Source organism: Chiloscyllium punctatum, chromosome 23 (assembly GCF_047496795.1).
Source record: "Chiloscyllium punctatum isolate Juve2018m chromosome 23, sChiPun1.3, whole genome shotgun sequence".
NCBI classification, from domain to species: domain Eukaryota; kingdom Metazoa; phylum Chordata; class Chondrichthyes; order Orectolobiformes; family Hemiscylliidae; genus Chiloscyllium; species Chiloscyllium punctatum.
This window is the reverse complement of record NC_092761.1, coordinates 75,757,873-75,902,051: the sequence shown is the minus strand read 5'-3', so window position 1 is coordinate 75,902,051 and position 144,179 is coordinate 75,757,873. Positions and strand designations below refer to the sequence as shown.

At 39.7% G+C, this 144,179-nt stretch overlaps 1 protein-coding gene and 1 long non-coding RNA gene across 2 annotated transcripts; one reads left to right on the top strand and one right to left on the bottom strand.

Moving 5' to 3' along the window:
- The first annotated feature begins 1,263 nt into the window (after nucleotides 1-1,263).
- On the top strand, nucleotides 1,264-44,254 carry LOC140494152 (uncharacterized). Its single transcript, XR_011963915.1, has 4 exons — nucleotides 1,264-1,388; nucleotides 4,549-4,660; nucleotides 10,346-10,415; nucleotides 38,547-44,254. It is a non-coding gene; the product is annotated as an uncharacterized lncRNA (long non-coding RNA).
- A 32,780-nt stretch (nucleotides 44,255-77,034) lies between these two features.
- Nucleotides 77,035-126,892, bottom strand: LOC140494151 (A disintegrin and metalloproteinase with thrombospondin motifs 15-like). The gene is made up of 9 exons (XM_072593219.1): nucleotides 125,987-126,892; nucleotides 120,815-121,203; nucleotides 100,171-100,303; nucleotides 99,065-99,232; nucleotides 93,124-93,407; nucleotides 87,968-88,145; nucleotides 83,655-83,830; nucleotides 80,730-80,905; nucleotides 77,035-79,296 (listed from the first exon to the last, which is right to left on the bottom strand). Exons 1-9 carry the CDS (start codon nucleotides 126,549-126,551, stop codon nucleotides 78,510-78,512), a joined length of 2,856 nt encoding a protein of 951 aa, XP_072449320.1. The 5' UTR covers nucleotides 126,552-126,892; the 3' UTR covers nucleotides 77,035-78,509.
- Between the last annotated feature and the right edge of the window lie 17,287 nt (nucleotides 126,893-144,179).

Below are 144,179 nucleotides of genomic sequence, written 5' to 3'. Positions count from 1 at the left end.
AGTGGATGTTTAGCCTCGTCAAGCTGGTGAATGTAACTTGCATTTTTGCAAAATTCTGAAAATCTCCAGGTAGGATAGATGTACCAACGTGAGCGCCCTCTCCCAGGCCAATATCTATAGTGTTAAGGATTTAGTCATGCATGACAAGCTGTGATGGACATTCAAAAATTGAGATACTGGAAAAGCATAGCCAGCCAGGCAATATGCCTAGGACTCTGATCTTCAGCATCTGCAGTCCTCACTTTCTCCCGGCAATGATGGGCAGGCTACATTGCATACCGAACAAGTCTCACTAACTACGTACTTTAGTCAGTGTTCTGTAATGCTAAATGATTATTAGGGGGGAAGAGCACATGCTACCCTGAAAGCCTCCCTAAGTAAATGCAATATCCCCATTGATACATGAAAATCACTTGCCCTATAATGCACAAACTGGTGAAAAAGCATCTAAAGACACCAACTACTTCACACTTCCCATTTACCAACCTCCTCAGCTACCTGTAGCAGTCTGCCAATGCAGGATTGGAAAATTCAGCCACCACAGAGTCCACTCCCCACCCTCAGAGTGCAAACAAGTTATTCTGCCACAAATGTATCCCATAATATTTTGTTGAAATGGCTTTGGATTTTAGTGTTGCAGGAAAAAAGGTTTACAATTTGGAATTAACTCCTTAAAAACTTTGGTTGGAGAAGACTTCACAGTAACTTTTGAGAGGATGTCAAATAAATATTGGAACAGGAAGGTTTTCTGGTTCTGTGGAAACAAGTAGGGGAGAAGATCTTATCAGATAGCTCTTTCAATCAGTAAATGTGCATACAAGGGGATAACTAGCCTCCTATTAATGAATGTGACGCAGAATACAATCTAGCACTTTTAATATCATTTTGTCATTTTGTATCTCAGCAAAAATCTCAGCAAAACCTTCCAAAACCTCTTTGCAATCCACCTAAAACTAATGATTAGAACCTTGTCTATTCAGGATATGAAATAAAAGTCCCAGCTTATTCAAATCCAAAGCTGCACACAGTGCCAAAGCATTAGAATTCAAACAGCTTGGACTTATTACTGCACAATAGCAAGTCAACTGCAGTGCATTGACCCAGGTTGCCCACTACATCAGCAAAAAAACCATTCCGACTCAGCAGTAATGAGATTACTGCTCTTTATTCAGATTATTATTGACCAGTAACAAGTGCTGACTCAAAAGGCTAAACATCTACTTCGGTTTGCTTGTGTTTCTGTAGGGGTCTAAGGTTCAATGGGACTAGAATTGCAATTGATATATTTTGCAGCATTTTTAAAGGTATTTCGGGCCATCTTTACATGTTTGAAAAGATTGGACATTCAACAACCAATGCGTGTGCAAGAGTATTTCACGGTTGGAAATGTAATTATACACTTTCTTCTTGATACGTATTTAATGTTTACTAATTAAAATAATCCAATTAGAGTCGCTGCATTTTGCTGGAAGTTCCTTGATGCTAGAAAGTTGATTTATTTGTGTAATTTACAGACATATAATTTGTTTCCTGCATCAGAGCTGTGCTGGATTCTGTCATTGGGCTCATTTGAATTTTTTTAGTGCGGTGCACCAGAAAAAACCACAATCTCACACAACATATCAACTTAATAGAAATGTACGTTAACTGGGCGATGGTCTGTCTGTGGTTGCAGTTTGATGCAAACACAGTGAGTGTGCTTCAGAAGAGAAAACTCTTCCCCAAAGTAAAGCCAGCGATCAAGAATTCCAATTCAGAATGGGGTTTGCTATGAAGCATCCTAATGGTTACATGGTCAAATTTCCTGAATGAAAATACATCCGTAATACTATTACCTACAAATCATCTGTTCACTTAGCAGAAGTAATTTTTTTTCCCAAAAAGGAAAAAAAGGAAACCTGTCTACTCTCTTACGTTGATACAGTGCCAAGTTTGGTATAGAGGTACAGTAAATATTGTTGCATTATCGGCTATCATTGGAAACCTGCAAAGGCAAAGAAGCTCATTTACATTTGATTTGCCCCACAGAAGTACAATAATGGCAGATTAATAATATGCTATTGCGACCTGCCTGGCTATACTATTTGTGATCTATACTGCATTAATGTCACAAAGCAGCTGCTATGGACACACTCAGTTTCAGACCATTCTATAACATGACTTTATTGTTTGAAGTATTGCACTTAATCTGTTATTCTTTCTCAGTATTCGAAATCCTACATCCTTATTAGTGATTGAATTGACTTGCAAAAGAACCGACTTGATTTATGTTGAAAAGGTATCATCAGAATTAGGTTCCAATTGGTCAGTAAGATAATAAGTGCTATGAAACACAGATGCTGAATATCTGAGAAATGGAAATAGTATGAGTATATGTAAAAATGAAATAAAATTCATTTCAAATTCACATGAAAATTGACAAACACAACAATCATAGAATCCTCACATTGTGGATGCAGGCCATTTGACCCATCAAGTCCACACTAATGCTCCAATGAACATTCCACCCAGAATCAGGCTCCCTACCCTGTAATCCTACATTTCCTAAAGCTAACCCACCTAGCCTGCATATTATGGGGAAATGTAGCATTGCTATATTCATATCTTTGGGCTGTGGAAGGAAACCAGAGCACTTAGAGAAAGCCGATGCAGACACAGGGAGAACATGTAAACTCCAAACAGACAATCACCCAAGGCTGGAATTGAACCCAGATCCCTGGCACTCTGAGGCAGCAGTGCTAACCACTGAGCCACTGTACCACCCCAGTTAAATTAATTAAACTTAAGCTCTCAGTTCAGGCACTAGGAAGTCTGTTTGTCATGGATGTAGGTTTACTGACTGATCTGGAAGGTTCATTTCCAGACATTTCGTCACCCTACTAAGTAACATCTTCAATGGGCCTCAGGCGAAGCACTGCTGACAACTCCTGCATTATATTTATATACTTGGGTTTCTTTGGGTTGGTGATGTCATTTTCTGTGGTGATGTCATGTCCTGTGGTGAAGTCACTTCCTGTTCTTTTTCTCAGGGAGTGGGAGATGGGATCTAACACGGTTTGTTGATAGAGTTTTAGTTGGAATGCCATGCTTCTAGGAATTCTCGTGCATGTCTCTGTTTGGATTGTCCTCGGATGGATGTGTTGTCCCAGTTGAAGTGGTGTCCTTCCTTACCTATACGTAAGGATACTAGTGAGAAAGGGTCATGTCGTTTTGTGGTTAGTTGGTGTTCATGTATCCTGGTATCTAGTTTTCTGCCTGTTTGTCCAATATAGTGTTTGTTACAGTCCTTGCATGGTATTTTGTAAATTACAAAATTGCTTGCTGTCTGTATAGGGTCTTTCAAGTTTATTAGCTGCTGTTTTAGTGGTTCTGTGGGTTTGTGCCAAGGGGTCTCAAAACTCACTAAGTCTGTTTGTCAATGTGGTGGTATTCTCTATTCTAGTGACATGCCGGTATAATGATGTTGTGGACCTTTATGAGCTATGTTATATTTTAAAAAGACTGGATGTCAAGGTAGTTTCTAAAGGCCGGAGAGTTTTGTGCTTTAAATTGTGTCATATTTCAAGAAAATACCTTTGACTGTGACTCCCTGTGGGTATAGCTAGGTGATAGATGATGATTCATGGCATCTTTGTTTTAAATTTGACAAACGGGTTTTTAAAACAAAAGGTTTTGGTCAATTCAAACCAAACAAAGGCAGAGAATTCAGACTGATTGAATTATTCTAGGACATTACCTGAACCAAGACCTGACACCTCACCTAAAGTCACATGATAGAGTGGCAATCTTTGCTACCTGCTAGAAAGATGTAGTAAAAATGCAAACTGACATCCAGTCAGGATTCTATCAGAGAGAGACAGAAAGTTAATTCTGCCAAAAAAAGGCATCATGTTGCTGCAGGCAATTAAGTAGCCTAGTAACTACCTACTATAAACTTTAACGATGAAAAAAGGGCCATGTCTCCTCTAACCTGTTCCACCTTAAAGTTCATCTGAGAAATCCACCTCTGGACAGATCAACTACAAGAACTTTAACAGCTACTGATTAATCTTACATTTTTAAATACATTTACGTTTGTCAACTCAGTTAAGAAGCATCATGCCAATATAGAGAATGTTTTAAAAACTCTATTTAGGATTAAAAGCTATTTTTTTCCCTTATTTATCTCTAATGTTATGCGTATTTTAAAACAATGTTGTATATCTCCATTTTCTATTGCAGATTCAGACTAGTTCCTATAGCAAATAGCTTATTCTTTTCAAAAACATAGAGAGCTATATCACAGTGTATATTCATTCAGTAGCTCAGTAATGCTGAACTCCCACCTTTTTGATTGTTTGTCAGTTCTTTCATGTCATTCACCAAATATTAGGATCTTTCTGGTAAAATTCTTAATTGTTGTTAAAGCAAGTTTTCAAGTACAGAGCAACTATCAGTGCACAATGTTGTTAAAGTTTGAATGAGTCAATTAGAGCAAAAAGAGGCCATTTCTAAACAAAATGTGTGATTAAAAGTGGAGATCAAATTGGGTGCCTTCATTTTGCCTAGCTCCTCCAGAAGTGTCTCGTGTCGTACACCTTGCTGAAAGACTCTATGAGGAAACACAGAAGAATGCAGGAAGTTGATTCTACCCACGGTCAATCCACTAAAAAATGAGAAAGTGAGTCTTGGCTATTCCTATGTAAACAATTTTTGTTAGGACATACTAAGTCTTAATTACTATAAAACAATCACTCTAGTAATGCATATTGGATCAATGCGAAAAATTGTCTGATATTTAAAAGATATATAATTTTTTATCTTTCAAACCTGTTTTATTCCATCTGTCATTTCTCTTCTTGATTTTACATTCTGTACATGGCAACGTTGAGTTCTGTCTATGTTACAGTTCCTGAATTAGATTCTACACCACTCAAAAGTCCTTAATTGTGAATAGATAAAGTGATGAACGGTTGCTTGCACTGTTTGAACAGTGCCTGGTCCCCTGTAGGTGATTCATACCATTAGTTTTATAGGTCTCATGTGGTGTGGTGGTAATATCACTATCTCTGAGCTTGGAGAGCTGGGCTCAAATCCCACCTGTTACAGAGGAGTGTTGTTATATTCCAGAGCAGGTTGATTAGGAAAATATAAAATAAATTATCTAACCATTGCAAAGTCTAGCGCAAAACCCCCTGGAGAGTCTGCAAGTAAATGTTAGTGGAATGTGCAATCAGCACCATCCATTTGTTGCTGACTGGAAAATATGAACAAACTTTTTTTCTATTTAAAAAAGGCGGTTTTCTGACTCTTTAAAGTAGGTCAGACATACCAGCAAGTACTGGGACACTTGTAGTTGAATAGTAAGATTATTGTAGTGTCTAGGAAGCATTTTTGAGTTGATTTATTCTTGATTAATTTTGAAGGCAGCTCTAACATTTTTAAGTCATAATACATATTATCAAGTGTATGTTCTTACATCCAGAACATTCTTTGCAAATACTTTTCAAATCTCTGTGAATAATGACACACAGATAATTTTGGCAAAGGAACAAGATCGTCTCAGTTGGACCATCTTTTTTGTGTACTGAAAGTTAATCGTGCCTTCATCCTGCTCTTTCACTTCTGCTCAGCAGCATTAGGAGTTTTAGACCATCCTGTACAAGCACATGTTAAATATCCAGTTTAAGCCCAGATTTCATTAAAGAGACAGGAATGGCAATAGCCTTAGCATGGTAGATTCAGTTGACAAAGTGTTCAATTGAATTCACAAAGCTAGTAAACAACTTGAACCATCTGCACTAAATAAAGTCACCACAGCTCTATCAGAACATGGATACAACTGGTGGTTTAACAGAAGGGGCACCAGACCTTAACCAGGCCTTAACCAGTGTAGGAATTACTGTTGACATCATTTTGAATAGCAAACCAACTGTTCAACCAAATGAGCTAATTGACAGCTCCCCCACAACCTCCCAAACCCAACCAGATGCATTGGGTTGTAAGAAGGTTCCAGGGATGAGACACTTCAGGTATAAAGAAATATTGAGGAAGTTGGCATGATTTTCCTGGAGGGGAGATGGCTTGAGGAGATTTGATCATGTTCTCAAAAATCATAAGAGGTCTGGACAGAGTGGGGAAAAACTGGTCCCATTTATTCAATGATCTGGAACACCGTTTTAAAGTGTTCTGTCAACAAAAAAAGCAAATGTGAAGTCAGGGAATAAACAACCTTTTCTCACAGCAAGTAAATGGAATACACTCCCTACGTGGGTGGTAGAGGTAAGTTCAACTGAGGCACTGGATGTTTAATTAAACAGAAATAGCATGCAGCATTTCAGGGGAAAAAAAACAGGAGAGTTAAAAATGTTCAGGGAGCTAGTATCAATCCAATGGGACAAATGGTTTCATTCTGTATGTGACAATTCTGTGATTCTGCGATACACAATGAGCTGACATTGGTTGGTTGTGAAAGAAATTCTGACCCGTCCTAACAGGAAGAAATGCTCATTTCTACACCCAACACTAAACTTCTACTTTCTAACAGAAAAACATTTGTGGGGAGCTCCAGTTCCATTAAGAAAAAGGAAAAATATTTACATTAGTGCATTTCACAACTGCAAGATTTTTCAAAACATTTTACAGCATGCAAGTATTTTTGGAGTATAATGAAGCAGATTTGCCAACCAACCCATACACAACAAACTCTCACAAACAACAAAGTAATAGTGACGAGATATGGGGTAAGTATTGGCCAGAATGCCTGAGATAATTCTCAGATCTTCTTCAAAAATAGTACCAAAAGATCTTTTACCCCAGCTGAAAGAACAAACTGGCACAGAGTTTAACATTTCCCCAAACATTGCTGTGCCCTACTTGGAATAACTAACTTTACATTTTTCAACCATCACTGACAAGAGTATGTTCATAATTATTGACTTCCTCAAGTAAGAACTGCTTTCAAAAAGCATAATTAAAAGCCTAATCATGGGTACTGAACTGAATTTAATGGTAACATTTCATGTTAGCATTTGGTTTAATTCTACATCTGGTTATTTCTGCATATTTAATATATCTGCAAATATAGATGCTTACACTTTAGTGGAAAATTATGCATGCTCTTCTAGAGTTGACCTTCGTAAAATGACTGAGTACAGGTTAACAAACTACATAGGCTTGTTCTGGGGCAATTCCTGAGTTACACCACTTGTGAAAATGAGACACTAAATGAGGATTATTTATCAAAAAAGATAACATTTTAATTGGCTCCAGCTCATCAAATGCAAAGCCTGCAGTATTTGCTAATGGAAACGTAATTTTTTGAGTAGAGGCCAAATCAATTTAGTGATGACTGAGCTCATGCAATAAATTGCACCATTGCACCAGGCACAGTAAGATATATAATAGTTTAAAGACTACCTTAGATTTGGACAAATATTAATTGTAACATCGCAGATCTAACAGTCTACCTCCCCTCTTGTCTCAATAGTATCCTTTAAATTGTAAGGAACTACCAATAATAATTTCACCTGGCTGCTGTGGAACATAGTAGATCTGACTTTATGCCTGTGTTATTTTAGGATTTCTGTTTTTACCTGCATTCTGTAGTACACTGCATAGAATAACCATGTTTCAGGCCCTGCACAGACTATAGATCATGCATTTGTCTTTGTGGCATTTTCAATTAAATAAATTAACAGGTGAATGACGATCAGCAAGTTGTCAGATTGCCAGAAAAACCCGTCTGGTTCTCTGTTGTCCTTTTGAAAAGGAAATCTGGCATCTTTGCCCTGTTTGGCCCACATGTGACTCCAGACCCACAGTAAAGTGGTTGACTCTCACTTGTCCTCTGGGCAGTTAAGGATGGGCAGTAAATACTGGCCTGGCCAGCAACATCTGCAAAACATGATTGAATATATTAAAACATTTCTTCAGTTTGTGCTGCTGTTCTATTGCAGCCAGGACTACAGGATAACCAGTCAAAGAATCTCCTGTTCAGGGCTTTTGTGTAGGTGATGGAAACATTGAAAAATAGGAGCAGGAAAAGGTCATTGGCCCATCAATTCCATTCCACCATTCGCAATGATTATAGTTGATCTTCTAACTCAATGTCATACTCCCACACTCCTTTCATAACCCTTGCAATATTTAGCCTTGAGATTTATTTATTTAATCTATCCAGTGAATTGGCCTTCATAGGTAGAGAATTCTATGGGTTCATTGAGTGAAGAAATTGCTCATCTTCATCCAAAATTGGCCTACCGCATATTATGAGACCACACAATTCATAGAAGCATCATATAATCCCTACAGTATGGAAACAGGCCATTGGGCCCAACAAGTCCACACCAACCCTCTAGAAAGTAACCCACCTAGACCCATTCCCCTATCCTATTACTCTACATTTGCCCCTGACTAATGCACCTAACCTGCACACTATGGGCAATTTAGCATGGTCAATTCACCTAGCCTGCACATCTTTGGACAGTGGGACGAAACCAGTGCACCCAGAGGAAACCCATGCAGTCGCAGGGAGAATGTGTAAACTCCACACAGACAGTCCCCCGAGGCTGGAATCATACTGAGATCCCTGGCACTGTAAGGCAGCAGTGCTAACCACTGAGCCACTGTGCCACTCACTAAGACGTTATGATGATACTATTAATTTAAGAGATGTGTTTTGTCCCTTTTTATGAAGAAAGGTTGAGACAGAGGTGTCAATCAGTCTTCTCAAAGCCATTAAACAGCTTGTGAGGTATTGTTTTTTTAAAAGATGGAATAATAGAAGCAGCCTGAATGGATGGAGTTAAACTCCCACAAAACCAGGGTTTTTAGTTTTAGCCCAGGACCAGTTGCTGGGGTCTTGAAGCTGGATGTGGAAGCTCTTATTCCTCTGTCTGATACAGCTAAAAGCTGGCGTTTTCTTCCTGCTGCTGGAACTACACGTGAGAAAATCTATTTTATTGAATTTGCCTTTGCCAGGGTGTGTTTATGGGATATATATGTATTCTTTGTTAAGAATTATAATAGAGTTAGAGTTAAGCCAATTCTTTTCTTTTTATTGTATTGTAGAGTAAAAATAAAGCCTGTTTTGCTTAAAGTTGACCTTTTGAATTGCATCTGGAATTCAAAACCTTCTACTTACCTTTCAAATAAGAAAATATGAGGGGCTACACTATCTTCTTAATTTATTTTGAGGGGGTTTGGTCTGGTCCATAACACATGACCACTTGTTGGATCTTCTGACCAGGGGAAACACCATCCTTGTGCCCGGTCTGGCAAGCCTGTTAGGATTTTACGTTTCAATGAGACCTCCACTCATTCTTCTAAAATCCAGTTAATACAAGCCCATTGGAACATATCTCTCCTCACATGACAGAATGCTATTCCAGGAATAGTGAGCCTTAGCTGCTATGATTTATTTCATAGCGATAAGGTGCATGGCCTGTATCAAGATTCTTGTTTTGTTTTAGAAATTTACATTAAAATAACAACATTTTCCAGCAAAATACTGCTTCAGTACAACAAGGCAGTAAAAACTGTCATATGTAAATGCATATCGTCGTGGCATTTGGAAAGTACAGCTGTCACATTAATACATTTCTTAGGTTGACGCGCAGTATGGTACACAGTCGAAGTTTTTCGTTCAAATGCACCTCCCACTCCCTCCTGTTCAAGTGACTTTCCATATTATATATTACATAGCACTCAAATGATGTATTCTCAGGCCATCAAAAGAAAAAAACTGAACTGGCTTCAAGGATTGTTGCCCCCAAAGAAAGCAATAAGGTGGACAAACCTTATTAGTGTTCTCATGAAATGTACCACCTTAACCAAAACTTGCTCGACATCAAGAGTTCAAGACAATCTGAACTGGACTAGATATCCAGGGAAAAAAAATTATTTCAGGTGAACGATATTGGGAGCAAGTTTCCTTTTTAAGAATATTTTTAAAAACTGTCCTGTTCTGCATTTCTGTTATTTCATTGTTTGTGCTATGATTATGTGATTGTGAATTTCTAATGAATGCCATCTGTAACTGTAGATTTGGTAACGAAGTTTAGGAATTTAAGTATAACAAAACTCTATATTTACAGTGCATTTTTGGTTGAACAGCCAAGGGACCTGTATTCTATACTAATCAGTCCTCCACTTGATCCTTACTCATACAGTCAGAGGATGGCTGATGGTCGCAGAGCATTGCTGTACTTCTACAATTCTGAATAGTATCGTGTAGATGATTGGTTCAGTCAGCTGGATGGTTGTTTTGCAATGCAGAGTAATATCAACGATATAGAGTCAATTCTTGCACTGGTTAAGGTTACCATGGAGAATTCATCTTCACTATTTTTCCCCTTGCCTCGAGGTATACTCACCCTCAGGTTAAACCACCACCAGTCTTCTCTCTCTGAAAGCAACCGGTGAAGACTAAAAAGGTAAGATAATAATGATTTTTTTTTTGAAAATGCATTCACATCCTTCATATAATTCAGCATTCAGCAGTATTCACAATACTCCAGCTAAGTTCTAACCAGTGTCATGGATCAGTTCACCATAACCACCTTGCTCTTATACTCTATGACCCTGTTAATGAAGCTTAGAATACTATTTGCTTTATTCCCAGCTCTCTCTACCTATCCTGCAATCTTTAGGATCAGAGATATTTTGCTACAATTATAAAAGGCCTTGGTGATACCACAGTTGGAATATTGTATTCGGTTTTGCATTGGGTTAGAGTTAAGGTTATTGAAAAGAGGGGTTTTCTTGCTATAGAAGGGGTGTAGCGAAGGTTTGCCAATTGATGTTCACATGGCAGACTGATGTATGAAGAGAGGTTGAATCAGGAAGGTTAATATTTACTGAAGTTGAGAAGAATTAAGTGGGGGGAAGGGGGAATTGAATCTCTTAGAAGCTATAAAATTCTAACAGCACTTGACAAGCTAGGAGCAGGAAAGGCATTCCAAATGGTGGGGGCATTCCAGAAGCATGAGTGACAGCCTAAGTTTACTAGCAGGACATTTAGGACTAAGATAAGGAAACATTCATTCATTCAGAGAGCGGTGAGCCTGAGGAACTCATTATGACTGAAAAAACAGTCAAAGCTAAACGGTGTATGATGATTTCAAAAAAGGTTTAGATATAGCACTTGAGGCCAAAGAAATCAAACATTATAGGGGGTGCAACAGGAACAGGTTGAGTTGGATGATCAACTATGACCATAATGAATGGTGGAGAAGCTCAAAAAGGGGCAAGTGGCCTATTCCTATTCCTATTTTCTATGTTACTATGTTTCTCTATACATATAGACCCAGGTTCCTCTGTTCCTGCACAGCTTTCATTTTACCCATCCCTCAAGTCCTTTGCACAAAAACCTTCTCCATATTGAATTTCATCTGCCACTTCTCCATCCACCCCTTTTGAGGTTTTACACTGTCCTACTCACCATTTACAATTCTTCCAATTTTTTTTGTCCTATGCAAAACATTAAAGTTGTATCCTTCACACAAAATCAAGATCTAGATCAATTATAAATCTCAGGAATAGTCAAATTCCCAATACAGAAATCTGGGGAATTTCACCACTCACCTTATCTAACCTGAGCATTCCATTAACCATTGTTCTGTTTTCTATCCCTCAGCCAATGTTGTACCCATGGCGAAACTGTCTCTTTTATGATGGGACCTATTATTTTCCTCAAAGGTTCGTTGTATGGCACTGAATTAATCCTTTGCAAGTCCATGTACATTACATCAGTCTTGCCCTCTGTTACCTCTTCCAAAAACTTAAAAGTTAGCTTGACTCAGTTTTCCCTTAACAGATCCATGCTGACACTTCCAGAAAAGTCATATTTTTCCAAATGTTTCTTAATTTTAAGCCAAAGAACTGTTTCTTGGAGCATCTCCACCAATAAAGTTAAGCTGGGAGGACTCTAATTGCTAAGTCAATCTAGGGGAAGGGAACTTGAGTTTGGTGAGCCAGCCTTTTAATGAGCATGCACATGTATGCAATTGTATGTAAAAAGGGTTCCTGAGTCTCTCATTTGAGAAATTTGGCTTGCCTTTAAAGGTTTGACGAACTTAATTCAAAACTTTTAACCTTCCATTGATCTTTGACTTCTCTCCCAATTGTTTCACTGCCCAACTTGGTTTCTACTCCCAGGAACAGCAATAGAATTCGACCTACAGTTACAGTTACCTACTATTTAGTGGTGTGCCATAGTAAAATCCTGACATGAGATTCAACGATATATTTGAGATAGGAAAAGTAGAAAATTTTACAATGTCCTATATTCCTGTTAGGAAAAGAAAGGCTGGTAGGTATAGGGAATAGTGGATGACTAAAGAAATTGAGGGTTTGGTTAAGAAAAAGAAGGAAGCATATGTCAGGTAGAGACAGGAGAGATCGAGTGAATTCTTAGAAGAGAAAAAGGCAGTAGGAGTATACTTAAGCGGGAAATCAGGAGTGCCAAAAGGAGACGTGAGATAGGTTTGGCAAATAGAATTAAGGAGAATCCACAGGGTTTTTACAAATACATTAAGGATAAAAGAGTAACTAGGGAGAGAATAAGGCCCCTCAAAGATCAGCAAGGAAGCCTTTGTGTGGAGCTGCAGAAAATGGGGGAGATATTACAAGAGTATTTTGCTTCAGTATTTACTGTGGAAAAGGATATGTAAGATATAGAATGTAGGGGAAAAGATGGTGACACCTTGCAAAATGTCCATAATACAGAGGAGGAAATGTTGGATATCTTGAATCGCATAAAGGTGGATAAATCCCCAGGACCTGATCAGATGTATCCTAGAACTCTGTGGGAAGCTAGAGAAGTGATTGCTGGGCCTCTTGCTGAGATATTTGTATCATTGATAGTCACAGGTGAGGTGCCGGAAGACTGGTGGTTGGCTAACGTGGTGCCACTGTTTAAGACGGGTGGTAAGGACAAGCCAGGGAACTATAGACCAGTGAGCCTGACCTCAGTGGTGGGCAAGTTGTTGGAGGGAATCCTGAGGGACAGGATGTACATGTATTTGGAAAGGCAAGGACTGATTAGTGATAGTCAACATGGCTTTGTGCATGGGAAATCATGTCTCACAAACTTGATTGAGTTTTTTGAAGAAGTAACAAAGAGGATAGATGAGGGCAGAGCAGTAGATGTGATCTATATGGACTTCAGTAAGGCATCGACATGGTTCCCCATGGGAAACTGATTAGCAAGCTTAGATCTCATGGAATACAGGGAGAACTAGCCATTTGGATACAGAACTGGCTCAAAGGTAGAAGACAGAAGGTGATGGTGGAGGGTTGTGTTTCAGACTGGAGGCCTGTGACCAGTGGAGTGCCACAAGGATCGGTGCTGGGTCCAATACTTTTTGTCATTTACATAAATGATTTGGATGTGAGCATTAGAGGTAAAGTTAGTAAATTTGCAGATGACACCAAAATTGGAGATGTAGTGGACAGCGAAGGAGGTTACTTCAGATTACAAAAGGATCTTGACCAGATGGGCCAATGGGCTGAGAAGTGGCAGATGGAATTTAATTCAGATAAATGCGAGGTGCTGCATTTTGGGAAAGCAAATCTTAGCAGGACTTATACACTTAATGGGAAGGTCCTAGGGAGTGTTGCTGAACAAAGAGACCTTGGAGTGTAGGTTCATAGCTCCTTGAAAGTAGAGTCGCAGGTAGATAGGATAGTGAAGAAGGCGTTTGGTATGCTTTCTTTTATTGGTCAGAGTATTTAGTACAGGAGTTGGGAGGTCATGCTGCAGCTGTACAGGACATTGGTTAGGCCACTGTTGGAATATTGCATGAAATTCTGGTCTCCTTCCCATTGGAAAGATGTTGTGAAACTTGAAAGGGTTCAGAAAAGATTTACCATGATGTTGTCAGGGTTGGAGGATTTGAGCTATAGGGAGAGGCTGAACAGGCTGGGGCTGTTTTCCCTGGAGCGTCAGAGGTTGAGGAGTGACTTTATAGAGGTTTACAAAATCATGAGGTACATTGATAGGATAAATAGACAAAGTCTTTTCCCTGGGCTTGGGGAGTCCAGGGCATAGGTTTAGGATGAGAGGGGAAAGATATGAAAGAGACCAAGGGGGCAACTTTTTCACACAGAGGGTGGTGCATGTATGGAATGAGCTGCCAGAGGAAGTGGTGGAGACTGGTACAACTGCAACATTTTAAAAGGCATTTAGATGGGTATATGAATAGGAAGGGTTTGGAGGGATATGGGCCGGGTGCTGGCAGGTGGGACTAGATTGGGCTAAGATATCTGCTTGACATGGACAGGTTGGACCGAAGGGTCTGTTTCCATGTTGTACATCTCTTTGACTCTATCTGGTATATATTGTCCAGTTCTCATCACTGTAGAGCTATGTACTGAAGATGTGACTTGGAAGGTTCAATGTTCGGCTTGCTCAGTGACAGTGCTGTTGTTCTAAACTCTTTCTTAGCTTAGACGTTAAGTGGCAGATTGTCAGTGATTGTGGAGCCTAAATGTGAAGCTATCAACACATCTTCATGTCACATTGTCATTGTTGATGGATGGAATGTGGCAATACCTAGGACCATGACATATGTCTTCCTGAATAATGGTCAAGTACATGACAGGCGTTATCAAGTCTCGACACGCGATCATTGTAGGTGCTTCTCAATGGAGAATGCTCCTGCATTCTGTTGTGTACTTAAAAGCATGGATTGATTTTTCCCAGCTCCTAAATGATCTGAGCCATGAAATTCCAGTTGGGAAAATACAGCAGGATCAGAAAAATGAGGTTTTCCACATTAGACATGTGTGTGGCTAAGCTTTGAAATGGTGTCGACAGCAGAAACCCTGCGAGGTCTCGTAGTGATGAATACCTCTTCCGCGTACAATAGCATGAGGACAGCACCACAGAGATGTGGTACAAAATGTGTAAAATTAGATGACAGGACTCAGCTCGGGGAGAGAAATTCTCCATGAAACTCCCTTTTTTTTGATCAAATAGAACCCAATGTTCTTTTAATGCTCCAATGCTCAAAACTCAGGGAATCCATCAACATTCACTCATTGTCAAGCCTATAACATCTATGCTCATTGGCATCAAGTGGAATTTTGGCTAACATCCAAAGATTTCCTATCTGGTGAACTGGCCGCTAGGTTAGAAACTCCTGATGCCCGTATGTCTACTACAAGGACACATGCAAACGGGATGTAATGGCAGATATTGAGACTGACAGCTGGGAGATGGTTGATGGTTGTGATCTCTGGTGACTGAATGTTTGGAATGGCATCAGAAGAGGCAAACAGGGAAGAAAACAATATTAGGTAGCCAAGAAAAGGATCCAGAGAAATCAGAGGCCAATGAATCATGCATCTCCCAGTGTACTGTCTTCTTCTGCTGCAAATGCAACAGAGAGTATCATGTCAGAGTGGGGTTTCTGAGCCGCACCAGGTATTGTTTAACAGAGAGTTGATCATCTTGGTACAAACCATCATCTTATGAAATAGACAGCAGCCACCATTGCAAAATTATGCTCTTCCTCTTTACCAACAGTGCACTTAAATATCTGTTCATCCTGCGTATTCACTGGTTAACTTGGATGGCTGGCTCAATAGTTCATATATTGCTAAATTAGGTTTCTCCACATTTATCACCTTAAAAGCAATTATCTCCAAAAGTAAGCCTCAGTGCACCTGATGAAAGCCTCTGATGAGAGTAAATCTTGTTGTGAACATGTCTGCAGTTGGAAAATGCAACATATTATGCAGTGGGTAATACTTTACCTTCGCCTCAGCATCAAATGGATGGTGAGTTATTCACCTCACTGTGACTGTGGAGATTGCACTGCACTTTGAGTACAAAAGCTTTGTCTCAAATTAGAAAAATATTGAAATGCAAGTCACTTTTCTTTCCCACAACATTCTATACATATAATCTCAAATCCCACATTTAGTACAATCCCACATTTTGTACACAGTGCCAGGAAATCATCAGGTTTTATAAATAGAGAAGAAGAGATCAAGAAGGCTAATCCCTGGTATGTCAGATGGAAAGGGTAATGAGAGTACATTCAATACAGTAGATCGCTTCAGCCTCAAATAAAGTCTTCTGGGCAGTTTTACAGTCTATGAAATCAAATTATAGTGTCCCTACAATGTAGAAAGGGGCTGTTCAGCCCTTCAACATCAAAGAGCATCCCAGTAGAGCCAGACCCTCACCTTATCCCTATAAACGCACATTTACCAATCCACCTAACTTGCATGTCTTTGGACTGTGGCAGGAAACCAGAGCACCTGGAGGAATCCCACACTGACATAGGGGTAACATGCAAACTCCACAAAGATAATCACCCTTTGCTGGACTCAATCCTGGGTCCCTGGTGTTGTGCTGACAACTGAGCCGTTGTATTAAGCATATATCCAAATATTAGGTTTAAATTTGTGGATGTGACAGCAAGACAATGATGTGGCCTCCTTTTCAAAGAGCCTATTGTATCTCAGGCATTTGAGACGCCAGCTGGGGGGGCTTCCCTCAAGATCGAGGACCCTGGAAGCAGACAGCAGGCATACTGAAAGCTGGTAACCAGATGCTGGTAACACTTTAATGCTCAACAGTGCCAATAGAGAGGCTGTCACTGTCACAGCTATGCTAGACCAAGGACTCAGATTGAAGAGGGAAACACACAAATGTAATGAAAACAAGGTGGTTTGTAGATTGGAGATTGGGGATAGATGGTCAACAGCAAAGTCAGGGGACTGGGTCTCAGGGCCCTCCCAGTGCAATGAACGTTCCTTAATCAGGCACTAAGTGCATTTGAACAAGAGACTGATTCGCCTCAGCAACCTGCAGGCAAACACAAACAGGGTCATGCTCAGCTCATAGTGAGCCCATCAGTGGGTTAGTACTTGCGTCAGTGTGATAAGGGTGTTAAATGGACAGGAGTTGCTCACTTAAGGACATTAAATCGGTGACAGGGAAGAATGACTGCCCATGGGCCTTTTCATAAAGGTCCTAAGTTGGTGTGGGGGCACAATTGTGGCAACCTCCAGCCCAAAGCGTCCCTATACTTGATTAAATGCTCCTGCCAATAGCACAGGGAAGGGCACCTGATTCTGTTCATCGATAAAGGTTCACAAATTGGGGCAGTCTGAGACTAAACCAGAGCAGCTGGAAAGGTTCCATGTAGCAAAATACATATTATGAATAGATGTTACTGACAATTAAATTCAGCAATTGGACAGGCATTATTAAATAGGCTGAACATACTCATGATCTTATGATTGTAAAGGATGTTACCATCTCTGTGTGGTTCTGAAGAACAGTTCTAATTCCTCCAAAAAGACTCTCTAAAAGACTCTCCTAAAGCTGCTTGCTCTGGTTGAAAAGTGTGGCACTGGAAAAGCACAGCTGGTCAGGCAGCACCTGAGGAGCAGGAGAGTCGACATTTTGGGCATAAGCCCTTCATCATGACTGATTTGCTGTGCTTTTCCAGCGCCACACCTTTTGACTCTGACTCTCCAGCATTTGCGGTCCTCCTTTCTCCTACTTGCTATAGTATAGCTCACCTGACTTCATATGAAAGCTGAAGCAGAGTGCTGAGTGCTAGCCAAAAAGGAGAATAATTGCAACTCATCCAGATTCCTAAACTGTGTACAGACACATTACAGCTGGAGTCACTAAATAGTGATCAACACTGATTGATTTTCACTTCCTGATCTTTAAATAAGTGTAACTCCTTGCCTTGGTTGAGAATATTTGACTTAACAGTGGCTACAGATTAAATCACAGATCTCCTTGTTGTTTTGTAGCTTGAATGTACTTTCTATATATTAAAAAATCATATGAGTGATCCCTTTATTCCTCACCCTAAACTGCAGAGGGCAGTTAAGATTTGATCTAATTTGATTTTGATTTCATTTCATTTATTATTGTCACATATATTGAGATACAATGGAAAGTATTGTTTTGCGTGCCATCCAGGCAAATCATACCTTATTTAAGAGCAATAAAGTAATAGTATAGTGCTACAGCAACAGAGTAGGTGCAGAGAAAGATCAACTCTAGTAAAGGAGAGATCCGTTCAAAAGTCTGATAACTGCGAGGAGGAAGCTCTTCTTGAATCTGTTGGTAAGTGCTTTCAAACTTTTGCATTCTCTACCCAATGGAAGAGGGTGAAAGAAAGATTATAACCAGGATGGGAGGAGTCTTTGATTTCGTTGGCTGCTTTCCCAAGGAAGTATAGATGAAGTCAGTGGAAGGATGGTTGGTGCATGATGAACTGGGATGTGTTCAGAAGTCTCAGTAATTTCTTGCAGTCTTGGGCAGACCAGTTGCCATACCAAGCTGTGATACAACTGGATAGTTTGCTTTCTATGGTGCATCTATAAAAATTGATAAAGGCCATTATAGACATGCCAAATTTCCTTGACCTTCTGAGGAAGTAGAGGTGTTGTTGTGCTTTCTTAACCATATCATTGACGTGAATGAACCAGGAAAGACTGTTGGTGATATTTATTCCTCAGAACTTGAAGTCGCGACCATCTCCACTTCAGCACTATTGATACAGACACGAGTGTGGCTTCCACTTGCTTCCTGAAGTCAATTACCAGCTTTCTCATTTTGTTGACATTCAGGGAGAGATTGTTGTTGTTAAGCCATGCCACTAAGATTTTTCAGATTGGATTCCCTACAATGTGTAAACAGGCCCTTTGGCCCAACAAATCCACACCGACTCTCCAAAGAGTAACCCACCCAAACCCATTCCCCTATCCAATATTTACCCTGACTAATGCTCCTAACACTATGGGCAATTTAGCATGGCCAATTCACCTAACCTTCACATCTTTGAATTGTAGGAGCACCTGGAGGAAACCCACCCAGACACGGGGAGAAAGTGCAAAATCCACACGCACAGTCACCTGAGGCAGGAATCAAACCCGGGTCCTGGTGCTGAGAGGCAGCAGTGCTTACCACTGAGCCACCATGCTGCCCATAAAGCTCTCCCTCTTTCCAGTTTCATAGTTGTTTATGATCCAACCCACAACAGTGATGCCATCAAATAACTTCTAAATAGAGTTAGATCAGAATTTGTCCACAGTCATGAGCGATTAAGGAGTACAGTAAGGGAATGAGTACACAACCTTGTGGGGCATCAGTGTTCAGGACTGTCGTGAAGGAGGGTTGTCAACTGTCCTTACTGATTGCGGCCTGCAAGTCAGGAAGTTGAGGATCCAGTTACAAAGGCCTAGGTTTCAGAGTTTGAGGATGGATTTGGTTGAAGGTGGAGCTGAAGTTAATAAATAGGAGCCTGATATAGTCTGCTATCCAGATGTTCCAGGAATAAATCTAGGGCCAGGGAGATGGTGTCTTCTGTAGGCCTGTTATGACGGTAGGCACATTATACTGGATCAGGGCTGTCGGGAGGCTGGAGATGATTTGTGCCATTATTAAACCTTTTGAAGCACTTCATTATAATGGATGGCAGAGCACCAAAATCAACTTGTTCTGATTTGTTGTACACTAGTAAATTAGTTTCCTTCTTAAAAGAACAAGTGAAAAGAATTTTTTATGACAATCCTGTAGTTTCATGGTTGTGGTTACTAACACTTTTTAATTCCAGATTTAGTAAATTAATCAAATTTAGATTCCTGGGTTACGGTGGCCAGATTTGAACTCATTGGGACTGGTCTCTGGCTTACTAGTCAGTGATATCATCATTATGGAATACTGACCCAAAATTATTATCCATAAAATTCACGATTAAGACTAAACAAAGTTTTGCTAGGATTAACTTGTAGTATCTTCCAAACAATTTCATTGTTAGCAATGACCTAAAACTGTAGCTCAATAAATTCATCATTCATAACCTAAGGTTGAAATTGCATTCAGCAAGTGGTCCCTATTTTTCTTGAGAAAGCATTATGGAAATCTCTCATCCTTCTTCCATGCACAAATGCCATCTGGCTACCAATCTGCAAGTTAGAAGCTAATAATTTTTTTTTGCAATGGAAAAATAAAAGACAGCTTGCCAATGAGAACATCTGGAGCTTCATCTGTAATACAGTTGTGAAGTTAGGTATGTGGTGGCAAGACTCAGAAAACCTCCATCCAAGAATCAGACTTAAGCTTTTGCAGTACTTGTCCTTGATAAAATGGGCTTCCCTTTCAGTTATTAGTATACATTTTGTACAGTGTATGTATTACACAAATGATACTGCTTTAAAAAAAAATCAAGTTTCACTGATGGAATTAGCTAACAATTAAAAAGTCACTATTTCCTAGAAGATTCTCAAAGATAATAATTAAGATTGCAGTGTAATTTCCTATCCTCTTCTCCATCTCTAGAAGGAAATAACTTGTGCCAAGGCACAATTCCATGGATATCATCAGCCAAGTACAAGCCCGTCAAATGTGAGCCAGACAGAGAATGTTGGCAAGATATTGAGAATCATGCAGAGTTTCACAGCTGAGTCTGATCAGCTCTTACCAGATGTTCACACATTTGCATTTTCCACCAGGAAACACTTGATAGGACTGGGAGGAGCAGCCTGGCTGATTCCCTTCCTCAACTTGGCCAATTGTAATACCTTAAAATTTGATTTGTGATGGATCAACGAACTTGAATTAATCCTGGGACAGTCTAGTTAAAAATGCTACTAAAGTGCCTAATGACAAGTTGTATAGTACATTCAGTAGTTTCATTGAAAATATATTAAAATATCTTTTCAATATATAGTTTGCTATTTAGGATTAGATATCCTTGGTATAGGGTTATAGCTCATATGTGGAATGACTAAATACAATGACAGACTACTGGACATGGTCAAAATCTAAAATGGATGAGAGCAAGTTCACTGAAGATGGAGTCAATTGGAAGAAATGTAAGATGAGCAATCATCTGTTTAACGCAATTGCGTAAAGACACATTCTACCCAAACAATTTTATTTCTTCTATAAATGAATTATAGGGGACATCTAGTGAGGACCCTAACTTCTAAGGACAGCAGAGTTCTGAGAAAGCAGAGATCAGACAAAAGATTTAATCACTTGAACTGAATCCAAAACAATCACATCCTGTGAAAACAGGATCAAAAATTGACATCGTATCTGTAGAATTTAATGATGGTTTTACAATTATATCAGAGCAAACAATTCAACAGGCCATAGTCTAGTTTGAGAAGAGAAGTAGGTCAGAGATATTTGATTTATAGGAAGTAAATCATTGAAAATTTTATTAATCTTTTGCAATAGCTGAAAGTGCGAACGGATGCTATTAAATAATAATTCAGACAAAATGATTTAACAATGCTCTAACTAGCAAGTTTTGAGAAGATTTGTAGCTCAGGTTGAGGTTTTGGATGTAGGTTTGCTCACTGAGCTTGGAGGTTCATTTCCAGATGTGTCATTACCCTACTAGATAACACTTTCAGTGGGCCGCATGCAAAGCACTGCTGAAAAGTCCTACTTTCTATTTATATGTTTGGGTTTCTTTGGGTTGGTGATGTAATTTCCTGTGGTGATGTAATTTCCTGTGGTGAAGTCACTTCCTGTTCCTTTTCTTAGGGGTGGTAGATGGAGTCTTACTCAGTGTGTTTGTTGATAGAGTTCTGGTTGGATTGCCATGCTCCTAGGAATTCTCGTGTGAGTCTTTGTTTGCCTTGTCTTAGGATGGATGTGTTGTCTTCGTCGATGTGGTGTCCTTCCTCATCCATGTGTGAGGATACTAGTGAGAGAGGCATTGAAAAACAATAAAAACAACTACAAATGGGAAGAAGATGGATTTCCACAGTCAGTAATTCTTGCAATCATTTGTATTATCTATGAGCAACACACTCAATTAACAGAAATACAAATAAATGTAAACAGTTCTCCATGAGGACAATCCAATTGAACCAAGTAGAATCTGTGCCATATTAAATTAAACAGTGAGACTTTCCAAAAAACAAAGAGATATTTTGCCTTGATATGCATGCTTGAAGGTGATGGGACAGATAGTTGAAGTGGTTAAAAAGGCAAGTGATACTTGCCTTTATTAGCTGAGGTATAGATTTTAAGAGCAGGATGGTGATGCTGGACCTGTATAAAATGTTGATTCGGCCACAGCTGGACAACTATATGTAGTTCTGGAGTCCACATTATCGGAGAGATATCATTGCACTGGAGAGGGTGCAGAGGGTGCTGCCTGATATGAGTTAAAATTATCCATGTTGTTTTTACATGTTTCCATAATTTGTCCACGTATCTGTTCCTCTATCACCTGCTGGCTGTTGGCGGCCTGTAATACAACCCCATAAAAGTGATTGCACCCTTCTTATTGCTGAGCTCTACCCATATGACCATCCAAGGTGTCGTCCTTCTGTACAGCTGTGATATTCTCCCTTGTTAGTAGCACAACTCCTCCCTCCAACTTCTTTTACAACCCTTTCTATCTTGCCTGAAACATCTAAATCCAGAATATTAAGTTGTGAATGCTGTCCCTCCCTCAATTAAGTCTCTGTAATAGCTACAACATCGTAGTTATACACATTAATCCAAGCTCTAAGTTCATCAGCCTTACCTGTCATACTCCTTGTATTAAAACAAATATACCTCCTACTATGTTTAGTACCTCTCGCTGTCTGTTCTTCCTCTAAGTTTTCAGTGATGCTTCAGTTATGAAGAAACATTGGATAGACTGAGTTGTTTTTATGGGAGCAAAGGAGATCAAGGAGTGATGATTGAGTGGTATAAAATTGTCAACAGCATAAAAAGAGTAGACAGGTGGAAACATTTCTTCTTGATGAAAAGATCAATAACCAGGGGACATGGATTTAAGGTAAGGGACAGGATCTAGAAAGAATACAAGGAACTCTTTTCCCACCCAGCCTGTGTAGAGGCAAAAAACTATCGTCGCATTTAAGTTGTATTGAGATGTACATTTGTAGTGCCAAGCCATATAAAGTCAGGGGTCAAATGTTAAAAAATGGGTTTGAACAGTTGGATGCTTGATTTTTGACTGGTCCAGACTCAATAGGCCAAAAGGCCTTGTCTGTGCAAACGATCTCTATGACTTTGCTCACAGTACTTTTCAATCACGTCTTGATGCAATTCCCTTCCTGACAGTGCTGTGCCTACACCACATAGACTGTGACGATTCAAGAAGATGACTCACCACCACCTTAAGGACAATTAGGGATGGTCAACAAATGCTGCCCTTGCCAGTAAGGCCCACATTTCACGAAGGAAAAAAGAAAAAAAATTGGCCCTTAGGCAATGGGGTCAATCTAGCCAAAGAATAATCAGGCAGCAGCTTTTAGAATTTCCTGGCTCTTCCAGGAGCTAATTGATATTAATGACTACCCCTATAGTGGATTCTGGGTAGTCCAATATGGAGGATGAGAAAAATTTCTGGCTGTAATTTTTTGAGGCATTTTAGGTGTTGGAGGTGATTTCCTCAAATTCCAGGAGCAGCAATTACTGTTTTATATGCTGTTGCATTGTTTTGAAACTTTGGAGAAAAAAAAAGTCAAAGCTACTGCATTTTTAAAAGGGAGTGCGTCTAGGGAAATTAAAAAAATAGTGAAATTCGCAACTGTTCTTGAAGGAACCTATTGGGAAAGGTCACAGCACAGAAACAGATAAGTTGATGTTTTAAGCGTGGCCTTAAAATAAGTCTGCAGTGGGTTCTTTCTTGACAGGACATTACTTAGGCCACTGTTGGAATATTGCGTACAATTCTAGTCTCCTTCCTATCGGAAAGATGTTGTGAAACTTTAAAGGGTTCAGAAAAGATTTACAAGGCTGTTGCCAGGGTTGGAGGACTTGAGCTATAGGGAGAGGTTGAATAGGCTAGGGCTATTTTCCCTGGAGTGTCAGAGGCTGAGGGATGATCTTATAGAGGTTTATAAAATCATGAGGGGCATGGATAGGAAAAATAGACAAAGTCTTTTCCCTGGGGTGGGGAGTCCAGAACTAGAGGGCATAGGTTTAAGGTGAGAGGGGAAAGATATAAAAGAGACCTAAGGGACAACTGTTTAACACAGAGGTTGGTACCAGTATAGAATGAGCTGCCAGAGGAAGTGGTGGAGGCTAGTACAATTGCAATGGATATATGAATAGGAAGGGTTTGGAGAGATATGGGTTGGGTGCTGGCAGGTGGGACTAGATTGGGTTGGGATATCTGGTTGGCATGGACGAGTTGGACCGAAGGGTCTGTTTCCATGTTGTACATCTCTATGACCCTATGTACTCATAAATTCTAAGTTTTCCAATGGCCAATGCCAAGAATGGAAACATTTAAGCAAAATCAACTATCCACTGGAAGATAATTGGTGCTGGAAAATGTGGGTAAACTTGGAAAAAATATAGACAAATTCTCTTAAAAAGATGATGAAGAGTGAGGAAACTTCTCATAAGATCGAGGTATTACTGTGGGTCAGGGTATGAGGCTGAAGAGTGTCTACTTCTGATAACTGGTAAAGTTCCACTACTTCTTACCCTTACCCACAAAATCTAAAAGCCAATATATGTGACGGTGTTAATTTCTGAGACAAAACCTAGAAAAAGAAATGGGCCATAAAATATTTCTCAAAACATTCATGGAGACAAAGAGGATCTTTTTAAACAAAACAAGCTGCTCAAATGATCCATGAAAGAATTATTTAAATTTCAACAGATCATGCAGGTGAGAATGTGACAAAGTCAAATAAACAAATAGCTTATGTTTAACAGAAAATGTATAACTCCCTGCCTTTGTAATCTCTTATGCTTTTTCTCCTTCATGCATCCTTAAATTGTTGCAATCAGGACTCATTGCCTTATCTTGTACTGTTAACTAAGTTCACTAATGCTAGCGAACTATGGAATTCCTTCTGTCTCCAGTTTTCACTCTGTCATACACTCAGGTTTTAGCATGCAAGGATGATGTCAGTTCATTGCTATTTGGACTTTCCTCAACTTCTCTGTTTAATCCTGGCTACTTCTTGCTCTGGGGCGTACATATGTTAGTAGCTATACTTTTCTCCTTTCTATTAAGCTGCAACAGTGAGTGATATGGCAGACAGGGTTTACCAGGAACGATTAATTCATTAAATGGCTGTTCTTAGAATATGCCACTGCACATATTCATCATTGCAGGAAGGCTTATGGATACCCTTCATGCTGTGCTACCAGTTCAGGCAACTAATGCCCACTTACTTGAGTATTCATCCATCCACAGGTGAGGGAAATACCATGTGGGAAAACCAAAACAAAATAGTATCGCAGTTCCTTGCAGTTTCCCACAGGGATCCCTCATTTAAAGACATTTAATGATTGATGGAATGGTCTAAGGATGGGAATGGAGATGTCCACTGACAGTCACTCCCTTGTCCTTACTGCCAAGCAGCCTCTTACCATGATCTCCTCTCCACGATTTTTGTCCCACTATCACTCACTTGGTCTATGGTAATTCTGGACCTCAGATAGATGTAATACCAGAGCAGGCAAAGTCTTCCCATTGACACTGCCAATGAAAATGTCTTGGCCTCTTATTGAGCTGCAGCTCTCAGCAGGAGGGATCTCCAACCCTGGGGATCCTTGATCATATCACTGCCCAATTACATGGCTGATCTTTGCATCATATATAGATAAGGTGGTTAGCATGCTTACCTTCATGGCTCAGACCATTGAGTTAGGACGTCATGTTGAGGTAGTACAAGATGTTGATGAAGCTGCTTCTTGAATTCTGTATCCAGTTCTGGTCATCCTCTTATAGAAAGGATATTATTAAGCTGGAGAAGGTTTGGAAGAGATTTACCAGAATGTTGCCAGGAACGGAATTTTGAGTTATTATGAGAGGCTGGCTCAGCTGGCACTTTTTTCATTGGAGTGTAGGAGGTTGAAGGTTGACCTTATAAGAGTTTATAAAATCATGAGGGGTATTGATAAAATGAAAGGCAAGTATCCTTTCCCTCGGGTGTGGGATTTCAAAACTTGTGGGCAAATATTTAAGGTCAGAGGAGAAAGTTTTAAGAAAGACACAAGGGGATTTTTTTTTTTACAAAGAATGGTTCATGTGTGGAATGAACTTCCAGAGGAAATTGTGGATGCAGGTACAACTCCAATGTTTAAAAGACATTAAGGAAAGTTCATTATTAAGAAATGTTTAGAGGGATATGGGCCAAATGCAGGCAGGTGGGACTAGTTTAGTGTGGGATTATGGTTGGCATGGATTGGTTGGACCGAAGTGTCTGTTTCTGTGCTGTATGATTCTATGACTCTATAAAAGGAGGCTCTAACTGGCAGGTAACACTCCAGTCATTTTCATTAAGTGCTACCCTACGTTGAGCAGTACAACAGAAAATCTGCTCAGGTCACTGAAATACATATAAAATATAGTGACAGTAGCTGGTAATTATCAATAAAATAATAGAACAAGACTTTACAGGACAATCTTGACTATTGATTGAAGTCGCATTGAATAATGTCACAAATGAAAACAGAAATTACTAGAGAAACTCGGCAGGACTGGCAGCATCCATGAGAAGAAAGCAGAGTTAACATTTCAAGTCGGGTCACGTCATCAGAACTCACCAAGGTTTCTTTAGCAGCATCTTCCAAACCTTTCTGAAGAAGCGTCACTGGACTTAAAATGTGAACTCTGCTTTCTTCCCACAGATGCTGTCAGATTTGCTGAGTTTCTCCAGCAATTTCTGCTTTTTTCAGATCTCCAGCATCTGCAGTTTTGTTCTCTATTTAAATAATGTCATGTTTGCATTTTAAATCTTTCTATATTTTCAACCCATGTTAAAGGGTTTTCCCCTGAATAAAGCACTCCATAGATCATTGATTTAGTGTTGAATTACCCATTACTTTCAGAATCAATTCCTCACTTCAATCATTTTGTGTGAGCGATGCATAATTTTGTCTTTTTTGAGTTAAAATCTTTAATCTTGCAGTTTCATGGAAAACAAATCCTAGATTTACCCTTCTCATATCATTTATTATTTTATTTCTATCGGTGAGATCAACTGTCAGATATCTCAAATCATGGGTAAAATGAGGAAGGCTCCTCAATATATTTAATCTTCACTTTTTAGGAAAACAATCTCATTGTTTAAGGTTCAGTATTGTGTCCCTAACTAATTTGACAGCTTTTCCAGAGGTTGATATGTCCTATAGAGAGATACTTGCTGACAGCTGTTTAGATTTATCTTAACAGTGTTGAATCATTGATCTCTTATCCTGCTCTATCTGCAAGTACTCCATCTGATTAAGGTGGCTCTTTTCCTGAACACTCTTGTTTTATTTCTTCTTTATTCTTTCATGTGTGTGGTCATTGTTGGGTGAACCAGTATTGTTGCCTGGAGAATGTGGCGTTGAATTACTTTCTTATACCACTATTTTAGAAAGAATTTTTCAGGATTTCGACCTAGTCACAGTAAAGGAATAGTGACAGACAAGACAAGATGAAGTGTGACTTGGAGGTGAATTTGCAAGCAGTGGAGTTCCTATTCCCTTGTCCTTTTGGATGATAGAAGTCAAGAGTGTTGCCAAAAAAACCTTGATGAGTTGTTGCAGTTGGTCTTGTAGATGGCACACCCTGCTAACACTGAGTATTAAAGGTGAAGGGATTGAATGGTACATGGGGTATCGATCAAATGGACTGCTTTGTCCTGGATAATATCAAGCTTCTTGAGTGTTGGTGAACCTGGACGCAGCCAGACAAGTGGGGAATAGTCCATCTCACTCCTGACTTGTAGATAATGGAAATGCATTGGAGGAGACAGGTGCCGAGTCATTCAGAATTCCTAGCCTCGCACCTGTTATTACAGCCACAATATTTATAAACTGCTGTAGTGCAGTTTTTGGTCAATGCTAATGTATAGAATGTTGATAATGAAAAATTCAGTAATGGTAGAGCAACTGAATGCCAAAGAGCGATGGTTAGAATTGCATTTGTTGGAGATGGTCTTTGCCTATGCAGCATATGTTTCATTTTAAAAATTTAGTATATTAGGAAATGTTTTTGAAAATAATTTCTTATTTCAGAGATATTATTGTTACTTCTTATTTTGCACTCAGAAGGTTACCATTACAAATAACTGGGCGGTCTTCATCGGAGTAACTGTGAAGCAAGAGGCAACTTAGGTCTTTTAAACAGCTCAAAATCTGTGGGAATGAATAAGATGTTATTGCATTGGTCAGCTGACAAATGCGTAGAATTGAAGGCAATTAATACTAGAATACAGCAATTGGTTGTTTTAATTTTCATTCAGAAAGAATTTAGCAGACAATACAAAGCATGTTTATCCAAATCTCCTTCTGGTTAACACCTGGGAAGTAGCCTTGCCTGCGATTTGTGTGTGGCGACAGATCCTTAGAGAATGATAAAACAGTCAGGGGTAGAGTCACCAAGTCATTATATTGAATCTGGCAACAGCTTTAAAGTACTTCCAACAGAAACAGCTTATTTTCAGCTGAGAGCTCTAAAGTTATTCTTCGCTCTAATAGTTTTTCCCTGAAGTTCTCATGGAGAACAGAACTCATTAAAGATTGTGGTGATTCAAATCACTGTCTCCTTTGATCTACCCTGCAATGTGCTCGGTATTCATTCTTATCGCTAAGGAAAAGCAACCATTCACAGGGCTTACAGAACCCAAACTACCGTTTTAGATACAAGAATGCATAACTTTACCATATATATCAATATCTGTTCTTTGACCAACAAATCGCCTGTTTCTTTTTTCCTCATGAACCTGTTCTGAGGTATTATAATACACCTCTGCAGTAGGTAGGACTTGAACCCAGCCTCCTGGGCCAGGGGTAGGGATGCTACCACGGCACCACAAGAGAGTCTCTGACCAACTAACCACTTCATTCATTTGGTGTTCACTTGTTGTACCTAATCAATGGGATGTCTTGGAGTGTGAAATTGACTACAAACAGAATTCAATTCATGGATCATGTGGTCTTTTCAAGGAGGCAGATTTCACCAAAATGTAAAATACAATGTAATTTATTCTGATGTTTTACATACTGTAATACAACCTACGCCAGCACGAAATTTTTTAAAAAATGAAATGACCTGGGCTTTATTGTTCCTTTTCAGAATTCTAACAAATAAAAAGTCAAATTTCAGCAGACAACAGTCACAATAATGCATGATAGTTTTTGCAGAGTTATACTCATATGTTTCAAAATTTGTTTCTTTAAGACTTATTTGTAAGAAGTAAATGATTGCTATTTGATGGGGCAGTTACTTTCTTGGGCATTCCCAGCAGCTTGCTCAGCTTTCTCTCATGTCCTTTGATCTACATGAGAATACTAACTGGCTGGTAAGCTTTCGATGATCTTATGACAAACATATGTTATAAAACAAGAACTAACATAATTATTTGAAATAAGTTCAAGCTTCTCAAAATATTCATCAAATGATTTGTCCATCACAGCTTCTGTGGGTTTTTTTTTACTTTTCATAAATGAAGTAAATAAATAATCTTCACCTAGTCACTCAGCCAAATCTTTGCAAAGATTGAATACTTTAGCGAAGAGGAGTAGATGAAATAGCAACAGAATCTAAGGTTGCTATGCAAATCAATGTCAACAGATCATTATTTAAAAAGCCAACTAAGGGAGGATTAGTGATTAAACACAACATTTGTGAATGATTTATAATTCAGGAAGCAATAAAGATTCAAAAAACTTGTTTAAACAAAAAACATCTTCAGGATAGGAGTGTTACTGACTAAGCCAACATTTATATCTCTTTCCTGGTTGCCGTTGATGGTAGGAGTGGACCTGTTTTTTTTTTAAATTACAGTTCAGGCGCTAAAGCTGCTCCTAAAATGCCATTAGGTCAGGGGAGGGGTAATCACCTTTTTGCCCCAGATACAGTTTTAAAGAACCTTCTACATAAGATCATTCACCGAAAACGTTATCAGGAACGTTAATCACATTTTGCTAACCATGATTTGCAAACCATCAACAGCTAGAAAATGAAGCCTTAATAATGTCTTAAAGCAGGCCTAAACTCCTCATTCTGTCAGCAGAATCTACTCATGCTGACAAACCAGAGGTAAGGCAAAAATTGAGCCATATCCAAATACTCCAGGCAAGTTCTCTGTACCTGTTATGCCACATACTTTTGTACAGATTGCACTTAGTGCTCACCTCACCAGTAGCAACTCTCTGGTCAGTCTCAAGGTTGGGACTGAAAGCAGAAGCGGGGCAATACTGGTCAGTAATAGCCTTTGGAAGTCCTGTAGGATTGGAAGAAGAATTCCTAATTTAGATCCAGAATTCTCATTCTAGCATTAAGAGTAAATAAAACATGATTACATGTAGGTGATGGTGTTTCACTAACCTCTTCCAAATTCAGATAATCGAGTGGAATCACTCAAGGACACCTCATTTCTGGAGAACTCCTTCGACAATCATTAGATCACTCATTAGTCAAGATATCAAATACCTATTTCAACTGTTCAGCTACATTCTTTTTAAATGAATCAAATTTAGCAGCAGGACCAACACAATACAATATCAAATTTGTAGCATAGAATCAAAATAAATTTGGTTTAGTGCAGGAATTGTGAAGGAAATAGCACAAACAAAATTTCTTGAAATCTATCTCAAAATTTTCAACACATTGTCTCTGATTTGTTATCTTCCTCAATGATTTTCTCCTTTCACTTGTAGAATCATTGTTGAAGCATGGCCATCATTCTTAATCCAAGTGGTCAATTTTCACATGCGGTTCGAGACAGTGAAGTGTCAATATGTGATTCATGGCTTAAACTGATTGTGTCTCTCCTGATATCCACACCTGCTTTTTGCGGGGTCACGTGATGGATGAAGGTGAATGCTGAGCATTTAACATTTTCCTATTCCTGGCTTTAAAGTTACTTATATTGTTCTACTGTAGTCCTAAGTTTTCCTATGTTTAAAGCCACTGAGAAAAACATACAAATTAGGCACAGGCATGGGCAATATGGCCTCTCAACCCTCTCTGCCACTAAATAAAATCATGGCCTACCTGTTTATGTTTCAAATTCTGCGTTTCCAATTAATCTCTGGATAACCTTTAATTCCTCTGCCTGGCATTCCGGTAAAGCAGACTAATGCTACCAAACCTCAATCATTTCAACTAAATCATTTTTTTGAAGAGTAAAAGGACTTCATCTTTATATTTATCAAATGATGGTCAACCAGTCCTAAAAGGTCTAAAGCCCCAAAGTGTGCAATAATCTCAATGGCTACTTGGAATGAGCAATAAATGTTGCCTTGCCAAGGACATCCATATGCCACCAGCACGTAAGCTCTCCACTGCCAATGATGACACATTCAAATAACAATACAAACAAGAACATATAGGGCTTTCTTGACTTGCACACACTGCTGGTTTCATGGTAGAGCCTTGTGGTTGGAGGCAAGAAGTGAGAATGAGTTGGGTAAGTGAAGCTATTCAAAGACTAATTATATTTGAACTGCTATAGAACTATTAATGCACAAGCTTGTTAGCACTGCATGACCTATTTACTTTACAAGCTCATAAACCACAACAGATTTTTAAATTAGTTTACTGCTATTGTGCTTCTTGTGGAATTACTAAAGATCAGCCAGCTCCTGACAGGGTGAAAATATTGGACAAAACAGATTTACAAATAAACTGTTGGAAATAAAAATGTAACCCTGTTGAACGACTGTGTCACAGTTTCATTGGTATTTTCAATAGGCAGATGCAGTGCTGTCTGCCTACAACAGCCAATATTTTCTTTTCCCTCAAGCAATCTTCTTTATTTGAATTTATTTTATTTGATGGTCCTATTCTTGATAGTGAAGTATTTGCCATCATTTGGGATAGCAGTTGTAGTTCCGTTAGTGTACTAATAATCCAAATGTTTATGAGTACTTTTAATGACCTGCAGAAATGAGTTCAAATCTCACAATTGAAGCTTGGGAAAATAAATGAAACTACTTAAATAAAATCTGAAATAAACAGATGGTCTCAGTGATGGTGACTATGAAAGTACAGGATTGTGATAAAATACCACCTAATTCACTTTTAGGAACCGCACCTGCCTTTCCTTTTGTGGTTTTGTTTGTATCTGACTCCAAGTCCACAATGTTATAGATTCCCAACATCACTCCAAAATTGTCTAACAAGCCACCTGATTATATTGATGGAGATGACTCATCACTATTTTCGCAAGGAAAATTAGGGATGAACAATAAATACTGGCATCAATGATGTCAAATCCACGAACAAATAAAAGATGAACAACTTCAGAGGGAGTACTGTTCGAGCACTGAAGTCAGGAAGGCCCCCAGACTTAGTTATATTGATCTTTGATCTGTTTAATCCAACAATAACCAAACATATTTCCAAAATTCCAAATCCAGCTCAATCCATTTTAGTCTTGCATGTAATTGTACAGGTTAGATTGCAAGGTTTGTGAAGGTTTGTAGCTCAGGTTAAGGTTTAGGGTGTAGGTTTGCTCACTGAGCTGTAGGTTTGATATCCATACGTTTCATTACCTGGCTAGGTAACATCATCAGTGGCGTGAAGTGAAGTGAAACTGTTGTCTCCTGCTTTCTATTTATATGTTTGTCCTGGATGGGGTTCCTGGGGATTGTGGTGATGTCATTTCCTGTTCGTTTTCTGAGGGGTTGATAGATCTAGATCTATGTGTTTGTTTGTGGCGTTGTGGTTGGACTGCCAGGCCTCTAGGAATTCTCTGGCATGTCTTTGCTTAGCCTGTCCAAGAATAAATGGTGTTTTTTTTTACCTCCGTATGTAGGGCTACGAGGGAGAGAGGGTCGTGTCTTTTTTGTGCTAGCTGGTGTTCGTGTACCTGGTGGCTAATTTTCTTCCTGTTTGTCCTACGCAGTGTTAATGGCAGTCCTTGCATGGAATTTTATAGATGACGTTGGTTTTGTCCATGGGTTGTACTGGGTCTTTTAAGTTTGTTAGTTTTTGTTTGAGAGTGTTGGTGGGTTTGTGTGCTACTAGGATTCCGAGGGGTCTTAGTAGACTGGCTGTCATTTCTGAAACTTCTTTGATGTATGGTAAGGTGGTTAGGGTTTCTGGCTGTTTGGTCTGCTTGTCGTGGTTTGTTCTTGAGGAATCTGCGGACTGTATTTTTTGCGTATCCGTTCTTCTTGAATACATTGTAGAGGTGGTTCTCCTCTGTTTTCCGAAGTTCGTCTGTGCTACAGTGCGAGATGGCTCATTGGAATAGTGTTCTGATACAGCTTTGTTTGTGTGTGTTGGGATGGTTGCTGGTGCAGTTAAGTATTTGGTCAGTGTTTGTCGGTTTTCTGTATACGCAGGTTTGTAGTTCTCCGTTGCCCTTTCTTTTGACTGTGACGTCCAGGAATGCAAGTTTGTTGTCGGTTTCTTCCTCCTTGGTGAATGTTATGCCTGTGAGGGTGTTGCTGATGATGTTAAAAGTCTCTTCTATTTTGTTTCATTTTGTGATGACAAAGGTGTCATTTACATAGCGGACCCAGATTTTTGGTTTGATGGTTGGTAGGGCTGTTTCTTCTAGTCTTTACATTACCACTTCTGCTATTAATCCTGAGAGCGAAACAAGATAGAAGAGACTTTTAACATCAACAACAACACCCTCACAGGCATAAAGTTCACCAAGGAGGAAGAAACTGACAAACTCGCATTTCTGGATGTCACAGTCGAAAGAAAGGACAACGGAGAACAACAAACACTGACCAAATACTTAACTACACCTGCAACCATCCCAACACACACAAAACGAAGCTGTATCAGAACACTATTCCAACGAGCCACAGACGAACTTCGGAAAACAGAGGAGAACCACCTATACAACATATTCAAGAAGAACACATACTCAAAATACAGTCCGCAGATTCCTCAAGAACAAACCACGACAAGAAGACCAAACACAGCCAGAAACCCTAACCACCTTACCATACATCAAAGAAGTTTCAGAAATGACAGCCAGACTACCAAGACCCCTTGGAATCCTAGTAGCACACCAACTCACCAACACTCTCAAACAAAAACTAACAAACTTAAAAGACCCAGAACAACCCATGGACAAAACCAACGTCATCTATAAAATTCCATGCAAGGACTGCCACAAACACTATGTAGGACAAACAGGAAGAAAGTTAGCCACCAGGATACATGAACACCAGCTAGCCACAAAAAGACACAACCCTCTCTCCCTCGTAGCCCTACACACGGAAGGAAAAAAACCACCATTTTGACTTTGACAACACATCTATACTGGGACAGGCTAAGCAAAAACATGCCAGAGAATTCCTAGAGGCCTGGCAGTCCAACCACAATGCCATAAACAAACACATAATATCTAGATACTATCTATCAACCCCTCAGGAAATCAATAGGAAATGACATCACCACAAACCCCAGGAACCCCATCCAGGACAAACATAAATAGAAAGCAGGAGACAACAGCTTCGCTTCACTTGGAGGTTGCCACTGATGATGTTACCTAGCCAGGTAATGAAACGTCTGGCTACCAAACCTACAGCTCAGTGAGCAAACCTACACCCTAAACAGGTTATGTTATTTTGTGTTGATGTGATTGCACTAGAGAGTGGGCAGTGGAGATTTACCAGGATGCTACCTGGTCCAAAGATTCTGAGCTATGATTCAGGACTGGAGAGGTTGTGATTGTTTTCCACGGAGTAGCCAAGGTTGTGAGGGCACCCGATAGAAATGCATTCGGTTATGAGTGACATAGATAGAATGGATTGGAAGGTGTTTTTTCCAATTGTAGTGAGGTCAATAGTGGGGGGCATAGTTTAATGTAAGAAATAGAAGGCTAAAAGCAAAATTGAGGACAATTGTTTGTTTTTATCTCTCAGCATGAAAGGGTAATTCGGTTGGAAACTGTCAAAACCAGAAGCTAACACAAAGGTGCAACAGATATTCAGAAAGGCCCACAGAATGTTGCCCTTATTTCAAGGGGGCTGGACTATAAGAGTAAAGGAGTCTTACAACAATTGTTCAAGATGCTGGTGATACCACATCTGGGAGTACTGTGAGCAATTTTTATCCCCTGAAGGAAAGAAATAATTTCATTGGAAGCAGTTCAGAGAATGTTCATTCAGATGATTCCCAGAATGGAGAGATTATCTTATGAACAAAGGTTGAACAGGTTGGGACTCTACTCACTGGAGCTTAGACAAATGAAAGGTGATCTCATTGAAACATATAGGATTCTTAAGGGGCTTGACAGGGTAAGTGCTGAGAGGATGCTACCCCTCAGAGTCGAGGACCAGAGGGCATAGTCTCAGAATAAAAGGGGTGCTTGTGTGAAATTTCTTCCCTCAGAGGGTTGGGAATTGCCACTGAATTGTGGAGGCAGAATTTTATATAAGACTGAGATAGATAGATTCTTGATCAGGAAGGAAATTGAGGGTTACAGTGTAAGGGCAAGAAGGTGGATGTGAGGAATATCAGATCAAAAATGATCCTATTGAATAGCAAAACAGGGTCATAGGACTGAACAGCCTACACCCGATGCTATTTCTTTTGGTTTAATTTTTAAATAGTACTTAGAGATTAGATTACTTACAGTGTGGAAACAGGCCCTTTGGCCCAACAAGTCCACACCGACCCACCGAAGCACAACCCACCCAGACCCATTCCCCTACATTTATCCCTTCACCTAACACTACGGGCAATTTAGCGTGGCCAATTCACCTAAACTGCACATTTTTAGACTGTGGGAGGAAACTAGAGCACCCGGAGGAAACCCACGCAGACACGGGGAGAATGTGCAAACTCCACACAGTTAGTCGTCTGAAGCGAGAATTGAACCCACGTCTCTAGCGCTGTGAGGCAGCAGTGCTAACCACTGTGCCGTGCCATGCCATGCTGCCAAGATATTCACTTGGATTGCCACAGCCTCCAATGCTATGGGCTAAAAGCTGGAAATGTGTTTAGTATATTAGATCTTTGTTGTATGGTGCAGACACAATGGGCCAAGTGTGCTGTAAACATCTGAATCTGAGATTTCCAGCATTTGTGTTATTGCTTATTACTTGCAACAGTAATATTAGTAATAATAGTAATAGTAAAAGATGTGCAGGCTAGCTATTAGTACTATTTGGAAGTAGCTACGTTGAGCCCCCAACTGATAGGTGCAGCCAAAGAACATAATGCAGATAGCCCAGACTGTTTGCAGATGACACAAAATGAGTACACCAGCATTCAATTGAACAGGTGTGGTTAAAAAGCACAGTGTAAACTCAACATCCATTTTCAGGGACAATCAAAATCAAAATAGTTAAAAAATCATTCCAAGGTGGTCAACTTGATCATCACGCTCATTTAGACTAATTGAACTATACAAATTAACAAGATCATATATTTGAAACTTTTTTTTTAAACCTACTGATCTCCAGCAAAAAGGCACTCGGGACATTACAACTGGCATTAAGTTTAGCAAAGAAATAATTGACAAGTGAGGATGGACTTGTGCCTGATCGTATGCTCATGACTAAAGAGGGCAACATCATTGTCCAGGTTCACTGTAAATAATTGCAAGGAACCATGGCCTATTAAAGTGGGAATATTTGAAGAGGGAGAAGAAATTTAAAGTAACCAGAGAATAATTAACAAAGAAATCAATGATAATTGCCTGTATTTATCTTTGAGAAGGAAGGCAGTCATCCATCTAGTCACCTGTGAGAGAATGCTGGGGAAATAAATGTTAATGAGGAGTTTACACAACTGAACAATTCTCAAAAGAGGAATTGCAGAATCATTACTGCGATTGCAAAGTCAACCATTTTGGTTTGGAGAGGAGCATTGTGAGAGAACTAAACAGATCAACTTATATAAATATTGACTAACTTCTTGCAACACAGCCTGAGATATAACAGATGATATCCTTGTACTTGCACAAGAGAGCTTTCTATCTCTCCATATCTATGATTGCTCTCTGTATCTCAGTGCTTGTACAAGTTGTACATTAATTTTTGATTACAAATCCATACACTGGCAAGGTACTGAAAAAGGTAAAGTGTTAACAGCATATTCTCCTTATAGAATTATACAGCACAGAAGGCAATTTGCCTGTTATAACCATGTCGAGCCTTTAACAGAGCCATTCAAATAGTTGTACTTTCCTACTTTTTCACATTTGCTGTACAGAATTTCTCTCTTAGAGTATTTATAGAGTTCTCTTTTGAAAGTCATTCTTCAAGATGATTCCATCACACTTTCAGGCAGGACATTCTTAACAGGAATATGCTGCTCGACAAGCTTGTTTGGTTCTGACCACAGAACATCATTTTTCTAATTTCAGGTGTTTGATTTGACTGGTGTTGGATGTAATTTTGGATCATAATGCTATGTCCGCAAATTTGTAATCAGCTTTTATCTCACTCAGCTGTGCCTAGCACTCCAGTCGAACCTCAATGAGAAGTGAGTCCAGATGTGCACTGAAGAGAATTTGGCCTTTGAAGCAATGGAATCACTGTCACAATAATGGGATGAAAAGTCAAACCCACATAAACTTGGCTGGTTCAGTGGCCTGGGCCACAGCCTAACTTCAATCAATGTGGTTTGGGAGAGTTGTAATTGATGGAAATATGTACAAGAAACCTTTTAGCTGAGCTGTAATTTTACCTGTATGATTAGTTTTGACTCATATTAGTTTGGTGTTGATCTTCTTTTATTTTAAAACAGTTGGAATCAGTTTAGGTTGGATCAAGTTTAGTTTGCTCATCCAATAGGCTTGTTTACTCACCTGACAATGAAAGTATTATGTAATGCCAATGGAAAATCCAATAGCAACATTTGTTGCTTAAAATAGAAGCACAATAAATCATTTCATAGACTTTGCACTACTAGAGAAACTAGTTCTGTTCACATTGCTGTCATAAGTGGAATAGGTTTCATCACCAATGTAACATATGGGTGAAATAACTCGACAGGTGCCAGTATCCCATCAGCAAGTCACCTTTTATTTATATGTGGAGAGTCCTTGATATTGATCCAGCTCCCTCAGAGAGAACAGGATGTCTGACACTCCTGTTATTGTTTGTCAGCCAGGGCTCCCTGATTGGACCAGATTAACAGCCTCAATCAGGGAACTCATTCTACAATGTCCACCAAGATGTCCTCATTTACAATCACTACATCCTTCTCCCTCTGACTCCGAGGACCTACGTTAGTTTTATTTTGCAGCTCTTCGAGGTGTTTTAGAACCAGGTCAGGTTCCTCCAACTCTGCTTCTGATATGGGCAATATGTCATGCACAGTAGAACATCTCTTGAGCCTAGAGCATCTAGAAAAAAAAATTCATTCTCTCCTTCAGGCGGCAAAGGCATTGATGACATCTGCCACATCTATCTCAGATTCAGAGGTAGCTTCAATTCTTGATGGAGAGGGAGAAGTCATGGGTTCTAGACAGTTTGGTATCTAGTGAAACTGTAGATTGTTTCTTTAAGCTTAACTTCAAAGGAGCAAGATGGTACCAGATATGGTTGACTCCTTGCGAGCTCCTGTGTGCAGATCTGAGTTTCTTATTTCCTACTATCGTTCTACAATGTTTAAACTTAATAGAATGCTTTTAAAAATTACTAATAACTCTGTTTCTAAACTCACAAGCTTGAAGCTCCTCCAATCCTCAGCCAGCTTACTGGATGAAGGCAATACACCAGGTGGTGCCCACAACCCATCCGGCCACCCCAGAGAAGGCCAGGCCAGTCGGAGGCAGCCAATGCAAGCCCCAGGCTTGAGGCCTGCCAGAAAATGGAGGGACCTGAGAGAACTGTCCCAGGAAGGAGAACCAACACAAAATGCTCCTGACCCTATAAGATTCCCACCTGACATGAAATCTGTCAGAACTAACCTCTGCAAAAAATGTGGCTGGACCTGAAGCAACAAATCGGTGGCAACTGAAACAGGAACTAACTGGACAAATCAGAACACAATCAGAAACTTACCTTCTCCACTAGGTCCTCAGCACACTCCCTCCGGTAAAAAAAACAAACAAGAAATTACCTGCTACACTGGGTTCTAAGCAGATCCTCTGCAAAAATACACCAGACTGCAAGCTACCTGCTCCACAGGGTTCTAGGAAGGGTCACTTAACTGGAAGCAGTCACAATCTACTCCACCAGACCACTAGACTACTCAAGCGTAAGAAACCTGCAAGGAAGGAGGGTAAGCGTGCCAGCCTGCTAGTAAGACTGAGACTACATGGTTTCAAGACCCCCCTTCCTAGCTTACTCCGAGTGAATGTACAATCTCTGGAGAACAAGATGGATGAACTCGGATCACAGCTCAGCTTCCAGTGTGAACTGTGGGACTGCTGCGCACTCTGCTTCACAGAAACCTGGCTCAACCCATCCATTCCCGACTACGCACTTCAGGCTGATGGTTTTTCTATCAACATATGGACCGCACAGCGACCTCGGGTAGGACATAGGGTGGAGGGATTTGCTTTTTACTCAACAACTTGTGGTGCACAGACATTGCAACCCTGGGCAGCCATTGCTCCCCAAACCTTAAACTCCTCACCATCAAATGCTGCTCCTTCTATCTACCACGGGAATTTATCACTGCAATACTAACTGCTGTGTACATACCGCCACAAGCAAAGGTTGAGGAAGCTCTGAAGGTGCTGTTCTCCACCACTAATACGCTGGAGATGGAACACCGTGAGACTCTGTTTGTTGTGACTGGCAACTTTAATCAAGCCAATCTAAAGAAGGTGTTGCCCAAGTACCACCAGAACATTACCTGCCCCACCAGAGACTCGAACATATTAGATCATTGCTATACCACTGTGAAGGATGCATACCACTCCATCCACCACCCTCATTTTGGGATCTCTGACCACAATGTCTTGCTTCTTCTCCCGGCTTACGGGCAAAAGCTCAAGCAGGAGACCCCTCGTGGATGGTCCAGTGATGGTTGGAGGAGGCAGAGGATCAACTCCGGTGCTGTCTGGAATTGGCTGATTGGGCCATGTTCAAACAGTCAGCAGATACCTTGGACGAGTACGCCACCACCGTCACAGACTTTATCAGCAAGTGTGTGGAGGACTGTATACCGAGGAAGTCAATCCGGGTGTTCCCCAACAGGAAACCCTGGATGAATCAGCACATACAGAACCTGCTAAAAACCAGGCATGAGGCCCTCAGATCAGGGGACCCAGTCAAATATAAGGAATCCAAGTATGACCTTCACAGAGCTATTAAGACGGCCAAGGACCAATACCGATCCAAATTAGAGACCCAGACAGACACCTGGCAACTATGGCAAAGACTGAATGACATCACAGGTTCTAAAACGAGACGGTGCAAGATAGCGGATGAGGACATATCCTTCCCATTTGTCTCAATGCCTTTTATGTTTGCTTTGAGCAGAATTTTGGCGGAGAGGTAGCACCTATTCCAACAAGTCCAAAGAATTATCCCAACAGTCCCTGCATCAGAGGTCAGATCAGTTTTCCTTCATGTGAATCCAAGGAAAGTGATGGGACCAGACAGAGTACCAGGCCGTGCAGTCAGAGCATGCACACATCAACCAGCAGAAATCTTCTCAGACATCTTCAACCTATCCCTGCAGCAGGCCACTTTCCCTGCCTGTTTCAAGTGGGCCAACATCATCCCTGTGCCTAAGAACACTCATACAGCATGTCTCAATGACTACCGCCCAGTGGCCCTAACCTCTGTGGTCATGAAGTGCTTTGAAAGGCTGGTCATGACATTAATCAATTCCAGCCTCCCCACTACTCTTGACCCACTCTAATTCACCTATTGGACCAACAGATCCACATCAGATGCCATAAGACGTGCCTGTCACTTTTCCCTAGAACATCTTGACACCAAGAACAGCTACATAAGAATCCTAGTCATTGACTACAGTTCAGCCTTCAACACTATTATCCCCTTGAGACTGATTACTAAACGTAGTGATCTCAGACTAAGCCCCACTCTCTTCAACTGCATCCTCAGTTTCCTGACCCACAGGTCACAATCAATAAAGACTGGGGACAATATTTCATCCTCACTAACACTCAACACTGGATCCCCCAGGAGTGCGTATTCAGCCCCCTACTATACTCACTGTATACTCATGGACTGCGTCACCAAACACCAAACTAATGCCATTTTTAAGTTCGCTGATGACACCACCATAGTTGGTCAAATTTCAGATGGCAACAAAACAGACAACAGATGGGAGGTGGAAGACCTAACAAATGGTTCACTGAGAACAACCTAGCTCTCAATGCCAGCAAAACCAAGGAACTCATTATTGACTTTCAGTGGATTGTTACTCATGTCCCCCTACACATTAACAGCACAGAGGAGGAATGAGTGGAGAGTATCAACATGATGTGTGTGGTCATCCACAACAAGCTTTTTTGGACTCTTCATGTGGACAAACTGGTTACAAAGGCCCAACAATATCCCTTCTTCCTCAGGCAGCTGAGGACATTTGGCATGACGGCGAATATCCTTGCCAACTTTTATAGGTGCGCCAGAGAACATTCTGTCTGGATATATCACTACCTCGTGTGGCAACTGTACCTTCAAGATCAGAAACAGTTATAGAAAGTGGTGAACTTGGCCCAGACAATCACAAAGGCCAACCTTCCCTCTATAGAATCCATCTACCAGGCCCACTGTCAAGGAAAAGCTGCTATCATTCTCAAAGATCCATCCTACCCTGGCAATGTTTTTCTATAAGCTATACCATTGGGGTGAAGGTAGAGAAGCCTGAACACATGCACCAGCCGGTTTCGCAACAGTTTCTACCCTACTGTTGTTAGAATACTGAATGGACTCACAAACATTTAACATAAGTCTGTACCTCTGTTTTTGATTTTGCCACTGTTTGCCTATTACTTACTATCTATGCTACCTAACTAAGTGATCTGCCTGTATTGCTCACAAGGCAAAGCTTTTCACTGTGTCTCGGTACACGTGACAATAAATTCCATTCCATTCCCACTTTCTGCCAGGCCATTGGATGATGGATTGTATGAAGCTGTCTATATGTCAAATAACATTCAACTTTAGGAAATACTAAAATTCTCTGCTGGTAAACAAATACCCATGACCAACAATTCCTGGAGTCCATATATTGCAAGAGATGCACACAGGTTTTCCGTTGTCGTCCCCATGTTTGATGAATGAACTTTATACACATTCCAGCCACTTTGAGTGGGCATCCACAATGGCTAAGAGCATTGAACAAATGAAAGGACCTGCATAGTTGACATGTATATGAGTCCAGGGTTTATCAGGCCTTTCCCATAAAATGTGGGGGGAGCAACTGGCGGCAATTTTTGTCCTTGTTGTCACTATGGCTACTGTCCCACCAATGCGGCTGTATTGGCATCCAATCCTGGGCACAGATGTAACTTCTCGCCAACATTTTATTTTGGAAACACCTGGATGATCCTGGTGGAGATCAGATAGTTTCTGCTCGAGACAATTATGCTTGCAGCCCATTATAATATGCTGTCCTCCCTGTGATCTTGTCTATCCAGGTCCAAAAAGGTTTCAATTCTGTTTGAGAAAGTCCTTTGGTTACTGCCATCACCATTGGCTGTTTCAATTTTTCCAGGACTTCATTCAGGCATCCATTTTCTAATCAAAAATGTTGAGTCATTCTGGGTGAATCTCTCTCAACTAATTTTGCCCCATCAAGCTTGGGCCCGAGCCTTGAACTACAATCAATGGTAACTGAATCAACTGCTTCTTAGAAGAGACCAGAACTGAAGTTGGAGCCTTAATCTGTAAAGATTTCAAATATACGTTCTCAGTCTAGCCATGATCTTGTACAAACTTAATGGATGGAGTCCAGAGCGAATTTTGTTAAAGACTGGTTCTGCAATCACTGAAATGGCCATGCTGGTATCGACCTCCATTAGAACCAGGTGACCATTTAACCAAATGTTTATTTTGATTGGTTTTGACTCGGATGTTGCTAAGAAAACTTACAGTTCCAAACAAGATGTAGGTGAACTTTCCAGGATGTGCACTCTTCTGAATACTGGTTTAGGACTTACCTTATTCAACTTAATTCTAGTGGGACTCTTTAGCTATCTCGAGTCCACATTCCAGTAGCAACTATAATGGCTTACCAGCCCAGATCCTGAAGAAAATTTTCTCTGTTTGTCCGAGGCTTGGTTTCTTTTTGAAGTTTTGCTTTGGGCTGACCGAGACTCGCTCTGTTCAAGATACATCCTGAGTGAGGCTATGTAATTGCCTTCCCTCAAGTGGTGCTTCTCAAGCTCAGACAGACTGGTGAGGATGTCCACTTCCACTGGAATACCCTACAACTGATATGCTCCACTTGCCACATTTTCCAATAATCTAATCAGTTGTAAGTCTGTTTAAAGTCCAGTTGAGCTTCAGCTAGTAGGAACTTTTGCATGGTTATGTCATTAATCCTGCGAACCAAATGATCTTTCAGCATCTCATTAAATGTTAAACTAAAATCTTAACCTCGTCAAAGATCCAACTACTGATTCCCCTGGTTCTCAAATTGCTGAGTAAATTATTTGAATTAGAGGAAGCTTGGGGTCGTAATATCCCTTAGCTAAATCAGTCAACTCTTGAAAGGTTTTGGTATGTGGTGCCTCATGGAAAAAAAGGCTCCTCATAGCTGAAAAGGCTGCAGGTCCACAAGCTGTCAGGAGAATTACTCATTGCTTTTCATGTCATTTTCCCAGAAAAAAAAACATATTCTCTCCATATACTGGACCCAATATTTTATGACAGGATCAAACAGGTCAAGCTTCCCAAATAATGGCATGATGCCAGGAATGCTTACCCCAACTCAAGGATGACTGTTGCAAAAACATTTCTTCAGGTGTGTATTTTTCTCTCATTGTCACTAAAATAACTCCACTGAGGCTGTTATTCTAATGACAATTCACCCTTTATTGACACATGGGGAGTCCTTGACACTGATCTAACTCCCTCAGAGCCAGGTCTCAGAGTTATCAGAATGTCAGGTGGTGGATATGTAGAATGTACTACCAGCGGTGATAGTAGAGTCAGATACATTAGAGACATTTTAGCAACTCTTGGATAGGCACATGGAAGATAGTACAATGAAGGGTATGTAGGTTAGTCTGATCTTAGAGTAGGATAAAAGGCTAGCACAACATCAAGGGCCAAAATCGCCTGTACTATGCTGTACTCTATGTTCTATGCCCTGTTCTTATCTGTCAGCCAGGCCTCCCTGGTTGGACCAGATGAAACGCCCCAATCAGGAAACTCATATTCCATGAAAACCATCCGCCTGACCACATTATAATCATGAGAGTAGGATTTATTTTGGAAAGAATCTTAGTGCATAATGCACTCAATAGATTTCCATAAACATTGAAAGCATCATAAAAGATCTGAGCAGAAAATGACCTTCACATATTTACTAAAACATGTTTTAAGGAAATTTATTATAAAACACTTCCAACAGGCTCTATAGCACAATTGGCATTGTACAGGATGTCTCTGGTCAGGAAGGTCCAGATGTGAATTTCAGTCTAAAATAATTGAGTCCAGATGGTGTACAGCACTTGGATATTACAGCACACAGAAATCATTCTAATGAGCAAGCAACACAAAGTTGGCATTCTGCCTACATTTTACTCAGTGAGGGTGAGAATAATCACACATCATGAACTCCATGCCTTTTCTTAGATGCCATCCGAAGAGTTTCTAAATGATCAAAACACATTTCATTCTTAACATTTACAATTTACAGAATCTTAGCAGTTCTGAAAGAGTCACTGGATTCAAAACATTAAGCCTGCTTTCTCTCCACAGATGCGACCAGATCTGCTGAGTTTTTCCAACAATTCTGGTTTTTGTTTCTGATTTCGAGCATCCACAGTTCTTACGGTTTTTTTGTTTAACACTTAGAATCCCGTCTTATTGTAAACCTTCTCGACTAGAAATACTTTGGCCAATTGCAATGTTTCAATGAAGCTCAATGTAGACTTGAGCAACAGGAGCTCATCTCACAAATAGGATTAGAGTGGTGCTGGAAAAGCACAGTAGTTCAGGCAGCATCCGAGGAACAGGAAAGTCGACGTTTCGGGCAAAAGCCAATTTTCCTGCTCCTCGGATGCTGCCTGAACTGCTGTACTTTTCCAGCACCACTCTAATCCAGAATCTGGTTTCCAGCGTCTGCAGTCCTTGTTTATATCTCACAAATAGGTACTGTGCAGCTTTCGGAGCAAACATTGAATATAATTTCAGAGTGTGAACCTCCCCCCTCATTTTGCTTCATTTTCTTTGCATCTTGTGTTTCTTTTTGGATTTGGATGCTCATTTCTCTGCTATACTTCCACTGATAAAACCTTAAGTTATCTCAGGGCTGTGACTTGAAAGAAATTCTGGGATTTATATATTAATCAATTGAAACCTGCATCCCTATTCTAAGTGATCAAAGGCTTAACAGCCAACTAGGTCTGTGTAATACATCATATCAGTTGTACGACACTTTGATACTTTACTTATAAATTCTGTGTGCTATGTACCTGCCCCACTAGCTTCCTGATGAAGGAACAGCCCTCGAGGATCTTGTACTTTTAAATAAACCTGTTGGACTATAACCTGGTGTTGTGTGATTTTTAACTTTATCCACCCCAGTCCAACACTGGCATCTTCACATCACACTTGGACACATCTTTTTTACCTTCACTTGCTCCATTATTACTCCCTTTGGCTCTGTCACAAAAAAACAGATTTTTTCATTTAATATTTCCGATCCTCCACATTACAACATTTTTTCCTGTCTGAACTCCAAAGGTCTACCTAAAATATACTTAAGGATATTTCTAACTTATCCCAGTTCTAATTAAAAACTAATGTGAAATATTAATTCTGCTTCTTTCTCCACTATTGGTGCTAGATAACTGAATACTTTCAGCATTTCATGCAACTGACCTTAGATCAGTAATCACTGCTTGAAAGTGAGCCAATGTGGTTATTGGTGTATTTGAGCTGGGCAGTGCACAATAGTTTGATAGTAGTTGCAATCTATGGTCCAACATGGTCCAGGCCAAAGAATGGGCTATATGGCATCTAAAAAGAAAATTCTAATCAATATGTTCAGAGATGTTATTGCATGCCTTTGGAGTACTTGGCCTGAGTTTTGGGTTTACATAATGGAGTCATCAACAATGGTTGCAGAAGGTAGCCCTTGGCTCCCAATGACCATCCTTTAAGGCACTCGGCTCTTAATGGTTTTCACAGTGCTCTATAGAGTAGGACATGCAGGACTCCAATCAGAGCTGTCATGGAATATCTCAACAAGGACCTTTGATGAAGGAACATTATTCTACTGAATACAGTGTAATGTTATGTATACAGTAGAATATTTTAAATGCTGATGTTTTGTTGATTCCTTGTTCCCCCACATCACCAAATAAGGCAACATCACATTAGTACATCGTGTTGAATACATACAATTATAGGAACATTGGAACAGGAGTAGTTCATTCAGTCCCTCAAGTTTGTTTCACCATTCAATGACATCATGGCTGATCTTGGGTCTAATTACCTGCCTTTGACCCATATTTCTTAACACTTTAATTTTGTGTTAAGCAATTTCAAAATTAAAACTAAAATCTGATTAAGCTTCTACTACCATTTACCGAAGAAAACTCTGAACATCTCCCACCCTTCGTGTATAGAAGTGCTTCCTAACAGCTCTCCTGAATGACCTGGCCCTAATTCTCATACCATGCACTCTAGTACTGGAATCCCCAACAAACTGTCTTTTCATCCTTACACCTTGAAAACACTGATCAGATCACCCCTTAACTTTCTAAATACTAGAAAAAAACCACGTATCATTCTTGTAAAACTACATTGTCCTCCTTCCAAGGCCAATATATCTTTCCTAAGGTGTAGTGTCCCGTTCTGCACAATTCAAGGAGAGAGAGGAAATCCGTTCTATTCACTTCTGCAGTCTATGAGATCTTGGTTTGTTTCTGTGAACTGTGACTCATAGGAGCCACTTTTAAAGGTCATCTGCGATCACTTCTGCATCACAGAGATGAACATTTCAACCTGCAGTGACATGGTTAAAAATGCTTGCTCTTAGGATTTTTATCTCACTCAGGTGGACAATGCTTGCATTTCACGTGCAGGATATTATGATTACAGGGACTTTCACGCGTTCTGTTAAAGTGCCTGATTAATGCACTTGCTTTTTGTCACTTCTTTCTCCACTCACAAGTAGAACTTGTTTCTGAGCACACACCTGGAATGGAATCACTGTCCACTCCAGGTATGATTACATCCCTTTTCCATTTCGATAAGCATTTATAATTTGCATGCAAATGGAAGGCAATACAAGTCACACTTGACAATGAGACACAGGCTCAGCATGATAACTAAAGGCTCTCTGAACCTTCACATTCCTTTCTACGCGGCACGCCCTAACCAATCCATCAATTCTGAGCTTCCACGTATCTCTCTGAATTTTAACTTCATGTCCCAACATCACCCACTAAGCCCCAGCCCAACAGCTTAGTCATGCCAACCGTCATGTTGCCCTGCATCCCTGTGATTACCAGGGTGGTTGTGACTGTCAATGACTCCCACACTCACAGTAATTATAGTGTCCCTGGCTTATATATTGAGCCTTCCTCTTTGTATTTATTGTCTCTTCGGCATCCCAACATGCCACCTGAAATTCTGAGAAATGGCTTTCCCAACTTCCCAACCAAAGTTGTAAACCTTGGTAACCCAAACTCCACTGTTTGCCACCACCCCCACTGCACCTCCTACCTTGATCTTCTTTGAGCTGATATCCAAGACTTACAGTAGCCTCTTCTCCAGACCGTAATGATACAGAACCCTGACTGCCACAAGCAGTCAACTGACCATGACCGATCTCCTGGATTGATACTGCTCTCTGCCCTTGATCTACAGAGGTGGGAACCCTGACAGAATGCTGCCCCCCTTGGCTTGACAGAGATCAACTCCTTATTAGACTTTGAGGTCTGGCCATTTGTCTTCTGTCAGTAGCATTATAATATAAGTGCTGATACACTCTGAAGTGCAGCATCAAAGTGCAAAGTTGCCTTCTAAGTGGATCAGAAGGTGCCATGATGTTGTCATGGGGCTTGTACATGTCCAACCATACTTGGGGTGTTCAGACGGTTACTGCCTATGGGATGTGCCCGAGATATTGATCATTAACGTTCAGCATGGAGACCCAGAGGAGCAAATAGTAAGCTGCAATCACCAAGAAACCATTGATTTGCAATCCATAATTGTTGCAGTTTACTTCCTACTGGAGAGGTGGGAAAATGGGAAACTGTGTAGTATTTAAGCAAGTTTAGAACATACAGCATAGAACATAGAACATTACAGCGCAGTACAGGCACTGCAGCCCTCAATGCTGCGCCGACCTGTCAGACCAAGCTGAAGCCCATCTAACCTACACTATTCCATGTACATCCATATGCTTGTCCGATGAGGACTTAAATGTACTTAAAGTTGGCGAATCTACTACCGTTGCAGGCAAAGCATTCCATACCCTTACTACTCTCTGAATAAAGAAACTACCTCTGACATCTGTCCTATATCTATCACCTCTCAATTTAAAGCTATGCTCCCTCGTGCTCGCCATCACCATACTTGCAAAAAGGCTCTCCCTGTCCACCCTATCTAACCCTCTGATTATCTTATATGTCTCTATTAAGTCACCTCTCAACCTTCTAATAATAGAATGCAAATACCTCCAAATGGATGCAAGGAGGCCTTTCACTGTTTACTAGCATAATTCTTGTCTCAGTGTTCTAATGTAGTTGGAGAATTAGGCTTCTTCCTTAAAGTCAAGAATGTCATTTTTGCTGATTTCACCCTGCTTTCCCAATGATTCTCCAATGACTAACTTGTTCAAGGATTGAGAAGATACTGTACTTTGTCTTACTTGTTTAATGAGTCATTAGTAAATGATTTTAATGAAAGACTCATTCAGACTTTCATTTTCTGAAAAGAAAATACATTTGCAAATCAGCTTTCTACAAATACACTGTCTCTTTAATTATGGTTGTCATTACTCCAGGGAAAACACTGCTTTAAACTGGTTTGTTATTATAAAAGGCTACACCTTTAAGTATCAGAATAAGTCTTTGAAAAACAGTTATGTAGCTATTTTGAAGCAAAAGTTTCCCCAAGACATTTAACAATATTAACCCTCTCTAGACTCTTGACAAACAGATTTTCTACCTGAATAAGAATTTGCAGAAGACCTAAAAGGAGTATCAGTACATGCAGTTAACTTAGATCTCATATTGCTCAGGGGTTGGGCTAGAGATATGTCTGTGAATCATGTTAACACTGATTGTTCCCACAGTTTTGTTCACATTGTGCTATTTAAAGTGACACAAAAAGGTCATAGAACTACTTTTTAAAGCATTACCAATCATATGTTATTGTTATTTTCCCATGACTTGATCTTCTGGGGCTTTCAGCACCAGAATAAACTGACAAACTTGACCATCATTAATGTTGGTTTTCAACTTGTTTCCAAAATAAAAAAAAATCTGGTTACAAGATCATTGCTCTGGCCAAAATGTTGTGTAAAGGATGCAAACATTTGGCTGCAAGCTCTGCCAATGTTTGAAGGCATTTGGTTAGATAATATCAGTCAGGTGGTAGGAATAGACCAAAACTTGTTTTTGCAGCCATAGTGGATTCCCATAAGGGTGTGTCTGATCTGAGACCCATTGCAAACTCTATGATCAAGGTTAGCATGAAGGGCTCTCCTTCTCAACGTCTTCCCTCACCTGAGGACTGGTGGCCCTCAGGTTAAGTCACCACCAGCTGCTTCTCTCTCATATGAGAGCAGCCCCCTATGGTCTGGCAAGACTGTGGTGACACAACAACAACAGTTGAGTGAGTGAAAACTTTGGCAAGTAATTTGGAACAATCCTTACCAGAATATCTTTCAGGACAGTCCAGTAATACAGCCAAATTATCAAAGAACAAATCTGTTATTACGGTGTGGTCAACTGTGGATTTTGTTGCTTTGATTATACAAAGCTACTCATTTTCAATCTTAGGAGGATACTTCCCACCATTGAGGAGAAATAAAACAAGAAAATGGGGCAGTGACCACATCTGCAGAAAGTTGGTTGCTGGAGGAAATCCAGATCAGAATTGATGATCTGGAATCTGAGCTTCAAACACTACAGCACATCCAGGAGGGGGAGAGTTACCTGGATGCTTTGTTTCAGGAGACAGTCACACCTGGTAGATTAAGTAATTCAAATTCAATTAACGATCTGGAACAACAGGGTATGACTGCAAAAGAGGCAGGTAGGGGGATCTTGAGTTCAGGAGGGAGGAGACTTAACCCTTGACCTTGTCCAACAGGTATGAGACCCTTGCTTCCTTATGGATGAGGGAAAGGGCTGTGGACAGGATGTGCCAGTTGACCATGGCACCATGGTGCAGAAGGCCATTCAAGAGGGGGGAAGCAAAAAGACAAGTAGTTGTTGTAGGGGATTCTATAATTAGGGGGACAGATCGTATCCTTTGTGAGCTGGATTAAGAGTCTCAGCATAGTGTGTTGGCTGCTTGGTGCCAGGGCGCAGGACATCTCTGATCAGCTTGAAAGGATATTGGAGCGGGAGGGAGAAGATCCAGTTGTTGTGATCCATATTGACGCTAACAACATAGGCAAGGCTACGAAGGAGGACCTGTTGGGGATTATCAAGCACTAGAAAAGAAATTGAAGAACAGGTCCTCTGGGGTCATAATCTCTGGATTACTTCCCAAGCCATGTGCTAATTGGCACGGGGATAAAAAAATAAAGGAAGTAAACACATGGCTAAGAGATTGGTTTGGGAAAGAGGGATTCCATTTCATGACACATTGGCATCCGATTTGGAACTGGGGTGACCTGTACTGATGGGACAGTCTCCACCTGAACCGATCTGGAACCAGTGTTCTAGCGAAAAGGATAAATAGGGTGGTCACTAGGACTTTAAACTTGAATTCGGGAAAGGGAAAGCGAAAGCGACAGGGAATATGGAGTCAAGTAGGAAGATAAGCAGCAGGTTAGCGTGTGTGCAGGGTTTAAGTTCGAGGCAGGCTAGGAGTGAAGCAAAAAGGAAGAATAACTTAGGACATATCACTAGAGATGTTGGAAATCACGAGGATAAGAAAATTAGCATTAAGGCGCTTCACCTGAATGCTCATAGTATACGTAACAAAGTAGATGAATTAACAGCACAAATCATCGTGAATGATCATGATGTGGTCGGCACCACAGAGACATTGTTGCAGGAGGTTCAGAACTGGCAGTTAAACATCCAAGGATTTACAACTTATCAAAAAGATGGGGAGGTTGTCAGAGGGGATGGGGTTTCCTTGCTAGTTAAGAATGAACTTAAATCTATGGCACTGAATGACAGAAACAGAAGATGTGGAGTCTGTATGGGTGGAGTTGAGGAACCACAAATGCAAAAAAAAATCATAATGGGAGTTATGTACAGACCTCTCAGCAGTGGTCAGGACCAGGGGTGCAAGATGTACCAGGAAATAGATAGGGCATGTCAGAAAGGCAAGGTCACTGTGATAATGGGGGACTTCAATATGCAAATGGACTGGGTGAATAATGTTATCAGTGGATCCAAAGAAAGAGAATTCACAGAATGCTTACAGGATGGTTTTTTGGAACAGCTTGTGATAGAGCCCACAAGGGAGCAGGCTATTCTGGACTTAGTGCTATGTAATAAGCCTGACTTTACAAAAGATCGTAAATAAGGGAACACTTAGGAGTCAGCGAACATAATATGGTAGAGTTCAGCCTGCAGTTTTAAAGAGAGAAGGCAAAATCTGATGTAATGGTATTACAGTTAAATAAAGGTAATTATAGGGGCATGGGAGAGGAACTGATGAAAATTGACTGGAAGCAGAGCCTAGCGGGGAAGACAGTAGAGCAACAATGGCAGGAGTTTCTGGGTGTAATTGAGAACGCAGTACAGAGGTTCATCCCAAAGAAAAGAAAGATTATCCAGGGTGGGGGTGTGGACTTAGACCGCCATGGCTGACCAAGTCAGGAAATGTATCAAAAAAAAAGGAAGAGCCGATAAAGTGGCCAAGAGCACTAAGAAATCAGAAGATTATGAAGACTACAAAAACAAACAGAGGGCAACAAAAAGAAACATAAGGAAGGAGAGGATCAAATATGAAGGTAAGCTAGCCAGTAATATTAGAAATGATAGTAAAAGTTTCTTTCAATACTTAAGAAACAAATGAGAGGCAAAAGTAGACATCGGGCCTCTCCAAATTGATGCAGCAAGCCTAGGAGATAAGACAATAGCTGAAGAACTTAAAAAGTACTTTGTGTCAGTCTTCCCAGTGGAAGATGTGAGTAATATCCCAACAATTAAGGAGAGTCGGGGGCAGAGTTGAATATGGTAGCCATTGCAGAAGAGAAAGTGCTAGAAAAACTAAAAGGTCTAAAAATTGATAAATCTCCTGGCCCCATTGGGCTATATCCTAGAGTTCTGAGGGAGGTGGCTGAGGATATAGTGGAGGCATTGGTTATGATCTTTCAAAAGTCATTGGAGTCAGGGAAAATCCCAGATGATTGGAAAATCGCTGTTGTAACCCCCTTGTTCAGGAAAGGATCAAGACAAAAGATGGAAAATTATTGGCTGATTAGCCTAACTTTCGCTTTTGGTAAAATTTTGGAATCCATCGTTAAGGATGAGGTTTCTAAATTCTTGGAAGTGCAGGGTCGGATTAGAACAAGTCAGCATGGATTTAGTAAATGAAGGTCATGCCTGACAAACTTGTTAGAATTCTTTGAAGAGGTAACAGGTAGGTTAGACCAGGGAAATCCAGTGGATGTTATCGATCTAGACTTCCAAAAGGCCTTTGATAATGTGCCTCATGGGAGGCTGCTGAGTAAGGTGAGGGCCCATGGTGTTCGAGGTGAGCAACTGGCATGGATTCAGGATTGACTGTCTGACAGAAGGCAGAGAGTTAGGATAAAAGTTTCTTTTTCAGAATGGCAGCCGGTGATAAGCGGTGTCCTGCAGGGTTCAGTACTGGAGCCGCAGCTGTTCACTTTATATATTAATGATCTGGATGAAGGGACTGGGGGTATTCTGGCAAAGTTCACCGATGATACAAAGTTAGGTGGTCAGGCAGGCAGCACTGAGGAGGTGGGGAGGCTGCAGAAAGATTTAGACAGTTTAGGAGAGTGGTCCAGGAAATGGCTGATGAAATTCAATTTGAGCAAATGCGAGGTCTTGCACTTTGGAAAAAAGAATGCAGGTATGGACTATTTTCTAAATGGCGAGAAAATCCATAAAGCCAAAGTACAAAGAGACCTGGGAGTGCTTGTCCAGGATTCTCTCAAGGTTAACTTGCAGGTTGAGTCCATGATTAAGAAAGCAAATGCAACTTATCTCAAGAGGATTGGAATATAAAATCAGCGATGTGTTTCTGAGACTTTCTAAAACTCGAGTTAGGCCCTATTTAGAATACTGTGTCCAATTTTGGGTCTCATACCTCAGGAAGGACATACTGGCACTGGAGCATGTCCAGCAGAGATTCGCACAGATGATCCCTGGAATGGTAGGCCCAACATACAATGAACGGCTGAGGATCCTGGGATTGTATTCATTAGAGTTGAGAAGATTGAGAGGAGATCTAATAGAAACTTACAAGATAATGCTTAGAAAGGGTAGATGCTGGGAGTTTGTTTCCATTAGGCGAGGAGACTAGGACCCGTAGGCAAAGGCTTAGAATTAGTCAATTTAGAATGGAAATGAGGAGGCATTGCTTCAGCCAGAGAGCAGTGGGCCTGTGGAATTCTTTGCCATGGAGCTCGGTGGAGGCTGGGACGTTAAATGTCTTCAAGGCACAGATTGACAAATTTTTGATCTCACAGGGAATTAAGGGCTACAGGAAGAGTGCGGGTAAGTGGAGTTGAAATGTCCATCAGTCATGATTAAATGGCGGAGTGGACTTGATGAGCTAAATGGTCTGACTTCCACTCCTCGGTCTTATGGTCTTAGATCCTTCCCACCCACCCCAGAGAAATGCCACAAAATTTTGTCAGACACAATTTATGTAATTTTTGAGTTAGTGGATAATATGCTGTATGAACTCTTATGCCTACTGATTGAATGTTTGAAGCAGTTGTCACTTATGCCTAATGTCAGGTTCTTAAAGTATAAACTGAGCATTATTTCTCAATTTGGATAAAAGTGGAAATTAACATTGTTTTAACAGAAAATAATTTAGCTAATTTCCATTTGAACTTATCATTTACACTTAAGAGGCCTAGCAATTTCCATGAAAGAGAACTTTGTATTTGGGCGTGCAATTGATTAACAACAAAACAATGGGAATTTCCAATGTGGAGCAGCAGTAATGGTAGCAAGTTGTCTAAAAAACAAATCATATTAAAGAATTCTCTTGGACGGCCAACCAGAAAATTAAAATGTTTAGAAATTCCATTTTAAAAAAATATTTACACAGAATCAATTTGTATCTTTGGACGTTAGACATGGAATTAGAAGCTGAAATATCATGAACAAAAAATCAAAAATCCAGTTTAGAGACTTTTAGATACAATGTGAAATTAGTCACATTGAAAAAAGATTAACATTACAGTTTTGCTGAACCAGATTAGTTTAGCAATAGTGACTACTCAGTCACTGTTAAAAGCCATGTTTTACCTCCTTGAAGATAGTTTACCTTTCTATGGTGCTTCAAACAACAATGTTAGGGCCATATCAATTCATTTTTACACATTACCAGTTCTGAGGGAGAATGCCTTTGGCAGAGCAATGAATGATCGAGCTAACTTCTGGATGTCTGTATTAATCTGAGTGTGCGCTGCGTTCTGAACTTGCAGTCAGAAATGAGGACTGGAATTCAAAAAGCTCTGAAATCAATACAAAAGTTGTAAATTTGCATTTTTCTAAAACAACAAAAAATGTGTGCAACTGCCTATTGCAGAAATAAAACCCTGTGTTTTAAACAGTTGGAGAGGCTCCAAGAAAAGGTTTCTTTTTGGCTATTGAGAATTTCAAAAGAAATTAATTGTTTTTTTTAAAGTTGTAGAGGTTCAATTCCAAACAATTCAAATCTCCCAACTTTTCTCAATCCTGCTTTATTAAGTTCTTGTCAGTTAGCAAACCTTGCTTGTAGACTATTTGGCTCCAAATGTCCAATAATTAGGATTTCTTTTCACACTTAAAACATTACCAGAAGCAGTGGTGAAATGGTGGTGCTCCCAAAGCATCTGGGAATAATCTATCCTGTTGCAGATTTTCAAGTGACATTAGATTCCTTCATAAAACCTAGTAAAGAGGCACCAACCTGGATTAGTTAGAAGCAACCTACTTCAGAATGTCATCCTGTGACAGACATGCTACTCAGCAAGTCTGTTCTGCAGTAATTGCTATATCTGTTACATGCAGACTATTGTAATGCAGCTGCTGTGTTTTATTCTAATTAAATGTTACATAAGTGAGCAAGCACATTGGTGGGAAAGATTTGTGCCTAGATGAAATTTAATATTTTCCCATGGCTTTGCTTCAAACTTCACTGAAGGTGTTAACCCATTTATCGGTTGTATTGGTACATTCATTTTAAATTAATTGTTGTTAAAACTGTAAACAGAGGGATGTTATGTCAATGTTTTGAATAGTTATATTTTGATATTACTAACATTCATTTTTAGGCTGTAATGGGTTTATCACACTTGTAATTGCTTTACTCAATTTCACATTGGCAATAGCACCAATGCTTTAACTGTAAAATATTTTATAACCAAATGGTGGTCTGTGCAAATTAAATGGAAAATTGAGTATATGTAATTTCCAGTCCTCTCCTAAACTAACATCAGCATTGCCCTTCCTGCATACTTTCTATATTAAAGTCAAGATTTTGGTTTGACATCAATAGTTTTTATATCAATTCCTATTTTAACTGATTCTTTTGAATTACTTCTCATTCCTTTACATTATATGGCCTTGTAAATAATGTTTTTTACATAATCAATGCCTTTTCATTTTCTTATTTGATCTTCTTCATTTGCACGGGATGTACTCCATAAGACATGTTAACAATGAAAAAAGTTGATCCTACCCTTACTAAGTGAATAGTTTACCATGATCTGCTGTAATTGCACCTAGGCATGGAAGCAAGATTTGGAGTAGCAATTCTTTTCTTAAAAAAAAGGAGAATATAGTAGTTCACACCCTTCACTTATTTACTTTCTGACAGTGGAAACTATGGTTTGAGTCTGTGTATAAAAGCCAAAAGCTTCTGAAATTTTACAGTCAATAAATGGAGCTGGCAAAAATTGAGCCAAATTTTTCAAGGCCCTATGGTCATTGGCTCATAATGCACCTAGGATTTTCTAATTAGTTATTGGCTGCTTACTAAACCCTGCTAAGATGAAGAGCTTCACAAAATTGATTGAAGTAGTTTTGATATTTTCTACTCAACCCATTTCGAGATGTTATTACAGATCTATGGAGGAGGTGGAACTTCAACCTAGGATTGAAAAATGTGTTGCTGGAAAAACGCAGCAGGTCAGGCAGCATCGATGTTTTGGGCATAAGCCCTTCTTCAGGAATGAGGATTCAGGAACCTAGGATACCTGGTTCAGAGGTAGGAACATTACCACTGCATCTCAAGAACCCTTTCTCTAATAGTCTATAATTATGTCGACAACGCACAGCATTAGGTATACCAGAGTTCTCAATTAAACCTATTAGCCAAAATTAAACCAATTCTTCAAAGTCATATTCCTTGTTAGTTATTACACTTTTTCTGAGCATAGTCACTGAGTATTCGTGCTTCTTCTGAATGAGCATTGCATGTTCAGGCACATATTATTTATATATAATCCATATGCTTTGCATTTAATGCTCTTAATTTAAAAGGAAGACAGATTTAAAGAGGAGGTGATGGCTTCATAGTAATGTCATCGGACAAGTAATCCTACAATCACAGGCTACTAGTCTGGGACCATGGCTTCCGATTCCATTATGGTAGATGGTAGGTGGTAAAATTTGAATTGAAGAAAATCTGGAACAGTAAGCTAATTTATTAGTGTCCATGTGTCAATTGACATAAAAGCTCATCTGACTCACAAATATTCCTTACGGAAGGAAAATTGCTATGCTGCATGTGACTTCAGTTGACATTCCTGATGTAGGGCTTATGTCTAAAATGTTAATTTTCCTGCCTTGCTGTGCTTTTCCAGTGCCATACATTTCAACTCTGATCTCCAGCATCTGCAGGCCTCACTTTCTCCTACATGTGACTCCGGACCATGTAATGTGGTTGCCTGCTAACTGTCCTCTGTGCTATTAAAGGTGGGCAATAAATGCAGACACAACCAACAACACCCTCACCGAGTTGGAATTAATTGTAGCATACTTCTAGAAATCCTCATCTAACCGCAATTGCAAAGGCGCATTGCTCATGTTGAGCTTTGTGAAGGACAGCACACCTCCCCCCACCATCTTTGTGTATATATCCTCTATGTGAGGGATTGAGTATTTGTTTAGCTGTGAAAAACAGTTTTCCATTTGTTTAAAATCCCAACAAAGATGATCCATCAGGCTTCACAACTGGTATGACCAGTACTGTCAATTCCACAAACTGAACTGGTTTGATGATTCCTTTGTTTTCCAGCATTCTGATTTCTACCTTTACTTTTGCCCCTTAGGCAAATGGCACTGGGCAGGTCTTGCAGAATCATGGAATTGCTTCCTGGTCAACATGCACGGTGGCCTTTGCTCCTTTGATAGCCCCAAGATCTTCCTGAAAATCTGTCAGGTATTTAGTAAGGCAGCCATTTTCTAATCAAAAAATGCTGGGTCAGTTCAGGTGAATCTTTCTCAAAGAATTTCCTCCCATCAAGCTTGGGCCCACGCCTTTTACCAAAATTAGTGGTAACTGAACCAACTGCTTCTCATAAGAGACTGGAACCAAAGTTGCATCCTTAATCTGTACAGGTTTCCTGGTATCAGTTCTCAGTCTAGCCGTGGTCTTGAGAAAACTTGAGATGGAGTCCAGAGTGCATTTTGTTAAAAACTGATTTTGCAATCACTGAAATGGCTGTGCTGGTATCAACCTCTATCAGAACCAGGTGACCAGTTAACCAGATGGTTATTTTGATTGGTTCTGATTTGGATGTTGCTAAACAATTTAGCTGTTTCAAACCAGCATGGACTTTCCAGAATGAGCAATCTCCTGGACACCAGCCGATGAGTTCTCTTGCTCAATTCAGGTCTAGTGGGACTCTTATGTTGTCTTGAGTCCGCATACTAGCGGCATCTGCAATGTCTTGTCAGCCCAGATCCTGAAGAAAATGTGAAGCATTTGGTCAAGGCTGACTTTGTTTTGGGGTTTTATTGTCAGCTGAAATGGTTTGAAAATTCTTGACTTTCCAGCATTCTGATTTCGACATTTACTTTTGCGCATAAGACAAATGGCACTTGGTGGGTCTTGCAGAATCATGGAATTTTGCTTCCTGGTCAACATGCAAGGTGGCCTTTGCTTCTTTGATAGCGCCTAAGACCTTCCTGCAAATCTGTCAGCTGACCTAGAGTTTCTCTGTTCAGGATATGTCCTGAGTGAAGCTATGCAATTGCTTTCCCACAAGTGGTGTTCCCCAAATTCAATTGGACTAGTGAGGGTGCTCACATCCATTAGAATACCCTGCAACTCATAAGCTCCACTTGCCACATTTCCCAAAAGCCAGTTTAGATTAGATTCTTTACAATATGGAAACAGGCCCTTCAGCCCATCAAGTCAATACCAACCCTCTGAAGAGCAATCCAGCCAGACCCACTCCTTCACATTTACCCCCTGACTAATCCACCTAACACTATTGACAATTCACCGGGCCTACACATCTTTGGATTGTGGGAGGAAATCCATGCAGACACAGGGGGAATGTGCAAACTCCACACAGACAGTCGCCTGAGGCAGGAATTGAATCCGGGTCCCTGACACTGAAGCACAGTGCTAACCACTGAGCCACCGTACCACCCATTTGTTGCACCTGGTTGAAGTCCAGTTAGACTTCAGCTAGTAGGCATATCTGCATGGTTACATCATTAATCCCACATACCAAACAGTCTCTCAGCAGCTCATTCAGGATTGAACCAAAGTTACATAGTCACAAATCAAAACCAGTCATCTCAACATCGTCAAAACTCCCAATATGGATTCCCCTAATTCTGAAATTGCCGAGTAAAATCAATAGCATCTAAGAATTAAAGGAGTCTTGAGATCATAATATTCTTTAACTAAATCTTTCAATGTTTGAAAGGTTTTAGTAGCTGGTACCTCAGGGAAAGTTAGGCTCCTAAGAACCAAAAAGGCTGTGGGTCAACTATCTGTCAGGGCAATTTCTCATTGGTCTTAATTTGCCCCAATGTCATTTGCACAGAAAAAAAAACTTTTTCCACATACTGAGCCCAGTCTCTGACAGCAGGGTTGAACAAGTCAAGCTTCCCCAAATAACAGCATGATAAAAGCAGTGCCTATACCAACTCAAAGACAACTATTGCGGGTGGGTTTCTTCATGCTTTACTGTCATCACCACTGAAGTAACTCCACAGAGGCCTGTATCCTGTCACCAACTCACCTTTTATTTACACATGGGAAGTTCTTGACATGATCCAGCTCCCTCAGAGCTGCTTTCACAGTGTGAGGATGGCTGACAATCCTGTTTTAATCGGTCAGCCAGGACTCCCTGATTGGACCAGATTAACTGCCCCAATCAGGGAAATCATATTCTAGGAGGTCCACCTGGCTGACCTTATTACCATCATTTCAGGCATTATCGTGGCTGCAGCATTGGGGCATGGATTGGTACTCCTGGAAGTGGTGGCAGTGCCCGGAGCCAGTCCTCTTGCAGTGTTCTGCTTGGAGCCTGGACTCTTAGCTGTGATGGTGCCCAGAGTGGGGGTTCTTGGCAGCACTATGCCTGGAATTTCACCAGCGGTATGTCTGGGGCCTGAACTCTTGGCGGTGGCAGTGATGTGCAGAGTGGGGCCTCTTGGTAATAGTAGCCCCAGGACCTAAACCTTTGGCTAGTGTTCAAGGCCAGGATCTCCTGGGGTGTTGCTATTGCTGTTCCCAGAGTGCGACTCCTTGAGAACTGGAACATCTTGTGGAAATCCTGGAGCTGAACTTGAGACCTAATTTGAACAGAAAATAAACTTTTTAAAGTAATTTTCAATAATTGTTTTTTATAGCTCAAAATGGCGCTGGATTGTGGCAACAAAATACTTTATGCTGTATGTTCAAGACATATGTGACAATAAAATTATTTATTCTTTCATTCATACTAACCACAGGAGAAAGTAATAAAATGTGACATCGTACACACAGAAACATAGGTATAATGTGTAGAAAAAGGAGATTGTCTACAAAATAGGAAGATAAATAACATGCATTTTAAAAAGTCTTAGAGTCCTTGAGTTGTTACAGTTAAACCTGAGATGATGGATAAACTATTTGAAGTCTTGTATCCTCAGCAGGAGTGAAATTTGTGGATTCCTTGAGTTCTTGATGTTTCTCTAAATTGTTTATTAGCAGTGCTGATTTTCAAGATGCTGAGAACAGTAACAGGAGAAGTATTTTAGTCCTTGCTGTCACAAGTCCATGTTCTTTTCTTCTCTGCCTAAAAGTTGTTCACTTGAAATAAAGTTCACTGTCTATTGTTGTTATTTGTCATTTTTTATCCAAGCTGCAGCTTACTTTCATCCTAAAATATAAAATATTCAGAAATTCCACATCCAAAATAGGAGACAATGGTTTCTACATGTCTGAGTTTCAGTGTCTTTTGATAAAATGTTAATTTTGGCTTGGATTGTTTATCTCACATTGTTTCACAGGCTTGGTTGATTCTGGTCAGGTGACCATTGTGGCCATTTTAAGTCAGTGTTTTCTCCCTTTTAAAAACTAATTTAGTCATGAGGATGGAAGTTGACAATTTATAGTCCATATTTTGCCACTATTATGACACCATCTATGTTCTCAGAAATTTGAATCATTCTCAGTAAACTAATACTTGAAACAGGAGAAGTGCAGCTTATTTATTTTGCCATCATAGGCCCATTTCCAAAATACACATTTCCCACATTTGAGATTGTGCAATTTTAAACATTCCACTATCTCCACAATATTCTTCCATCCAGTCTAAATTACATCAGCAAACAACTAATTTGTAAATACTGGTCACTATTTCATTTTAAAGGACACCACTGATCATTATCATTTTGGATGTTATTTGAGATGTTATGTTGATTCCAGAATATCCAATTCTAATGTCTCTGATGCCTGAGGAGGTACTCAGCATAATATATCAGATGAATTTATCTGGGAATTTTATCAGCAGCAGGTAAAGTTAGAAATCAGATGGGCAATCCTTCCCTGTGGTTTGTATGCTTATTGTCACCACAGAATCTGTGGGAAAATCAATGGGAGGGTAAAGTTTCCTCTCTCTGTGACATTGTTCCCTTATTTAGAAGTTTGAATGAGGAATTGTGGGTGATGAGGGAGGGGAGTGGGAGCGCAGTGGAGAGATGTAATAATTATGTCAATACAGAAACGAGATGTTTTAAGAAGCCATGGAAAATATGAGGTTTGAATGAAAACATCCTGGAGTGTTTGAGGCAATGTCAAGCAGGATCCAAATTGCACTGAGGTCACTCTGTCCTACGACGGCATTGCCTTTTCAGGTTGCTAAACAACTGGAACAGCAGCAAGGAAAACAGACTGTTAAACAGTAGGAGAGCTGTACCTTGTGCAGCAGAAAGGCAAATAACCAACCGCCAAGAAATACAAATTGGTGGCTGCTACAACTGTACTAAACTGGAAAGCAGGTTTGGAGAAGAAGCAAGCAGAGGGACCACACAGAAAGCAGATAATAAAGAGTGATCTATAGCAAGAAATCAGTTGGAAGCCAAGATGTAGAACACTAAAACAGCAAGATTTTTTTTTGAAGAGAATGACCAGCAATCATAAAAGTCAATCTTCAGCTGCAGCTCATCTACCATGGAAAATAAAGCACTGATGGCCACATAGTAAGTTTGTATTGCTTAAGGACTTGGAGAACCTTTCAAGACAAATATTCGAATGCTTCTGGTGAGCTGGGGAAGATAAACAGGTAGGTTGAACTCTATGTTTATAAGTGGTTTATTATAGCACTATATAACCTGATGGCATAAACCTGAAACATTCTAATTATATTTCTTTGAATTGCCTAATTTAATCTATTAGTTTTACATCAGCTTCTTTGGTGTTTTATGTACCTCAATTGCCATCTTTATCTTATTTTAGCCTCCTTTTACTTTACCTGCATTTTTGCAATTTTTTTTAAAGATTCCACTTCAGCTCCTTTGAAAGAACATCAACTGCTTTCTCAATGAATGTTAAATAGATGACTGCCCCTAAAGAAGGCCTGTTTGCTCTTGGAAGAAATGCTACTTACCTGGTTCCTTTCCCACCTTGTGCTCTGGTTACATGGCACTCTATCTACCTGGCACTCTGACACCTATTCTAACAACCCACCTGGCATCTTATTAACCTGACACCCTGCCTAACAGGGGCAATGCCACCCTACCCATCCAATATCTTAACCACTTAATTTGCATGCGTGCTTACCTTTCACTGGAGTTGTCAAAATTGCTGTCATGTTGCCGAACATTGAAATCATGGCAAACAGCAATGGTCTGCTGTGGAAAAGGGGGAATGGATTGCCTTCCCCCGATTATCCTATAATATGAGGGAGCTGTCAGAATGAAAGTTCTCATCACATTCCAAGAGGATACCTAATCAGAATCTCTTGTCAGAAATGCAGGGCTCATTCATAATGTAAAGAAGGAGAGCAGTGACAATCTGAATCCTGGAAAATTCAATCCAATGTGATTTACTGTTTTAAGTAAGTGAACTCACTGTGTTAATCAGGTGATTGATGTTTAGACCATATTGATTAATACGACAATCACCACTCTGTTATATTTAATGTTCATTGTGGCCAGTGGAAGATTAGAACTGGAGAGGAATAGGTGCACCCTCCAACCTCAGTGATGAGGGGAATTTTTGTGTGAACAGATTTATTAAAGGTCTTAACAGTACAATCCCCTATGTGGTCACTATAGCCAAACAATGTGAAAACTCGCAACACAACAGCTTTACTTTTGCTCTTTGGTTTTATCTAGAATCTCTGAGATGGAACTTTTTTTTGCTTGAATGATGCACGCAGACTATGGCCTGATAAAATAAGGTGATCCATTTTTTTCTGTTCCAATTAAAATTTTCTTTGGCTCTATTTTCTTGCTAATAAAATTGGCAGAAAAATCATTTTGCATAAAATCACCAGAAATGAGAATTTCCTAAAAGTTTAGATGCATGTTACAAAATGTCATTATTGTTTTGTTTGGGTGGGAGTGACATTAAAAATAAGTGTGGCTGCTATAGATAGAAACTGATGCCTTGTTTTTATATAGGAGCCGAGGAAGCTTTGGGGAGCCTGATTAAGAGTATTGCATGGAGGGAATCAAAATGTGGTCTTGTAGATTTTAAGAGCTGATGTCTCACTTAAGGCAAATATTTCTGAGACTCACCTGACACTTGACCAGATTCAATGCCAGCCAAAGAGAAGGAATGGGAGTTATTTGCAAAAAGCTAGAGCTGGGATTCCATGGGACTAGGTGGAGCCATTCCAAGATAATCATGGTCATCTGCTACAGAGTGTTAGGGATTCCCTCACCATTAGAGTGGTGAGGTCTGGGCAACTCCTCTACATCCAAAAGGTGAAGGGTTGAAGATTCTCTGCTGTTCCTTAACCAGGTTGGCCTCAAGGTCAATTCTTCTCAATAATTCCTTGACAACCTTGGTGGGAACATTCCTGTTTCTCCTCAACTACAGACAGTTCAAAGAGGAGTGAAGTTTCGAATTACCTTGGCCTCTTCTCCCAAGTTCAACTTTACTTCTATAGTTCCACTGCCAGAAAAGAGACCAGATGCAACATACCTGACCTTGACCTTAATTTCAAGCCCTGTCCTTTGCATCTCGAGGCACAAGTGGAGGACTCATCCATGCTAAAATCCATAGTTAATGTTATGGTAGCTAGAATTTCAAGATTTTAGTCCCTCCCTCTGTCATTTAAGAAAAGATTAATTAAACTTAATGTCTGAAATTGACATTAGTATTAAGGAGAGTAGTAAGTGATGCAAAATGAGGGCATTAAATTGAGGCACGTTTTTTTCAAAACCAATTGCCAACTTTTGCATCACAAATTGCCTGAGTTTTATAATCGCAACATATTCCAGCAAATCAGTTTCTGTATCATCTCGAATGAATACAATAATTAGACCTATACTCTTTACACTGCTGTGAAAGAAACCAGCCAGACTGCAAACAGCTAGGTCTCCATTCCTCTTTTCCTTTCTCTCCCTTCCTTTCATTCAATTTAATTTCTCAATTCTTTAATGGGAACAGGCTAGGAAAATGGAGTTAGGTAAAGGAAAAACCATAATCATATTGAATGACAGTACTATAGAAATATTTCAGTACAAAAAGGGTCACTCAGTCCATTATGTCTATATTGGTTCAATAAATTAGCCACCCATTCTAATTGCATTTTCAAGACCTGGTCCAAAGCCTTAGAGGCTTCAGCATTTCAGCCGCAGATCTAGATTTCTTTTACCTAAATTGAGGGTTTCCACTTCAACCACAGAACTGGGCAGCAAATTCTACGCCACCACCACTTTCCACATGGGTTTTTTTTCTTCATGTCCTCTCAAATCCTTCCACTAATTACCTAAAATCTATGTACCCCTCTCCTCCCCCACCTACTGGAGAATCTGATCGTACCTGTCCACTCTATCTGACCCATCATTATTCTGTACGACTTTGTAAAGTCATTCCCCAGCCTCCTCTGTTTGAAAGAAAACAACCCTACCTTATTCAACATTCTTGTCAATCTATTCTGTAGCTTTTCTCTAAAGTGCTTATATCCTTCCAGTAATGGAGTGAATAGACCTGTACACAGTACTCCAGCTGTGGTCTAAGCAAAGACTTCTATGATTTCAACATTCCATGCCTGCCTACGTACGCAATAGGTTCTCCAATGAAGGAAAGCAACCTGCATGCCAAGCTTATGTTATCTAACAACTACTATCCTCAGGGACTATTGAACATGCATTCCAAGGTCTCTCTCACTTACTGTAATCCTGCCAATGTGATCCTGTTTATTGGGTATTCTGCTGCTTTGTGTGCTATCTCCTTAGATTATATTAGATTAGATTAGATTACTTACAGTGTGGAAACAGGCCCTTCGGCCCAACAAGTCCACACCGCCCCGCCGAAGCGCAACCCACCCATACCCCTACATCTACCCCTTACCTAACACTACGGGCAATTTAGCATGGCCAATTCACCTAACCTGCACATCTCCTAGTACATAGCCTCATACTTCTCCAGACTGAATTCCATTTACCACCTTTTGATCCATTTAACCAAGTGTTTTATATCTTTCTGCAGTCATCAGGCATCCTCTACCCCACCAACTCTCCAGTCAATTTTAGTGTCACTTGAAAATTTCCCATTCATACCTCATTTAACTGTAGTTCATTAATATATGCTAAGTGCTGGAAAATGGGATTAGTGTAGTTAGGTGGTTGTTTTTTGACTAACACATTCTCAATGTGCTGAAGGGCCTTTTTCTGTGTTAGAGGTCTTTATGACTCTGACACAAACATCAAGGGGCCTGACACTGAATCCTATGGAACATCACTGGAAATTGCTTTCCATTTCTACTTTTGAGCTCTTGATTTCTAAAATAAACTACATCTTTCATTTTAGCAGTGAACAATAGTGCAACATTTATAAAACTTAATTCCTTGAGTCTTGAAACTGGGAGAATGAGTATGGAAAGTAGCGATTGGATCATACCTTTTTGAGACATAGGAAAGTATTAACGAAAAAACTCAATTTTATGTCTATTAATTCAGTGAAGTTCTGAGAGCTTTTAGTCAAGGTGTTGACCAGACCTTTTGCTGACACGTTGTACGCAAGCCACACTTTCTTATTGTGTTTCCAATTTTTCATTTTGTCCTGAAGCTAAATGATGTCTAAAACTTCCAACTGATTCAAACTGCTGCAAGTTGGACTGAGACATACAAACAGCTTAAAAATACAATTGTGAAGATTAGGGAACAAGCAAATCACCCTTATTGATGGTGGGAGGTTATGGGGTGGTGGGGGGTGGGAGGAAGGGTAAGCAAAAAGGGAGATGGAACCCTGTATTCTAGACACCTGTCCAAATCCATCACGCTGTCAGGAAGACATTAACAAATGGGAAGTACAGCATTTTGACAGCACTGATGTCACAGACAGACTCACAAAATGAGCTTCCTGGAAATATTAAAGAAATATGTAAAGGGAAGCTGCTTTCTACAATTCTCCCTCTCTCTCAGAAAATCTGGCACTTAATTACCAAAGAAACAGTTCCAGAGAAAAGGCCTCAGGAACCAAAATCTTTAAAATATTTGCAAGATTTATTATGACTTAATGCATTAAGAAACCAACTCATCCATGATGGTCTTAAATTTAAACCTGAAAGACCATCATATTATTTACCTCACTTCCTAGTGAACACTATTCCTTTTAACTGTGTACTTATGAGTGAGGGCCAAGTGACTGCACAAAGGCCATATACCTGATGTTGTGTCTATTATTCTTCTTAGCTTTGGCAGATAATAAGTTGACTGAAGAAAACCTTGTGATTGGCTCCTTACTGCTTATAATACAAACGGTTAGCTATATTTTTAAATGAATATAAGGAAAAACTTGACCTAAAAAGAACTTAAAGCTTTATTGTGACCAACCAAGGAGGCTGAAAAACCTCCCCTTCTCATCTGATCAAAAGCCTTGAGCAATCTTTTGATGCTCTCTTAGGGTTGGATCAAACCTAAAATCAAATTAGAATAATCAATATATTGGTGATAGTTGTCATTGTCTGAGCCACCTTTACGTGATGTCTGGCTACTGCGTTTAAATAAGATCCAGTATAAATGTGGAACACTAACAGGAGAATATGTTCTGCCAGTGCTCTAAAACATTGGAGTTCTGAGAAGAAAAGTAGTGGTTGGTGATTGTTTATAATATGTGGGGATAGTTGTCATATTTCTAAAGGTTATCTGTCTGTTTGCTTGCTCAAGTCTAATTCTGAGACTGGCTTTTGTCCACAGCAAATCTCTCACTTCAGCGTTTTTAATACTTCCTTGAACAGCTTGAGTAGCTTATTTGTGTTGTTTCATAGAATAAATGCTCTTTATTATTCAGAATGTTCTTTTACATCAAATAAGTGATTGATATATTTTCTTTAATAATAAACACTGCCCTTAAAATATCCATAAGCTATCTTTTAACAGCATGTGATTATATAAATACACTTGAACGTGTTGAACTCAGACACTGATGGATTATATTCCTTCTTTGATCATTATCCATAATATATAAAGAAGCATCATGAAAATGCTTGGTGGACGATCCCTGAAAATATGATTTAGAAGTTGAAACACCAGTAAACAAAAGACAAACTGTACACTTAAAAGTTAAAATTTCAAACCAAAGACCAATTTACTGGCAGCAGAAATGATTTTAAATAATAGCTATCCCAGTTACTAAAGAATATGATGATTGAAGCTAAGTCCTGTTGGACCTTCAGGTACTGATCAGATTATTCCTGTTATATATTTCCTGTATTTTCAAAATGTTTTCCCAGGTACATTTTCTATGTACATGGATCTTTTCACTCAGAAGTTTGTACTTATTGGTATGTGCAACGGAAAGAAGGGACTTAAAATTCAGACATAAGGGTAAAAATCTTGGCTTTCCTTAAAAGGGCAACTGTGGGACATCTGAACAAAATTTATTTCTGTGCCTAAACGTCCAGATATCCACAGTTTGTCTGCTCTGTAGAATATGCAGCTCCGAAGCAGGCTTTCAAAGAGATGTGGTGACATAGTGATTGCAATCTAGAACTCCAAGCCAAGGTTCTAGGTACATGGGTTCAAATCCCACCATGACAGATGGTGATATTTGAATCGCAAGGCCATAAGAACAGGATTAGGTTAGCCTACTTAAGCCTGCTCACCATTCATTATTACCATAGCTGATCCGACATTTCCAAATTCCATTTTCCTGCTTTTTTCCACTGCTGATCAAGGTCTATCTGTCTCAACCTCTTAAAAAATAAATGCCTCCTCATCTTAGTCTTAAATTGCCACTTCTTTGTTCTGAAACAATACCTTCTGGAAGACTTTGCCTTTGAGAGGAAACATCCTCACAGCATTTACACTCTCAAGCCCTTATGAATTCTATACGTTTTGATGAGATCACTTCTCATTCTCTTAAACTCCCTAAATGAGTAGAATTTTTAAAAGTGTGAGAAGAAGAAGCTGGCCTATTGGTGACATGCAACCGTGGTCAATTGCGTAAAAACCCAACTGGTTCAGTAATTTCCCGTAGCCACAAGTGACTCCAGACCTACAGCAACGTGGCTGACTCTTTCCTGCCCTCTGGGCAAACAGGGATGTCATTTTTATAATATGGCAATCAGATTTACATACATTGAGAACCAACTAAATGATACACTGCAGCAAATGCAGGTATGGCACATTGGTCAATGCATTGAGTATGGGAGTTGGGACATCATGTTGCAGCTATAGAAGACTTGTTGAAGCCACTTTTAGAATATTGCATTCAATTCTGATCTCCCTGCTATAGGAAAATGGTGTTAAACTTGAAGGGGTTCAGAGAAGATTTACATGGATTTTGCTAGGTTTGAGGGTTTGTGGATTAGAGGGTTTGAGCTATAGGGAGAGGTTGAATAGGCTAGGGCTATTGTCCCTGAAGTATCAGAGGCTGAAAGTAACAAAGGTTTATAAACTGATGAGAGTGGGTAGCCAAGTTTTTTTCCCCAGTGTAGGGGAGTCCAATCTAGAAGGCATAGATTTCAGGTGAGAGGGGAAAGATCTGAAGGCAACATTTTCACATAGAGGGTGACGTGTGTAGAGGATGAACTACTCGTGAGTGTTAACAAGAAGAAGTGGATGCATTAACCCACATGAAAGTGACTTTTAGAGAATAAATTAATATTTCATTCTCTTCTTTAACTGGTGGAATAGGTGTTGGATGGCAACTTGACAAAACTGCCTGTAACCCCTACCAAACTTGAACAACCTGCTAGCAGTCTTACCAATGTTTCCAAACACTAACAAAGCGATCGACATTGCAGAGCATGCAGAAAGCAAGCATGTAAATGTTGCACATTCCCAGAAGAGGGACAGGTAACATTAAGGAGGTGGGGAAGCTGCAGAAGGTTTTGGACAAGTTAGGAGAGTGGGCAAAGAAGTGGCAGACGGTATACAATGTGGGAAAGTGTGAGGCCATGCAGTTTGACAAGAAGAATAGACACATGGACTTTTGTTTCCAAATGGAGATAAAATTCAGTAGTCTGAAGTGCAAAGACACTTGAGAATGCTAGTCCAGGATTCTCACACGGTAAATTTGCAGGTTGAGTCAGTAGATAGGAAGGCAAATGCAATGATGCCATTTGTTTTGAAAGAACTTGAATATAAAGCAGAGATGTACTTCTGAAGCCCTATAAGACTCTGTGAGACCACATTTGGAGTATTGTGTGCAGTTTTGGACCCCATATCTCAGGAAGGATGTTTAAAGGAGTTTCAGAAGAATGGCCCCAGGAATGAAAACCTTAATATATGAGGGAAGTTTGAGGACTCTGGGTTTATACTCAATGGAGTTTAGATGAATGAGGAAGGGGATCTATTTGAAATATACAGGATACTGAATGGCCTTGGCAAAGTAGATATTAGGAAGATTTTCCATTGGTGGGAGGGGCTAGGATCCAATGGCACAGTCTTAGAGTAAAGGGAAGACCTTTTAGAATGGAGATAAGGAGTAACTTCTTCAGCCAAAGAGTGGTGAATCTATGGAATTCATTGCCACAGAACGCTATGGAGGCTAGGTCATTGAGTATATTTAAGACTGAGTTAGACAGGTTCTTGAGTATCAAGGAGATCAAGGGTTATACGGGGAGGAAGCAGGAGAATGGGGTTGAGAAACGTATCAAATCATAGTTGAATGGTGGAGCAGACTTGATGGGCTGAATGGCCTAATTTCTGCTCCTTTGGTCTTATGATCTTATACTTACCAGCAGCTTGTAGTTGGAGTAGAATTTTTGACACTAGTCCTCATTTTTATACTGAGTTGAAGGGTCCATTCAGTTAACAGAGGTAGAGGATGAACAACCAGTGAGTCTTAACGAGGAGAAGCAGTTGTATTAACAACAAATTATTGTTTATTTCAAGATTACAATAAGTAACAGTTCCATTGGCTAATTAGACATATGCTTGCCTTTATTGATCAGTGTATTGAGCATAGAGGTTGGGAGGTCATGTTGTGGCTGTATAGGACACTGGTTTGGCCACTTTTGGAACAATGCATTCAATTCTGATCTCCTTGCTATAGAAAAGATATTGATAAAATTGAAAAGATTCAGAAAAGATGTTACTAAGATTGAAGAGTTTGAGCTGTAGAGAGAGGCTGAATAGGCTAGGGCATTTTTCCCTGGAGCATCCGAGGCTAAGGGATGACTTTATAGAGGTCTATAAAATCATGAGGGGCACCAATAGGGTGAATAGCTATGTGAATCCAAAACTAATGGCCATAGGTTTAAAGTTAGGTGGGAAAGATTTAAATAGACCTAAGGGGCTATGTTTTTTTAATGCAGAGGGTAGTGTGTGTATGGAATGAGCTGCCAGAAGAAGTTTTGGAAGTGCATAAAATTAGAACATTTAAAAGGTGTCTGGATGGGTACATAGAAAGGAAGGGTTTCGAGGGATATAGGCCAAATAATGGCAAATTGGGTTAAATTAAGTTAGGATATATCGTCAGCATGGATGAGTTGGACTGAAGGATCTGTTTCCATGCTGTTAAACTCCCTGACTTTATAAAAACCAAGACTGTCAGGTATCAGGAATAACACATTTGCCTCCATTAGGATCTAGAACTGGACTCGCAAAGTTTTCACCCAAGACTGTATAACTTCATCAGATAAGGTTAACTGAATATAGTTTCCAGATTAACCCTTTTTGAACAATAAACTTTTACAAAAGTAGAGGAAGTACTAAGATAACCAAAATGCAGAGTCACCAAGGTCAGATGGAGCAGGAGTCTGCTACCCAGCTGGCTGTTAGCAGCAATCCTTCTGAATTTGAAAAATCCAGTAATGCAATGCAATTAGACAGCTATGTCATGATGTTGTTCCACATCAAAGCACATAGAAGTGCTCAACAATGACCAGTTATTTATGTTATTTATCTGTGGGCAGCTTTTTGGTTAATTTAGCAGATCATCTTGCAATAAGATGGAAGCAGATGAAGGCAGAAAATACCAGTGGAGGTGGACTGTCTGTGTCCTTGCTGCAGCAGTTCTGTATTTGCTTTCTTGCTGAACAGAAGGCAGTCCCAATGTTGTTTGCTGTGTAATAGCAGAGAGAATTGTTTGATCATTCTTTCTCCTATCTGTCTAAGTTGCATTCCCTGGAATTATCTCCTGAAGCTCTGAACCTTGCATTCCTCCTTGAATGTTGTTAAATCACCATTCTTTAGTCACCAAGTCTCAATCATTCCTCAACTTTCCTTTGCGTTTTGGTGAAGCACCATAAAACATATTGTAAATTAAAGTTAATGGTCATGGAAAATCCTGTTGGCCATTCTAATCTACACATTACACTTTGTATACTGCAATGAGGGATATGAACTAACAAAATCCATCTTCATATCTTGCTTCTAGGAACATTAAAGCAGGAGTTGGCGAGGGCAAAAGTATTGCTGACTCTCAGTTACCTTATTCCAATTGTCCAGTGTCAAACTGCTAACACAAGGGACAATGAATAACTGTTTTACCTGGCGACCACTCTATCCAGCAATAAAGAAAATTGTTCAGTTACTTCATTGCTTCCTTGATGCTGTGGGTAAGTTGCAGACCTGATTTCCCTCAGTCTGTCACTGGAATAAATGCTCTGTGCCATTAGAATATTTTCTGCAGCAAGCTGTTTGCCTATTTCAAGTAACACTGGGCTCCACAAGGAAGGAGAATGTATCCTTAAAATGTACCTCAACATTTTTAAGTTGCACAAAAATGTAGTTTAGATCAGAAATGCGGTATTAATAATTCTTCAACTTGAAATGGGATCCTAAGTAAAGCGGTTTTAAAAATGAACATTTGACCATGGGAAACACAGCAACACAATTTCCTTTATCTTCCTTGTAGACATGATTTATTTCTACTTTTCAAAGTAGAAGAACAAGAGTACACAGGTAATATTTTCCTGTGTAGAATTAGGTTCTGTGTAGAAGGTAAATAGAGGCAAACCAATAGCTACAACTAGTAAACTAGACCTCACAAACCTAGAGCACCTATTCAGTAAAACCCGCAGTCAAATATCAGGAGACATGTTGTTGATGCCATCCAGAATTCAACTGGTCTGAAATTCAGCCTTTATTGGCCTTTAAATGGGAGAGTGGCCGGTATAACAACTAACTTGGGGACTGCAGCTAAAAGCCAGGATCCTGTGTGGTAGTAACTCTGTGTTTGTTCATTTCAAGCACTGGGCAGTGTCAGTCCTTAACTGTCATTGTAATTGGGTCAGAATGTTCTGTAGATCATGAGAAACTTCCTGTGATGTGCTACAGCTGTTCATAGTGGACCTTCCCAGCTCACTCATCATCTTAACCAAATGCATGAAAGCAATCACCACAGCTATCATGTGGGAACAATAACCCAAATTATTTGCTCTGCTGATGTCTAAGCTACCTGAAATGTGTCTTTTTAGAACCTGCAGCTGATGTTTCATTTCCAGCTTTATAGAAACAAACACTCCCTCTCTTCTATCTCAGTCCCCATTCCCACTGGAGAACCTAACCAGTCAACTAGTTGATCAGTTCTTATTGATTGGGTCCTTTTGGTGGTTGACCAACTCAGAGTCTAGAATAGTGATTATAATGTCAACGTTGGAAGTTTCCAGGGAGTCATCAGCATAACTGACCCTCTCCTCCAAGACACTGCTTATGCTCTGACATGAAAGAGCTTATTTATTTCTGTGCACTGTGGCATTTTCCTATCAACGAACTAACACTAACCGAATGTAAATGAAATTAAGAATAATGAGAACCCTGCCCTCATTGTTCGGTGCCAGCTTACCTACAATTGTGTGGAGCATGAACACAAGCTGGAGGAACAACACGTCATCTTCCTCCTCGGTATCTTCAAGTCTCAACATTGTGGTTAACAATTTCATCAAGTGAACACTCTCCTCTATGCTTGTTATTCTCCCCACACACCATTAGGTCCTGTTTTGTTTAAGTTGCCCGCAGTGCAGCAAACCCATTTCCAATCATTTACATGTCTCATTGTCACCCTACAGCACTTATCTTTCTCTCTCTCTCTCTCTCTCCCTCTCAGTTTATCATCAGCAACCTACTCTATTCACCGCTCTCCCACCCCACCATCATTATAAATACCACTCTTTACCAGCTATTTTCAGTTCTGAAGAAATGTCATTGGATTAAAACACTCACTCTGTCCCTCTCTACAAGGGCTGCCAGACCTGCTGAGTTTCTCCGGGATTATCCGGTTTCGGTTTGTTACTACAATTGGGCCTCTGCTACAGACTGACCCATCTCACTGCCGACTCTATGTAAGATCTCCACTTCCTTTGAGTGTTCTGAAATGATGGCCCTCTGCCTGTTACTCTTAAAGTACATTAGCTATGTATAATTCTTTCCTGTGAAGGAATAGAAGGCATTGTTCAGGCATGTCGCCTTTATGGACCCATTCCTTATATTTCATATTTGGTGTTATATGAGAAATGAAAACGCCCTCTCCATTTAAAAAAACTTTTTTTTTGCAGACTAACAGAATCCTTTATGTGGAAAAAATATGTTAATATTGAAGAAAATAATTTGCCTTTCTGAAGTATGAGTTCCCTGACACTTCTGAGGTTAAAGAGCCAAGTGAAGCTGCTTGAGTGGGAGAAAAGTCGATTGGCTCCAGAGTTTTGACCATCCCTTTCAACATTCTGAGGGCAGCTGGAAATGCATGGACTGCCTCTTTCCTCCAAACATGTTGGACTTGCCTCATGACAAGTTTTCTGCTAACAGCCTCGCTTGGAGTCGTCAAAAAATGGAGGTCCCTTCAATTGCTCACATCCCTGATACCTGCTGGTTTTTTGACATTTTGCTGGAAATTAATTACCATCCGAGTGGCCATCCTCCCTTCAAGGCTACATCAGATCTGTATATGGCTAACCTTGAGCCATGCAAAGAAGAGCAGTTTTCAGGCTTTCAAATTGACCTGAATAACTGTTAGAGTTTCTGTGTGTCAGGTGTGATGGGCTCCCATTAGTGGTTGTTAAAATATTCGCAACCTCACACTTGCCAACAAGAGGATTTTACAGGCTACCATTTGTTTCTAGGATGGCAAGAACCAATGCATTAAGTTCAAGCTCAAAGTCATTTTTTTTTAGTCTTACTTCAGTAAAATGTGTGTGCTTTAGTTAAAATAAGTTTCAGTCTCATCTTGAATTCCTTTTAAAAGCTTTATCTGATTCCAGACATAGGATTAAACAACAATACAATGGAAGAAATTGACCAGTGAAAGATATCACTCCCAAACAGTTTCTGCATGTTTTATCCCCCTCTTTCCCTGATCCATTTTGAAGCTAGAATTACAATTAGATTAGATTACTTACAGTGTGGAAACAGGCCCTTCGGCCCAACAAGTCCACACCGCCCTGCCGAAGCACAACCCACCCGTATCCCTAAATTTACCCCTTACCTAACACTACGGGCAATTTAGCATGGCCAATTCACCTGACCTGCACATCTTTGGACTGTGGTAGGAAACCGGAGCACCCGGAGGAAACCCACGCAGACACGGGGAGAACGTGCAAACTCCACAGTTAGTCGCCTGAATCCGGATTGAACCCGGATTGAACCCGGATCTCTGGCACTGTGAGGCAGCAGTGCTAACCACTGTGCCACCGTGCCGCCCACTAATCTGTTCAAGGTATTTGTGTTTGATTTGCTGTACATTTTCTTTGGAAATTATGATATAAAATTATCATAAGATGTTATGAGAACACTGGTAATTATCAGTAATGTGGCATACAAAGTACTTTTTTGTTTGTTTTCAATAATATTAATTCTGCAGCACCTTTATCCATATTTAAACTCTTCCAAGATACCAGCACTTTAATTGGTGCGGGTTTAAAGGAACTATGTGAAACCTGATCATTTAGTTGAATAGATTGGGAATACTAAGCCATAATCATATGAGAGACTTGTTCATCATAAAGATAAGCAAGCATGGAAGGGTTAGTATGATAAGGTACCAAAGGATTGCTAGAGCTAGTGGACCAATATGCCAATAATAGTCAACACCCTTAGAAAAGGGAAGAAAATGCAAAACAATTAGGTAATTGAATATATTATATGTATATAAAATTAAACTGTATGCAGCAAATATTGTAAAAGGATTTAAGTCAAATGGCCAAGTAACAAAGAAAACTTTTCGTATTACATGTGCAAGCAATCTCACAAATCTTAGAAACCAGCATAAAATTATCTTAGATCTGAGTTTTATACTAACTGTGGCAGAACAGTTGGCTTGTTGGCTAGGACTTAGTTGGTAGAACTCTTGCCTTAAAGAAACAAGGTTCTGAGTTCAAATCTATCTCCAGAGCCTGAGCACAAAAATCAAAATTGACCGTCTATTGCAGCACTGAGGGGCCAGGCAGCTATCAAAAGTGCTACTTTTTTGATAAGATATTAAGCTGAGATCCTGTCTGCCTGCCTGCTTGGGTATATGTGAACAATTGTGTGGCACTATTTTGAAGAAGTGCAGGAAATTAACAGTGTCTTGGCCAATATTTATCACTTGTTCACATCAGAAAAACAGATGATCTAGTCATTGTTATCTGTGAACGCTTGCTTTGTGCAAATTAGTTGCTATATTTCCTATAATGGTAAAGACAGAAGTATTTCATTGGCAGGAAAGGATCATATCATCTGCTGGTCATGGAAAGCACTGTATACATGTAGGTCTTTCTTTTTTTGGTTCACTTTTCATTTTGTAATAGGGTCCAACCATTTTAACTTTTAAGTACATAGCCTCGAAACCCAGTTCTGCAAATCAATGGTTGATTTGTGATGCAACTTCATAAACCCACCTTTGCTCCATATCTTTTAATAATTTTGATTAACAAATATCTATCAGAAGGAGAAACTTAGTACAGATGCTGGAGTCTGTACTGAAAACAAAAATGCTGGAATTCACAGCAGGTCAGGCAGCATCCATGGAAAAAAGAATAAGCTAACGTTTCAAGACTCAAGAACTAATATGAAGTGTAGAAGGTGTAGCAATTATGCAATGATGGGGGACTGACGGAGTGCTGGGGGAAAAAGGGTGTTGATAGTGCAGATTAAGTGATCAGAATACCTATATGTCTCAGATTTAAAATTAACAATTAATCTAACATTACTTGCTGTTTGCAAAAGAGAATTCAAAGCTTCTACCACCCTTTGTTTTGATGTAACATTCAAGAAACATTGACTGGAATTCACACAGAATATACAGAAAATTTAGGATTTATATTTGTGGTAGAATTTGGAAGACATTAATCACAGAGAGAGAGTGAAGTTATGTTGTTTGTAAGTGTCATCTGAATTGTTCAATCACTCTTATTAATCTTTCCAATGAATATTGTGTTATTCATTAGCAGATTTATGTGTTCTGAAGGGTTTTTCTTTGCTGATATTTATTACTATTAGAGATATTGGAAACAAGTGTCTTTGCTATTGGTTTGTGAAGACATCCACAAGATATCAGCTTCAGTCACTTTAACTACCAGCCAATATCATAACTGACTATTATTCTCCTTGTGCAACTTCATTTGAACTACTGCCTTTGCCACAATTTCATTCAACAAACAGGACTACCAATTCATAGATATTTACAATTTTATTTGTGCACAATTGAACAAATGTATACATGGTATACATAACAGCCAACAAACGGTATTTATGCCTTCTGCAATTTAAAAATGCAAAAGTGTAAAATAAATCCCACTAACATATGAACCATCTTTTAGATGGAAGAACAGTAACTGCAATCCCTCCCAACCAAAATGCAAGTGAAAGGGTTACAGAGTTTGGTATATATGATGTGGTTGGTTTTTTTTTAAAAAGAAGAAGTACTGCCACAATACAAAGCGGGAAGTGGAACAAACCATTGATATGAAGTGGCCTTGCATTTTAGAAACCCATTCACAATAGCTCATAATTCAGTTTTTCTTATTGTTGTAAAGGGGAAGATTTCTTTTTTTTTGTAACTGAAAGTTTTCCAAAATTATCACAAATGGTTACAGGCAAGGTTATAAAATGTGCAAAGGTGAACAAAACAAATAGCACCATACTTACAATCCTACCACAAAATAATAATTAATTTGTCTGTTTGGTCTTGCATTGATGCATTTGGAACCCAGTACACACAATAAATAATGTTACCAGCATACAGAAAATGATCTATGCACCATGGAATATTGTTCCTCTCAGAATAAATTATTACATATAAAACATGGTAGTTTACTAAGAGATATTTGGAAAAGATCATTTTACAAACAGGCTCAGCTACCAACACTGTAACGCTCATGTTTTGGAAACATCCAAAAGTGTTTACATTTATACAGAACTGTACCACAAGCCTAATGTTCTAGCTTTTCTTTCATAAATACAGTTTTGTTGGAATGTAACACTTCATAAGTGATGACACCAGTTAAACTTGAGTAAACGTCACTCCACAAGTCATACGATAGTATTACTGGATAAAATATTCTAATACGTTTCACAACGAACAGGTTATCTATCTAATATATTTCATAAAGTAGCACTTAAGATAGCCCGTTTACAAATAAACTAACTTCCACATCTCTGAAGTGAAGGATGGTCACCCTCTTTTCTCATTGCATCATCAATATATATCACATTAGGCCATTTATCCCTGCATTATATTGCAGCTGTACCTACATTGGTCCCTGTAGTATTTTGTGCTCAATGGTAAATAAAAGATCATCAAGCCATTAAAATTTTTGACTGCTTCAAATTGGTGACAAACTGTACTGTTTAAGTATTCAATAAGCAGTCATCACTCCTTACATGGTCAATGAAGCCACCGAAAAGTTTAATATCAACTTACAAATTTCAGAGGTAGACTTCAACATGTAACTTTCAGGTAATTTCATTCACAATTATGCAGCACAGGTCTCCATTTTTCCCAATGTATAAGTCGTTCTTTTTCTCAATATTCCATTTGGATTCAGGTGTAACAGTCATAACTGTTACTAAACGTTGCTGGAAACCAATGGCCACTGGCCATTTCTAAAGGCTACTCTATCTGAATTAATGCCCACTAATGACTCTCAACAGGGTCTCATCATACAAAAATCTAGTTCTTGTGGCTTCTTCCTTATACTGCAGTGTTCTCTGGGCAAAGCATGCCCAGTTTCAGCTTTACATTTGATGATACGCCTCTTGAAGCCTTTGCCACAACTCTTTGAGCATGGTGACCATCCGCCAATCTCCCACACTGGACAAGGATCTCCACACTGCCGTATGACTTCTGGTTTCTGGGTGGTATCACAATCAAATGCTATTTTACCATGATTGTCTTCACACTCAACAGATCTATGTTGCAATCCATTTCCACATGAAACGGAACACTGAGACCATGTTCTCACCACCCATTTATAACTTATTTGTTTATAATCTGATTGTCGTGTATCAATTTTATTTAATTTGCTCAAACTGTCATTGTTCAGCAAGATTCCTTTTGTGTCTTTTTTGTTGGAATTATGTGAAGATTTATCTTCTTTATTGTCCTTAGGTAGATAGAAGGAATAGCGAATACGAGGAGGAGTCATTTTTCCAACTGAGAGTACTTCAATGACCAATGGTTCCTGGATGGGTCTAAAAGCTTGAAGGCTTTCAACAGATGTGGCTGTTCCACTATACCTCAACAAACTTCCCTTTATTACAATGTCTCGCTCCACTGCAGAAACAATGTAATGACCATTCAGTATATATTTGCCATGCTCATTTTTAACTGCCAAATAGTTGTCATCATTAGTCATGCCTCTGTATCCTCTTTGCTTGACATCGATGCTGGTGGCTCCAACTGGTATCGTCACAATATAGTTATATCCGTGTCTGCAGAAAGGAAACAACTTTTAGTTTATACTAAGTAAGTTCAGTTAAATATTTAGTAAGCACCCTTCCCCTCCATTTCACCTCTCTTACTCTCTCGATGATCTACACAAAGGCATTTTCTAAATATCTTACACTTTAACCCCTCTTCACTCTTTCAAAAATATTTCTTAACGTTTCTCTACTGCGAAAAGGTGGCAACTTCCATCTGTGTAGATGGAAGGACTGTTAAAATTTTAGTGTGAAATCTTTAAACAAATGATTAAATTCTCATTGTCATTTTCAAATAGTATGACTATTGAATAATAGCAGAAAGCCACAAAGTTAAATATATTGCTGTGCTTGCGATTTGTTCAATAGATGGTAAATGGAAAGAGGGGAAGGAAGCTCTACCTATTTCTGAGAGTATTATTCAGTTGACCCACTACCAACAAGGGCATCCTTCAATATTAAGTACTCCAAAAGAAGCAAATGAGTTCTCAACAACAGGGAGAGGAAATAGAACTTCTAGTAGTAGGAAGAGAATCAAAACTATTAAGTCTAATTTCCCTCAAAGTTTGCTTTTTGTAATGGCTGGAGTTTGTGATAACAATGATGACAAAGTTATTCGAGTTCAACTTCATTTTTCCCTTGAAACTATGAACAACCTTTCATGGCTGCACACTTGCAATTAAATGTGGAAATTCAGGAGTTTTTGTCAGTGATACTACAGCCTCCAGAGACAATACTGTTGAGGTTCCGTCTCCTCATCCCCAGCAAGACACAATTAATTGGAAATCCATGAATGCCCACCTTTACAGTTAGTCTCATTATAAAAGATCTTGAAAAAATTACTCCAGCCTAGATCTCAGCAATAGGAGCTTTTTTTCAAAAATTGTGCACATTGATTTCTAATGCAAATTTCTAAAACTTTATTTCCTTTCCAATAAGCTTTATTCCTTGTGACACTTAATACTTGTTGCTAGATCAAATAGACAAGATAATCAAAGGTCTTTAAATTATGTACTGACATGGCTGCTAAATTGTGTATTGATTGCTGAGGGATAGTGCCTTCTGTACTTTCCTTTGACTCACTTGAGCACTTAGCTTCCACTCAGATGGAGCTACACATTGGTGTTGTAATATTTTACATCATAGCAACATATGTTTTAAGCCAGTGTTTGACTCTCCACATACAATAGCTTAAAATTATATCATGAATGTAATTTTTGTTGTTCAATTTTATATTCAACCATACTTAACTTTCTGGAGATTTTCCAATGGATTAATGAGCATCCTATGAAAGTTAAGACTGCATAATTCTTTGTGTATATACCTTGTGTATTATGGATCTTCTGAAATCTAATATTTTATGCCATTGTGAAATCCCAATTAATGGTAATAATATTTCAGTTAAAAAAAATAAGTTAAAATGTAGAGAAGAAAGAACAACATACATGGGTTTGGTGAAAAGACCAGAAACTTTCTTGCAGCTTTTGTGATCACCTCCACATACTCCGCATTTATCAAACTTCTTCTTGGAGCCAAGCCTTCCATCACACCCAGCTTTTATACACTTGCCTTGGACACATACTGCTGATGTATCTGGTGTACATGGAGTTCCATCGACCACCTGCAAGTTGAGAAGGCCATTGTCAGTAACAAGTCCATTTACATCTCAAACAGGTTTCTAATTTTTTTGCTTGGCAAGTGGTCATGTATTCATTCTTATTTTGCTCGATGTTTGAATTAATTTCCCCATTGACTGTTGTCTACAACTACGAAAGTAGTTTTAAGATGCATTAATAATATGAACATTATGTTAAAGAGGGACCATGAAGCATAGATAGGCAGGAGCTCTTGTAAAGGTGGAGAGGATCTCCACAATGTTATAAAAATAACAGTGGAGGTGCAAGTTCTGAAGGTCCAGATCTGGAACCTGGGTTAGAGGAGGGGAGGTATGGGGAGCTGGGGGAATGTTAAAGGGATGTGGAAAGGATCTAACTTGTATGTTCTTTTTTCTTGAGGCAGCTACTACATTTTATGAGTGTAGCTGTCTCAGGTTGCTCTCCTTTTCACTGATGGGATATCTAAACATAGCTTGTGCACTTTATATAAGGTGGAAGAAGGACTAAACCCATTGGAGTTCTTTGGAGAGCCAAAGCAACCTCCAGGCCATGGTTCTAGGAATGTTTTAATGCATTCAATGGATTCTTTAAATAAAACTAATAAAAATAAAACCAGACAATAACCCCACCAAACCCTCCCACAAACCCCAACTCCCACCCCACACAATCCTGATTTAAAACCCACCTTCTTGGGTACATTTTAAAGTTTAGTTTGTGGAGCTGGGGATACTTGTGGTAATGCTTTTCTGACCTAACAGCGTAAATTCATGCCAGAAAGATTATGTTACCAGACAAGTAATCCAGAGGCTTGTATGAATGATCTAGAGAGATGAGTTCAAATCCCACCTTGACTGATGTGGAATTGTAATTCAATTCAATAAAAATATATATTTTTACTAGCTAGGCTATTTCAGTGAGTAACTAACAGACAATCATATTGCTGAGTGACTGCAGTCAGGTGGGTTTTCACAACAACCTGACCATTCTATGATTGCTAATTCAGTCTTGTAGTCCATTCCAGCTGCCATTGTGTAGTTAGAATTCATGTCACAAGAATATTAAGCTGGGCCTCTGAAATACCAGCCTGGTAACATTACTGTGATGCCACTGTCAGTATTAGTGATCATGAAACTACCAAATGGTCATGAAAGTCCATCTAGTTCCCTGATGTTCTTTAAGGAAGAAAAGGTGCTGCCTTTATCTAGTTTGATCTGTATGTGAGTCCGTATCTACATCAATCAAACTGACTCTTACCTGGATTTCACAAAGGACAAAAATAGCTATTTAAGGACAATTATAGATATACAGTAACTGCTCTTCTTGCCAATAAAGCTCACATCCTGTGAATCTACTTTCGTAAGCAATGGAAAATTATTTTTTTCTGGCATCTCATCCAGTCTATAAAACAGCATTTCATAAATATATACATAACTGAAAAATAATCTACACCCTGATTTTAATGACACTTTGATGTTACAGGCAAACAATAACATAAGCTGGACTCAACTTGCCTGAGCACTGTATAAAGAGATTTTTGGTTTAAGATAATGAGCTTTGCAATCAATATTATTTGATACCATCATATCAAAGATTGCAAAGAGAATATTTAAAAATTCATCTGTTCAGTCCCAGACTTGCAGTGAAAATCGAGTAAAACTAGAGTACATACTTTAACTATGTACTCTAGTTTGACATAGAGTAAAAGTTCTTCCTAAATCAATTAAAATAAAGTTTTAAAAACTGATCCACTTCAATGGCAGCTCTGGCATCATGATAGGTAAGAAAAGGTTTATTAATTAAATGCCAAGACTTCTTTCCTACTACCTCCACCTGCCAGCCTTATGTGTTGTGTTTGTCAGCTCCCTACAAAATGTTAGGCTAGGCATCTTTCCACAGGGATTAAAAAAAAGCTCACTTTCTTGACCAAAGTACAGCTTCCTGTTAGTTGGTCCACAGGGTAGAATTAGACCCATTCTCATCGACTTGCAGCTAAAGCCAGGGGCTTGAAATCGAAGTGAATTTAAAGGAAATAGGTGAAGCCAGCAAAAAATTGAACAGCTGGGAGATGTGGTGTTTTGAAGGTTACTTCATCTGTGGGAAAAATGAAAGTTTTGATAAGGGATCAAATGGAAGAATGGGCCTATTCCTGTTCCAGAATGAACACAGAGATGGTTATATTGAGGAATTTATAGATCTGATAGAATTGGTTGAGGCACTTTTATAGAAGTATATAAAAAATTGACACAAACAAAGTATTCAAATCCAGGGCCTGTATGTGTACTCCTTATGATCCTCCTCCCAGTCTAAGCACAGGTACTGATCCTGCCCCATTTCCTATTATGCCCTTTTCCCTCATGTATGAATCAAGCCTCACTTTAAATCAATCTTAAGGTGCTTCTAGATTCATTTTTTGTTCACAGCTATCTTAGAACAAATGCTTGTTGTTCTGGATTCATCCATGTAGTGATAGTTTATTTGGGTGTACTTTGTGTAGTTGAGCCAGATCTGCTGGAAGATAGCTAAACCATATTCTTTCACATCCATCTTCCTGTACTATAGGAAGGGAGATGTGGGTGATACCAAGAGGGATAGTGAGAGAGAACAATAGTTTTTGCTTGGCGTTGAGAGCATTAAAGATAGATGAAAGGTTTGATTGAGTAAATCAGTAGCTGCTGAAAGACAGTGGTAAACAAAAGGTCAAAGATTAGACAGTTGGCATTTGAATATGTAGTATAAAATATTCCGTGCACTCACCTTGGGTGCAAGAACGTAGAAGTATCCAGTACCATTTGCTCTGCAAACAAGTTTACATTTGTCTTTCGGTGATACCCCCGAATATTTAGGAACCCAAACAACAGATGGTGCAAGTCTGTTTGTATTGACATTATATCCATTGAAGGATTCACATTGCTCCTCTCTGAAACTTTTACCTGCGATTCAAGTACATGACAAACACAATCGTAAATAAACAGTCACAAAGCAATAAACACAACTGTAATGCAATCATATTTTACCTTCCTATAACTGAAAATCTGTATACTCAGAAAGATTATGAAGTTTTATCATGATGGAAGAGCAAGGGCTGGGGCATGCAAAACAAATGTTGCTATTAGTCCACATGTACACACTAGCGTTATGTTCAAAGTGCTCTCACAGAGACTCCAGCATCCTTGAAAATTGCCAACATAGCAACCTTATTCAGAAAAGGAGGGAGATAAAGGAAAGAACTATAGGCAAATTGGCTTATGAATTGTCATAATCATAGAGTCATAGAGATGCATAGCATGGAACCAGACCCTTTGGTCCAACTCATCCATGATGACCAGATATTCCAACCTACTCTAGTCCCACTTGCCAGCACCCGACCCAGCAACCTTCCTATTCATATACCCATCCAGATGCCTTTTAAATGTTGCAATCGTACCAGCCTCCATCGCTTCCTCTGGCAGCTCATTCCATACACGTACCACCCTCTGCATGAAAATATTGTCCCTTAGGTCTCTTTTATATCTTTCCCCTCACACCCTATACCTCTGTCCTCTAGTTCTGGACTCCTCCACCCCAGCGAAAAGACTTTGTCTATTTATTCTATCCATACCCCTCATGATTTTATAAACCTCCACAAGGTCACCCTTCAGTCTCCAACATTCTGGGAAAACAGCCTCAGCCTATTCAACCTCTCCCTACAGCTCAAATCCTCCAACCCTGGCAACATGCTTGTAAATCATTTTTGAACCCTTTTAAGGTTTGCAACATCCTTCGGGTAGGAAGGAGACCAGAATTGCATACAATATTCCAAAAGTGGCCTAGCCAATATCCTGTACAGTGGCAACATGATCTCCCAACTCCTGTACTCAAGACTCTGACCAATAAAGGAAAGCGTACCAAACACCTTCTTCATTATCTTATCTACCTGCAATTCTACTTTCAAGGAGCTATGAACCTGCACTCCGAGGTCTCTTTGTTCAAATCGTCATTGGGAAAATGTTTAGCATCTATTATAAATGATGTGACAACACAATGTTTAGCAAAACAACATACTGTCCAGTCAAACAAAGTTAGCATGGCTGTATGAAGGGAAAATCATGTCTGACAAATGTATTAGGATTCTTTAAGGTCACTAGCAGGATAGATAAAGGGGAAGCTGTGATTATAAAATATTTAGATTTCTAGAATGCATTTGGTAAGGCATTTATGCAACTTAATAAAGAATCTACTGTATGGGAGTCATATTTTAATGTGGGATAGCTAAAGAAGTCAGATAAGAGGGACATATTTCAATTAGCAAACTGTAACTAGTGGAATGCCACAGTGATTAGTTCCAGGACTACAATTATTTACAAAATGCATTTGTTTCTTGGATGAGGAAATTGAATGTACTTTAGCTAAGTTTGGATGACACAAAAAAAAATTAGAAGGCAGGTAGTGAGGACTATGCAAAATACAGAGGAACAGGTTAAGCAGGTGGACAAAACTTCTCAGATCAATATAATGTGGGAAAATGTGACATTATACAGTTTGGCAAAAAGAACAGAGGAACTGATTATCCTTTAAATGGACTGAGACTACAGAAAGATACAGTACAGGGATATTTGGGAGTCCTTCTGCAAAAATCACAAAAAGGGCTAGCACACAAGTTCAGAAGGTAATAGGGAAGGCAAATGGAATGTTAGTCTTTAATCCGAAAGGAATACAACATAAAAAACAGGGAGGTCTTACTTAACCTAATCAAGACACTTGGTAGATCACAGGTGCAATACAGTGAACACTTTTGATCCTCTTATCAATAGACAGATTTTTGGTCAGGAAGGGAATCATGGCTTATGGTGAAAAAGCAGGAAAGTGAAGTTGAGGATTGTCAGATGAGCCATGAATGGTGGAGCAGACTTGATGGGCTGAATGGCTTACTTCTGCTCCCAAATCGTATGGTGTTCTGATCAAATGCAATCAAGAATTATGGCAGTCATGCTATCAGCACTAATATCAGAATGCAACGTGGCTATGTCCGTACTAGAACATGGTCATTACTTTCCATATCTGTGAAACCAACTCCTTTACCTTGTAGGGATAGGAAACTACTCCCAGCTAGTGTCATACGAAGTTGCAATTGAAAGCAAGCAATCAGTTTCTCTCTTCACAAATGCTGCTGGATCTGCAGAAATTCTCCAATATTTTCTTTTTATTTGAGAATGTACTGGTCCTTCAAGATTAGACCCACAAATAGATTCATTTCCCATGAGTGAAAATAATTCATTTTGTGCCTGTGAATTAATATATACAAAAGAAGGAAACATCGCTCCCCAAACTACCTACCATCCAGGAGTTATTTTCTTTTCATCCACTGAAGGAAAATAAATCTAGTGTGAACTATCTTTATCTGACATCTGTATAAGTCCCTTGCACAAAATATCTAAAGACATATGCCGTCTTCTGGAAAATTAAACCAAAAAGGGAACCTTTTGAGGAAGTCGGATACAAAACGTCAGACAGTTCGATATCCTAACACTCCACAAACCTGATGCAAAGACTTTATTCTATTCTGTGTTTCAGGAATGATGCCATATTGGCTTGCACCATATAGTCATCCAGCCAGAATTTACACCTTTAAGGTGATCTGAGAATAAACTTTACAATTTCGTAATCATAATTACCATGTTAACAAACATTTATGGCAACTCATCCAAACAAATTCTTCTGAACTGGGGGTGAGCAGAAAGGTATGTGCCACATTCCATATCATTTGAGCATCAAGTCAAATGCACAAAACTAATGTCAGCATCTCTGAAGGATTAAGAATATAATTGTCAAACTCTTTTTGTCAGACATTAGGCTAAATGAATTACAGAAATTTTTTTAAAAAAGAGCCTTTAAGAACATGCTTACTCTGTTCACTCTTCATCATTGTCACCTTTCAGAAAAGTGCCTGAAAAGCACTGTTAATATTCAAAGTAGGTAAATGGGGGCACTGTGATATTGTCCATTGATATCAATTCAGATGAGTAAGACATTAATTCATTTAAATACTCTTTCAGATCGAACTACCACTTGTATGAATTAATTTGCTTTGCTTCCCTACCTAGAGGGTCTTCTTGGCAGACATACTGCAGGCATCCCATGGAAGGATAGGATTTTGTCTTTTGTTGTTAAATATTTGGCCTTGGCTTATCAGTAACTTTCGAAAAAGAAACATTTCTGGTGGCAAATTAGTCATCAGCCTTAAGACAACTATCAACTATGATAAAGTAAAAATTAGTGAAACTAATAATAAGTTACTGAGAGCAATGGGGAAAAAAAGCTAAATTATTTACATTACTCAAACCTCTTTAATAAATTATAATCTTTAAATAGGTTTTCAGCTGTGCATTAATTTATACTTAACATGAATATGACTATCAGGACTATGTTGCAAGGCTTCTCAGACCTTACTCTTAAGCATCTTGAAGAGATTATTCTTTTCATTTTCTTTCACAACTGAAGCATTAACTGCTTCACATTTAAAGCTGTATCAGTATCAAGCACTTCTGAAAAGTCATTTGCAAATGAAAGCTTTCTACTTGGCTCTCGCCATGCATCTTAACTCAAACTTCAAACCAGTGCCATGTATTTCATCAGTATGAATTTCCCTAGGCCTTGCTATCCTTGGGGCCTCACTAGTGAGATTGCCAAATGATATTAAATTATGAACAGCTTCACAATATTAGTTCCTATCAACTGAAAATTAATGTTGAAACTTTTGGACTTTCCAGTCATCGAAGAATTTCTGCTATCAACATGGGCTTAGCCTTAATGTTAAAAGAACATTTTTTATTTTGTCCAGTCTATTAAACCATCCTTCACCTGAAAAATTATCATTGCCATTTCAGAACGGGTAGGGAAATTGGCTTTGATCTAAAGGAAGAACAAGTCTTTCAGGAAACCAAGTGAAGATGTCCTACATTCCCAAAACCCGAGTATTACAGAATGTATACAACTGAATAACAATCATCTGCTAACATTAAATGAAAAATCTCAAGTTATTAAAAGCTAGATTGAATAGCAGTGCAATATGTCTTTAATAAATGTCTTACCGTTGTCGGGGCATGGTTCCAAATTACAGGAACGGTACTTGACACGGATTCCCTCACAATATCTTCCACCATTGGCAGGTTCTGGTTTGTTACATTCCCTCTTGGCAAGCTGCACACCACCTCCACATGTGCGTGAACATGTTCCATAAGGTCCCCACTTTCCCCATCTGCCATCGACCTGGAATAAGACCTTCATTTTAGTCCCACAAATTGTATAACTGATGTCAATATTACAAAATAATACAGAATGACACAATTATTAACTTTAAATGAAACCCAGATGTAAGTAAGCTTTCCTTTATCCATTTTAAAGTGGAGTTGATTGGTCTTCCTAATGCCAAATGCAAACGCCAAAATATTTATGATGCTGTGATCAATTACTGATTATTTTCATACATTTATATTCTAGATTAATAGACATCTAATATTACTGAAATGAGATTCTCAGGGCTGACCATTCTGACTTTCTTTGATAGGAACCCAATTCCAAGAAAGAATGACCAGTCCCTCCAGCCAACTTCAGCATGTCAAAGTCAATACTTCCATATTGAACACTAATTTAGAAACATGGTTTCCATGGCCTATTATTGTTTAATTGTGGGACATGTTTATTCATTAGGGACTTTGACCCCCGACTTTCAGAATCACACCAGCAACCGTGAGTTTGTAGTATATGTTTTCAAGTTTTATTTGCTGTGGGAGCTTGCTTAACCTTCTCATTATTTATTTCAAAGTGTTGTCAACTAAGCATTCATCAAACTTTAAAAAAGATATGCCATCTAGTTTATTCAAACAAATAAACTGTTCAATTAGTCATCAAGAAACAAAATGCCCTATCATTTCCAAGAAGTTTGTTTTGATGAGTATGTTGTTTTGCAGACTGTATGCCTAGACTACATTTAAGTGAGGCACAAACTCACATTTGTAAAATAAGTTAATTATTCATCAGGATGAATTATTTGCATACTACAGTAAATGATCATGATGCTTATCATTTCAAGCTGCCCTTGTGTTAATAAAGCTGAGATTTATTTAACTTTTGCAATTGACTGTGTATATCCAAGAGAGAGGAGAATCGATCTCATTCACACACATAACGACTTTTGTGACAGCATTTACTGCAAGACTATTTAAATTTATTGGATCCAATTACCATTTTCAATCTGTTAACATTTTAGATATAATTTTGGAAGTTTGTTGACTAAGGTAAATTAATTTGACTGTTGCGATGAAAGCCTCGTACACTGAAAATGAATCTCTTCTTTATCAATGTCAGACATAATAAATGATGCTTGACTAGATTAAGTTGCATTTTCTCCTGATGTATATTAATAGGAAGAGTTTTTTGACATTATGTTAGCAACAAATTGAAAGATTAATGTTCATCAAGGGTTTCTTTGGAGCGACAATAACATCAATGTGCTTAAACTCAGATACCGCACAAGATTTCCATCTTATTACATTTCAATGGTGCCTATTTTAATGCTTACAAATTCATAGAAGGTAGCTATTTAATGATGTGAATGAGTTAGCATTAGGACTAAACATGAAAGCTTCCTACAGTATTTCTGCCTATGAATCAAAGAATTTTAGATTCAAGTCCACCTCCAGAACTTCAGAACTAGCTAACATTCCAGTTTAATTATGAGTGTTGCACTGCTGGACATGCTGGTTTCTTGGATGAGTCTGCCCTCTCAGTTGGATGGAGAGATCCCACATTTAACTACATTGAAGCAGGGCAGGTGAGCTAACATTCAATGAACATCAAAAAATTCAGATTAGCTAGTCACTATCACACTTTTGTTTGTTGGAACAGGTATGTAAATTGAATGCCATGTTTCCTACATTATTATAATGACTACACTTCAAAACTGCTTAATTGGCCACAAAGCATTTGAGGTGGAATCTTATCAGGCTCTGGGCAATGTGGGCTATAGAGGGATGAGTGGCAGAATCAGGTGATAAGTTTGCTGAGCCTATCATCACATCATGGCCATCTTGCCACATCTTGTATGGTTCTCTCAAGTGAAGGGGCAGGATTTTCACTAAGCACCAGCAAGTTCCCAATTGAAGCTCATTATTGCTTGTGAAACACCTTTTTAACAGCCCAGCTTGCCACCATTGCAATATGACCAAATTTGTCTTACAAACCAGCAATCTGGGAAACTTGATATGGAAACCAGAGTAAGTTCCTGGTGAGTAAAACTCACCACTTGATCCAAAAGGACCACCATGTGGGACACTAAGCACCAATGTGATGGGGACATTCCATGGGCACTGGTCACATGCACCCCACATCATGGATATTGGCATCCAACAGGTACCAGGCTGTATGAATCCTCAAAGCGTATGCCTAATCCACTAACAGGATACTTCTGCACTTCAATGATGTAATTTCAGGCTGTACTGATAACTCTCATTGTAATGCTGCAGAAAAGTCACTTTGCAGTCAGGGTCTTGCAGCCAGCTCATGGACTGGACCAGGCTACACCTAAAAGGCAAAAGTGAGGACTGCAGATGCTGGAAACCAGAGTTTAGATCAGAGTGGTGCTGGAAAAGCACAGCAGGTCAGGCAGCATCCGAGGAGCAGGAAAATGGAAGTTTCAGGCAAAACCCCTTCATCAGGAATAGAGGCAGGAAGCCTCCAGAGTGGAGAGATAAATGGGGGGTGGGGCGGCTGGAGAGAAGGTAGCAAAGAGTACAATAGGTGAATGGGGGAGGGGGTGGAGGTGATAGGTCTGAGGGGAGGGTGGAGCGGATAGGTGGGAAGGGAGATTGGCAGGTAAGACAGATCATGGAAATGCTGCTGAGCTGGAAGCTGGAAGGTTGGAACTGAGGTAAGGTGGGGGGAGGGAAAATGAGGAAACTGGTGCCCTGAGGTTGAAGTGTTCTGAGGTGGAAGATGAGGCATTCTTCCTCCAGGCGTCGGATGGTGAGGGAGTGGTGGTGGAGGAGGGCCAGGACCTGCATGTCCTGTTGAAATGTTGGGCCACAGGGTGGTGGGATTGATTAGTGCATGTGTCCCAAAGATGTTCCCTGAAGCGCTCTGTGAGGGGGCATCTAGTCTCCCCAATGTAGAGGAGACCACATCGGGAGCAACGGATCCAATAAATAACATTGGTGGATGTGCAGGTGAAGCTTTGATGGATGTGGAAGGCTCCTTTGGGGCCTTGGATGGTGGTGAGGGAGGAGGTGTGGGTGCAGGTGTTGCAATTCCTGCGGTGGCAGGGTACGGTGGTTTGTTGGGGGGGTGTGGACCTGACCAGATAGTCTACATCTACAGGTAGTCTACATCTACAGGCTCTTCATAGCATTCACTCACATTCACCCTACTTGGATTCCTGTATTGCCTTGGGTTTGTCTACATTGGCCCCTCAGCCAGAGGCACGAGGCTCACATAATTCTGTCCTGCCATACCATTGCAAATAGGGAAAAAGCCAGAAAGTTTACCTGGTTGAAAACAGGGTCTGGAATAGTGGTACTGGAAGATTACAGCAGTTGAAAACAGGCCTGAGTCCAGTTATGGGGAATAACTTTCACTCAAGGAATCATGGCACAGTGTCAGTCAAGGGCAGCATTCAATAACAGTCCAGACCTTCTTCAGGGTGGTCAGAGTTAAGGTCTTCTGCTGATCAGGGATGAGGAGTTGAATGCCAGCACATTACTTATTTTGACTCCTTCTGTCCTACTGCGGGCTGATTTGCTCCAGGCATGAGAGGGAGGGAGATGAAAATGGATGACAGAGCTACCGCTGCTGGTGCTGGTGGGGACCATCCCAAGCAAATGAGCAGGCCTTGCAAAGGGCATGCAGGGCTAGCATTATTGCAATTTGATGTGGTTGGAAGTGAGTGGGGAAGATGTTGAATACATTTGTGAGAATGGTAGAACATGGTGGGAGGTGAGTCCAGTAGCAGAGATAGAGGGAGGGTAAGCGATCGGAAAGAAGATGGTGGCACTTATGCTAGTAGGCTGAAGAAGGGCGCTAACTTTCTTCCTATAGTGTCATGTGATTTTCCAGGTGGCTGAGAAAGTGTTAACCTGGATGCCAACCCTGGAGTAAATCTTGGCATGGTCTGAGGTCTTGGCCTCCAATGCTGGTCCTTGGGGACAAAGCAAGTCCCACCTAGAAACCACTCCATCCAGCAGGACCATGCCCACAAAGTGAGGCATTGAGTCACCCACCTGCCACGCCCAGGACAAAAGTTAGGAACTGGACAAGGCAGCTCTGGACTGACTGTGCTTGTCTGGGCACACAACGACATTTAAAGATGGTATCTGCACCAGGGATGCCAGTTAATTCAAGGATCCCCAGTAGGTGGTAAATTGCTCTGGAGTGGCACCGAAATCAATACTTAACAGGAAGTGTTGAAATGCCAATTAATGCGTCAGCTTTTGAAATATATAAAGGTGGAAAGTTTGTTCTGCCTGAAGGCAAGAATCACTCCACCAAACCTGACCCAATTTGCACTCAGCCAAAAAGCTATAAGATTAAGTGTTTTGTTCTTGTGTAAATCATTCGCTTTTATGCTTTATTAAAAATTGTGACTGATGATGTACTTAATTAAATTCAAAGGTTCCAAGTGCCCCCAGATCTTCAATTGTAATTGGACACAAATAGAAAGTAACTAACTTAAATGGTAATTTTAATCTATTTATGTGTGATGGAATAACAATTTGCACCCAGATGTAACTGTATCAAGGACAGATAATACTGAAACGGTATTGAAACAAATATCTGAACTCAATGACACAACACAGTTGATTATGCTTGCCAGTGAACTCCTGTGGATTTTGCTGTGACATATTTTCCTGCGTGTTACTTATTATGTTCTTTGTCTGGGGATTGAAACATTGTAATGAAATAAAGTCAATTTATGTACCAAGTACCGAGATAATTTCAATTTCATAATATATCCAAAGTTGTGTGATTTAATTTTCTTGTTCGTAGATCAGATATTCAAAATTTACCCTGGGTGGATTTTAGATGTAAGATAACTTTAACAATGATTTGAAAAAGGATCCGAGGAAGTATAACATGAACATATCACAGAATGTCTGAATACAAATATTTAGTGTGAAATGAAAAAAAAAATGGAAACTCAAATGTCACGCAGCTATAACATTCTTTCAAAATGGGAATTATTTGGAGAGCTCACCTTATATTTTGTCACATCGTGGGTTGCAACACAAACACCTTTCATACAGAATTTTCCATCACCACAGTTTGTTCCATCTGCCCATGGGAAATGCCTTGTCTGACACACTAGCTGCCCACGGGCTTTTCCAGTGCACCAGAGTTTTATGCAAGGCTGCATGTAAGGGCACGGTTTGGAGTTAACCCCAAATGCCAGTTCACACTGTCGGTTCAAGTTGTAGCTTTCTCCTGGTAAGCTATCCGGCAATGTAATTGGCTTCATTGGCTCATCTAGCAGACAATCGCCTGTGGATGAAAGAGATTAACCATTGATATTCCGTGGCTACATATTGTTAAAATTAAAACTACATTTGGTCTTCTCTTCAGGAAGCTTCACTAAAACAAAGCATTCATTGCAATGACTCAGAGGGTCGGATGTTCTGGTGGTGCCATGTTAGCAGCACAACCTTCTGCCTCCTCATTGCTCAGCTATCTGTTCACCATACAATTAATGATCCAGCATATATCTGAGGTGAGCAAAGCGGGTCAGGTGAGTATGAGAACATCCCAGTTGCCTGCATAGAATTCACAGAAGGGGAGAAGCCTATATCAGGGTGAGTGATAGACTGGACTGTGGCCTTTCTTGTCAACAGCTGTGCCACTGCAGTATGAAGCCTCTATCAAAATGATAGCACCATTGAAAAATGATGCCTAAATTGGGTCTGAAATGGTCCAGTTAGCTGTCTATGGTATTCAACAATGCTTCTAATGCACCCCAGCAAATTCTTCTGGAAGAGGAAATTCACAAGATGAAAGATGAAACTACACTCCTATTTTCCTGATCCAACCCAACCAGCTGGGAATGTGACATATTTTTCATAACAGATAACCAAATCTGTTTTCTAACATGTGGTTAGAATGGTCAAAGAAGTAGCATTTACTTAAGAAACATCTGGACCCAGTACATCAGCCAATTAGTTAAATTGTATATATTGCTTGCGTAAATAACATGCAATACTAATTCAACATCAGTTACAACGTTTTCATGGTGTGCACAGTGCAATACAAAATTATATCTTGCAGTTTGCTTTAAGGGAATGGGAACAATTATCTCAATTGCAAATATGGAATGGTTCCATAAGTTATCATGTCAACTGGCTACCATCAAATCAGTGAACCTGTAACAGTCCAGTATGGTTATTACAATCTTCACCCCCTCTGCAAAAAGACTTCACAGTTTTATTTTTTCTCTTGCAACATTGTTATTAACTTGAATTTTGTCCAAATCATGCAATTGTTTGTGAAAAAGAATTACCAACAAACCCATTTGTCAACCCATGTGGTCATCTATATCTCCCTCAAGTCTATAATCTGAACAATAATATAATGGTTCATTGGCTTTTAAATTCTCAGTGCTATTTCTCAAGTTTAAATTAACATTCAAAATTAACTCCAAATCAATTCTCTAAATACTAGTATTTTGTCCAGACAAGGCACATAAAATCAAATGATCCTACCACACAGAAAGACTCACTCTGCCTGTTCCAAGTCTTTGAAAGAACTAGACTGTTAGTTCCACTCTCCTGCTCTTACCCCATAGTCCTGCAATTTGTTTTTTTCTTTTCTTGAATTTAACCAATTTCAGTTCACTTTGCAAGTTACTGGTGAAGCAGCCTCCACCACCAGTCAGCATGTTCCAGATCACAATAACTCACTACATTAAAAAGGAATCTTCCCATCTTCCTTTTGGTTCTCCTGCCAATTATCTTAAATCTGTGTTCCCTGCTTACCAACCTACCTGAACAGTTTCTGCTTAGTTACTCTATCAAAGCACCTCACAATTTTGAACATCTCTCTTCAATTCTTCCTTAACTTTTTCTGCTCAAAGTACTCCAAATTGTGACCCAGTATCAGCAAGAGTTGTATTGAATGGTGGAGTGGGCCTATACTAGCAGTGCTTGTGTTTTCTAGTTTCCTTTGTGTTTTCCTTATATCCCTGCATAATTTTGACAAACCTATAAACTCACTCCAAATCCTATGTGCACTTACCATTGTGCACAATAATTTGGCTGATGCTTTTTGCTCAATTTTTATAAGTATTTAGCATACAAATCAAAATAAAATTATATTCCAAATGAGTTCAAGACAATGATGTCCATTGTTAAGGCAATGCAGGGAAAGCTTAATATTCTCACAAAAGTGCTTCTACTCTATTGCAAACTTTCGCTTCTTCAGAATAGAGAACTTTTTTTTCAAAATAGTTTCTGTTAGATAATTTTCCCCTTAATTTTAAGTAAAGTAAAGCTTTTCAATGTTTGATTTCAGTTAATCTTTTGCTTACTTGGACTATTATTTTATTTAAAATCCTGTTTTCTGATCCAAAGCACACAGCTGCACTAATCCTTACAAATGAGCAATTGCACCATGTGGGATCTCAAATCAATTAAACTTTTAAACTGTCTGGCTTTTTTGATTTTGAATTTAGACAGCTGCCCATGTTAAGCAGCCTGAACAGAGCCACTGGACTCTGCCTGGCTCATTCTGTTCTAAAACTATGAACTCAGCAAATATCTCATGAGAAGTAACAGGATTACCAATATTGTGTCATGTGATTATTATCAGGCACACAATAGCAACTGCTATTACAAGGGACTCTTGTGACACAGTGATAGCATCCCTCTCCCTAGACCAAGAGAGCTGGGTTCAAGTCCCACCTAATTCAGAGGTGTATAATAACATTTCTGAACAGGTTGACTCAGAGCAATAGGTTAAATAAAACAAAAAAATTAACTGCTGTCACTCCACACAGCAGATTATCAGTTGCTGTCAAGTGTCTGTGTACTTGTAGCTTTCACCACACTGATGTCTGACCAGTTTGTGTTTATCACTTATCATTCCCTCAGTCATCCTTGCCCTGATGAGCATGAAATGGTGAGCAATCCTAATCACCCAGCTTTCTTTGTTTGCCTTATTTTCTACTATAAGGATTTCTTCATCTGTGCTTCCAAAAATACCCTACTGCCTATTTCTTAAAGTTAAAAGCAATTAAGATAGCGGATTGGCTGACTGACAGAATGTGGAAGTGCAGGTGTTGGACTGGGGTGGACAAAGTTAACTTTGTTGCACAACACCAGGTTATAGTCAAATAGGTTTATTTGGAAGTGCAAGCTTTCGGAGCCCTGCTCCTTCGTCAGGTAGTTAGTGGGGCAGGATAGAGGATACAAAATTTATATTAAAAGATCATAGTGTCTGAAAGAAGGCAGTGAGTGGGAGTAAAGGTGTCTTTTTCACAATGGCAGCAGTAACTAGTGGCGTTTCACAGGGGTCAGAGTTAGGACCACAATATTCACACTGTACATTAATGATCTGGACAAAGGGACTGATAGCATTGTTGATAAGTTTGCAGATAACACAAAGATAGATGGAGGGACGGAAGGAATGACGTTGAGGAGGTAGGAAGGCTGCAGAGACCTTGAACAGTTTAGGAGAGTGGGCAAAGAAGAGCTAGATGGAATACAATGTGGGATAGTGTGAGGTTGCATACTTTGGTCGGAATATTCGAGGCTTAGGCTCGACTTCAGAATGATGAAGTGCAAAAGGACTTGGGAATCCCAGTTCAGGATTCTCTTAAGGTTAACATGCAGGTTCAGTTGACAGTTAGAAAGGTAAATGTAATGTTAGCATTCACGTCGAGAAGGCAAGAACACAAGACTGTGGACGTATTGTTCAGGCTATATAATGCTCTTGTCAAACCACATTTGGAATATTGTGAGCTGTGAAGGCATGCTCACCTTGAAGGGGATCCAGAGGAGATTTATAAGAATGGTCTCAGACATGAAGGGCTTGGCATATGAGCAGCTGAGGACTCTGAGTCTATACCCAGTGGAGTTTAGAAGTATGAGGGGGATCTCATTCAGAAGAGGAGGAATTTCTTCAGCCAAAGGGTGGTGAATCTGTGGATCTCATTGTCACAGAAGGCTGTGAAGGCCAAGTCACGGAGTGTATTTAAGACAAAGGTAGACAGGTTCATGATTAGTAAGTGAATTAAAGATTACAGGGAGAAGGCAAAAGAATGGGGTTCAGAAACGTATCAGCCATGATTGAATGGCAGAGCAGATTCAATGGACTGAATGCCCTAATTCTGCTGGTCAGGTCAGGCCTCAAATAAGATTACACTCCCTCTCTGACTTTCCAGTCAGATGCCAAAATTATGTGAAATTATATCTACATCTGCTCAGAACATTTTAGTTTCTGTTTCAATATATGCATTCCATTCCAACATTATACATTCAAAGTAATGGGAGAAATTCTAACTAAATGCTTAATTTATTACTGAATTCAGTAACTCAGTGTTCTGTTCTTTCCCTACAAATATGGTTAGATTTCTTCTACCTGCAAAATAGACACATCATAGATAAATACGTTTTCCCTAAAACAAACATATCAAAACAAACATTTAGATCTTTCAATAAAATATTAATTTTCAATCCAATCAACATTTGAAATGAGCCTAAGCTACTCCTGAAAAACTATGGATACTATAAGTACAGCACTCATGCATTTTGGGCAAGGAATTAGTAAATTTACACATCAACCGATATTAAATTGATTTTAAAAATTTACTCAACTCATTGAATAAATTAATGGAAAGCAAGGTGTCTTGTTAAACTGAGCTTTGAATATTTACTTTCTTTACATCTTTAAAACACTACAGTGTCGATTTCATTGATTCAGCAATTTCATACCATGCTTAAGTTAATATTCTGAACTAGCCTGTTACATTTAAGTCTCTGAAAATCACTATACTGAGTTTTTATTTAGACGTAAAAAGATCAATCACAAAAAAGGATGCGTGGTAAAATGTGGGTTCTGTATTTGAAGATAAGTCTATATACAAGTAATGGTCACTAGACTCTATGCAAATCAGATATCTGTGATCACTGCTTCAAATTGATGAACAAGGCAAGGAACTTATACGTCATATCCTGTTGAGGTGGGTACTGATTGACAGTCACTTATGTCATATTTGCTTATTGAACACTGAAAGTGCCGATGTAATATCAAATTGTAAACAGTTTTGTGCCTTTAGTTAAGAATGCCCAAATTATTTTTTTTTTTGCAGTGTCTTTTATAATTGCCAAAGATAGAGAAATTACTTTTGATCTTTCCAAATTATCTGTTAACCTAAAACTCAAAAGTGAATGGATATGGTGCCATTTGATTTGCTCCAACCCTATCTTATTTAATTAATACATTTGGCTGGTGAATTCTCTGCATATTAGTCATCGTGAGTGCATGAAGTAATTGTATTTGTGTGAGAAATTTCCAGCCAAAGAGCTAAAGACAAAATATTAGCAAATGGTATTTTATTTGAAATGGACAATACTTACATTATTGCTTTTAATAGAATCAATTATCATCATAAAGAAACCATTAAGATTACTGCAGCGAGGGATATAACATTTCATACAGAACATTGTTTTTCCCTAGCATGGAATTCCCTTTCGCCATAGAGACTTTTCACGAGCAGGTATTCTAAACTTATTGATTAATGCAAATTTTTCAATATAAAAATCATGGTTCTACTCACTGACGTAGTAACCCATTTAAAATAAGGGTTAAGAAAGGGTCATCTATTTCAGAACTTTTTTTTAAACACAGCTTCTAACCCATTACAACAGCTCACCACATACATTAAATTTCTGCTCAGTTAGCATGTGATGTGATGAAAATACACTGTGTTCGGTTTTTGGTTTTGCTTCTCTCTAGTGAATCTATTGTTTTAGTTGTGAAAGGCATCTTTGGTATTATTGCAAGTGCAATGGCTCAGCCCACGAAAAACAACTTAATAAATTAACTTTACTTAAAGAAATTCTGTTGAGAGTAGAAAGTGGATTACTTCTACAAGTATTGTTTTAAAAATTCACACAGCCTTTGTCTTGGAGTAATAAATTCCCACTTACCATGCCCACTATCCAAGAAATCTGTGATGATGGCTGCACTGCACACTGACCATGGTTTAGAGCGGTCAATGTGTATGAGGGTTGGTGACATCATGTGATTGTCCTTCAACTTCCCAAACACATTTTCACATGCCTTGACATTGTCATGTGGCATATTAAACACATGGCCTAAAAGCAATGACAAAGAAATTTTAAATTAAATGCAGAATCGTGAATCCTGTCAGTTACTCAAGATCATTTAGGGTAATCTAATGCATTTAACCAGTTTTCTATCAAAAGACATTGCAAAATACTGTCAGATATTTTACCTCACTTAATGGAACTAAGACTGCTCTTCAATGAACTATGTAAGGTCCACGTATTTCCCAACTGTGTTATCGATAATTTTCAATGATCAATTTTTAATGCCAAAAGAGTAGATAATCAGCTCTCACACTCCTCCCACAAAAGTTATCAATATATCTGGGCAAATGATTTGTGCAGATGCCAGCTTCTTCTGAATTAAGACCATTCAGCATGGTCCCTCAACATGGTCATTTTGCTATAATTTGTAACAGCCTCCAGTCGTTCAGCACAGCTGCAATAAAGATACTGTCTGGCATCTTTCCAGGAACTTAAGCATGTAATGCCAACTGGTGCCTGGCAGTGACTGAGTGCATTCACTAGATCTGGACAGTTCACTGACTAATTAGCAAAAGTCTCATGACAATTTCTTGTAATGTCCAAAGGAAAATAGCTAGTAAACAACACTGTCTCTGGATTATCAATTCTCTCTTTGTTTAATTCCTTGATGATAAAAAATATCATGTACACACCAGTCACTGCACTCTGTTTCTTAAACTTGAATCCATTTTCTGCTTCGATTTATTTTGCCTGATTAAAAGAATTGGTTGAAGACAATGTTTTGCTTGTGTTCAAGAAAGTGCATCAGAATATTTTCACAACATTTACACAATATGCTTACTTATATGTAACCTGGGCGGGGAATATCAGTGTAATGATTGATATTGAACTATATTGTACAATATACTGAAAATTAAAGCAAAAATGGGATGAAAATATAGGAAAGCATTGTATATATTGCCATAGCTAAATGTAATCTATACCTAGCTCATGAGCAGTGGTAAAGGCTGATGGGAGTCCATCATCTTCAATAACAGAACAGCTTCGCTTTGGGTCACACATTGTTCCAACATCTGCCATTCCTAGCGTGTCACAAGTCTGAGCACCGCATAAGTCCTACAAATAAATAAAATACACACCCATCGTAAAACAGCTGACGTGTTCATCGTAAAAATGTTAACCAGAAATGGAGACCTTAAGCATTAAAAGTAAACTGTCATTCCATCTATTTATAAAGCTCCACAAAACTGCTAGCAATAGTCAGTTTAGAGATATAGAAGTGAGGGGTCTTCATGATTGTGAAACCACAGAATACTTTTAACTCAAGGTACAGCCTTTCTGGGTTCACATCATTCATGTCTGACAAGCTGGATAAATCATTCAGCACAGCATTTATTATTGCCAGAAGATTACGTTTCAATATTTTATTGGAAATGTCACAAATGGGAGGCCAGCCAGCATACAGTGAGTTTTGTTTTCAAAACATAATTTCTAAGTAATTTTGTTTAAATAAAGTCACCAAAATACATTTGCCAGCTAAATATGAAAATTAGGCTGCGGTTGGAAACATTCTTGTAACAGCCAGTTGTCAAGCGGTCACATTGAGCTGCACATAACCGTATAGAAATATAGCTTTTACATGTGGTGAATATAAAAATAAGATTGATTGCATGATGAAGAATTGAAAAGATTTGTTTTCGCTTTTAGTCGTGTAATAGACTTTAAAGTGATAGTTGTGATGTTATTACATTCCTTCTATGATATCTAAGTATAAAGTCATTTTTCTTTCCCTAACTGATTCCATACTGGAAGGGCATTATATTCTTCCCACATTCCAGTGTAAATGACAAGGGATCCTAGTTTTAAAGCATGAAGGAAGTTTGGACCACTTGTCAGGTGCCCTGTCAAATCCTGAAAGGATGCAGAATATATATCATCCTCAGTAAACCTGACTCAGCCTTTTCTCCACTTGCAACAATGGGAGAAATGTTTCCCATTATATTATATCTCACTCTGTCTAATCAAAATAAAAATATATTCCACTGCAATAGAGTATCCTGCAGCCCACTGCACACCCTTCCAGCACTTTTCCCCCCCAAACCCACCCATCCACTTCATTCTCTGAGGAGATTACACTTTTTAAAACATGCCAACCATTACACCGCATGAAGACATTTCGCCCAGATCAACACCATCAATTATACAATATGTTCCAAACTGACATCATGTGACATTCAGAATGATTATGTTTTGACATGAGTGTATCTTGAAAAGTATGTTCAGTAGATTGTGTTTAACTAAAATGTCACAGTAACCTGATACCGTAAATGTACACACTCCTGTAAACTGTTCTGACAAATGGTTTCTAACTACAGTTCCAACACATTGAAGACGGAAATGCTAGAAGAAGCCAAAAGTGCAGCAAAATTTACCAGTTGAACAGTCTGCATCCCTGGTGATTCTTTTACCAACAACAATACTTTCAGTTATTCTTTTCAATACTTTGATTTAAAACAGCTGTAAATTAAGAGGGTAAAGATTCACATTCACAGCTGAGTCATCAGCTGCAGAAGATGGATTACTGACATATGGATATGATAGCTTGTACATTGTTGATCACTTATGTCTGTTTTAAAGCATTAATGATAGCTTAGTCCACCCATGTCAGGGTCATGCAGACAGAGAGAGAGAGAGAGAGAGACTAGGGCTGGGAAGTTAATCAGTGTGTGATAATAGACTGTGTTAAAGATATGGCCTTTTTTGTCTTTCTTCACTCAAGCACAGATATTCCTACTGTTGTATCTCACTTCTACAAAAGTTATACTTACCAGTTTAGTAAAAGATTAATTTAATTTATAAATTGAATAGCAAATATGCTTTTTGCAATGTAATAAAGATGAGAAGTCCCACTCTCTTTTCCCTTTTTAGTTATTGACTGACCTGTTGCAGGTTTATTTCAGATTGGCAGCATAGTTTTTTTTAAAGTCTGTGCAGAAAACTTAAAGATTCACTTTCAAATAATTCATTTTACATCTGATTTGTCTCCTAGCATACTCAGTGACTTACCTTTATAAGTCCTCTAAGTAACATTAGAGGTAGTACCTAGTTCATGATCTTATGAGATTTCTGGCTGAGGTTTCATTCTGCCCATTGGAGAGATGGTGTAGTCGGTCCTGCTATAATGTGCCTTTCTTCAACACAAATTGGCTATAATGCAATTGAAGAATTTAGACCATTATTTGTAGAACACAGACTTTCCTTACCTGTATTGGCTATAACGCGATTCTGATCTCATTGGTTTTAATGGTGCTGCTATGATGCAATTTTCTTATAATGCAGGATCGTACAGGAATGGAACTACTGCATTATATCAGAACAGACTGTATCCCTGGTAGTTTGTGACCTGTAATTTTTTCTTTACCTATGAGTGACTGCAATCTGACTCCAGTAGCTTTCTGCAAACTCTTTTATTTACACCACTGTACATAATACTGCTCTCTATATATACATCTTATATAAGTATTCCATGCTTTCATTGCAACATGCCTGCTGTTGACAGGCTGAGATGGACAAATTTCTAACCAATAAGGGAATTAAGAATTATGGGGATAATGCTGGAAAGTGGAATTGAGGATTATCATATCAGCCATGACTGATGGACTGAATGGATTACTTCTGCTCCTACATTTTATGGTCTTATGTTATTGATGTCACTGTTACACCGTGATATGCATCACCATCTCAAAGCATATCCATTATTATTTTACTGCAGAACTGCCTCAGCAATTCTGAAAATGTAAAATGTGACATCTCTGGTAATGAAATGGGAGGGTTGGTGGTGGGGGAGGGGAGCGGCGGAGAGGGGAGGGGGGAGAATGTTTATATCCTGCAAGCATTTGTGAAAATACTCTTGGTTTTCTCTATTGGGGATATCAAAAGAAAATCTTAAAGAACAAAGAATGAAAATACTGACTGCAATTGGATATCAGGAAATACATCATGCACCAGCGATGGGATCAGAGCCATGGCCAAATGCAACGTTTTGATTTCACTGTGTTCAGGATATAATTGATTAGATGAAAGCTGATGAGGTGGCAGAAAGGCAGATGTGGAAAAAGCAGATAGTAGTCCACCAGTATTCAAGCTGGTGGGAAACAGACCTGAGAATGACCTTTAACATCAGAGAGCTCTGCAGGTGATTAATTGGACATATCCAATACTGAAACCATTTGTCACAGAACATAACGTGCCCACAGAGACTAGTAAGAGTTAAAAGGGAATGAACTGAAAGATAAGACTGGAAGACGGTATCAATACTCTCCCTGTATTTACAAGAATTTAAGACAACGTTGTTCTGTCCATATAAACCAAATTCAAAAGCTCTCTTGAGTCTGATCTTTTTCGTGATCCTATGACATATATGTTCATAAAAAATGTTGGATAGAAACATAGCTCATAGGCAGCAAAATCCAAATAGCAACCAGGGCTAGAAATTAGGTTTTTCCAGTAGTATGATGCATACACATTTTTGAATTGTTTGTTATGATGCTTCTGACTAATCTGGGTCATTCTTTGCAAACATAAGAAAGGATCTCAAATAGTTCAGATCCAAACTGATCACATACTATTAAAGAAAAGGAAAGTCAGTTATGACTATATCATGATCCACGCAGATAAAATGCATTGCAATTGTGCAAAGAAAAAATAAGTGAGAGACAAAGGCATGGTAGATACATTGAAAACCACAGGTGGAATTGTAGGAAAATTATATCTAAAAAGTTGATATTCGCTTGAGAGCTAAAGGGATCATGACTATTACAGGGAGAGAATTTTAATCAGTCTGCCACATTTTGTCTGCTGCTGTTACTCACCTATATGCCTATAACTAAGAAACCCATTGTACAAAGTCCAATAAGGCTGCTTCAAGTGCTACTACACATTATCAAAGGAAGGAATGTAGGAGGATGGAGGTTGCCCTTAGTATACACAGTGAAGTTATAGATCTACTGATGATGGTTGACAAGATCTGAGTCTAGGGAAGAGATCTATATATAGGAAGCATCACATTTCCTTTCAAAGTACTTTAGACAATTAATTTCTTTACAGGTTAATATATTGCAGATCATAGCAATGAGCATTTGGCTATGGAGGAAATCTGAGCTGCTTGGGTTGATCAGTTCAGGGTTCAGTTTCTACCAGGTTAGGACACAGTAGCAATTTTGTACAATTAACTAATGGAGGAGGTCTTCCAAGATCTGAATAAAACCTTAAATCGAAAGATTTGAATTGACCCTTTCTTTCAGTTTTCCATGATTGCTGACTGCTCCAAATGCCAAATTTTGGAGGAAATGATCAAATTGCCTTTGTTACAAGATACTAAAGTCAGTTACATATTTACTTATCCAAACCTATTGAACTCACCCAGAAATAAACTGCAGAAGTTAAAAATGAAGCACCTTTAAATCAATTGTATGCTAACAAGGAAATTTGGTTCCAGTTCAAGTTTCTTTTTTAAGTGGTATGCATTCAAATTTCATATAATTGAGAATTCTGCCATTTTACAAGAAACTGAACCCTGAACTGATCAACCCAAGCAGCTCAGATTTCCTCCATAGCCAAATGCTCATTGCTATGATCTGCAATATATTAACCTGTAAAGAAATTAATTGTCTAAAGTACTTTGAAAGGAAATGTGATGCTTCCTATATATAGATCTCTTCCCTAGACTCAGATCTTGTCAACCATCATCAGTAAGTTATACTGCTAAAATTAAATATTGCAAATATTTTACTAAGTTCACCTGAAACTTAAACCAGCAAATGAAATTGTCAAACAAAGCCCCTTACTGTGCTGCAATGGAATTTTGCTAACAAGAATCTTTACACCTTCATGCTAGTAACTGCAAAACATTAATTGCATTCCTAAACCCTCAATAGTTCTTACAGAAGGTGACCAAACAGGTGGATTGATGTGGTGTACATGGACTTCAGTAAGGCATTTGATAAGGTTCCCGATAGTAGGCTACTGCACAAAATAAGGAGGCATGGGATTGAGGGCAATTTAGCAGTTTGGCTCAGAAATTGGCAAGCTGAAAAAAGACAGAGGGTTGTGGTTGATGGGAAATGTTCATCCTGGAGCTCAGATACTAGTAGTGTACCGCAAGGATCTGTTTTGAGTCCACTGCTGTTTGCCATTTTTATAAATGACCTGGATGAAGACGGAGAAGGATGGGTTAGTAAATCTGCAGACGACACTAAGGTTGACACAGTTGTGGATAGTGCCAAAGGATGTTTTAGATTACAGGGGGGCATAGACAAGCTGCAGAGCTGGGCTGAGAGGTGGCCAAATGGAGTTTAATGCATAAAGGTGTGAGGTGATTCACTTTGGAAGGAGTAACAGAGATGCAGACTACTGGGCAAATGGTAAGATTCTTGGTAGTGTAGATGAGCAGAGAGATCTTGATGTCCATGTACATAGACCCCTCAAAGTTGCCACCCAGGTTGATAGGGCTGTTAAGAAGGTATACAGTGAATTAGCTTTCATTAGTAGAGGGATCAAGTTTCTGAACCATGGGGTCATGCTGCAGCTGTACAAAACTCTGGTGCAGCTGCACTTGGCACATCGCATGCAGTTCTGGTCACCACATTATAGGAAGGACGTGGAAACTTTGGAAAGGGTTCAGTGAAGATTTACTAGGATGTTGCCCTGTATGGAGGGAAGGTGTTATGAGGGAAAGTTGAGGGACTTGATGCTGCTTTCATTAGAGAGAAGAATGTTGAGAGGTGATTTAATTGAGACACATAAGATAATCAGAGGGTTAGATTGGGTGGACAGGGAAAACTTTTTTCTGAGGATGGTGATGGATAGCATGAAGGGACATCGCTTCAAACTGAGGAATCATAGACATAGGACAGATGTCAGAGGTAGTTTCCTTACTCAGAGAGTAGTCGGGGTTTGACTCATACTGGATATCGTTCAGCAGGCAATGAGAGCCAACTGTAACTCTATTGTTAGGAAATAAAATAATAAAAGGGGGTGCTGAACGTTTCTTTCTCCAGTTGGAGAATGCTCAACACCAATCACTCCATTTAACTCAACAAGATCCAGGAATGAATCTGGCCTTGCCTTGCTCTGTCTCGTTCAGTACCATTCTGGTGATAGGTTAACCCATCATATGAAAAGATAAGCTTCAGATGAGCATCATAGATCATCTTAACTGGAGGCTCAGTTTGTTCTGGAGCACAAAGTCTACAGTAATGCTTCAATACTATGGCAATGATGTTGATTAGCTCTGTAGCATTTGCTCTGTTCAGTGCACTGAGTTGTCTCATGATGTACCATGGAATTAAATAAAATTGGCTGAAGTTCCCTCATGCATGAGAACTTCAGGAAGTCCCTCAGTTGATTATCATCATGCTGTTTGGCTATTTTTTGCATCTGTGTTAGATGCAACATCTTGGTAGGTGGTTGCTGACATAACAGTCTCCAAACTCCAAAGGCACTTCATTGTCCAAAGCATTTTGAAGGGCTCTAAAGTTTTGAAGGTGTGCTCCATATATGTCACCTTTCCTAATCATTCTTACATCAGTGAACTACAGCAAGAAATCAAAGAGAAATTCAGAGGGAAAGGGAAATAGTCAGAAGGAGAGGGGTAGATAAATTCTGTGATAAAGAGAAAGAGAAAGAGAAAGATCGGGTGGGGGGGTGGAAATAGAAACTCAAGAGAGAGAAAACAGAGATAGAAATAAAAACAGGCATAGAAACATCTTTCTTTCTTATTTGAAAGCTAAGCTGAATACTTTAATTTCATCGTTTTATTCCCATATATGGTGTTACAAACTTCTGTCTCTGCTATCTATGCAAAGGCGACAGAACACTCTGGAGATGAATAGCAATTGTGCAGTAAGATTGCTATCACCTTGTGATTGTAATCACAAACTCTAATTAGGTGGGTTCAAGCTATTTATTTTTGAAACATTGCATTCAGTTCTTATGTCTCTTTGGGTGGATAGCTGACAACATCTCAAGTTGTTTTTTTTCAGTCTCAGCTGGGAGGTCAGTTGCTGTTCTTTAAGGTATTGTTAACATCAAAATCATATTACTTTACATTGGTACGATGGAAACTAAACCACTGGAAGCAAATAGATCTCTCGGCTGTTGTGAAGCTCTGAAGATGTGAATTTCATCTTAGCATCAATTTTTTTACCAAGCCTGGTAACCTTGTTGATATTCTTGAGAAAAATAACAATCATCATACATTTCTTAAATTAGTTGAAAGACATTTCTGGATAGTAAGAGTGCCTTAATGATGTTACAGGTAAACTCCCTCCAGGAATAAAAATCATATTCCCAAACGACTAAAAATGAATGATATTTTAGCAAAAATTAATTTAATTAATATAGAATCACAGAATTGTTATGGGACAGAATGAGGCCATTCGGCCTACCATGCCTGCACTGGCTCCCTGAGCATTTTTACTTCTGCCTTTTGTCCATAACACAGCACATTGTTTCTACTTCAATAATCTTTCGATCCCCTCTTGAACATTAATTGAGCATGTCTCGACCATACTTATAAGCAGTGCACTTCAGACCTGAATGACTTTCTGTTTGAAAAGAATATAAGAACTAGGAGCAGGATCTTTTTGTGGCCTCAGTTCCACATTCTGCCCTCTCATCGTACCCTTAAATCCTTCATTGCTCAAAAAAAAATCTATCTTAGCTTTATAAACATTTACTGAAGTAGAGTCAACTACTTCACTGGGCAAGGAATTCCATAGATTTACAACCCTCTGGGTGAAGAAGTTCCTTCTCAATTCTGTCCTTAGTCTGCTCCCCCTAATTTTAAGGTTATGCCCTCTTGTCCTAGTTTCATCTGCCAGTAGAAACATCCTCCCTACGTCTATCTTATTTATTCCCTTCATAATTGTATACGTTTCTATAAAGTCACCCTTCATTCTTCTGAATTCCATTGAATTTAATCACAGTCTACTCAGCCTCTCCTCATAAGCCAAACCCCTCAACTCTGGAATCAACCTAGTGAACCTCCTCTGCACCCCCTCTAGTGCCAGTATATCCTTTTTCAAATAAGGAGACCAAAACTGCATGCAGTACTCCAGGTGTGGCCTCAGCTGTAACATAACCACTTTGCTTTTAAACTCAATCCCTTTACCAATGAAGGACAAAATTCCACTTGCCTTCCTAATTACCTGTTTTACCTACAGACCATCCTTCTGTGATTCTTTCACAAGGATACCCAGGCCCCGCTGCATATCAGCATGCTACAATCCTTTACCATTCAAGTAATAATCCTTTTTACTGTTACTCCTTCCAAAATGGATGACTTCACATTTATTAACACCGTATTCCATCTGCCAGACCTTTGCCCACTCACTTAAAGTGGGTAATATTTATCTGCAAAGTTTCACAGTCCTCTGCACATTGCTCTGCCACTCATCCTTAGTATCATCTGCAAACTTTGACACACTACACATGGTCCCCAACTTCAAGTCATCTATATAAACTGCAATTAACTGCAGTCCCAATACTGATCCCCGAGGCACACCACTAGTCACTGATTGCCAACCAGAATAGCACTCATTTATCCCCACTCTTTGCTTCCTGTTAGTCAACCAATCCTTTATTCATGTAATACTTTACCCGTAACACCATACATCCATATCTCATGCAGCAGCCTCTTGTGCAGCATCTTGTCGGAGGCCTTTTGGAAATCTAGGTACACCACATCTACTGGGTTCCTGTTGTCCACCAGGCTCATTATGTCTTCATAGAATTCCAAAAGATTAGTTAAGCAGGACCTGCCCTTCATGAACCTGTGCTGCATCTGCCCAACAAGACAATTTCTACCTAGATGCTTTGCTATGTCTTCCTTGATAATAGACACAAGCATGTTCCCCACTACAGAAATTAAGCTAACCAGTCTATAATTCCCCATCTTTTGTCCACTGCCCTTTTTAAACAGCAGTATCACATTTGCTGTTTTCCAATCTGCTGGAACTACCCGGGTCCAGCGAATTTTGGAAAATTACCACAATTGCGCTTGCTATTTCTCCCACCATCTCTTTTAGTACCCTGAGATGAATTCTATCAGGACCAGGAGACTTGTTTATTCTTAGCTCCATTAGCTTGGCCAACACAAAATCACCCATGATAATTGCCATGCTATTTTTACAGGCATTAGTTATTTCTTTGTTTATTGCCCGCCCCGGTGTGATGTTATTATTTGGTGGCCAATAGACTATGTCTATCAGTGATTTTTTTCTTCTTAGAATTTCTATTTTCCACCCAAATAGATTCAACTTTATTCTCAATTAGAGCTCATGCCCAAAACGTCGATTCTTCTGCTCCTTGGATGCTGCCTGACCTGCTGCGCTTTTCCAGCAACACACTTTCAGCATCTTTCTGCACCACCTTGATCAGCTCCTTGAAAACCAGAGCTACACCAAGTCCCTGTGTGTCATTCTGAGTAGTCAGGTACCCTAGATATTTAACTCCCAGTTATGACCATCCTGTAACCATGTCTCCATAATGGCTACCAAATCATATTCATTCATGATGATTTGTGCCGGTAACTCATTCACCTTATTATGAATGCTATGAGCATTCTGGTAAAGTGCCCTTACATTAGCTTTCATTCCCTCACAATTTCCAATATCTCTAATAACATCTCCTGAGCTATCCTTCCATTTTACTTCTTTCATAGTCTGTCTTGTACTTAAACCGTCCCACACACGTTAACTTGCTGCTTACCCTTTTATTTACCATCATACTTCCCATTATTTTCCCCTTCCTTTCTCCCTGACTCACTAGTTTAAAGTCCCGGTGACCACCCTATTTATCCTTTTCATGAGGACACTGGTTCCAGATTGGTTCAGGTGAAGACCGTCCCATCAGTACAGGTCCCTCCTGTTCCAAAACTGATGAAAACGTTTTAATCAGTTTGCATTTCCTCCTTTTTTTAAAAACACTTTTAAAACTGTGCCCTCAGCTTCTTGGTCTTTCTAAAAGCAGGAACATTCCTCTCTTTCTATTCTGTCCAGACCCATCATGACTGTGAAATGCCCTATCAAATTTCATCTCAGGATTCATCTTTTCAAGAAAACCAGTCCCAACTTCTCCAGACATTCCCTTATAACTGAAGCTTCACATTCTTGGAACCATTCTTGTAAACCTCTTCTGAAGTCATTCCAATGCAATCACAGCCTTTCCAAATGGTGATTCCCAGTGTGGACATAATCGCCAAACTAAGGTCCATACCTTGTGTGTTCAGCAAAACTCTATCCACCTACAAATGAAGACTAGAATATACAATGATTAATTAACAGTTCTCTCCATGTGTCCTCCCATCTTTAATGACTTACACACATATATACTTAGGTCACTCTGCTTCTGATTGTACATGTTACTTTTATACTGTCTCTCTGTGTTCTTTGAACAGAAGTGACCTCACATTTCTCCGCATTGAATTTCATCTGCCCATTCCCCCATCTTGTCAACGTCTTTTTGTAATTCTATACTGTCTTCCAAACAGTTTGCAATTTGTTCACATTTTATGTCTTCTTCAAAATTTGAATTTCTACCCTACTCACCAAGCTATAGACCAATATATATATATCAGGAAAAGCAAAGGTCCTAATACTTACCTAATACTGGGGAACTCCATTGCAAATCTTCATCTAGCCTGGAAAAATATCTATTAACTATTATTCTCTGTCTCCTAATATTCAGATAATTGGATATCTACATTGCTACTGTCCCTTTTAAACTATGACCTATCACTTTCCTGATAAGTCTGTTGTTTGGTGCTGTATCAATGCCCTTTGGAAATCCAAGTACAGCACATCAATACTCTTGCCCTCATCAACCCTGTTGACCTCTTCAAAAGACTTCAGAAAATTAGTTGGACATGAGTTTCCCTTAACAGATCCATGCTGATTCTTCTGAATATAACTATTAACTCAATCCTAAGTAAATACTTCTAGATGCAGCCCCACCACCCATGATAAACTGAGTAATTGCTGGGTCAATGTTTACAAACTTCTTTGAACAAGGGCATAATATTTGTGATTCCATAGTCCTCTGGAAAACAGATTGAAAAACATTGATGATAATTTTTCAATCTCCCCAAATCAAGGGAAGATTGATTAATTATCATCAATGCTGCTGAAAGTTCCAATCTCCCTTTCTCAGTGCCCTTGGATGCACCTCATTTGCCCCCATTGCCTTCGCAGCTTGAACTTCCGACAGCTTCTGCAATACTCCATCATTATCAATTGTAAATACTTCCAGTGACTGAGTTGTCTCCTCCATCACAATGGCCTAACCTCCAACCATCTCATCAGTAGAACAGATGTAAAGCATTCATTTAACACTTCAGCCACATCTCTTGTCCCTATGTGTAAATTGCACTTTTTAGTCCCTAATCAGTCCTATTCCTTTCTTCCAACTTTTGACTACTGATACATTTATAACACACTTCTGATCATTATATTTAGATAAAAAGGTCACATTAGATTGAAGAATTTGTGAACACTTATACTCATTCAACTCATGTCAAGTATTTTGGCCCTAAACAGGAAAACACGAAAGAACTGTGGATGTTAGAAATCAGAAACAAAAGCAGAAATGGCTGAAAAAACTCAGAAGGTCTGGCAGCATCTGTAGAGCGAAAGAAGTATTTTGGCTTAATCTATTTGAAAAAACCTAATATGTTTACGTGGCAAAGCTTTGTCAAAAACAAAATCAGTAACCAGGAACCTTTAAAAATTGAGATTGTAATGTGAATAAAGATGTGATTAAAAGAAAATTGAAATGTATAAAATTTGGAGGTTTCACAGAATCAATGCTGACAGGCAGTTTCCCCGGCTGGAAAATCCATATCAAGGGCTTACAGGAGAGTCTCAGAAGAAAAGGGCAATAGATGTTACAATTTAGTTATTGGCTTATTGATAATGTTAATATAGAATTGAAACATTGTTAAAAAGTGACACAAAGTTGGCATTTGTTTTGTTTCACATTCATCAGCTATCAGACACAAGAAACCAAATAGAGAAAGGAATATCAATTTATGCAGCAGGAAAAGAATTGGTTCGACCATGATTAGTGTGGAATTACTCACTGTTTCTCTTAGTTAGCTAATTAAACTCAGATCTTAACGAATTGTAGAGCAGGCTTGAGGAGTCTATTCTTGCACTTATTTCATATGTACTTATGTTAAACAAGGGATAGACGATTTTGATATGTTCATGTAATTAAAGCCAACCTGTTAAAGCCATACAATTTGTACTAAATTGTCAGCCATAACTGCCACTGGATGACTGACCTGATCAAGTAACATGAAAATTGTTCACAAAACTTAAACCCCCATGGTAAAATATGTTTGAGGTTCCGAATATGGAGTTACAAGCTTATAAAAAATTGGTACATATTCTGACACAGTATCAGATCTCAAACAATTCTTGGCTTAGCAATGAGCATTAAGAGGATTGTAAGCAGCCTGTTTTAATGCTAAATTAAGTGATGTTTAATTGACCAAACTGTTGATATTTTTCCAATGTTAGACATTCTATTGCTTGTCAGAGTTTAGTAAGCTGAGGGAGTAATGAGAAAGGTCAAACTCAATGCTGTTCATTTTCACTATTTTTCACATCATGCCAGTATCAAAGCAGTGAGTGCAGTATAACAGCTGCAGAGTCAACAGTCACACTTTGTGAATACATAAAATTGTTTTGGAATATATTTTGTGTCAAACATGTCAAGGGAGTCAGTTAGTTCAGTTGGCCAGAGAGCCAATTTGCAATACAGAATGATGCTAACAGTGTGGATTCAAATTCTGCACTGGCTGAGGTTATCATGAAGGACTTTCACTTTCAAGCTCTCGCCTTGCCTAAGGCATAGTGACCCTCAGGTTAAATCACCATCAGTTGTCTCTCTTTAATGAGGGAATAGTCCTCTGGTCTAGTAGGACGATGGTCACTTTGTTATTATATCAAAGAACTCACAAAGTTACTTCCAGTTCATTTTCACAAGTTGTCATGAATACTTCAGGGCAAATGATGAACGTATAGTAATTGTAATAATTACACTGAAGTGTCAGCCATTTTTACATAATGTGCACATTAAAAGGATGTAGCAATCATGGTTACAACAAAATTAATTTTATATTCTTTAGCACCTCTAATGTATTCTAGTAATATCCCATGGAATTGATGTTAAAAGCCCAACAGAAAGAAAATTTGCAATACTGTAACAATAACTTAAATTATTTTTAGCTTTGTTTTAACGCTGAGAAATATCCCCAGGTGCTTAACAAAAGTAAATATCAAGCAACATCAAGGTACATAAGAGGCTATTAAGGCAGTTGAGCAAATGCTTGGTTAAATGAGCAGAGATTTCTGGGGTGGTAAAGCAGGTGGAGGTTAGACAGATAGGAAGAACAAGGAAATGAAGGGATTTGAAAACGAGAATGAGATTTTAAATTTCAAGTGACACTTAACCAGGAGCCAATGTACGTCAACAAGTACAAGGAGGTCAACAAGTTAGTCCAAGTTGAAATGTATGCCACAGAAATATGTATTCAGATGAATAGTCTAATGATAATTATTTTAGGAAATGGAGTGCCATTGACAGAGATAATGCCACATGGCATTCCCACCAGGTAGAGTGGTCACTGGCTCCACAGGAAGCACAAGACAGAGGCTAAAGTAGAGAAGTTTCTGTCCAGTAACAAGACAAAGGTCCAAAGCCAAGATAAAGATTAGCACAGGCAACCTGACCATGTTATGAGAAGAATCTTGAGTGAAAATAGGGGACATCAATTTCACAAAACATGCTGACCATGACTCGGTGTTGTTTTTTGTTGCTTTATTGTAGAGCAGTCAGCAAAAACAAAACCTGTCTTCTTTGGCTCACAGAAAATGTAGAAGATGTATTTGTTGTGCTTTGTTTACATTCGGGGTTATCTTGGGTTCGGAATCTATGTGCTGATATTATATGCATTTAAGTAATGAAACTTGCTTTGATCATGAGTAGTGGTTTCCAGAACTATGTCTACTACTGTAAATGAGATATTCTTGTAGACCATTTAACATTAGGGTAAATTGTAAATTGACTATGTGTCCACAATTCTTAAAACTTTGGCTCCTTTACTAAGTTTCTACTGTTGCACTCCAGATAAAAGCTTTCTCTGTACAGCATCTCCTCAGTAGGGTGGAGAACTCTAAGACCCGTGCAATAAATTCAGATCAAGGATATCTGCATTCACTTTGAAGTGTGCACATTAACAGAGTCAAGAGAGCAGACACGCTGTCCTCTTATGGCTTCTGGAGGTCAGAATGTGTGTAAACCTACTGTGATCACTCAAACACTCCCAATGGGTCTGAATATCTTCAAATGAACACACTGCTGATTGAATTCAATTGCTCAGGTCAATTACATCTTTCTCATTTTGTAAGATAAACTGCAACTTGGAAGTGAGACCATCTGACAAACAAAATATAAAGTGTGGCATAGGTTTTCATGAGTCAAAATGCAACATTACACTAACTTTATGTCTGAGTTGCCAAGTGCTGCTACACGAAAGTCACATTATGCCACATTATGAATGGATGCAGTGATGCCACAGGTACTACAACTCCTCAGACCCTGTGTACATTACTTTCAAGCTCACCAAATGTAAAGTCAACTAATTTGAACATCTTGTGGTGTTCCTGGCATTTACTGAAAAATAAATTCTGGCAGTGCCAGGAGATCATTAGCAGTAAGGTGCCAGCAGCAATTTGCTAATTTTAACTCAGTCATAAAAAAAAGATATTCTAAAACAAAAAAAAACATAAAATTCTGGAGATACTCAGCAGATCTGGCAGCACCACTGGAGGCAGAAACAAAGTTAACATTTCGAGTCAGAAATGAACAATGAAGGAAAGTCATGCTGGATTCAAAACATTAACTCTCTCCACAGATGCTGCCAGACCTGTTGAGTTTCTCAAGCATTTTACAGTTTTTGTTTCAGATTTTCAGCATCTGCAGCATTTTGCTTTTATTTGAGATTCTATACCCTAAGTTCTAAGAGCAAGCCCACCATGTGACACATTTTGCTTTCAGTATGCTTTCAACGGTGTATCTGTAGAGGTTGGTGAGGGTCCTTACAGAGATTCCAAATTCCCTGAGCTGCCTGAGGAAGAAGAGGCGTCGTTGTTGTCTTTTTGACAATTGCATCTGCGTGGGATGTCCAGGACTTGTCAGTAATCGTCACTCCAAGAAACTTGACGCTCTCTACCCTCTCAACCTCAGTTCCACTGATGTAGATAGGGGAGTGTTATCCTCCTTTCTTTCTGAAGTCAATGATCAGTTCTTTCGTTTTGCTGGCATTGGGAGAGAGGTTGTTCCCATTACACCATGTCACCAAACTCTCCATCTCCCTTCTGTATTTTGACTCATTGTTAAATGTTCGTCCAACTATGGTGGTGTCATCAGCAAATTTGCAGATGGCATTCATTCATAATTTGGCAACACAGTCATGGTTGTACAGGAAGTACAGTAGGAGGCTAAGAATGCATCCTTGGGGGGCATGAGTGGTAGCATTGGTATTCAGCCACACTATAGATTTAAATTTTCAATCTTTAGTGCTGCCTCCAGAGCTTTGAAAAAGACAGAGCTGGCTCTCGCAGCATGATGGTACAGTAATATAGACAGGGTATAACCATGCATCCTGATATATAAGTCAAAAAATAAGTACATCACTATGCCAATGCTGCCAATATGGCAAAAATCACTTCTTCAACATCTACCCCTGCCTAAACAAAAGATGAATTGCAAAATTTTCCCTGTAAATGAAGGAACTTTTGTTAATTGCTATCTGAGTAGTGCTTTCATGTAAATTGGAGTCAATTTCAAAGGAGTGATTGTCTCTCAGAATATTTTCACTTTGCCAGAGAAGCTAGAAAATTGCTTAACTAGTTAACTTACAGCTGAAGGTCGAGTCACATTTTAGAAACTTCTTAACACTAAAGCAATTGACCCTGCAGGGCATCAAACTGTTAATGAACATTAAACATTAAAACAGAGCCCTGGCTGTGGAAATGAAAGTTAAGGGAGGTCATGTATCACAATTTCCAGGTTTCTACATTTTAATTAAAGCACTTAGTGCATTATTTTGTCCAATACTTTAACTTTCTAAATAAGAAGAGTTTGACTTTAATATATTAAGCACGGCAATATCACATAATGTAAATTCACACTCTAGCTGTTGCAGAAACAGAAATTAAACACTTTGTGAATTACGTTTCCATTGATCTTTGACACGTGTTCTACTGATTCAAGACTGGAAAATTAATGTTCAGAGTTTCACCATAACGAGTTGATCTCTTTGTGTGTAACAGAAGTGCAATTTAATTTAGTTACACATGAGGTGAACTGGGAGATTGCCATTTTCCATCATAAGCTACATTCCACAATGTTAGAATTAATTGTAAATTTATTCTACTGTATGAGTAAACTAAAGCAGTGAGTTTGTGGTTATCTTTCAATTAGTATGCTCCCCCACGCTTTGTCATTTTCTTTGTGCCCATCTGGTTGAAGTGCAATAAACAAACGTGTAACACACAACAAATGCAGACTTTGGAAAATGCTGCAGTTCTGCTCATGGTGGGTAAGAGGTGAGCAGGGTACTATGTCACTTGGCTGCACACAACATGACCCATCCTGAGATTACAAGCCTCACATGAATGTAATAATTGGCCACTCAGTTGAGTGAGGACAGGGAATTGGATCAATTAGGCTTAGCACAACAGCAGACCAATAGTGGGAAAAGAAGTCAAACCCTGATGTAGTGGAATAAACAGAAAGAACTGTGAATTTGAAACCAGAGAAGCACAGCACTCAAAGCATTGACTTTCTTTAAACAGATGCTGCTTGACCTGTCGTATTTCTCCTGCTTTTGTCTGAGATAGTGAAACTGAAAGATGAAAAGTAATTTGGAACCTTTCTGTGAATTATTCGCCAGCAGTTCTTTTTAGTAGCACTGATCATATTGTTCACCACCAACTTCAAATGAAGGAAGCCTGCACAGCTCACATTACACCCATCTTTACTTCAAATTGTAAACAGATTCTATGGCAGTCTAATTTCTTGTTTTGAACCTCGCACAGAATGGGCATGAATGCCCATTCAGTGGTACATGTGTAGACTGCATTCATAGAACCCCAACAGTTTGGAAGCAGGCCATTTGTCCCACCAAGTCCACACCAACCCATCCAGATCTATCCCTCCCGCCGTAACCCTGTAACCCTGCATTTCCCATGGCTAATCCAACCCTAAACACAATGGCCAATTTATCATGGCCAATCCACTTAACCCATGCATCTTTGGACTGTGAGAGAAAACTAGCGCACCCAGAGGAAACCCACATGGACAAAGAGAGAATGTGTAAACCCCAGACAGACTGGAGGCTGGTATCGAATCCACATCCCTGGTGCTGTGGCATAGCAATGTTAACCACTGAGCCACCGAGCCACCCCATTCAATGGACAATGGGTGACCAAGAGATGGCATAAATGCCTCCTCACCCACAATTTTCAGCTTTAGGGAAAAAAATTGACAATACCCACAGTTTCAGGACATTCCCAGTGTTATAGGACTTAGATGACTGAAGAACCAGCCACAACAATTATTGCATCAATCAACTAAATGATCCCCTTCTGTGTTGCATGATTCTCTAACTTTATCCTTCTAGAATAAGAGGATTGATTAGTTCCGTTTCTTGGATGGTTGACTTGCAAAGCAGATTGATGCTAATACTATGAGTTCAATTCCCGTACCAGCTGAGGCTATCATGAAGGTGTTCCTTCTCAATCTTTTCCCTTGCCTGAGGCATGATGATATTCAATGTAAACTCATCATCAGATGTCTCTCTTTCTCTAGTGCAACAGGACGTTATGGTCCTCTGGGATTATGGCAAGAATTTACCACAAGAATACAAGTTATCGCAAAACCTATTCCAAGTTTCACTTAAATCTTCAACCCCTCTCATACAATTTCAGCATAAAGAATTACTATTTGCATTATGCTGGGGTTTGTAAACAGCTGTATATCTTGGCTAAACAAGCTGGATGGTTTCAAATCAAGTAATGTGGCTAAATGGATTGGTTCCATTTGCATATTGCAGAAATATCTAAGACACTACAGAATACAATGTATTATGAGCAAGATTTGTGCATATTATTAACGCTTTCAAGATAATGTGCAAATTACATCACAGGGCTATTTATGAGGATTGATTCTAAAATAACCAAGACCTAGGCCTGAACATCAGCTAAACAGATGGCAACTTTTGTTTTATTTTATGTGTTCTTAGAAAGTTTATACTTCCAGCATCTGCTGTTTTACACTTTAGTTTGAATGCTGATTTGGAATGCATCAGAAAAAGATATCCTAGAGTTGCAAAGTGGATTGTTTCAAGCCTGGAGCAAAGCCAGTAAAGCATGTAATGAAGAATATATTCCAGGGAGGAAAGTGATGATTGTGTACAGTAACAAAACAGAGCAGAGATAACATAGTCCTGAAGATAGAAAACAGAAATCCTGGAAACAGGTTAACAAGTTATCTATTTTCCTGACTTTTCCTGATATTTTGAGATAAAACTATTGCCAGTTAAAAAGTAATCAGAAAGTGTAGAAATACAGATGTGAACTTACATCTGAAACTGAAAGGAAACAGAACCTACACATACATCTGCTGTGAAAAGAAATTTGCAGAGATACATTATAAAAGCAAATCCAATTCTCTTGTACAATCACCTAACCTACACTTCTTTTGACTGGAGTTTTTAAGTATCTTGTTCACTTCTTTGCAGGTTAGAAGGTTGGAATATATCAATTAATCCATCATACCAAACCCTAGTAGGTCAAGAAAAGCACAAGCAACATCTATGGCCATACAAATTTTGCACCTCTGTGAAAGCTGTGACTCTCATCGCAGCAAGAAGCCCAGATTTTTTGCCAGAGAAGCTACAGCTGATTGCAGTACCTTTGTGCTTGGGAGTGGAAAGTGAAATCAGGCAATGTCCCATTCTTCATTATTGCCCAATGAGACTGCTATACATGTGCACTGACGAAAAACAGAACTGAGTTTGGTTTATCATATGGGGTTGAAAAATCTATCAGCCATGATTGAATGGCGAACCAGACTCGATGGACAGAATGGCCGAATTTCTGCTCCTATTGTCTTACGGTCCTAGCTGAATGATCTGCTGACACTCTTTGTGTGGGTTATTTTAAAATGACTAGAATGGAGAAGTGCCACCTGAATTTATTTTTAATTCAACCTGTTATGATACACTTCTGTGCCCAGAAAATCCTGACATAGGATTTGAATCCAGACCTTATGGCCCAGAGATAGGGTCACAACTGCTGTGCCACCACACCTTTTCAGCAGGCAGATGTTCATAGAGTACAAGGAATTGTACTCAGAATTAGATGTAAAAAAGGGAAGAAAAGGAGCAAAGAAGGAACTTTTAATATGATTTATATTGATTGAGTCTGAACACCAAGAACAAAGAATGATCAACCTTGCTTCACTTCACTTGGCTAGGCAATTTCACATCAGCCCTTAATATGGTTTTTAATCATTATCTGATTAAATTAAATACTGATTTAGCATTACTATTTAAGATCAACCTGGTGTATATTTAATTGAGTAAATGTCTAATCTGAACATGTCCCCTTAATAACCGAACCATCAAGAAACTGGTTTTGTGAGCATGAGGAGACTTTACTAGTTAATGATTGACAGGGTAAAATGCACAAGCTATCCTAATGAAGAAGAACTGCTATCAGTTTCAGGGCCAGTACTCCAGTGGTCGTGATAGAAAGCTGCTATGGCATGTTGAGTTTTGATCTAATAAAACAAAAATATTTTAGCCTGCATATGCCAATTAAACACCTCATTTATTCCCATGCTGCTAAGAGGTTTGCATCTGGTACATACTCTGAACAACTATAAAAGATGCAGTTAAGACTATTTTAATAAATGGAAAATTGAACCTTTGTAGCAAAATGACCTGTAGTTAACATTTCCCTTCAGTGTATGTACCATTGAATTTATATGATTATGCAACTGTAAAGTACTGAAATGTCAGTCAATATCTCTTTTGCTCCACAAAATGTGAATGAAAAATATGATCAAGAAGGATTGCGCTGGATTCTCTGTGAATCATTTTCTTTGAAAAGATTGTAAATATATGGTGGAAGCTTCACGCATGTTCTTCCATTAGAGAAAGAACCACGCTGCAGTACATATTAGACATTAACAGATTTGCAGTGCTTTGCAAGCGAGGTCTAGTATATTTTGTAACATGGTTCAAAGGTTAAGCTTGTCAAATTCTTCATGGAGCAGGATGAAAAGAATGGAGCAGAGGAAAGTGATACTTGCACTGTCAATGTAGAACTGACATTACAGACATATCTTAGGCAGGAGAATCATTCCATATCACAATGAAGAAATATCTGCACAGACAAGAAGAATGCACTGATAAAAACACCATGATAACAGAGAGCAACATTTCAGTGACATGTCATCAATCACAAGAAACAAGGGGACAAAGAAACATACCTGTTTTGTGAAAAGGACTGCAGTGTCATAGTATTCAGGATTCTTATCGTTTGCCTTGTTAAATTTTTTCTGCCACGCACAAAAGTTTCGCAGAGTTAGTGCTGCATTGCTGGAAATCTTTGGACCCTTGTCTTCATGATTGATGACCATAAACTTCACTACCACAATGCTGACAGGGTTCAATATGCTGGGATGTTTGTATAACCGGGCGGCCACTGCCATTAACATTAGGACGTAGTGCTTAAGATCATCACCATGGAATGTGGCCATGGACTCATCAGCCACTACTAAGGTTTCCACAAAACGGGGTATTGATGCAAAACGCTTGGATCTACTGGCCTTTTTACCCACAAGTTCCACTTTAGGTGTAGGATCCATGGTATGGGATGCTTAAAAAGAGAAAATTGGAATGTTAGCCAGAATCTGGTACTGGTTATATCGAGTACAAAGAGACAATTTGTGATCTTCATTAACTGGACATTCATTTTAAAGGTACACCTCACAAACAAAAAAAATCTTCATGCTAAATGATAAAACTTGAATAAAATTTATTGTATGGAATATTTTGCTGATGATATTGGTATGCAACGATGATAACAATACTATTTTAGATTTGATTGATTTGCATTTAACACTACCAGATCTCCAAAGGACCACTGCATGCAGCTACCAGCAATGCCAAGACGAAGTTGCTAGATCATTAAGACAGGTGAATGTGTTAAAAATAATTTTCCAAAAGTCAAGATCAATAAATATATTGGAATAATTGTTGACAGGAATCAGAATGCAAGCCTGCCCTGTTTAAATGCCCAGGTATATAATTACACTGAAATCCATAATACCAGTTAAAGCTTTAATCAAAGCAACTGAGTCCAGTATCAGACCATCTGGAGTGAGATTGCCAATTGTGTTCATCAAAAGTATAATTAGTTTTAAGGAATGATTGATACTTGCGGCTACCTCTGAGATGGCAAAGAATTAGAGAAATGAAACAAAAGATGGAAGACTTTAATTTGTCAACTAAATGAAAGGATTTAAGTGATCTGCTCAGCTCTGTGAGCACTGAATGTGTTATAGCGCCCTCTTTGTTTAGTAAGGAACTGCAACAATGCACTTGAGTACAATGTCAAGAGTTATCCTTCAAATTTAATATTCTACTTGCTAGTGTAATAACTCCAGTGCATTTTTCATTGGATAGAGAATTGAGATCTGTTTAAGTAACTCTTCATCCTATACTCCAATATAAATTACAATTTCACTTTCCTTTTTTCTTCTAGGTACCTTCTCATACTAAGACAAAGTTCACTTGGCCAGACAGTCCTCTTCCTTTTCTTCCCTAGTTGAGCCATTCTTCATGAGTGAAGTAGACAGCAACTGCTGGCAGTTCATTTAAGCAACCATAGGCATTACACTCAATTCAACCTCTTCCTCACCCAGGTATTCCTACTTTCTGCTGAGGATAGTGGACAATAATCTGGAGCAGGGATATCAGTGGGTCTTATTTGCTCTCGTACCAAGACTCAAGTTAACTGTTGCATCTCAACTGCTGATCCAGGCAAGGTCAAAGCAATGTAACAAAGTTCAGGAATTTGTGGCTGAACAACTGCAATACACAACACAATTATGAGCAGCTCTGGAATCCACTATTTATTTGAGATGTGATTGCATTGGAGAGGGTGCAGAGGAGATTTACCAGGGTATTGCCTGTGCTGGAGAGTTTCAATAATAAAGAGAGTTTTGATAGACTGGGGTTGTTTTCCTTGAAGCAGAGGACACTAAGCGAGAACATGATTGAAATATATAAAATTATGATAGGCAACACATAGAGTAGACAGGAAGAGACCATTCCCCTTGGTGGACAGATGAACAACTACAGGACATAGATTCAAGATATGAGGCAGGAGGTTTAGACAGGATGTCAGGACAATTTCTTTTCACCCAGAGGGTGGTGGGAGTCTGGAATTCACTACCTGAAAGAGGCAGAAACCCTTATAATATTTGAGTAGTATTTGGACATCTACTTGTGATAACAAGGCAGACAAGGCAATGGGTTGTATGCAGGAAAATGAGATTAGAGTGTTTACATGTTTGCTTTTGACTGGCATAGACTTGCTCGACCAAAGGTGCGTTTTCTGTGATGTAGACCTCTATGACTCTATCTCCACATTAAGTTATCCAAGAAGTTGCTAATTTGGTTCAGTTGATAATATCAGAAATGGCTAAATCATAAATGGTTCATAAACAGAATAACATTAGCACCATTTAAAAATTAATCCTATTCCAGTTAAGAACCAGCTAAATTTCTCCGAAAGAACCTTGACAAAATTATTGTTCTCAGCAAAAATGAACCAATCTGATTAATATTTGATGCATTGAGTGATATGAAATTCAGAGAAGGGTTATTTGAATCCTTTCCTAAAAGCCTCAATATACATCACAGTCATTCTCACAAAACTACAGAAGGATTTTAATTAATCTTAATTAAATCCTTCATTCTGCCCTCTGAGTTTGGCTACTAGAGGGCAGACACAATTTTATAATTTTAGTCTGGTTACCTTGAATTGGAGAAAAGAGATTCAATGTACTGTTAAGTGACAAGGAAGGCATTCATCAAAATGGTCCTTTAGGTTCAGTTCCTACTTGGCTGAGATTACCAAGAAAGATGTTCCTTCTCAACCTGCCTCTTCATCTGAGATGTGGTGACCTACATGTTAAACCATCACCAGCTGTCTCACTCAAATAAGAGAGTAGCCCGATGGTGGAGTACTTTATACCAACACGAAGTTTGAAGAATTTCTATAATAAAATATCATCAAACCATTAGGTGAAATAATGATGAATCTTACGAATGTTGCAAATGTTGAAAAAAACTGTTTCAATTGAATGTATGTTCTAGTTGTGATGAAGTGCAGCTAATATGAATTGGTGAAAGGATAAGGTTTATATATGAGTAAGAAGGGAGGATTCCTGTGGTTATAAAAAAAAATCCCTACCAGGATTTCTGGGTTCAAGTCCCACCTTTACCAGAGATGTTTAATAATGTGACTGAATAGGTTGATTAGGGCATCATTAAAATAAAAGAAAGATCTTGTTGTGCATTAGTGTGTCCCTACCTCTGGACCTGAAGGTCCACATTCAAATCCCACTTATCCTGGAGGTGTCTCAGAACAGGTCAGATTTGAAAAAAAAATTCATGAAAGGTGTTCTGATGCAGTGATAGTGTCCCCACCTTTGAGCAAGAAGGTTTGAGTAGGTCCCACTTTGGGATATGATAGATATGGAGTTTATCAAAAATGGTTCCTGCTTTATTCCTTTGTCAGACAGATGGTTACTAAGTCAACAAAGCTTCAAGTACTGGTCTGCTTGGATAGTCTGGGGAAGGGAGGAATGGTGTGCTGCAGGGAGGGTGTTGGGGACAGGAAGGTAGTGAACAATCACAACCTGAGCAACAACAAGAACAGATTACATTTGTGTAGTGCTTTCAACATAGGAGCATGTCCCAAGGCACTTCACAAGCCAACAACTGATCAATGAGGACTCAGAGAAAGAATTATCAAACCAAGTCAAATTGATAGGTTTTACATGAGGAAAGATGGTGAGGCAAAAACATAATGTTTAATAAGGAAATTTCAGAGCTTATGATAACGATGGCTAAAGGTGGAGAGGACAAGACGCCAGAGTTGGAAGGATGTAGAAATCTTGGGAAACGGGTACAGAGAAAGGGACAGATAAAACCATGTATTCCAGATTTTAAAAATGGTTTGAAACGAAGGTGGTGGACTAGGCGCTAATATTGTGTGTGTGTGTGTGTATGTCAGGGCGGAGCAGCAGCTGAGCGGAGGATGGGAGTCTGGGGACCAGAGGAATAGTTTGTCGAAAACTGCGATTGAGGGTTTCAACAGTGAAAATAAGCTGAGGGAAACTGGAGGCGAACAATGGGAACGAGACGTAAGTCGGCAATGCTGTGAAGGAGAGAATTTGCTGAGGTTGCCGAATCGGGGCCCAGTGTGTAAAATGACAGTGGCCAGGGAGGGCGATGGAATCAGTGCCAAGTATCTGACGGCTGTGCTGGAGCCTGGAGGCAATAGCTTTAATCTTCCCAATGTTTGATGGGACATAATTGCAGCTGGCATCCTGACGGGACTAGAGGCAAGTTCCCCCTACCCCCACCACAAACACATTTAACAACCGATAGTTTTAAATTGAAACTAAACGTGTTTCTGAACGGATGGCGATTGGAACGTTGCTGGGCATAGTATTAGCAAGCAAAGGAGGGCTTTCAGTCCGCTGTTGGTCTGTCAGTAATTCACCGGGGAGATGTTTGCAGTGAAGAAGGGAGGCTGTGAGATTCCTGATCAGCCAGAGCGTTTGAAAACTCCCTCAGCTCCCTCCTGCACTGCGGGGAGTGGCAACAGCATACCAGATGTTTCCAGCTGCAATGCAGGGGAATCACACATTGGCAGGCAGGATCACGTGTATTCCCCCACCCCCACCCCCTCTCACACACACACACACACACACACTTTATATACAGTCACAGCCATCATGGACAGCAGCCCAGAAACCTCAGCTCAGCAAAGACCACCGCTGACCAGAGAACGACTTGGGGGAGGGACACACAAACACACGCAGCTGCTGCAATGGGAGATGAAGTCCCACTTTTCTAGAAGCACAAAACAGAATGCTCTGGGAACCGTTGGAGCCGCGGGAGTTCTGTGCAAACATCTCCTTTTGCAAAATAAAAACAGACCCATTGGCAGCGATCGCATTCTGAGATACTCGGGGAGTGCAGTGAAGGGGGGGGGGGGGGGGTTCGGCGTGTTGCTGCACTCAGTACAGTAAATATTTTACCCATATTAAGGCAGAGGTGACGGTGCTAAGGGAGAGATGGATTTGGCGTAGAGCATCTTGTCAGAGATTCCCTGCCACCCCCCCCCCCCCCCCAAACCTTTGATGATCTCTGTTCCCAGTCTGCTGCAGCATCTCGACTGACATTAAAGACACAAACCCAGCCAGCAGACCCTGCAGGGATTGTTGCTATTTGCAACGGCAGGACATTTTGAGACAGAATATTTCTGAGGGAAAATGTACTGGAAATCGAAGTGTCACTTTCCAGAGAGAGAGAGAGAGAGGATGCAAAAAGACACACACACACACGCACACACTACAGACCTTTAAATTTCTCCAGCACTTCCATGTTTGCAAACGTCCCACTCACTCCACATCTGGAGGTGGCGTTGAGCGAGGAAGCTGCAGCGCTCCTGCGGCGCAGAAGGTGAGTGCTGTGGGTATGTGCTCCGGGAGGGCGCCTGCTGTCGTTGCCCACCGGCTGGATGAGGTACTCGGTCCCGTTCGAGCGGAAAGCGCCGTGCATGCCATCGCACAGGCTGAGAGCGGCGAAGGAGCCCGGCTCGCCGTTGACCGAGCCCGAGTAAAAGCAGTGGCTGAGAGTCGCGCCCCAGGCAGCCCGGGGAGAGCCGGACAGCGACTGCACCGTGAACCCCGGCGCCAGGAAGCTCGAGTCCGCCACCAAATTCAAGTTGAACTCCTGGTCGAAGGCGCGGATGAGGAAAGCGGCGCTGCCCCCGCCGACATCCTGCTGCCGGGCTCTCTGCAAGAAGCTGGAGGCGCTATCCATTCTGACCGGAGTGACCAGCTGACTCTCCAAGCAGAGAGAGGAGCCGGGCAGGGCGAGGAGCAACGCCACAAATACGCCTGCTCTCGCTGCCCCGAACATCTTCCCTTCAGAAAATACAATCCTCTCAAAACGCGAAAATAATCAAGGGAGGGTGGGAGGGGGTGAGAGGGTCCCAGCACAGAATCCTTGCTGTAAAACGCCAGGAAAGTCTTGCTCTTGGAAAATAAATCCAGATAAGATTGTTCTCAGCATGCGCGATGCTCGCGAACATCAGATTCACCTCTGGAATAAGATCGCTCCATTACCTCGGGTACCGGCGTGAAGTGTGCACTGAGTCTAATGCCTTATATACATTCTGTCATGTGTGTAAACGGTGTGCAAATCAGGGCTGGTACCTCCTGGAAAATGCTTATTGGATGTGGGCCCTTATATATATGTGTGTGTGTGTGTGTGTGTATGTATATAATGTAGTCTTTCCACCACTTAGAGGCGGTTTGCCTACATCCAACACCCCCCCCCCCCCCTTTAATCCCTCCCCCCCTCCGCCCCATCCAAATGATTATCACGGACCTTGGGAAAAGTTAGCACACACGCCGAGAGGGGGGCGATTGACTCTGGTCCCAGTCCAGGTTTCAGCCTCTTAACCTGATGCACTTTAGAGTTGTTACCACATCCACATCCACACACACACACCCACCCCCAAATTCTCCCCTTCACCGTTTCTGGGATTAACCCATCTCCCCCCACCACCGCCCCCCGAAAGATTTCATAGTCACATTTAAAATCAAGTTGCTCTCTCTATGCGTAATCGCTGACAGAGCGTCTTTGGGCGTACAGTCTCTGTCTTTGCTCTGGGCTAGGAATCTCTCTGTCTCTCAGCGAGATCAAAGAGACCCCCCTCAACGTTTACACATCTGGCCAGCCACTCGCATTTATTGCCGGGCATAGAGTGTGAACATTGCTTATAGCGAAAATGGTTGTTTGTATTTTATGTACACCCCCCCCCCCCCCCCACACACACACACACACACGCTGAATGGAAACCAGTTGTTATCTAAACTCAAATCACCGGGAATCGGTGATGCCACATTCACACAGTGAGCACAGGCAGAGCTGGCATTGAGAGAGTCCAGGCACCAACCGCGAGAGGTGAAGTGAGTGGGGCACTCGACAGGAACAGTATGCCCTCAGTCTGACAGCCCCCTTCACACTCCTAACCGTCCGGAACCCGGCATCTGTCTTCCACTGTGCAGGAGGAGGCGAGATCGCGTGTGAAATCGTTACATTGCTTTCAAAGTCGGGCTTTGGAGCAGAAGCCGAAACAGAGAGACACCGAAATGTGCGGCGGCTCATTCCTGTTCAGTGAGGGGAGGCACTAAAAAGATGTCACAACAACTACCCAGCGTTCGCCCGTCTTTCGAATATTGCAAACTTGAGCAATGATCTTCCCCAGCGTGCTTCAGCAATCTGTGGATCTTAATAGGTCCGGAATGTACACAGATTCCACTTGTTCCAATGACATTGACATGGTCTTTCTGAAGGCTCTGTAACTTGTAGTGAAAACATCTTAAGTATGTTGTAAACAAAGATTATTCCAAACGGACAGACCTGTACTGCTAACTAAATGCAGATGTTTAGATCAATCTTTTCTCCCTGTTAATGAACAGACACACACACACTGATAACCAGTTAATGTAACCCATCAGTTGGAATGCAGTGAAATTAAACACGGTTGCCGCATCTATGATTGATTAAAGCAGTTTTGAAAAGGAGTGAAAGGACTGATGTATTTATATTGTGAGGCAAACGATTGTAGCGGTTTGGTTCTTGGTTGGTTGTTTTATTTTGATGAAATATCATTGCAACTGAAATGGCAATTTTTAAAAAGAGATTTGCAGGACAACAGCGCCGAGTTGGTGTTGTGGTTGAAACAATGCATTGCAAGCGAGCTGGATGTCTGCCGCTGAATCACTAACGCAGCATCTTCATTGACGCCGGGGACATGAAGCATCGCTGGTTTTACATCAGACCTGAACTGGGTCATGTCGACACTCTGCCTGTAATGAATATCCCTCACTGTCACTCCCACAGCATCCAAAATGTAACAGTCCCGATTATATAATGGAAGATGGAGACACACAAACACACACACACACACACACACACACACAGAGGTAACAGAGAGAGATGGAGAGCGACCAGCTGTTAGTCAGAAACCAGATCAGTACAAACTTATTGCTCAGATCTCTGAATATTGACCCTGTTTGTCATTAAGCTCAATTGAAACCCAAATGAAAGTTGTTTACAACCTTTTAAGCAAAAGCGGCTGCGACGACCTGTTTTGTATGACAATTCATTTTGCCAATTGACTGAAATTTTCAAACGAGCCCAGCTGCTCCATCACAGTGCCCACTTACCTCTGACCTCCATCTCCAGCTCTGTATTGTCCTATTACGAAATGTTGTGCTTCTCAAATTTAGGGGCCCGAAAGGTGTTTGGCTTCTTCTCGTATTTCCCATCCTCATTATCCGCAGACGGCTGTGTTTAAGCAGAGGATTTGTTATTTTTATTTTATGGCTGGCCTCTGTTCTGAGGAGTTCTCTGGCTGACCATTCAACAAGTTGTTCTTTGCTCGGCTCTTTCGTTCAAGGCACCGCACCGCCACCTATTGTTGATAAGTGGTATTGCCGCTCACCCCCAACAACTGCGAAATTGTAGAGTCATAGACAGAGATGTACATACAGTATGGAAACAGACCTTTCGGTCCAACTCGTCCATGCCCAGCAGATATCCTAAACTAATCTAGTCCCATTTGCCAACACTTGATCCTGTAAATCATTCTGATTCTTATACCCATCCAGATGTCTTTTAAATGTTGTAATTGTACCAGCCTCCACCACTTTCTCTGGCAGCTCATTCCACCCTCTACGTGAAAAAGTTGCCCCTTATGTCCCTTTTCAATTTTTAACCCTCACCCTAAAAATTCTGTTTGCCAAATCCATCCCATTTATTATTTAAACTCCAACCCTCTGTACTCTCTGTGCCCTGCAACCTTTAGCACTGCTAAATCCTACAACACTGGCCTCTCCAAGTCATGACTCCCTGATATTGGTCTTGTCGTACACTAATTATAGAGGTACTAACTCATACCAAGGCAAAAAGGTGAGGTAACAAAATATTTATATGAATATTTATATTAATATTAGACTAAGTCATGATGCTTAGGTTCAAAGGTCCCCGATATCTACTCTGGCATTCTGCGTTACAGCTTCATCCCTGGAAAAACAGGATTTCAAAACAGTTTTTACTTGCCCTTTGGTGGCAGTAGAATCACTCAAAATGTGCGCTGAGAGTGTGGTGCTGGAAAAGCACAGCAGGTCAAGCAACATCTGAGGAGCAGGAGAATCAACATTTCGGACATAAGCCCTTCAAACTGTACCTCAGGCAAAACATTCTAAAAAATTCATTCATGCGATGTGGTCACCACTGGCTGAGTCCAGTATTTATTTCCCATCCCTAGCTGTCCATGAGAAACTGTCTTCTTGAACCAGTGCTGTCCATTTGGCGTATACAAGCTCTCAATGCTCTAAGAGAGAAAATTCCAAGATTTTGACCCAGACTTTGTGAAGAAACCTGTGATGTTGATCTAAGTCAGGATGGTGTGTAACTAGGAGGGGATTTTTGCAATTGGTGGTATTTCCATCTATCTGTTGCCCTTGTCTTTAATGTAGCAGTGGTCGTAGTTTTGGAATAAAATGGTGATCTACAAATTGGATGGAGTCTTCGGAGCACAACTCATGGATAAAGCATTAAATCCAGCCTTCTCTTCCTCATTTTCTGGGCTATGTTAAGGAAAAGCCGAGAATTAGTACACTACCTCGGCAAACAGTCTTCCATCAAACAACATCATCTGAATGTTGCAGATTGATTCAATCAGAAGTCACATGATAGCAGGTTACAGTCCAACAGGTTTATTTCCAACGAGGTGGGGGGCATGTATCACTGCGACAACTGGGAGAGTGTGGGGGGTCACCAGAGTGATAGAAACAGGGCAATGGTGGTGGGGTGAGAGGGTGGGGTGGAATAGAGAAAAGAAGAGATTAATGCATGGGGATTAGTCATTACATAATTCTTATTGGGATATAGAGAGAGACAGAGTTACTAGGTAAGGAAGGATGTTGTGAAACTTGAAAGGATTCAGAAAAGATTTACAAGGATGTTGTCAGGGTTGGAGGATTTGAGCTACAGGGAGAGGCTGAACAGGCTGGGGTTGTTTTCCCTGGAGCATCAGAGGCTGAGGGGTGACCTTATGGAGATTTATAAAATCATAAGGGGCATGGATAGGGTAAATAGACAAGGTCTTTTCCCTGGCGTGGGTAGTCCAAATTGTGAGGACATAGGTTTAGGGTGAGAGGGAAAAGATTTAAAAGGGACCTAAGGGGCAACTTTTTCATGCAGAGGGTGGTGCACGTATGGAATGAGCTACCAGAGGAAGTGGTCAATGCTGGTACAGTTACAATATTTAAAATGTATCTGGATGGGCATACGAATCGGAAGAGTTGAGAGAGATATGGCCAAGTGCTGGCAAATGGGACTGGATTTATTTTGGACATCTGGTCAGCATGGATGAGTTGGACCAAAGGGTCTGTTTCTGTGCTATGACTCTATGATTGTAGAGATGGTCTATCAGTGCTTATTCAAGGACTAGGCAAGAAATTCAGCCTTGCAATGAGCCGTCATGGCACCATTCAATATAGAAACAGGTAGGGCGACTGCTATTGCACAGTGCCACTGTACAAAATGGCTGCCACATTTCCCTACATTACAGCCTGCATTTTGCACTCAGCTGAAACGGAATGGCTGCTATCATTCACCACATTAACAGTTGCCTGTAGAGTTTGCACAGACACATGAGAGGAGGCTTCATGCCATCAGGTGTCTGATGTGATTGACTCTGTCTACAGGGCCTTTGTGGTTGTATGAACAGATCAAGAAATTCCTTGACTTTTCAACCAACCTGACTAAGGAGTTCCCATTGTAGCAGGCCAAGTGGAAATCAGGAAGTATAGATTTGATTTGAATCATCAATAAAAAAAGAGAGGCGTTTCTACGTTTAACTGCATATGGTCATATTCCAGGAGTTGCAGTCCAATTTGCTCGATAAAAAGACTGAGAGTTATTAACCCTGACATCATTCTCAGGACAAAATCCAGACAAAATTAGTATTTCAAAAATTTCATGTGAGGAAGGAACTTATTCGTTCTTTCCTGAGAACATTCTTTGCTTCCATACATTTATTCACATAACGTTCATTATCCAGCTTCTTTTTTTTTAAGAAATCATTTCATTTTGTTTATCTGATTTTTATTAATAGCTTAATTGTGCTTCCAGTTCCAGTGTGACTTTGTCATCGTGACACCTTATTTTGTACAATGTGTTATCCTATTCCACTCCTAATTCATTGCAGTGCTGCTGTTTTTACTATAGAGGCCCTATTCTATGTGCAACTGATAAGATATATAATTGAAACAGGATGGAGTGAAGTAAAGCTAAAAATAATCACATCACTGATGCTGATTTTGTTTTGATTTGGATAGAACATCTGACTACTGTGAGCATCACTGCAGCTAACAGTGGTGATGGTGTAGTGATATTATTGCTGGATTGTTAATCTTGGGGCCAGGCTTGAATCCTGCCATGGCAGATGGTGAAATGTGAAGTCAAATAATGAAGAGTCTAATAAAAACGCAAAAATCACACAAAACCATAGAGTCATTGAGTCATAGAGATGTACAGCATGCAAATAGATCCTTCAGTCCAACCCGTCCATGCCGACCAGATATCCCAACCTAATCTAGTCCCACCTACCAGCACCCAGCCATATCCCTCCAAACCCTTTCTATTCATATACCCATCCAAATGCATCTTAAATGTTGCAATTTTACTAGTCTCCACCACTTCCTCTGGCAGCTCATTCCATACACGTAACACCTCTGTGTGAAAATGTTGCCCCTTAGATCGCTTTTATATCTTCCCCTCTCACCCTAAACCTATGCCCTCTAGTACTGGACTCCCCCAACCCAGGGAAAAGACTTTCCCTATTTACCCTATCCATGCCCCTCATAATTTTGTAAACCTCTATAAGGTCACCCTTCAGCCTCCAATGCTCCAGGGAAAACCAACCCCAGCCTGTTCAGCCTCTCCCTACAGCTCACATCCTCCAATCCTGGCAACATCCTTGTAAATCTTTTCTGAACCCCTTCAACATCTTTCTGATAGGAAGGAGACCAGAATTGCACGCAATATTCCAACAGTGGCCTAACCAATGTCCTGTACAGCCGCAACTCTTGTACTCAATACTCTGACCAATAAAGGAAAGCATACCAAACGTCTTCTTTACTATCCTATCTACATGCAACTCCACTTTCAAGAAGCTATGAACCTGCACTCCAAGGTCTCTTTGTTCAGCAACACTCCCTAGGACCTTACCATTAAGTGTATAAGTCCTGCTAAGATTTGCTTTCCCAAAATGCAGCACCTCACATTTATCTGAATTAAACTCCATCTGCCACTTCTCAGCTCCCCCATCTGCCCATCTGATCAAGATCCCACTGTAATCTCTTCGCTGTCCAAACTGCAAACTTACTAACTATACCTCTTATGCTCACATCCAAATCATTTATGGAAATGACAAAAAGTAGAGGACCCAGCACCGATCCTTGTGGCACTCCAGTGGTCACAAATCTCCAGTCCAAACTTCCACCACCACCCTCTGTCTTCTACCTTTGAGCCGATTCTGTATCCAAATGGTTAGTTCTCCCTGTATTCCATGAGATCTAACCTTGCTAATCAGTTTCCCATGGGGAACCTTGTCGAACGCCTTAATGAAGTCCATATAGATCACATCTACTGCTCTGCCCTCATCAATCCCCTTTGTTACTTCTTCAAAAAACTCAATCAAGTTTGTGATACATGATTTCTCACACACAAAGCCATGTTGACTATCCCTAATCGGTCCTTGCCTTTCCAAATACATGAACATCCTGTCCCTCAGGATTCCCTCCAACTAACTACCTGTCCACCACTGACGTCAGGCTCACTGGTCTATAGTTCCCTGGCTCGTCCTTACCACCCTTCTTAAAGAGTGGCACCACGTTAGCCAACCTCCAGTCTTCCGGCACCTCACCTGTGACTATCAATGATACAAATATCTTAGCAAGAGGCCTAGGAATCACTTCTCTAGCTTCCCACAGAGTTCTCGGGTGCACCTGATCAGGTCCTGGGGCTTTATCCACCTTAATGTGTTTCAAGACATCCAGCACTTCCTCCTCTGTAATCTGGCATTTTGCAAGATGTCACCATCTATTTCCCTACAGTCTATATCTTCCATATCCTTTTCCACAGTAAATATTGATGCAAAATATTCATTTAGTATCTCCCCCATTTTCTGTGGCTCCACACAAAGGCCGCCTTGCTGACCTTTGAGGGGCCCTATTCTCTCCCTAGTTATCCTTTTGTCCTTAATGTATTTGTAAAAACCCTTTGGATTCTCCTTAATTCTATTTGCCAAAGCTATCTCATGTCCCCTTTTTGCCCTCCTGATTTCACTCTTAAGTATACTCCTACTGCCTTTATACTCTTCTAAGTAATCCCTCGATCTATCCTATCTATACCTTACATATGCTTCCATCTTTTTCTTAACCAAACCCTCAATTTCTTTAGTCATCCAGCATTCCTTATACCTACCAGCCTTCCCTTTCACCCTAACAGGAATATACTTTATATACACACTTAACAAATTCCTCTTCATCTAAACCCTTAACGCTATGGCAGTCCCAGTCTATGTTTGGAAAATTAAAATCCCCTACCATAACCACCCTATTATTCTTACAGATAGCTGAGATCTCCTTACAAGTTTGTTTCTCAATTTCCCTCTGATTATTTGGGGTGGGTCTATTATACAAACCCAATAAGGTGATCATCCCTTTCTTATTTCTCAGTACCACCCAAATAACTTCCCTGGATGTATTTCCAGGAATATCCTCCCTCAGCACAGCTGTAATGCTATCCTTATCAAAAATGCCTCTCCCCCTCGTCTCTTGCCTCCCTTTCTATCCTTCCTGTAGCATTTGTATCCTGAAACATTAAGCTGCCAGTCCTACCCATCTCTGCGCAATGTTTCTGTAATTGCTATGATATCCCAGTCCCATGTTCCTAACCATGCCCAGAGTTCATCTGCCTTCCCTGTTAGGCCCCTTGCATTGAAATAAATGCAGTTTAATTTATTAGTCTTACCTTGTCCCTGCCTGCCCTGACTGTTTGACTCGCTTCCACTCTCAACTGTACCAGTCTCAAAGTGACCTCCTTCCTCACTATCTCCCTGGGTCCCACCCCCAACCACCCCTCCCTCCCCCCACCTCCCCCCCCCCCCCCCTCCCCCACCTTGCTAGTTTAAATCCTCCTGAGCAGCTTGAGCAAATTTCCCTGCCCGGATATTAGTCCCCTTCCAATTTAGGTGCAATCTGTCCTTCTTGTAGGTCACTTCTATCCCAAAAGAGATGCCAATGATCCAAAAATGTGAATCCTTTTCCCATACACCAGCTCATCAGCCATGTATTCATCTGTTCTATCCTCCTATTCCTGCCCTCACTAGCTCGTGGCACTGGGAGTAATCCAGATATTACTACTCTTGAGGACCTCCTTTTTACATTCCTGCCTAACTCTCTGTAATCTCCTTTCAAAATCTCAACCTTTTCCCTTCCTATGTCACTGGTTCCAATGTGGACAATGACCTCTTGCTGACCCCTCTCCCCCATGAGAACATTCTGCATCCTGAGACATCCTTGATCCTGGCACCAGGGAAGCAACACACCATTCTGATTTTTCACAGCTGGCCACAGAAACGTCTGTCTGTACCTTGGACTGGAGAATCCCCTAACACAATTGATCTCTTGGAACTCGACGTATCCCTCATTGCATTAGAGCAAGTCTCAATACCAGAAACTTAGCTGTTCGTGCTACGTTTCCCTGAGAATCCATCACCCCCTACATTTTCCAAAATAGCATACCTGTAATGGGTATATCCACAAAAGACTCCTGCACTAGCTGCCTATCTCACTTACCTTTCCTGGACTTAACCCATCTATGTGACTGCATCTGAGACTTTACCCCCTTCCTACAACTGCCATCCATCACATACTGTTGCTGTTGCAAATTCCTCAATGCTTCTAACTGTCTCTCCAACCGATCCATTCAATCTGATAAGATTCACAACCAACAGAATTAATTGCAGACATAATCTGCAGTAACCCTTAAACTCTCTTTAAACTCCCACATCTCACAAGAAGTACATATCACTCTACTAAAGGCCATTTTTGCTCCTTCACAATCTACAGACCCAGAAAATAACACCGTCTTATTCCTCGACAAACACTGCCCCAGGTTAAATTAATAGTTGTGGCTTATATTTTAAATTTAATCAAGAGACATATCTCCAAAAACATATAATCCAGAAAGAACCCACTCTACTCACTACTGCAGACTTTCTGTAGGGCACACTTAAAACAAAACTCACCTATCTGATTCTGTGCTGTAAACTTCACCCAACAGTTCCTCCAAGATCAGTTGTGAATTGCACTGTTTGTTAATTTTCCCAGACGCACTCCGATGTCCAGTGATTCATGAATTCAAACAGCAAAGGCAGTGTCAGTTTCTTTCTCTCTCTCTCTCTCCTGCACTGACCTCACCATGTGCTTCCTTTGTCTGTTCTTCTCCCTTTTAAAACTGCTATTGTTTTGACTTTTTTTCTCCAAAGTTCCAAAACAATGCAACAGCATATAAAACAGTAATTGCTGCTCCTGGAATTCGAGGAAATCACCTCCAGCACCTAAAATACCTTAAAAAAAGGAGCAGCTGTTACAGCCAGAAATTTTTCCCATCCTCCATCTTGGATTACCCAGGTTATAGTCCAAGAAATGTAATTGGAAGCACTAGCTTTCGGAGCGCCACTCCATCATCAGGTGGACAACCATCTGATGAAGGAGCGACGCTCCGAAAGCTAGTGCTTCCAATTAAATCTGTTGGACTATCACCTAGTGTTGTGTGATTTTTAACTTTGTACACTCCAGTCCAACACCAGCATCTCCAAAAACTGTGAATCCATTGCTGATTCTCAAGAAAAACCCATATGGTTCATGAATGTACTTTAGCGAAGGAAACTGCTGTCCTTACCCTGTCTGGCTTACATGTGACTCTAGACCCAAAGCAATGTGGTCAACTTTTAACTGCCCTCTGGGAAATTAGGGATGGGCAATAATTTGCTGGTCTAGCCATATCCTGTTGCACTTTTTAAAGATGTGTTTGTGGGACTCTCCATGATTTCAAAAATGAACTCCATACTGAAGTTACAATAACATTTTTTTATAAGAAATATGTAGCTATAGTTTAATTACAAGTGCCTCATGCTAAATCACAGCTATTTCACTGTTTTGTAAAGATTAACTTCCCATCCGTAGATTCTGAGTGCAAGACAAGGTCAAGTTAAAGCACTCTGGTCTCAGTGATGACTGCAATATATACATTATATCTAATTACATTAAACTTCATAATGAATGGATTATACTCACCACAGTACTGCAGTAAGTATTCAAAATACTAGCTATTGCAAAGTCATGGTAGAACTATCATGCCCTCTGCTGTGTGTGCTACAACTATATTTGACACTGTGTCAAGGATCAGGGTTTCCAGACAGCAATGTTTGTCTTTCCCATTAAATGTCCCTGTATGACATTCTTCATGTCAGAATGACACTCCAGGGGAAATGTGTGTTTGATCTCAAATAACTACTGTGGGCCTATGAACAAGGTCAAAAAAGCTGCTAATAACACCCCCTTGTGGATAGAAATGCTCACATCTCAGAGCAACAGGGCACCTGGCAATAGACTTGTTCTGTTAAAGCTGGTCTGATGGAGATGGCAGGTCTGTTTTTCAGCCACTCGGTATTGTACTGAGCCAAGATCAGCATCCCCTGAAGCAAATCATGTGTTCAATGCGAGTAACTGCTTATGGTTGGCTGAGACTTCACTTTTCTGCATTCATTTCTAAGTTTGGCCTCCTCCAGCCTGATTTCTGTACGCCCATGTAAGCACAACTGAGATGAAAAGCTCCAAGGAGTGAGGGGAATTGAAATTATTCCATCATCCATGTTCCCAAATTTGACTATTGTGAGAAAAGCCTCTTTTAGCAAGGAAAGTAGAGAGTATGTTTGGATCCCCAACTGACAACCCACTAAAGAATTTAAACAGGAGTGTGACTTTAAAAATGATTTCAGCAGTTTGATTCCATTAATTACAGAGAAATAGTCATTCTTATCTTGATGTTAATGGACCAGCTTCATTCTGCAATGTTTTCAGAGCCATTGCTCTGTATAGAGCAGGACAGCTCCTGATTCAGAGGAGAAAATGAGAAGCCTTTCCAATCCATGATAACAGTGAACTACAAACAGTATATTGTCAGGTACCCATTAACAATGGAGAGTGAACTGAAGCTCTGGACTTATAGAATTAATAATAGACCCTGAGGAGTAATGCCAAACAGAGCTGGGGGTGTGGGTGCATAGTTCTTTGAAAGTAGAATCACAGGTAGACAGGGTGGTGAAGAAGACGTTTGGCACACTTCCCTTTATGGGTCAGAACATTGAGTATAGGAGTTGGGATGTCATGTTGCGACTGTACAGGGCATTAGTGAGGCCACCTTTGGAATACTAGTCACCCTTCTATAGGAAGGATGTTGTAAAACTTGAGAGAGTGCAGAAAAGATTTACAAGGAAGTTGCCAAGACTGGAGGGTTTGAGCTACACAGAGAGGTTGAATAGGCTGGGGCTTTTTTCCCTGGAACTTCAGAGACTGAGAGGTGCCCTTATCAAGGTTTATAAGATCATGAGTGGCATGGATAGGATGAATAGCCAAGTTGTCTGAGAATAGGGGAGTCCAAAATTAGAGAGCATAGGTGTAAGGTGAGAAGGGAAAGACTTTAAAAAGATCTGGTGGCAACTTTTTCACACAGAGGGTGGTGCGTGTTTGGAACAAGCTTCCAGAAGAGGTGGTGGAGGCTGGTGCAATTACATTTAAAAGTTGGGCACATGAGTAGGAAGGGTTTAGAAGGATATGGGTCAAATGCTGGCAAATGCGACTAGGTCAGGTTGGGATGTCTGGTCGGTACACATGATTTGGACAGAAGGGTCTGTTCTGAACTCTATGGCTCTTTGATTCTATAATTCTCAGTTGAAACAGTTACGCTGCCCAGTTCTGTGTTAAACAGCAGACCTGTGGCTCACTCATCTCGAATATATTTGATGATATTTCTATGGTAAAACCAGAACTGTCCCATATTCACTTCATTGGTCAATGAGTAGAGGAGAGCAATGAGCTGTAAAAGATCATACTTACAATTATTTAGCATTTTTCAAACATAGAACAATACAGCACAGGAACAGGCCCTTCAGCCTACCATAGTCCATGCTGACCATGATGCCATTCTAAACTATTCCCATCTGCCTGCACATGGTCTATATCGCTGCTTGGTAAAAACAATGACTGCAGATGCTGGAAACCAGATTCTGGATTAATGGTGCTGGAAGAGCACAGCAGTTCAGGCAGCATCCAAGGAGCAGTGAGATCGACGTTTCGGGCAAAAGCCCTTTATCAGGATTTTGCCCGAAACGTCGATTTTACTGCTCCCTATATCGCTGCTTGTACCCACCCATGGCAGCATGTTTAAGGCACCTACCACACTCTGTGCAAAGAAATTGCCTTGCACAGCTCCTTTAAATGTTGCCCCTCTCACCTTAAACCTATTCCCCTAGTATTTGACATTCCCACCCTGGGAAAAGACTCTGACTATCCATTCGATCCATGTCTCTCAGAATGTCATATACTTGTATTAGGTTCCTCCCTCAGCCTCCAATGCTCTAGAGAAAATTCTAGAGTTTGTCCAACCTTTCCTTTTGGTTTCTCCACTCAAATCTGCATAACATCATGACAAACCTGTTGTTCTGTACGCTCTCCAATGCCTCCATATCTTTCCAATAGTGTGGCAACAAGACACACTATACTCCAAATGTGGCCGGACTGAAGTCTTATACAGCTGCAGCATGACTTACCAACTTTTATACTCAATGCCTTGGCCAATGAAGGCAAGTGTGCCATTCACCTTCTGTACCACCTGATCCACTTGTGTTGCCACTTTCAGGGAGCTATGTACTTGCACTCCAAGATCCCTCTGTACATCAGTGCTCTGAGGGGTCCTGCCATTTACTGTAAACTTTCCTGTTGCACTTGACCTCTCAAAATATATCACCTCACACTTATCCATCTGTCATTTCTCTGGTCAACTTTCCAACTGTTCTAATCCTGCTGTATCTTTTGACAACCTTCCTCACTATCCATAACTCCACCAATTTTCATGTCATCTGCAAACTTATTAATCAGATCACCTATATTTTCATCCAAAGCATTTATACATATTACAAACAACTGATCTCCCAGCTTGGCTCCTTGCAGAGCACCACTGGTCACATACCTCCAGTCAGTAACCACCCCTTCCACCCCCACAACTACCCTCTGTCTTCTATGACCAAACCAATTTTGTATCCAACTTACCAACTCACTGTGCATCCCATGGGACTTTAATGAGCTCTAAAACCATGATCTCTAAGTATATTTTATGAACATACAACTTTACAACAAATGAAAGACTGTTGAATTATAGTCACTGCTGCAATGTAGGAAACAGAAGAGCTTATTCATATGTAACAGCTGAGAAATGACAGCTCAGTGTAAGAAGTCCAGCGATGTGGGCTTGGACCCAGGTTCAAATCCTGCTACTGCAGCTCATGGAATTTACATTCAATTAATAAATCTGCAAAACAATGTCATACTCAATGATGGTGATCATATCAACTACCATTGATTATTGTTAAATAAAGCGCTCAGGTTCACTAGTCTATTGGGAAAGGAAATCTGCTATCAACCCAACTGTGAAGATATGACTCTGGACACACAGCAATGTGCTTGACATTTAAGTACTCCCTGAAAGAGCTTCTTTAATCTCTCTCTCTCTGAAACAGTTTAGAAAGGCACTGAGATGGGAAAGAAATGCTGAACTTATCTGCGATATTCACATCGCACAGAAGTATGAAGAATAAAAAGCTCCCACAAACATAAATGACCAGATAAGGAGATAAATATTGACACTGGGATAAGAGGAACTTATCGTTGACCACTTTTTTGTCATAACATTTTTTTTCATCTATATGAGAGAGCAGACAGGGCCTTGTTGTAATGTTTGGTCTGAAAGATGGCATCTCAGTTCAGACAGCACTCCCTCCCATACTGCACTGAAGAGTTAGCCTCATTGATACATTCACATCTGTTGTGTCAGACTTGAACACACTGCTTCCTACTTAAAATTGAAAGCACTACCTAATCTACTACATGAACACTAACTGCAATATTTTGAACACTGTGTCTGAAGACTGAATGCCTTAGGCAGGAGAAGTTAAATAGGTAAAAACAATGACTGCAGATGCTGGAAACCAGATTCTGGATTAGTGGTGCTGGAAGAGCACAGCAGTTCAGGCAGCATCTGAGGAGCAGTAAAATCGACGTTTCTGGCAAAAGCCAAAGCTCTTCATCAGGAATACAGGCAGAGAGCCTTCAGGCCTGAGTGCTATTGCAGCATCACTAATCCAGGATAGGTTAAATGTTGGGGTAATCAGTGTAAAGGAGACTGTTTCCCAATACGATGAGGATTATTGCTTGTCCCTTCTCTTAACAGATCTGAATCTGTGTTTGCATTTCAAGGCTACTTTGAAAGTCAGTAAATGCCACTACAGTTAACTGTTCTGACAGTATCTGAACGATAACCAAATAAATTAAAATTCCTCCTGAGTGAATCAGTCCAGCATACCCAAACACCATGCTTTTATCAACAATATTCAGCTACTTGGAATTCACATTTAAAGAGAGATATGATTATCTTACATACACATCATTGAAATAATTTGTTAATCGCCATCTACGTTTTATGGCCTCACAATTTATCTGTATTTCTAGTACATTTTTTGAGTAATGACACAAGATTCTTCACACATCCAATCCTTTTGCATAAGTTATAAACATGGAACTGCTTTTTGTCTGAGAAAATGTTTGTCCTTCTCAGAATCCATTCTATTCCTTATTTGTATTTTAACCAACAGGTTTATTGACATTTTCGAGTTCTCCCAAAAAAACAGCAATTATGCCACCTGGTGGACATTTTAAGCAACTGTAGCAACAGCAAGAACCAGATCAACAAACACCAAAAATACTGGAAATACTCAGGTAGTATCTGTGAAGAGAAACAGATTTGCCAGTTGATTAACCTTCATACTTCTGACTTGCCCACTGAACTCTTGCATTGTCTCTGTCTCTGCATCCCTTTCTTTGACTATGTGTCTTTGCTCATTTTAATGATCCTTTAACCTGGTTCACACATTCTTCCCCCCCCGGACCCTTCTCTCTAAGCGCTTACGGTATCCAGAACTTAATTAGGAACTGTTGGTGGACATTAGTGTTGTCTTGATTTTTCCATTCCTCTCACTTGTGTGAATCTGTCTCCCTCGCTGCATTTTGATCAGTCAGATTCAATGCAAACATTATCAAACTCATTGACAAGGGTGATACTTTTCTGAGCTCTAAGTAGCAGGGCCCAAATGCTAACTCTCTGGCTATACTGATGAAAAGCCATTGACCTGAGATGTTAACTATTTGTAGCTCACTCATGCTGTTTGACCTGCCAAAAAATTCCAGCAGTTTTATTTCCTTCAGACTTCCAGTAGCCAATAGTATTTGCTTTTGATTTTATCAACATTGTCAGAAAGATAAACTATTTGTCTTTCCTATGATATTGCAAATATACAATCTCTCAGATGCAATTGAACCTGAATTCTTAGATCATAAACAAAAGCAGAAATTGCTGGAAAAGCTCAGCAGGTCTGGCAACATCTTTGGAGAGAAATCAGAGCTAACGTTTCATGTCAAGCAACCCTTCCTCTGAGACCATAAGACATAGCAGCAGAAGTAGACCATTCAGCCCATTGAGGATGCTCTGTCATTCAATGATAACATGGTTAATCTGATAATCAACTCCATTTTCTTGCCTTTCTCCCATAACCCTTAAGAATTATAATCTATCTGCCTCAGCCTTGAATATACATAAGCTTCTCATTGCCCGATTATTCAAATCACATTGGTATAGTTTGAATAAGTATAATAATTAGTTAGATTCCTATTTTAATAATTCTCTGTTGTTAGTATGTACTTTTATGTAACATAAATGTGTCATAGAATTCTCTAAATAAACAAGAAACTGGAAATGAAGCAATAGATGGTGGCTCAGTGGTTAGCACTGCTGCCTCGCAGCACCAGGGTCCCAGGTTTGATTCCAGCCTTGGGTGTGGAGTTTGCACATTCTCCCTGTGTCTGTGTGGGTTTCCTCTTGTCTCTTATCTCATAGTGTGGTTGTAACTTAAAAGGTAGGAAGTGATGCTTTGGTTATACAGAACTTTGGATTGATAACTGGAAACTGTTTCATTTTCAGAACTCAATCTCTGGAAGCATAAAAAATAAAACAGAGAATTACAGATGTTGGAAATCTAAAATAAAGAAAAATAGAAATTGCTAGAGAAACTCAGCAAGTGCTAACATCTGTGGATAGAAAAACCATGTTAACATTTTGAGTCTAGTGACCCTTCTTAAGAGGTTTCTCCAGCAATTTCTGTTTTTGTTCACCTGTAGAAGCACATTGGTCTTAAGAGGACACAGTGCACTACTGCACCAAGGTTTGAAGTGTTTCATGTTTGAAGTGGTCATGTTTCATAAACTTGAGTTCAGAATGTTAAGGTATGATCTAAATGACATATTTAAAGTGACCGTGCAGTTGGATTGAGTTGGATAGATGCAGATAAATTATTTCCATTGTGAAAGAATCTAAAACAAGAGAGTACAATAATGTTAGGTTAGGGCATCAGAGTATACGAAGTAATGATGGATAAATGGAGTTCAGGTGTTCAGCAACTGTAATCGAACTGAATGATGGAATAGTCTTCATGGGTTCAACTGGTAGCATGATGGTAGTCACTGGGCTAGTAATTCAGGGGCCCATATTAAAGTTCTGGAAATGAGTTAAAATCCCACAATTTGCAGATTGTGAAATTTAAATTCAATTTTAAAAATCTGTAAATAGACACTGGCCTCATGATGATGACACAGTCATCACTAATGCCCTTTCGGGAGTGAAATCTGCTGATCTAGCAGACATGTGGCTCTACATCTATAATATCATTGCAGATTTTAGACTTAAGAATGGGCAATAAATGGAGGTCTAGCCAGTAATGCCCTCATCCCATGTTCATTTTTTTTTTGGAAATCCCAAATTACATGGTTTAGTTTGCAAGAGTAGACCATCACTGCCATCTGGTGTTCTGATCTGCTGATGCAACTTTGTGTGTGTATAAGGGGATTCGTATTTTAAATAATCAACATTCTCTAACAAAGCAAATAACACAAGCTGAGTAATAATTTGCGACGTTTTGCTTAACTATATTGAATATATTGTTGCTAATGCAACTATGCATGAAATCATAAATTCATCGTGAAGTTGTTTGAATATATAGTAACAGTTTAGCAT

Excerpts from the sequence above, each read along its gene's own strand:
- LOC140494151 (XM_072593219.1), bottom strand. The coding sequence starts at position 126,551 with ATGTTCGGGGCAGCGAGAGCAGGCGTATTTGTGGCGTTGCTCCTCGCC. Across the intron at positions 121,204-125,986 it reads AGTGCTGGAGAAATTTAAAG|CATCCCATACCATGGATCCT; the intron begins GTCTGTAGTGTG and ends TCTCTTTTTAAG. Across the intron at positions 100,304-120,814 it reads CAGTCCTTTTCACAAAACAG|GACTTATGCGGTGCTCAGAC; the intron begins GTATGTTTCTTT and ends ATTTATTTGTAG.